Genomic DNA, 122,316 nt, shown 5'->3' on the forward strand with positions numbered 1-122,316 from the left:
GTTTTCATTGAGGTAATCATGTCTATTATGTGAAAAACTAGTGTCCTTCTTAAATTTATACACTTATCTATATATAATAAAGAGGAAGGGGGTTACTGTTTTCCAATAAAGAATCCCAATGAAATAGGAACGTTTCTAAAGGAGTCTTGCAGACCTTTGATTACTAATAGTTAAGCTATTTTATACGGGCTAACACCATTTAAATACTCGAAAGCTCAGTTTGCTTCTCTGAGGACATCAATGGGCTGGATCCATGGACTAATTTGATTCACAATTATCCTCATAACCGGGTCGGATCGGGATCCATGGACTAATCTGATCCACAATTAACCTTGTAACCGGGTCAGATCCAAATTTCGGCTACTCATTTTTTTCCCAAACACCATGTTGGGTCCGGCCCATTGAAACCCATTAGGTCAAGTTATAATGAACCGTACTCAAAATAGATCACAAATCAATATTACTGGAGGCCCATCTCACTTCCCTACAAAACCCTAATCCAATCTCTTTCTCAGTAAAAACCCTAGCTCTTCCTCTCTCTCTCTCATACTCGATTTTCAGTATTTTCCTCATAAATTCGTTAAAATTTTCGGTTATTCTTGATCAGATTTTGTAGAATGACTCAAGAGGTGGAGATGAAAGAGCTTCAATCTCCATCGATCCCCGTTCCTCCGTCAATTTTGCAGAGTAAGAAAAACCCTAAATCTCATTTTCAAAAAGAAAAACCCTAAAATTTATCCTGATTCTTCTAATTCTACTTTTTAATTTTGTTTTGGAATTGGGGATTTTTAGATTTGAAAGAGATTGCTTCCCTCATCGAGACGGGTGCTTATACCAAGGAGGTGCGTCGGATTCTACGTGCCATTCGCCTCACAATCGCATTGCGGCGGAATCTGAAGACATCAGTGATCTCTGTATTTCTCAATTTCGCTCTCGCCCCTGGTTCAGAGGCTCATTCAAGGCTCTCTTCTTATCTTCCTAAGGTATTTGGAATCCATGTGTTTTGATTCTCTTTAAATTATTAGGGTACTCGTTAAGGTGCATTGGAAACTTAATTTAATGAGACTTTTCTACTCAAAACATGTGTAAAAGTCTCAAAACATTATGTAAAATGATAGCAAAATTAAGTTTCCAATGCACCTGTCTCAAAACATGTGTCAAATGATTGCAAAATTAAGATGCACCGTAACGAGCGAGTCAGTTGTTAGAAAAAACCCAATTATTATTGCCTGTTGAAGTATAAATGATTAATAATACCAGAAATGATTGCAAAATTAAGTTTACAATGCACCTTAATGAGAGCACTCGTTAGCAAAACCCAAATATTATTACCTGTTGAAGTATAAATGATTAAATAGCACCAACTCTAACAGCTTAATCGTTTGGAGTAATTAGTTGTTTCACATGCTACTAGAGTTATTGCTTCTTTGCAGATCCTGAGTTCAAAACCCAACAACTCTTTGATATTAAAAATCCACATGTAAGGCCAACCCAAAACGAGGAGCCACATGCGAGGGGGAGTGTTGAAGTATGAACGATTAAATAACACCAACTCTAACATATTAAGCTTTTGGAGTAATTGGTTGTTTCACACTACCCATCTCTGATAGACATTTCACCTCTTGGTTTCTGTTTATGCAAAACTTATGGTGATGAACTCCTCATTAGCGTCACGAGATGCTACAAGTGGAATCTGCCTTTAGATTCACCAGTCTTAGTCACCATAATAGGTTCATGTAGATTTTTAAGCTTATCGTGATTACTGTTTGATGAAACGCCAATCAAGACAAACTTGTATGCTTTTTTACCACATCACATCTTGGTACTTGGCTTCAAGACTGATTTAGATTGCCGCCATGATGCCTTTGTTGCTTTGGGACAGCTGTAGTTATCATGTATCTCACTTCAAAGAGTACTCTTGGTATGGATTTCATCTCTTCTAGTAAATTTCTGCATTGAGTTGCTTTTGCACCAACAGATACCCATTTGCTATATTTTTTTAAACCCATTTCTGCATTTTACCGATGAAGATATGATGTGGTGCGTACTCGGCAAATCCATTTGTTTTAAAAACAAATTGAAGACCGTGAGGTTGCAAAATGCTTGGTATGAATGGGACTGGGTTTTGTGGTCTCTAGCCCTTCTTATCATCTTCCACCGACTGCTCTCTTTCTATCCAAATTTTGGTTACTTTTATGATGACGCGTAAACACTAATGACTTTTCAAGGAATATGTACCCTTAGCATGCTAATTTATGGGATACATATAAATTCTTTTCATTGAAAGTTAATTAGACATGTTTGGTTATATGGATTTGGAAACAATGACTAAAAAGCTTTCAATATACCTGTGGGAAACATGCCTGGGGAAGGGAATCCATTCTCGTCATAAGACCGCTTCCTCTGATTGTAACCTTAATCTTTGAACATCCTAACCTGTCTTGGAACCTCATTTCTTGATGTGATCCACCATTAAGATTTATTTGTTCATAGACAAACTTGTATTTTTTTTATATTTAGGCTTAATTTAGAGTTATAATTCATGTTTTATTAATTTTAGATGTGAGAGATATCTACATTAACCCTATGGCCCACTTAGTTACTTATTATATATGGCAAACTACGCTAAACCCAAGCTCAAGCCCACTTAAAGAGCCTTATAACCTTCCTAGTACTTACCATGAGCCACCACTTAAGTCTTCTACCCCCTTTCTTATATTCTGTTGGCTGCCCCTATGACCCACCACTTAAAACCCTTAAACCACCTCTCATGGCCCCCGCCCCGCCCCGCCCCGCCCCGCCCACCTACACACAATCCTATTGGCCAACCCTACAATCCACCACTTCAGTCACAAGCCCTCCAACTCCCACCTATATAAACTCCCCACCTAATCCTAATTTTGAAGTTGGCATGTATTAATCCTCTACCTCTCCTCCCTCTCGGCTTGGAGCCCGGTCATCAATCAGGAGGAGAAGGCGGTCTGGATCAATTTTACAGGGATCCCTCTTCATGTATGGGCGTTAACAACGGTTGAAGCTTTAGGCCGGATTTTTGGAAAAGTAGTAAAAGTAAAATTGGAGGGAATGAACCTTGCCTCAACGTTGGTCCTTCGCTCGAAATCGGACGAGATTGAGCCTTTTGTCCATATCCGTGTTGAGGACATTAACTTCAAAATTGGTGTAGGTCTTCGACCTCCTAAGCGACTGGATTCACTGATTAATGCTTCTTCTTCCTTGGTTGGTCCTTTGGATTTGGAACCTTTGTCTCATGACCATCGGCCTGCGGTGTCTGCTGTGAAGCAGAGCTTGGGCAAGGATATAGACAATTTAAAGATGGTTGATGGGGGAGTATGCCCGTGCCAATATATGTTAAACTCTTGTAATGCAGGCTGGGACTTCTGGTCCCGAATGTTTTCTGAGTATTAATGAAATATGTCAATTTTCAAAAAAAAGAAAAGAAAAGAAAATCCAGATTCTTAGCTTCCATTTGGGTCATCTGAAGGGAAAGGAATGCGTGGGTGTTCAAAGGCTTCATCAAGAGGTCGCACTTGGTAAATACTAAGAGAATAGCCCTAAAAACCCCATGGCCCATGGGTTAGGACCATAGTTGTAAATTCCGTTTCGGTCGCCATTTCGTTTTGGCCACCGAAACGAAATTTCGGTGGGATTTCGGTCATTTCGGTGCATTTCGGTCGAAACTTTTCGTTCACACAAAAAATATATTAAAAAATATGAGAAAAATTCAAAAAAATAAAAAATCAATAGAAAAAGATGAAAAACTAATAAATAGTCCAAAATATGTGTCAGGGTGCGGGTACGACACGACACGGGTACGTGGGTACGTGATTAAGTTCCATATTTCATAACATGAGGTATCAATACATCATTCATTAGAAAAAAAAAGTCTGTTACCAATGTGTTGACCAGTGCCTGACAAGATGAATAATTTTTAGAGACCAAATAATGAGATTTTTTTTACCGGACTTTTGGGATTTAATAATGTTTGGACAAAATAGATTTTATGAATTTTTAAAATTTGAAAAATACCCCACCGTTTGGAAGTTAAGAAAGTTAAAATTTTGACCCGACCATTTTTCTTTGAATTTTGTACTAGAACTGGAGAGTTGACTTTTTTTCCTTTTAGATTTGGGTGTTGAAACTATTTTTAATAAATCCAAAAGGGGGGTATTCCGTTATTTACATGTAAATCTTAAGTAAATGGACAATAAAAATTCCGGATTTCGGAAAATTTCGTCCGAAATGGCCGGAATGGAACGAAATTTCCACCGGAACGAAATTTTTGGAATTTCGTTCCGGAATTGTAACGAAACCGGTTCGTTTCGTCCATTCCGGACGAAACGAAACGGAATTTACAACTATGGTTAGGACCCTTTCCAGCTTCAGGTTTTCTTTGGCTTTTGATCTCTGGCAAGGCTGGAGAGAGATCTGTACTAGCAGTGAGGTGGTGGCTACTTCGTTCTCTTAATGGGAACCCCTAAAGCTTGGGCATTGAAATTTAACTTTGATGGGTCCAGCCTGGGCAACCCAGGGCCTACAGGAATTGGAGGTGTGCTAAGAGATGAGCATGGGACGATATCGTGGGCCTTCTCATGACCAATTGGGATAATCGACTCCAATGAGGTAGAACTGAGAGCAGTCCTCCAAAGAATCAAATCAGTAGATAGAAACACTTTTGACCAGTTAGTTTTAGAGGGCGATTCACTCAACATCATATAAGGTTGGCTGACGGGGTCACACGATCATCCGTGGAGATTCGCTCAATGGTTCGATGAGATTCAGGAGTGAGTGGGGGATTCTTCTATCACCTATCACCATGTGAGAAGATCGGCAAATTCCGAAGTGGACAGGACAACACGAGATTGTGTAGCAAGGGATATGATTCAGTTTTTCAATTACCTCCCCCATTGAGGGTGTAAATGTTGGTGTTTCTTTTCTCCTTTCCTTTTTCTTTTTCCTCTCGTCTTGTAGTGACCTTCTCCGTCATGGGGTTTCTCCCCTTTCTTTTGTTTTAATATTATCATCTCTCATACTATTCAATATATATATATATATATATATGAGTTAAGTGAAGCTACACATACGTGTAGCTAACTTAGCTACACCGACGGCTTAAAATACAGTGGGCCCATATTATTTGGGTGATCCAAACCATTCATTTGATAGGCCCTCACATTGATAGGGTGTGCCCAAAAAATCAGCTCCATAGGATCATCCCAACCCTTCAAACTGTGAAGGCAAAAATTGATAGATTTGTGAAGGTTTTTACATGTCCAATTTTGCCTCCACAAATCGTAGGGTTGGGATGATCCTATGGAGCTGATTTTTTGGGCACACCCTATCTATGTGAGGGCCCATCAAATGAATGGTTTGCATCACCCAAACAATGTGGGGCCCACTGTATTTTAAGCCGTTGGTGTAGCTAAGTTAGCTACACATATGTGTAGCTACACTTTTCTCTCTCTCTCTCTCTCTCTCTCTCTCTCTCTCTCTCTCTATATATATATATATATATATATATATATATATATATATAAGAATAGAGTTCCTAAGGTGTCACCTCATATAGCTTATATGAGGTGGCGCTTAAAAACATAAGGGCCCACTTTGTTTGGATGATCCAAAGCATTCATTTGATACGTCCTCACATAGATAGGGTGTGCCCAAAAAATCAACTTCATAGGATCATCCTAACCCTTCCATTTGTGGAGGTTGAAATGGATGGGTATAAATCTGCCCATTTTTAGCCTCCATAAATGAAAGGGTTAGGATGATCCTATGGACCTGATTTTTTGTAGGCACCATATCCATCTAAGGGCCTTTCAAATGAGTGGTTTGGATCACCTCAAAAATGTGGGCCCTTTATGTTTTGTGAGCGCCACCTCATATAAGCTATATGAGGTGACACCTTAGGAACTCTACTCTCTCTCTCTCTCTCTCTCTCTCTCTCTATATATATATATATATATATATATATATATATATATATATATGAGGAAAATGATTGTGAGCTTGAAGCTCATATAAATTAATATGAGCTTGAGGGCCCAAACACATGTGGGCCCACATTGTTAGGATGATCCAAAGCATTCATTTGAAAGGCCCTTACATAGATAGGATGTGTACAAAAAATCAGCTCCATAGGATCATCATAACCCATCCAAAAGTGGAGGGCAAAATGGACAAACACCGTTTGCCACAAATCTGCCCATTTTTGCCCTCCGCTTTTGGAGAGGTTAGGATGATCCAATGGAGTTGATTTTTGGTACACACCCTATCTATGATGGAGCCTTGCAAATGTATGGTTTGGATCACCACAAAAAATGTGGGACCCATGTGTTTGGGCCCTCAAGCTCATATAAGCTATATGAGCTTCAAGCTCACAATCATTTTCCTCTATATGAGGAATAAGATTGTACGCTCGACCGTACCTAAAGTTAGGTACGGTAGAGTGCCAAATCACATGGGTCCCACATTTTTGGTGAGCATCTAAACCATTCATTTGCAAGGCCCCATCATAGATAGGGTGCATACCAAAAATCAGCTCCATAGGATCATCCTAACCCATCCATTTGTGGAGGCCAAAATGGACAGACAGTGTTTGTCCACAAATCTGCCCATTTTGGCCTCCAGTTTTGGAGGGGTTAGGATGATTCAATGGTGCTGATTTTTGGTATGCACCCTATCTATGATGGGGCCTTGCAAATGAATGGTTTAGATGCCCACCAAAAATGGGGCACCCATGTGATTTGGCACTCTACCGTACCTAACTTTAGGTACGGTCGAGTGTACAATCCTTTTCCTCATATATATATTATCATCATCTCTCATCACCATTAAAGAAATTCCAGATTCTTGGATCAGTACACAATCACAATCCATAAATTAGTCACTTGTGATTTTCTCCGTGACATGTATCTAAGATTTTATATCTGTCATTATTTTGGTTGTAGGAAGATGAGCATGATAGGGAAATTGATACTGCAACATTTTCTACTCAAGGGCTTGCTAAGCATTCTTTGCCAGAGATTGAAATTTACTGCTACTTGCTTGTTTTAATATTTCTAATTGATCAAAGAGATATGATGAGGTCTGTGAACTTTCTTTAGTTTCATCAGTAGCTTCCATATCCGCCAAAAACTTAAATTGTGGAATGTTTGGCTTGGTTGCCTTTCAGGCTAAAGGTTGTTCCTCAGCAAGCATTACTCGCTTAAAGAGTCTGAATAGAAGAACCATAGATGTGTTAGCATCCAGGCTCTACTTCTATTACTCGTACAGCTATGAGCTCACTGGTAATCTTGCTGAAATTCGAGGGTGAGTAATAAATTAACCACAACTATATACCGGCTTGCCAAAGGCTAGACACTGGCATCCACAACAAGAAATGGAGAGAGATCTCTGCCAATTGTTTAATAAGATAGTATAATATTGGTGGCTTTTATTTCCAATTGAGGTTGATTTCCTTTTTACAGGAACCACCTTTCTTTGCATAGGATGGCTACATTGCGCCACGATGAGCTGGGACAGGTTTTTTTTTCAGTTGGAAAGCATTATTTAGGCCCTGTTTGTTTAAGATTATGATTTTGAGTCCAAAAATTGGCTTTGGACTCACATTCGGTTGGCATGATAATCTCAAATGACACGTGTTTGCCAAGTGGGCCACATGTGCGGGGGAGTGTTAAAGCATAAAAGATAAATAACGCCTTTCTCCAACAGCTTAAGCTTTTGGAGAAGTTGGTAAGTTAACACCCACAATCTTATCATGCGGCTACGCCATAATGTCATAAGGACCTGGCTCCGCAACATCAATATTTCTTACTCCCGCGTATCATTGGCTGACGTTGCCACAAAGTTGCGGTTGGATTCGCCAAATCCAGTGGAAGATGCTGAGAGTATCGTGTCGAAGGCTATCCGAGATGGGGCAATCGATGCTATCCTGAGTCACACAAATGGTTGGTTGGTATCAAAGGAGACTGGGGATTTATACTCCACAAACGAGCCTCAAATTGCTTTCAACTCGAGGATTGCTTTCTGCCTAAACCTGCACAATGAGGCAGTTAGAGCGCTTCTGTTTCCCCCGAATTCCCACAAGAAAGAAAAGGAAAGTGCTGAGAAACGGCGAGAAAGACAGCAGCAGGAACAGGAGCTCCCAAAGCATATAGCAGAGGAGGACGACGATGAGTTTTGATGGCGGGTTTTGATTCCTTCTTTGGTTCCAGAGAGCTATTGTTCTGGTACTTGTTCAACTCATTTTAAAGTGATGATGGTAAGGATCTTGTGCTCCTTGATTAATTTAATAACAAAGTGTTGGAATTATTGTAATACTTTTGAGCTTATCCTTATTCCTGGTTTTTATCATCTTGGATGTGTGTAACTAAACCCTGTTTTGAACCTGTTTTACATTGTTGTCTTCGTTTCTGACTCTTGGTTTTTGTCACAGGGCCTTGAATAATAATTTGATATGCTGTCCTTAGATTGGTTGATAGAATGAGGTTGGTCTGTACTAATCAACTTACAATAATGCCGTTTTAAGCAACATTTTACAACTAATCAGGCGTTTAACACACTGTTTAAAATGGTTTTACAACTAAAATATGCATTTTTTATGAAATTTTTTTTTGAGAAGGGACATTTTTGGAACATGTTAAAAATGTATTTTATACATTAAACCTGTTTAATATTCTAATTTTTCAACTTTGCCACATATTTTGTAAATGGTAAAATTTATCTACAAATCTAAATGTTGTTGGTATTTTTTTTTTTACTATGTTTTTGAACCAATGCCATATTAAACCTGAATTTTTGCCAACCTTTTTTCTTGTTGTATCACATTTTGATTATTATGACTGTATAGGGCTTTTTAAATTTTTTTTTTGCCCCCCTTTTATTTGTTGTATCACATTTTGCTAATTATGGTTGACTTTATAGGGCTTTTTAAATTCATTTGGGATTTGCTAGGGACTTTCGCAGAAAGGCATTTCATGTCTGGCTGTTGCATGAGAGAGCAACTGACTCAGATGAATTAAATGAATTAGACAAAATCTGATGAAAAGTGAGCCTGTGTGGCTGCTCTCTCATGCAACAGCCTGCTGCGAGATGCCTTCCTGCGAAAGTCCATAGCAAATCCTATTTATTTTATACCTTCTACTTTCACCTTATAAACTCGTTTAAAAGTGATTGTTTTTGGTATAAATTAGAGGGCCATTAATGTTGTAACTAGGGCTGCAACTCGGGTTGGGCGGGGCGGGGCGGGTCGGGTTTTTTTCCGGAAAACCCACGATTCCGAAACCCGGCCCTACCCATGATAAATCTCGGGTCGGGTCGGGTCGGGTTTTTCACGTTGACGCAATTTTTTAAGGAAAATTCTTGTTTGGCAAGGCAACTCAACTCATAGAAGTAGAAATTACACTCAAAGTACACTTGAATCAAACAATGATGTAATTACACTTGAATCAAACAATGTTGTAATCAAACAATATTGTAATTACAATCAAACAATGCTGAATCAAACACTTGAATCAATTCAACTCATAGAAGTAGAAATTACACTCACATACAATAACAGTGGGTGTGTGGGTTTTCACTTTTAACTTTTAACTAACAATAGAAAAAAATGTACATACTATAACTTATGTAACTTGGGTCGGGTCGGGTTGGGCCCCTTCAAACCCGGCTCGACCCGAGATTCATGCGAGCTTTTGAATGCTCAACCCGGCTCGACCTGAAACCCATGAAACCTGAACCCAACCCAGGTTATTTTCGGGTCGGGTAAAACCCGGCTCGAGTTGCAGCCCTAGTTGTAACAATTAGGTGGCCATTAATATTGTATGTATGACCATTGTGTCACTCCCTCCCCTCTATAAAGGGGGTATTAGTTGATTAAGTAATAAAGATCCACTTCTGTCTCTATCTTTATTTTTCAGGTTCTTCAATTTTGTCAGGTCTAGTCAAATCAACCAACTCGACTCTGTATTGTTAAAAGGAAAAATTGCCAGAGGGGGACATCAAAATACAAGAATTGCCGACGGGGGACACACTTTTGAAAAATTGTTAGGGAGGGACGAAATGAGGGTTATCAAGTCTCTAAAAAGGGGTTATCAACCCTCTAAATGGGGTTACCAAACTCTCAAAAGTGGGTTATCAACCCTCTTTAACAATTTTTCAAAAGTGTGTCCCCCGTTGGCAATTCTCGTATTTTGATGTCCCCCATTGGCAATTTTTCCTTGTTAAAAAAGAGAGACCCAACCAAATTACATTGGGGGCGATCCAAATGAACAGTTTGGATCTTTGAAAAAAGTTAGTCCCCACTATATTTAGGGCATTGATAAATCGACTCCCAAATATCTTAAATCAACCCCATGTGTCTCTCTCTAACCCAGATGAGTCTTTCTCTCTCCTCTTTCTATCTCTAACGCAGAGGAGAGAGAAAGACGCATGGGGAGTGGATTTAAGATATTTGGGAGTCGATTTATCACTCCCCTATATGTATTGAAGCGTACTTTGTTACCTTTGTATACAAGTTTTCTATAACGAACCCTTATAACTTCCAGAGAGCAGACTTTGTTCCCTCTGTATACAAGTTTTCTATTACATGCCCTTTATTATCTTTCAAAGAAGGATTGAACATGAAACAAAATGATTATTTCATACTTTCTATGATTGGTACCAAATCATTCAAAACTCATCCTCAAATCTCAACCCCACGCAAAGTACCAATATTTTTTTTGTTCTTCCTCCTTTAGAGATCTGAAACTTTGGTCGAGGCACATGGTTCATATATCTGACTCTCTCTCTCTCTCTCTCTCTCTCTCTCTCTCTCTCTCTCTCTCATGACATGTGTTCACAAAGTTTAGAATAATATGATAAAACTTGCCAATAAACCAGCATTATCCTCTGTTTATTCACACCTTTCCAAAATTTTCGCTACGTGATATAACGTAACAAGATCACTGTTTAAAAACTTCGTAAACTCGCCCGAGTCACTGTTTAATCATCGAGTCACCGAGTTGACTCTCTTTTACCTTTGCTTGAAATATAAGATAATCGCAGCTGTTATGGTCATGTTTGGCTGGCATGAAAATATTTTCCATGGAATTTTAGTTTATCAAGTGGTGAGAGAAGGGTAGGGAATGATTGGGAGAAAGAGAGAGTACTGAGGGCAGCAGTGGGGAGAGGATGAGAAAAGGCTGAAAAACAAGGGAAACAAAAAGGTCTAATCAAAGCAGAATTTATTTTTCCCTGCTTTTTAGCCCCTTCTTACCCTCTCTTTAGTAATGCAATCTCAAGTCTCTTCACCTCCCATAACTCCTAGCCCTCTTTCACTACTTGATAAACTAATATTTCATGGAAAAATTTTCCATGGCAGCCAAACATGGCCTACTTCTCAAGGCAGCTATCATAACTTGGTCACCACTGTTAAGGCATGTCTGGCCGCCATAAAAAAATAATAGAATTTTGGATTTCCCAAGTGTAAGAGCCGCCGAGTGAGGGATAGAGAGAGATTTGAAGGGCAAGAGTGAGAAGGGTGAAAATCAAGGGGGGGAACCCCTACCGGTTTTTTAGAATGTGAATTATATTACAATCATCATATAAAATACTAACCCTATCATAAGAATAGGGAAGATAAGACCTATCCTTATAAGTAATATCTAAGGAAAAGTGGAAGCAAGGGGTATCTCTAGAACCCCCAGCAATTAAGGGCGTCAATCATCATCTTACTCAACCTCCTAGCTCTCTAGTTCTTCCACAAATTCTGATGATTTTTTATGGTGGCCAGACATGCCCTTAGATGTAGTGAGATATAAAAAATTTCACAGGAAGAGATCGTAGCTAATAATGGCTTAGCATTCAATGGTTTTTACAATACTTTCAGGGGCTGTTTCGATGTAGTGATTTTTTTTCAGAATTTTTTTCCATAGAAAATGAGTTTTCCAGTGTTTGGTAAACTCATTTTCCAAGGAATTTCCAAAATAATTATTTCCCATTTTCAAGGAAAACTCCAAGCCCATTAGACCATGGAATTTTCCTTGAAATATTTTTCTATGAATAATATTATTTTCCAAAATTTTCTTTTCCCTTGATCCAAACCCCCCCTCATGGTATGTATTTCTTTTACAGGAAATTATATGCACAATCCCCTTCATGGTATGTATATCTTTACAGAAGATGATATGCAAACTTGCTTGTTTTGATATTGGCACTCATCACTTTAAACCCCCATTATTGGCTATTGATCCTTGTTGGGAATTGCTCCAACCAAGAATAAAACGCAAGCTAAGATAAAAATTGACATCCAGAAAAAAAAAAAAAAAAAAAAAAAAAAGGTAAGATCAAAACAAGGGATTGCTAATACCAGGTTCATGATTTTGAAACATATTTTTTCTCTTCTAAGATCTTTATTAATTATTTAAAAATAAAATAAAATAAAATCCCAGAGTAGATTTGTATTTACAAATAATTTTAATTTTACACAGAGCCCATGTGCTAGAATGTGGTGTAAATACTAAAATATGAAGAATTGCACATAGAATATCCAACAAACGCCATGAGTTTCGATTTAATCATAAAATCGTGGCCATTTCCATGTGGGAAATGCTCTCTGGGCTCAATATTCACTCGGTTCCAAGTCTATATACAAAGATATTCCCCAATCGGATGCCCCTAACTTTGATACTGGCACCACTTTTTATTTTTAATTGGCCCTGGTCCCACGCTCGTCGAGTGATCCTAGACCCTTGATCAAGGATGATGAACAACCCCAACTTTGATACTGGCACCGCTCTTTTTATTTTCAGTTGGCCCTGGTCCCACGCTCGTCGAGTGATCCTAGACCCTTGATCAAGGATGATGAACAAGATTTCCTTTAAGATATCTTTCACCAATTGATTATTTGCATGCCTCAATCTTGCTAATTGGACCTCCTTTCGGCGTGGGACTAGGACTCTCTGGGTCATATCCCAATGATGAACCATTAGATAAATGGTCATGATTGCCCCAAAATGTGTGCCACATGTACAATAAGTCATGGCTGTTTTTAATCAATCCAAGGTAAGCTTCCTAGGTAATCTTATTCTAACCATCAATTAGGGAAGTTTAAAAAATAAAATAAAAGAGTGATAATATTTATACATGGGGAGTTAGATTATTGGTTTCCATCATCTATTAAATTATCATCAGGAGTATATAATACAGATTTTACCATAGTCAATTGATATTAGAAGCCCTCACAAGATCTCATTCTCTCAAATGATATTAGCTGCCTCAACAATTTGCTCTCATTCTATCAAATGATACATGCAGTATCAGGAGAACAAACACAAGAACATCTCTTTCTCTCAAAATCAGAAAAATGATATTTCCACCCCCATCTCAGCATTTCACCCCCCTTTTGTTTCTCTTTTCCTTAAAATGACTTTAGTTTTAGGAAAAGCCAAATAAAAGGGGTGGAAATGCTGAAAAAAGGTGGAAATATCACTGAACAAAAAAATAAAAGCAAAACTTGAGAGACAATAACCATCTGTGGAGAAAAAAGTAAATGTGAAATGGAGCCCATGTGCACCACAGTTAGACTTTGAGGACTATGCAGAGAAGAGAGAAAGAAGTCCATGTGAAGGGTATCAGATACAAAGAATCATTTTAAAGATCTGTATTTCTTCAAACAGCAACAAAGAAGTACAATAAAAAAAGTACAATAAAAAAAGAAGAAATGAGTCGTGGTATTTGACCCTCTCTCACATCTCTCCTCTTAGTAATGCATGTGGGAAGAGAACATGAAAATAATTGCATGAGCTCTGATTTTTTCCAGTTTCTGCAGTTATAGAGTCGGTTACATGTTGCCCATTAAATTAAGAAATGAAATAGAAAAAAAAAAAAATACACAGCTAGTTTTTAGTTGCAGCAATCACATGTGGACTTGTACCCAAATGGGTTATGATTCCTATTTAAAGCCCCTCAATCTAAAGCCATTAAATGTGATCAAATTCCACCCTCATATTTGCCTTCTATATCTTCTTCCTCCTACATTCATTGTCTAGGCCAGAGGGAAAATGGCAAATAAGATCATATGTGCACTTGCTTTTGCGTTGGGTTTCTGTTATTCTGTTAATGTCGAAGCATTTTCCCCATCAGGGTGGACCAAAGGCCATGCTACGTTTTATGGCGGCAGCGATGCTTCTGGAACTATGGGTATATGACTAATTTACTTTGCTTTATTGTTGTATTTTTTCCCCCTTACTAATCGATGAATATAGAGATGAATCTTGATATGTGATTCGTTTAATTTGCTTAATTAGCTTAATTGTTGTATTTATTTATTTACGAATCGATGCGACGTAGGACTGAACCTCAGTGGATGATAATTATAGGTGGAGCCTGTGGATATGGAAACTTGTACGAAACTGGATATGGTACTACGACAGCAGCTTTAAGTACTGCATTATTCAACGATGGGATCTCATGTGGGGAATGCTTTCGTATCATCTGCGATTACCAAACAGATTCGAAGTGGTGTTTGAAAGGGAGATCTGTGACCGTAACCGCGACGAACTTTTGCCCTCCCAATTCCGATCTTCCAAGCAACAATGGCGGGTGGTGCAATCCTCCACTCCAACATTTCGACATGGCACAACCCGCTTGGGAGAAGATCGCCATCTATAGTGGCGGAATTGTACCTGTTTTATTCCAAAGGTGGGTTATTTTTCTTCTCTTCTAATTTCCCTTCGAGTTATCTAATACAAGGTTTTAAATTTCGGTTTCGGTTTAGGCCACAATGGAAATCAAAATATTTCGATTTCTGTGGAAATTTCAGCCAAAAACTTGTAAATTTTATGGGAAAAAAAAAATCAGTCTCTAAAATTTCAGTGGAAATTTCATATGTTTCAGTGAAATTTCAGCGAAATCCTGTAAAAAAATGATCCCATGAGAATTTCGTTTCGGTCTCGGTAAAAATCCGAAATTTCGGCCAAAATATTTTGGTTTCGGCCGAAATTTAAAACTATGATCTAATGTCACACACTTGATGGCTAAACCTACCCATATCTGTTTGATACAGAGTTCCGTGCAAGAAGCACGGTGGTGTTCGGTTCACTATCAACGGGAGAGACTACTTTGAGCTTGTTACCATACTCAACGTTGGAGGCTGCGGTTCGATCGAATCTGCTTCTATCAAGGGTTCAAACACTGGATGGATTGTAATGTCAAGGAATTGGGGAGCTAACTGGCAAGCCAACTCTTATTTGAATGGCCAATCTCTATCCTTTCAGGTTACTACAACAGATGGAGAAACTCGACTCTTTCCCGACATTGCCCCGTCAAATTGGCAGTTTGGCCAGACTTTCACTAGCAGTGTACAATTCTAGTTGTGGTTTAGGGTCCAAGATTTAAGATTTAAGGTTGGCGGAGGCGTGCGTGTTATTTTATCAAAGCTGCCCGCCATTCTTAAGTTTTATTGGATGAGAAGGAGAAATTTGGAATCGAACCTGTAACCTCAAGGCTACTCTTTTATCTCTATGACTAGGCCACGAGATAGTGAATGATTTGGGGATAGAATATTCACAGAAGAACATAATTGTAGATTATCACGTTAATACTTAATAGTATCATATTTTATGTCATAATGATGCATTTTAATGAATTTGAATCAATAAATAAATGCTATCTTTTCGCATTTCAGATTTCAATGTCATCATACTTAGTTTTTCCTAAACCATTTCTTTATTGTGCAAGAGATGAAATAACCCAAAGACATGGTTGATGATGTGTTTCCTATGTTACTCAAATTAACATTGATTAAATATTTAAACTAGATCCGATGCTCATCAGATGGGAACCATCATTGGGCCCATATTCTAATTTTTTGTGTGTTATTTAGGTATTTTTTAAGTCCTTTAAGTTGCCATTCAAAAAAGCCCTTTAAGTTATTGGAGGGGTACTACGGTCTTTTCCCATCAAAATCACTTACGTTCTTTGAGTTATGAGTGTTTTAAATAGAGCCCGCATATGTATTACGAAAATTTTTAAGTCAAGTATGATGCTTCGTGTTAGGTTAGTTTTCTATTCCTAAACTCATCTTTTTTCTCTTTATTTATCTTCTCCTTCTCTTTTCTCCCGTCACTTTTACCAGCCTTCCCAATTGGGTTTATAAACCGTTCTTTTTCCTTTATCTTTCTTCTCCTTGATCTTGTTTTCCTCTTTTCTTGGTCTTGATATAGTTCTTTTCTTAATCTTGATCTCTCGTCTTGATCTCAATCTCAATCTCTTTTCATAATCAAGATTTTTTTTCTTGATCTTGATTATCTATAGACCCCCCCTCCCCACCCACCCCCCCCCCCCCGACAGTGTTCGATAAAAGTCCAGTTTCAGTCTCCTTTAATTAAATGCCTTAGGTAAGTTTATCTAGCAGGTGTTTGGTAAAATTCCCTATAGAGCCTAGGATTACATCATCATATACATAGATAAAGAGAGGAAAATGATACTGGCACATGTTTTGAAATCTTTATTCAAATGTACTCACTAGACAAAACTTTGAAACTGTTTGGCTATAACTGCCTCCTCTCTCAATTATGGTTTCACATTGCAAGTAGGTGGAACAAAGTCAAGAAGAAAATGAAAATAAGCTTCACAATTTTCAAATGGGGGCCAGATAATCCTAACCTTGACTATGTCTTTTACATTGCCACAGTAGACCCAAAAGACTTTACAATGGTACTGACTCTTTCGGCGAAAGTTGTGGAGGTTATTTTCTCCCTGGTACATGAAATGGGTTTGAAACTGCATCTACATATATTGAGTGGAACCTCCTGAAAAACTGTGTAATTTCCAACAAAGAAGATGGAAAAAGAGAATGGGAAGTAGTTGTAATATGTTAGACTAGTGTCTTTTAGATTCATAGCAAATACAGTATTAACTAAACATGAGAACAAGAAGCTATGTGGCACCATCATGGAAGAACAACATAACCAACGTCAGAGAGCCTCCAAAGGAGGAAATAATGAAGGTTCCTGTATTATAGTACTGAAAGCTACGCAACAAATTAAGTTGTGAACATAAATTGAATGTGACATATAAATATGCAATTGTAGTATGAGTAAACTAGAACCTATTATCACACGTGCAAATGTGAACATAGATGCCATTGGATGCGTAAGCATTTATTTTAACACGGATGCATTTGCACACAGACATGCTCCAATGCATGTTACATTAGTGCTTCAATTGTTAGGAAAACCATTCTATTTTTTTTTCCTGTTCTTATATAAATCCCAGTGTGGTTGATATGCTAGAATGTTTGGTTATCTGTCCACAATCTTTCTTCAAATCCTATCCTATTTCCAGTTCAAACAGCATAGTGAGGGATTAATTGAGATAGGGCTCTGCAAGATAACAATTTTCTTTATGATCAGGCTGTGGGTCACACGTTAGTACACAACAATTTTCTTCATCATGATTAATTACTCTTGATCTCTCCCAAAGAAATCCCTAGACGTAACTTTTTTCTTTATCAGTTAAATCAGCATGACAATCTAGAAATCATTTAGAAATTGTTTTGGGGATGATCAACTATACTAGCCCTACTTTTGGAATCGAGTGTCCATAATATGGTCTAGTGATAATAGCTTGGCTTTCATTAAGCTGAACTTAGATGGTTCTAGCTTAGGAAACCTCGCTATGCTGGTATAGTTGGCCTACTTCGGAGAGTCCTGACTGTTGTCAAATGGGCTTATTTTGGGGCAATAGGTGATACTGATTCAAATGAAGTGAAGTCCTAGTGCTTTTGAGAGGGATTCGCCTTGTAGACTCCTGCCACCTTGACACCATAGGCGTAGAAGGGGACTTGCTCAATGCTATTCGTTGGGGTGAAAGAAGGAAAAGGGTTTTAGTGCCACCTGAAGATTTTTTGTTATCGACGCAACCATCATTGGTTCTGACTCCACCTGACTCGATCAATACAGTCAATGCACATGTGTAGCTCCCATTCCGTCGACTCACCCAGTCAACCCTGGAGAGGGATCTCGATCCGTCCTCCCCATCGCAGGAACTATCACCTTCTCACCATCGTTTGCCACTTGGAAATTCGTCTATGCCCCAACTGCAAAAGAGACCCTACATGTGTGCATGCCATCACTCTGTTTCCAAACTGTTTGGAGGTAAGGTAAGGGGAAGAAACGGAGTAGAGGAATTGGTCGACTCATCAGGCTCATGACCTGAAGACTGCAGGTTTGAATCCGAATCTTGTCCCCGCATAATCACATTCTATAGCCATTGAGATATTAAGAACATGTCATTGTGTCCCCAAGCTTGGGCCTGCAAATCCTTTTTAAACAAACTGTGTTTTTCGAAAACCTTTGATAAACAATTTATCAAATCCGTCTGGCCAGACATTCTTTAATGGGCTCAATTGAGATCGAAACTGTAAATGAATTCCCCCCATAAGAGAGGTGGAGGATTCCTTGTTGGGCATCACTATTGATCACATGGGTTTGTGTGATGACCCAATACTACCGTTTGATAATCCTATTTGAACTACGGTTAGTTAGACCAAAGCCATAAGACTTGCCCACAGATTATGACCCCTCAAGTCTTAGGACATATCCAAGGGTCATGTCAAACAGAACAAAAATATCCAAATCGTTGTCCACAGGTTATTCTGTAAAGTGATCCGTTTAGTGCGTGGTCCAATCATTGCACCCATTCTACCTGCTTAGGGTCAACTACCCCAGTGACCGAGATAAGCCACCCCAATGCATGTATGGAAGCAGGATCGATGATGGTTGTGTACAGGTACGAGATGTCCAATCTCAACCCCAACCAGGAATATTCTAGGTCTACAAAGAACCGGATGGTCATATCTCCCTACCACATTATCTCTACGTGCATGACCCATCCTACGATGCTACCTAAGGACGAATGTGTGTCTGGAAGCACATCACACACTCCTGTAAATACCCAATAGATGTCATGAACCAATAAATACAGTTTCAATACGGCAACTACTGGCTTTTAGGGTATACACTCTAACATATACCTAAGGGTAAGCCGAGAGAAAACCCAAATGAAAACCAGAGGAACCAGAGAAGAACCCCTTCTCCTCTCTTTCTCTCTCACCTAATACGCCCTTCGCTTGCTGCCACACAACTGGTCATGTAAAGAAGAGGCTTTTAATCTTAGGTTTTCTAAAAAACTGAAGACGTTTCCATTTTAGTTTGCCATCACAAGGTAAGTGGAGTGGGAAACAAGGCAACCTTCCCAACAATATAAATGGTTCTCTGCTTTCCTGCACATAAAACACATACTAGCAAGCTTGCGTTTTCTACTCTTAAGATGATCACAAGTAATCCATGGACATAATCTAGTAGAAGGCCTCAAGCCAAGGAGGAATAGGAGCATCCCACAACTTGGATCAAGGCAAAGAGAGCATCAACAAAGGAAGGAAAATTGAAGGAAACAAAAAAGGAACCATGGCTCTGCCAAAACCAAACCATCTTACCACTCCCTGTCCTAGGAATATCAACTTCCTCTAACATGCTTGGTAACACCAACATAGATTCACTCTCTTCAAACTTACAATAACTCCTATGCTATCCCCTATAGACATCACATACATGGAATCCATATACCTAGCAATCCATAAAGACTTGGATGCTCTACATAAGGAAAATCCCCCAACACTGAAAACCTAATGCCAAGGAAGGACATTGAAGAAAATAAAAGGAAGCCGTGTTCTTCCAAATCCAAACCCTCCTACTACTCCCCGACACAAGAATATGAACTTCCTCCAATATGCCCTTTGCCTAATCCAATCTGCATCTCACAGTGACGGCAGGCTTTACTTTGAAAAAGGATATGAGATTTTTATTTTATCCAAAACAAATGTGGATTAGTCCCCTAGTGAAGGAAAAATGCATCTTGCCATGGTAACAGGAGAACAATGGTGACATCCATGGTTACTTCAGTGACTGCAGGATTCTCTTTAAAAGCTACCGACCTGTTATTGATTTTAGAACAACTAATGCTTTTCCAATCTATGGTGACTGGTGATTCTCTTGCCACTAACTGTTGTGGTTTATGAACTTATCCCACGAGGACCAAGAGTGGTCTCTTGTGGGGACTGTGGGTTTTGTATCAGAGGCATTTGAGCCATATCTTCTTTCTCCCTAAGGGACTGTTGGATATATGTTCAAATATAAGCCCATAGATAATGGACCAGGTGTTTGGGCCCAATATGCTCTTATTCTCTCATCCCTTCAATATTTATACTTTGTATAAATAGGGGCTGGAGGCAACGTGTTAGCATTCCACTTAGATGCAACCCACGTAATGCTTCAAGCACAAAACATTCCACCGACTCTGTTTTTTCTCTTCTCTGCCTCTAACAATCTTGAAGCAACAGGCGTGGTTGGTTTTGCTAAGGTACTGGTGCATCATCAGTGGTCCTTGTGCTTATGAGAGAGGAAGATCTACAAGATCAAAAGAGGACATCTGTTGCTCTCTTGAAATCGATTGAAGTGGGTTTCTTCTTTTTTCTTCACCAAGTTTTGGGTGTGGAGGTAAAGCCTCTTTCAGAATTCTTCTCCCTTGCAGCTCTCTCTCAATTGGGTGTGGGTTTCTTTCACACAGAACTCAATTGAAAGCCTACAATTTCGTTTTTTGTTGGTGGGTTTCCTCTCCCACAAAAGTTTGGGGATTGTTTGAAACTCTCGTTTTCTCAATCCATTGGGTAGATTTTCCGTGGAAATCGAACCCCTTTTTGGGTCGTTTTGGTGGCTGCAATCCATCTCGCAGGCACGCTCTTTTCCATCTTTGTTGGCCGAACCCTCTTGTGGCTGATTGTTGTGTTTTTTGAACGTGGATTTCTCTTCTCCCAATTTGGCCGTGGGTTGTGGCTATTTATTGTGGCTGGCTCTCGGGTTAGCAAACGTTTTTCGCGTTTGGTTTCGCAGTTCAGTTCGATCCTCGCGATTCGGCTTTCGCGCAGTTCGGTTCGATCCTCGCGATTCGGCTTTCGCGATTTGGTTCTTTAGCTCAGGTGCACTCTTTCCAATTTATTTTATTTCTGTGATTATAAAATGGAAAAGACTGCTATTCCCTTTGAGATGGTCAAACTTCAATCGTTTGGCGGATCTGAGTTCAGTTCCTGGAAGCGAAAGACTCAGTTCGATTTGAAATATGTGAATGTCTTTTATACTGTTTTGAGTACCTTTGCTGATACGGGAGAAGATGTTGATAAATCTCAATGGAAAAAGGATGAGGATTTCTGCAAAGACTTCTTGTTAAATTATTTATCAGATCGTCTTGCAGAAACCTACAACAAATTTGGCACTGCTAAAGAAATCTGGGATCATTTAGATGCTCAATTCAAGAAAGAGAAAGAATTGTCCAAGACTCACCTTGTGGACAAATTCATGGATTTCAAGTTCCAAGAGAACCTGGAAATCACTCCTCAAGTATCTGATTTCAAAATTTTGAGATCTAAATTGGTCAATGATAACATTCCTTTACGTGATGCTTTTCTGGTGGATGCAATTATATACAAGTTACCATCTGCATAGCACTCTTTCAAAACAGAAATGTACAGAAAGAAAGTGCAAGTGGGACTGGATGATCTCAAACGATTCATTCGAATCGAAGATGAGAATAAAGCTAGGAATAACTTGGAAATTGTTAGACAGCAACAGTCAGCTGCTAACACTGTGATATATTCCAAGAAATTTCCTAAGTCATCAAAGTCAACCAAAAGTGATACCCCTAAGTTGGAGGCCAAAAAGCCTATCTTTAAGAAGAAGAAGGGCACGTGCCACAACTGTGGGAAGTGGGGTCACCTTGCTGCAGATTGTAGGCAACCTAAAAAGGTTAAATCTGACACACCATAGAAGCAAGCTACTATGATGATAGATAAGGCTGAGCTTAAAAGTTTTGTTGCCATGTTGGCCAAAGGGAAGGCCAGTACTTTTTCTGAGTGGTGGTTAGATACAGGTGCCACTTGTCATGTTTGTAACTCAAAGAAACTTCTCAGTGATATTACCCAAGTAAAGGAGACTGTTACAGTGGCTAGTGGAGCAGATGTAAAGGTCACTCACACTGGTACTGCGAACCTGGCCCTTTCTTCAGGTAAATTACTAACTTTAAAAGCTGTTAAAGTAGTTCCTACTATTCAAAAGAATTTGATTTCCGTTGGTTTGCTTGACAATGCTGGCATGTGTACATCCTTCTTGGGTGGTAGAGTAACTTTAACAGTAAACTCTGATTATTTTGGATGTGCTTTCTTGATAGATGGTATGTATAGATTGAGTTTAGCAATGAGATTGTTAGTCAAATGAGTTCACCTTTGATTGCTCCTAAGTTGTTACATAACAGACTGGGACATGTGAACTATAAGAAAATGGTCCAACTTGCTAAAACTTATGGTATACCTTTAGATATGTCAAATGATTTTGACAAGTGTGAGGTTTGTGCTCAAACTAAGATCACTAGAAAACCTTTTCGTCAGGTTTCTAGGAGCACACAACTTCTTAGATTGATACATTCTGACCTCTGTGACTTTAAAAGTTTTACTACTAAAGGTGGTCGGAAGTATTTGATCACATTTATAGACGATATGTCAAGATATTGCCATATTTATTTGTTAAAATCAAAGGATGAAGCTTTTGCTAAGTTTAAAGTTTTCAAGAATCGAGTTGAATTGCAACTGAATCTGAAAATTAAGAGAGTTAGGAGTGATAGAGGAGGAGAATACACTTCGACAGAGTTCAAGGAATTATGTGCCTCTCAGGGCATAATACTTGAAACTACTGCTCCTTACTCGCCTCAATCTAATGGTGTAGCTGAGCGTAAGAACAAGACGTTAACAGAAATGTTAAACTCCATGTTATTGACAGCTGGCATGCCTAAGTGCTATTGGGGAGAAGCAGCTTTGACTGCAAATCACATCCTGAATAAATTGCCACACTCAAAATGTTCCTCCACTCCTTATGAGTTATGGCATGGACATCCTTGTAGATATGATACTCTTAAGACTTGGGGTTGTATTGCTTATGTAAGGATACCAGATCCTAGGAGACCTAAAGTGGGACCTAAAACAAACACTTGTGTTTATCTAGGAGGTGCAGAAGATAGTGCTGCTGATCGGTTTTTGGATCTATCAACCAATATGGTTATAGAATCACGAGATGCAGTTTTCTTTGAGAATAAATTTCTCAGAGATCAGGGTTTGACCATACCAGGCGATATAGAGGTGGTTACAGAATTGCCGGTTGAGTCTGAACCAGTTACTTCCGACACTTGTCCCAAATTGATATCTGAGTCAGTTCCTGTAAGAGTTTCTACAAGCGATAGAGTACTCAAAAATTTTGGTGAGGACTTTGTGACCTACCATTTAGAGAATGATCCATCATCCTATAAGGAAGCGATGAGATCTAGGGACTCTTTGTTGTGGGCAGAAGCCATTGATGATGAAATGAGCTCTCTGTTATAAAATCTAACTTGGCAGCTAGTCGATTTGCCAAAAGGGGCCAAGACTGTGGGCTGTAGATGGATATTGAAGAAAAAACTTAATCCTGACGGATCTATAGCTCGATATAAAGCGCGTTTAGTAGCTAAGGGCTATACGCAAGTGAGTGGGATAGACTACTTTGATGTCTACTCACCGGTCTGTCATTTGGCTACAATAAGAATTATTCTTGCTTTGGCATCTATTGAGCATTTTGTTGTGCATCAAATGGATGTAAAGACAGCTTTTCTCAATGGAGAACTGTGAGAGGAAATCTACATGAATCAACCTGAAGGGTTTGTCATGAAAGGTTTTGAGAATAAAGTTTGTAAATTAAGCAAATCTTTATATGGTCTTAAACAAGCACATAAATTGTGGCATCAGAAATTTAACAAAGTAGTAAAGAGCCTTGGGTTTCTGTCAAGTGACTCAGATAAATGCCTTTATTATCGTTTTGTGTCGAATAAGGTCGCAATTATTTGCTTGTATGTAGATGACATGTTGATTCTTGGTTCCGATCTCTCAGTAGTGAGTGACGTGAAACTAACCTTGGGTAAAGAATTCGACATGAAAGACCTGGGTGTTGTTGACACCATTCTTGGTATGAAAGTAAGTTTTGAAAGGCAAAGAATTTCCCTTAGCCAAGCCCATTATATTGAAAAACTACTTTCTATGGGGATGCTGTGAGTGCAAACCGATTGAGACACCATTTGATTATACCAAGAAGCTGATCTCTAATGAAGGAGACAGTGTGAATCAGTTAGATTATTCTAGACTGATTGGTAGTCTCATGTATGCTATGAGTTGCACTAGGCCAGACATAGCCTTTACAGTTGGCATGCTGAGTCGTTTTACTAATAATCCTGGCCATGAGCATTGGGATGCCCTTATGAGGCTGATGAGATACCTTAAGGGTACTCAAAACTTTGCTCTTTGTTATGGTGGCCATCCTCCTATTTTGGAAGGATATTCTGATGCATCATGGGGCTTAGAATTAAGAGACAGTAAGTCTACCGGTGGTTATATATTTACCCTGGGTGGAGCTGCTGTTGCGTGGAAGTCAAAGAGACAGACTTGCATTGCCTTGTCGTCTATGGAATCAGAACTTTATGCTCTAGCCTCAGCTGCAGATGAAGCAGAGTGGATAAAGAATCTGATTATGGACATTCCACTTACTAGATTAAGGATTCATTCCTTAAGTGTCTTCTGTGATAATCAAGCTACAATTACGATTGTGAAGAACTCACTCTTTAATGGTAAGAGGAGACATCTTAGGCTGAAACATGCCATGCTGAATTATCTCATTGAACACGGGATTATCACTTTGATTGATGTGAGATCGAAGGATAATATGGCCGATGCTCTCACAAAAGAATTGAATAAAGCTCGAACATTCAAAATTGTAAAGGAAATGGGATTAAAATCTGTAAAGATAGAAGAAAATTAAGTTAAAGCCTTTATAGAAAAGACTTAACTTATATTATCCAGATTATGGACTTAATCTACATTCTCCATGTTAATTTGAATTTTTCGAATATTCCTTGTATGGCCCTAGATAAGCACTTGATATGTTTTCTTTATGTTTAAAGTTGTTGTATATCATTCCACACTTGATGATATACCCTCTTTTGAGATAGGTTGTACATTCCACATTTGATGATACAATTTAACTCAAACTTGGTTAGCCTGTTTGGGAAGGGTTGAACATTCCACATTTGATGATTCAACTTGACTCAAATATGGATAAGATGACTTAACATTTTATGAAAACAAGAAATGGTTGTTTGCAAAAGAAACCAGCTTTTTGGTCTTGTTCTTTATTGAAACTTGAAAATTATATTGAATGGTTCTTTGCAAAACAAGCTATTTTGGTCTTGTTCTTTATGATGCTTATGGTGAGAGTGATACTGATACTTTTTCAGCCATTTATGTGTGTAATTTATATTTTACACAAATGGTTGGATTCATTCTCATGAAATCCATATTGTGGTAATTCACAGGGATTGGCGAAAAAGGAGGAGCGCATCTTGATTTTGACTTTGATGAAGATGACTTACTTGATGAGTAAATCTTCTAAAGTTGTAAAGACTGAGTACCTTCTTTCAGTATGTGTATAGAGTTCACTTATATGTGAAACTTTATTTTGGATCTTGATGAGAATCATACCCCATGTATAAATTTTTCTGAGATCAGTGAGGTTCATGTATATATGAAACTTCATTTTGGTTGAGTTTATTGTATATAAAACTCTTGTTTGTTCATAAAAGTATTTGTGTTTTTCAGTTGGATTACAGATCTTTTATGATAATGTGATGTGGATAGTTCAATATATTGTTTGAACATCACACTTTCTATCTATGGATCTTGCTATATGTAGAACATAAGGAGGAGATTGTTGGATATATGTTCAAATATAAGCCCATAGATAATGGACCAGGTGTTTGGGCCCAATATGCTCTTATTCTCTCATCCCTTCAATATTTATACTTTGTATAAATAGGGGCTGGAGGCAACGTGTTAGCATTCCACTTAGATGCAACCCACGTAATAACCCACGTAATGTTTCAAGCACAAAACATTCTAGCGACTCTGTTTTTTCTCTTCTCTGCCTCTAACAGGGACTACAGGCGGACTTTTATCCCCCAAGACTACAAATGAAGATTTAAAATCCCATGAAAAGATTTTAGAACAAAGAAAAAGGATGGACTAAGATATGTACTACACCTAAGCTAATTATGGCCATATCCATATCATATATACATCATCACGTGCAATCAAATAAACATGAAACAAAAAAGTAAGAATAGAGCTAAATTGACTTAACATTCTAATTGAGAATCAAATTTAAAAAAAAAAAAAAAAAAAACTCCCGCAGATACATCTTGAAAAAAGTAAGTACACAAGACTAAGAAGCAAAAAATAATTGACCAACACACTTACATTTCTCACATCTGCATCTCTGGTCAGTCAATGTAGGCTCTTCGGATTGTTTACTGAACATTAGAAAAAAAGGGTTAAACTGGCTCCTTTTCCCTACAACTTCATAAAGTCAAATGATATAAGTTTTTTAGGCGATCTACTCAAGCAACCGACCGGATTCAGAGTTCAACTTTACCAGCAGAAAGACTCCACATACTAAACCTAAGGAAAAGATAATACATGAAAGAAACTCCATTTCAAAAAATATATATGAAAGAAAACTGAATCTAGAACACCTTAAATACTGCCATTGTTCAAACCTCTACAACAAGTATTTAATATAAAATAAAGCTAAAATATTATTTATAACTGACCAGAACCCCATCACTTATAGGTATCAAGAATATCATCATGGAGGGAGACTTCCTCAACGTAATTAGATGGATAGGTGGGAATCGCTCCCACCCATGAAGATTTGCAGGGGTGATTGATGAGATTCTAGACCATGAAGAGGGTGTAGAGGGTCATCCGGTCTGTTTTCAGCATGTCCAGATGTCAGCGAAGGGAGAGGTGGACCACCTTGCCTATAAGGGTGTTGATAGGCCGATTTTAGAGAGTTTTTATTATTTACCTTCTTGATATTGCTTATCGCTCTTGTCTTGTGGTTCTTTTGCTTTGCTTGTGTATCCCCGGCCATCTTGGTCGCGAGCCTTTTTATTGCTCTTAATAAAATATCATTTTTAATGGCAAATAAATTATTGAAAAAGGAGAAAAAGAACAGAGGACCGAGATGGTCAAAGAGAGGAAAGAAAAAACATCAGAAGGAACAAAAAACTGAAGATAGGAACTCAGAGTGGAAGAAAATCGAACAGCTCCAACTCTGGAAACACCCGCCCCAGCTAATCTACCGGCCTTGCCATTGACTGATCTCCCCACAAGCTTATAGGAAACATAGACGCTTTCTTCTCTCTCATGAATCTCATCAATCCAAGGCGTGAACCTCCAGGAGGTGGACAACTCCCCTCCAACAATCTAATAACATTCAGGAATTCTCCTCCAACTACAAGATTATCCAAGAATGGTCTCTAAAAGATGCAAATCCTGTAATGCTGCTCAAGCCAGGATTAGTAGCTTTGATGGGACCAAAAAAAGCCACTTAGTAGCTACATGCTTGTTCCTCAGAAGACCTCATACTTCTGTTGGCCCTGGATTATCAAGATTAGAACCATCAAAGTTTGGATTTGAAGACCTTGGATCATGGAGTTCCCATTCTGGCGAGGGAACTGACCTCTCTTCATAGGTAAAACAAATATCTCTCCACCCCTGCCACAACTTTTTTTTTTTGGACCGGTTGCAATTTCATTCATACAAAAAGAGAAGACTGAGATGGCCAACTCCAAAGTACAAAGAGAAAGTACAACAAAGAAAAAAATAAAAAATAGCGACAATCGCGGGGGGAGAAAATCAAACATCTCCGATCTCATCAAAAAAATGAGCAAATCTCCAAAGAAGGAATATCGAGCCTCTTAACCACTCGGGAAGGCACTGGAGTGCTCCACATCCAGGCTAGAATCGAAGGACCAGGGGTCATAGCCAAATTAAAATAGAAGGATTTGACACTAAAAATTCCAGACGAGCACCATATTCAAACCCTTTTATCCTCACGTGTCCTTTTTATATAGTATGCCTGAAGAATTTGTAAAATTCTTTGCAATTGATCCACCTCCCGTTCAAAGAAATTCCTTCAAAACCTTAATTTCCAAGAGATCCTTTAGTCCACCCAATCGAAACACTCCTTCTCAAAAGCTTCCTTATCCACAGCCACTGCGAATAAATCTAGGAATGTATCTTTGAGGGCAGCTGCTTGACACCATTTGTCATACCAGAATCTAATCCGATCGCCCGAGTACACTCTATGTCTGATACCTTCGCAAAACTTAAGTCTTTGTTTTAAGATATCCCTCCACACTATGACTCCACTGTGTTTGAACTTGACCTTCATCTTGACTCCACTACTTGATGAAGGTCACGTGTCCAATCTCTCAATTGCAGATGTAATATCGGAACGGATTGCGAGGCGTAGTTATTTCTATTATTTCATTTTTTCCCATTCATAATATGAACACAGTTTTGCACCACATTTCATCTACTCATATTTTCCATTTTCACAGAATGGATTATGTTATTGAATCTCATAAGTCAAATAACAGACCATAGAAAACCAAAATTGAACAAAAAGAGAGCCCCCTAAACAAGCAAATGATCAAAAGACTGATCATGTTAACACAAAATGATACGATCTGATTAGCAATAATCTACTAGTTACTATTTAATTCTCTAATAATATCTATTAGTTACTATTTAGTAATTATTTAATATTTAGAGATTTAGTAAGAATCTTTACTGTTATTAGCTATTTCTTTATTTAGCTTTATTAGGATTCTCTTTTAGTAGGAAAGTGCTGTAGAAGAGATCTCTTTTTAAGCATGTAATTGTCATTTTCAAGAAATCAATGAAAAAGTATCTTCTTCTTCCCCTATTCTTTTCTTGTTCCTGAGGATATCTCCCTGGACGTGAGATTAATCAAGTCTCTTTTTCGAGCGCCGTATTAAGTGGTATTAGAGCCGACGATCTTCGGCTTGCATATCAATAATCATGGCAGATGGAACCAGACTTAAACAAATTGAGGCGGAATTGAAACTCCATTCTATTGCTATTTCTAAATTGCAAGAATCTGCCTCTCATCATTCGGAAGAGCTTACGAAGTTGCAGGATGTTGTTGCTTGAATAGAGGCTTCGACTACAAGTCAGTTTACAGAAATTTTACGACGCTTGGGAGCGACAACCATTGGTAATGCGCCCACTTATTCGGAAACTGAAGGTAATACTGTCGATTGGAGTGAGATCATTGTTCCACGAATCTCAGCCCCTCCTTCTGGTACATTCCAACCCCGTTATCCAAAGATCGATTTTCCTAAATTTGCAGGCGATGATCGAAAGGGTTGGGTTTATCGTTGTGACAAATTTTTTGGGGTTAATGGAATTGATACGGAGTAGAGGGTGGCTCTAGCCTTGATTCACTTAGAAGGAAAAGTTGTTCAATGGCTTCAATGGTTTGAGCACACTCATGGAATTGTTTCTTGGCCGGTCTTCAAAAAGGCTATTTGTCAGCGTTTTGGGCCAAGAGTGAGCGAAGATCCCATTGCGGATATTATAAGGCTTCAACAGTCTGGGACGGTTGGAGCATATCGAGAGCGTTTTGAAAAAAAATTCAGTAAAACTGAGGATCTTCCTGATCAAATTTTTATAAGTTCGTTCCTTGTGGGACTTAAAGATGAGATTCGACCAGGTGTACAAAAGCTCAAGCCTACAACTCTTAATCAAGCTATTGAGTTGGCCGGGTTAGAGGAGGAATCGATTAATGCTATTAACCGTCGTCCGCAACCCCCTCCTAAACCTGCTCTATTGCCTTCACCGCCAGGTTCGAAACCTCAATTTGATGGTAACAATGGCCTTCCTCCCATCAAAAACCTCACTGAAAAACAAATGATGGAACGCCAAGAAAAAGGCCTCTACTACAATTGTGATGAGAAGTTTGTACCGGGACATCGTTGTAAGTGACCCCAACTGTTTCAATTAGAAGGTTGTGATAACGACGAGGTTGAGTTAGAAATGGAAGATATTGATCTTTCTCCTGAAGAAGTTGCACCTGCGGATTTACAGATATCTGTGTTCGCACTCACAGGCTCGCTGTCATTCCCAACTATGCGTATTAAGGGGTTTGTAAAAAAAAATGCCGATTATGATCCATGTGGATTCCGGGAGCACACATAACTTCCTGGACCCACGAATGGCGAACCGATCCGATTGTGTCACTCAGAAAACAAATCCCTTAAAGATGACTGTTGTGGATGGTACTCGACTTTTTAGTACAGGGATTTGTCGTGAATTTCAGTGGACGATGAGTGGAAATAATTTTTGTGTTGAGGCACGTTTATTGCCATTAGGTGGCTACGACATGGTTCTAGGAGTACAATGGTTAACAAACGTTAAGCCTAATAACGTGGGATTTTGTAAATTTACGTATGAGTTTTTTCGTGATGGCAAAAAATTTATTTTACAAGGTTCCACGTCGGGTGATGTTCAAACAATGGACTCTCAACAAATGAGCATGGTTATGCAGAAATCTAAGCAAGGAATGATGCCACATGAGGACACTGGCGTGACTTTCAGCAACAATTTTCAAATTTTAGACCTTGAGGACAAGGTCATTTTGAAGGAGAAGGGAATTGATACGATCTGAAGAGATAATGAGCAATAATCTACTAGTTACTATTTAATTCTCTAATAATATCTATTAGTTACTATTAATAATTATTTAATATTTAGAGATTTAGCAAGAATATTTATTGTTATTAGCTATTTCTTTATTTAGCTTTATTAGGATTCTCTTTTAGTAGGAAAGTGTTGTAGAAGAGATCTCTTATTAAGCATGTAATTGTCATTTTCAAGAAATCAATGAAAGAGTGTCTTCTTCTTCCCCTATTCTTTTCTTGTTCTTGAGGATATCTCCCCGGACGTGAGATTAATCAAGTCTCTCTTCCGAGCGCCGTATTACATAAACACAAAAGGGGGGTTAAAAAGAACCTCTCTCGTCAATAACATCCAATGAGCAGTGAACGATGTGATGGATCTTTAGGGCATCATCGGCCTCTGTGAAACTCTGCGGATATAATGGGTTATTTTGCGGGCAGGGAAAAGGAAGATCTGGGACGTTAGAATCTAGATGTACGGTGGATATTTAGTGAATATATGGAGATGGGGTTTTGATATACACACCTGGTGCCCCACCACGGCAATGCAAACGATCATCATCTTCTTCTTCTTCTTCTTCTTCTTCTTCTTCTCTCTCTCTCTCTCTCTCTCTCTCTCTCTCTCTCTCTCTCTCTCTCACACACACACACACACACACACTCTTCGGGGCTGTAGACCCCCCATTTTGACCGTGCCCTAATCCCTCCCGTTTTCATAAAAAATCCCATCAAATCAACGAGGTAGGGCCCCAAACTTCACCCTAGGCTAGCTTAAGGTCCCAGCTAGGCCCCTGCAAAATTTCGTCGAATTCCGAGTGCGTTTGCTTAGCGAACGAGATGAGAGAGTGTCCTTAGTGTAAATCACAAAAGGGGGGTGATTTTATCTTAAAAGGGGGTTGAGTTTATCCTGGGGAGGGTCAAAATTAGCCATATAGGACGCGCAAGATCGCGCGCCTATCCTTTTTTTTTGCTCAACCGTGCGCTCATCAAAAATTGGAGTGCTGATATCATCTGCAAAATCACCTATAAATACCAGTTAACCTTCTCATTTAAAAAAAAAAGAAAAATTCGCAAAGGTAGAGAGAGAAAACAGATCTCGTTTTCCCAAATCCGATCCAAGCTTCACCTTCTCCGGCGTATACACCGGAGCTCCGGCCGGTCAATTCGCACCACCGATCCACCTTCCTTCACTTCTAATACCTTTACAGATCTTCATCTCATCTCTTTCGTTCATTTTTCTTGTCTTGAAACCCTATTTTTTCCTTTTCTTCACCGTTAGATCTAGCCGGAATCAGGTCATTCCTTCGGCCAGCCATAGCTTTTCCTCTGTTTATAGTTTGTTCATCATCATTGTCATTTTGGCCTCATCCAAACCTTATTTCTACTCTCAAAACCGTAGATCTGCTCATCCAAAAACTCAGATCTGTAAAAAAAAAAGAGAAAAAATCAGAGAGAGAGAGAGTTTTCTTCCCCATTTTTTTTTTCCAAATTTCTCAACTCTATTTCCGATCTTCTCCGGCGAGGTTCCGACTAAGCTCCGATCTAGTCATTCGGTTCATTTCAACCCTGGATCTGAGGTGTGGATCTCCGAATCTGAGTCATCGCTTCTTCGATTTGTGCAAACATCATCGAGATCTGTTATTTCATTTGAAGATTAGGTTATAGTTCTGGTTTCTGAAAGAAGCTTTGATTTCAACACAGGTATTTAAATATTTCTCCCTTATTAGTTTGATTATAATACTAAGTATTCTTATCTGTGGAATTTGTGATACAAATTTCGATTTTAAGCTTAAATTTGTAGTTAAAAGAAGAGCGGAGAAGAGAATAACACTTTGATTTGCATTTTATGGATGAATTTTAAAAAATAAAAAATAAAATAAAATTGGATCGACTGTGTATAAGAGATTCTGATTTGCTTGATCCATTTAATTTATAGTGGATCTGAAAGATCTTATATCATTTATATAGAAATGAACTAGAAAATTCCTTAGAATTAGAAAAAATAAATAAATAATAAATTTTGTAATCAATTTCCAGGTTTTCTTGTTATTAGATCCGTGTATTCTCAATTATTTGAGTGTTATAGTTAATTTCGAAATTAAGTTGTAATTTGTTTCATTGAACTCCTAGTAATTTCATTTATTCATATTTATTCATATATTTTTTTTATATATCATCTCTGTTCGTTGTTTCGTCCTGATCATTACTCTTCATATTTCTTGATCAATTCTCTTCAGTTCAGCAGAGCGTAGAACTTTAAATGAAAGAATTGTAGTGTAAATTCTCAGATTGAGTGGATGCATCTCTAAGAGTATGATTTGGATGACAGTGTCATTGAAGTTGGAGTATTTGTATCTTCGTTATAATGTCTAAAAATAAATAAAATAAAATAACTTCTGTTTTAATTTTCATTAGTTAACTCATGAGGTTGTAAAATTAGTATAATCTATGACTTGTTTTGTTTGCGTGTATGAAAGGGAATGAGCTTTATGTTTTAATAAGTTTGAAGAAAATTAGTTTATACAATCTTTTGAATATACTGTGTGGTGATAGTGACAGTGCTTATTTGCCCTATATTTGTGACATTTTTTCTTAAATGCTTTAGTCATTTAGTCCTTTGTAGAGAGATTATCCTTTAAGCTTTTATTGATCGCTCGGTTGAGTGGATTTCCATTTATATTATTCCGGTTGGCTGAAGATATGACTATGGAAACCCTATGGATAAGGCTAGGTTAAAACTTCTGGAAGCTTGATGATTAAGCTCTGTAGCCTTAGCCTTTGTGATTGTATATCTTTCTCTTGTTATATTGAAAATTGTCGTAAGTTCCAGCCCCAATTTCTTCTATATTGTCTTTAGTTTTGGATCCACCCCAAATCCCTTTTAATTGGATATCATAGCCATCGCAGGTCTTTTGGTCTATCTTTTTATTTTATTTTATTTCAATATTGATAGGTTTACACGCTTGTACTTTTAAAACATGATATTTGTACAACTTGTTGTATAACCTGTTCATGTGTTTTGACCATCTTTTACATTAGCATGCTATGTACATGTTATCACTGTAGGAGTTGATGGATGATTTTTGCACAGATAATTTTTGCTTGCGCAGAATATTTTTTTTTATAGGTTAAAGGATAATATAAAGCTCTAAATTTAACTGATTCTTATGCTAGTATATGATAAAATTGGGTGCTATTTGAGAATCAATAGTGTGACTGTTGGTTATCCTCAAAAGATAGTCATGTATTTGTATTTTGATGTGAAGAACATGATCTGTAATGGGTATGTCTATGGTCTTTGTTAACGAGTCCAATGATTAGCTAAAATAGTAGCATTGACAATTATATTATTTGTAATCCTCTTGGGTTTAAAGAAATCGAATAGCTGTTAGCATTAGTGTTATCATGTTTGAAACAGTGATTTATTAATGCCCCCTTAAGGAGTTATGCGTCTAATTGGGCTTTATATTTCCTGTTTCTCAGTTGTATAAAAAAAATGCTGGTTATTGGGGTTAAGGCATTAACTTGATATTGTGTGGTCAATGTGCTTCTATTAATTTATTTAGGACACATAAATTAAAGCTGAGATTCTATGCGAAACCTATTAGGTTGACATTTTTATAACCTCTAGTGATATTTCCTTTGTCAAGGAATTATGATTGAGTGAATTTTTGTCAAGTGGCCTGAAGTAAATCAAATGTGCTAGACAATTTGAAATCACTTCATCTGTATACATTCTTTTGATGGGTTTTGCATGCTGACATTTGTTGATTTTTGTCATAAAAGAATGAACATAACCCCTGCTTAGTTCTTGTGAAATCTTTTCTCCTTATTTTTAGGTTTGTCTTCATATAGATAATTCCCCTTATTTTGAAATGATAACTGTGCTAGTAAAAATGAGTTAAGTTCCTTAATAAAGTTCTTCAATTTCATTCTCTAACTCAGTCTTTAATAGTGAGATATGCAGGTTAGCTCCTTTTCATTCGTTCATAACCTGAGTTGCTCATATATTTTACTAGTTTTTCTTTTTAGTGTGTTTTGATATGTATTAAGATGCAAATTTGAAATATTAGGAAATTTGATATTGACATAAGAGCAGGAAAGAGATTGTGATTTTGCCCTTTTATTTAAATTGTGATGTTTTAATTGTGCGTTAGAGTAGGGCGATGAAGGCGCTAGCCCAAGCCCATCATTGGAGGGTCTGGTCATGGTAGTACCCTTTTTCTTTAGATAGAGATTTCTTAGATTTTTAGGCACCTTCAGATATTAATATCTTCTTCATCTAGAGGGCGATGAAGGCGCTAGCCCAAGCCCATCATTAGGGGACTTGCTCAGTCCAAGTATCACTCCCCTCTTCTTTTCAAAAGACTAGACCAGTCTTTTATATGTGTATCCCCTAGATATTGGGTTTCCCTCTATCATTGCAAGGGCAATGGAAGAAACATCTTGGACACACCCTTTAAGGGAGACAAGCTATGTCTCAACAAACAGTCATACTCTTTAAGAGATAGGCTTTGTCTCAGTAGTGAGTCGCACGTAGGAGGCTTGCTTAGCCTCATCATTAGAAACTCCCTTCTTAGTTGAAGATCAACTTGGTCTGGTAGTTGTCCTAATCCTTTCATCATTGCAGGGGCAATGAAAGAGATATCTGGAGCCCCTCTCTTTTTGGAGACCTGCTTAGTCTCATTGACACCATTTCTTGTCTCCCCTCTTATTTTTTAAACTCACTCAGTGTTTAGAAACCCTTATAATTTGTCCTCTCATTGCAAGGGCAATGAAAGAGTTATCCAGAGCTTACCATTTTAGAGAGACATGCTTTGTCTCGTAGGAAAGCTTACCTTCAGGGAGACAGGCTATGTCTCATGCAGAGAATGTTCTATATCTTTTAGATGCAAGCTTTGTCTCATTAGTGAGTCCATCCCTAGGAGACATACCATGTCTCGTTTGCACCTCTCTTAGAGTCACCAGTTTGAGAGTCAGTCTTTAGCATAGGAGTCTATCCTTAGTTAGAGTGTCTTTCAGTTTCAAGAGTCAAGCCTATCATCATAAGGGTTACGATTCTATCCAACCTCTCATCAAATCATGTGATTTTTATCAACTCTTGCAAGGTATATGATGCTGTCCAACCCTTGCAGAGTCGTGATTCTGTCATTTTTCCCCCGCAAAGCATAGGATGTTGTCCAACCTTTGCGGGATATCAGGAGTCTATCCTCCTCTTATGATGATAGGATTCTGTCCTCTTGTGTTAAAAACATCAAAAACATTTCAAAAACCAAAAATCTTAAAAATCTTGAGTCATTTGGAGTAGCTAGGAAATTCTGTTCCGAACTACGTTTGCTTGATCCCTTCACAATGGGTATGTAGTGCAGCTTGGGATTCACATCCCACGTCCAGCCAAATCTTTAAAAATAAACATTTTAAAACCTACAAAAATACAAAAATTCTTCAAAACCTTTTCAAAAAGATCTTCCCCTAGAGTTAGAAATCTGTCCTAGATATTTGGGGTGTTTTAGAGTTAGGAGGTTGTCCTGATTTGTATTGATATGGTGTGTCCTGTCGCGTGAGTGTCCCTAGAGTTAAGAGGCCTCGAGTCGATCGGTTAGACATTTAGTCAAACTGATGGCTAGACTAGGAAGCATATAGTCAGCCCGTGGTTTTCTTTAGGATACACAGCCTAGATACAAATAGGATGTAGGGCCCACCTGCATTAGTTTAAGGCTAATCAACTTGCATTAATTAGGGCATATAGAAAGTCCTAAAAATTACAATTCACTTGAAATTAAGCAATCGTACAAAAAGCTTTAAAAAACAGTCGAGTCTAGTGGATCGAGTCTAGGATAGCGGTTCTAGATGGTTAGGCATCGTAGTTTAGAATAGGTCATCGAACTACGTTGACTCCGATTCTTCCCAAGGCCGGGATACATAGAGCAGCTGGGATGGACGGCCATCTTGGTCCGAGTCAAGTCCTGCATTAGAGTTTTAGGATTCATCTTGTTTAGTCATGTATAGAGTTGATTTGTGTTGTATGTTTTGCTGTATTTTCTTACTTTCATGTACAGATCCTATACCTTTAACTGTAGCATGCATGTGTCTGCACACCAGAATTTAGACACTAATTAGGTATGACACTCATAACCTAGCTATTGTCAGGTGACACTTATTTTATTTCTTTTATGTGTGCTTTTTTATTCCTCCGAGACATGCATGATTAGGTAGACGTCTTCTCTGAGATATATGTTCCCATTTCATATGACTTTCGCCCAAAACTCTTCAAAATCAATAATAAATGGCATAAGAGACCAGGTGCTTGCACTTGGGCGGACGAGGTGCTCTTTGGACCTTCCAAATTCGTAACCAAGCACGAACCTTATTTTATATCTCTGGTTATCCGTTGCAACAGAGCATAATATGGGATCCTTGGCCCACTTCCTTGGATGACGACTCTTCTTTGTTTAAGGTACGCCTCGAATCTGGGCTAGTCCCCGAATCGAGAGGTATCTCACCTTTTATCGCCACTCATGCTGTGAGAGGCACTTTTTTCGAGAGTTTGGTAGAGCTCTCCATTCACGTGGATGATCATGAGAGACTTAGCGTGGGGGCTCGTCCCCCGCCTCTCTCGGATCGGGGTCCACAGGCTGGCGACTCTGCTGGGGAAATCTTTTTCGAGATATTGCCTAACTCTGTTAAAATGCCATTTTTTACTAATTTTGAAGAAATTTGGGCCAAAATCATATGAAATGAGAATTTAATCGCTTAGAATCCAGGGGCACCAAGTAGGTGTTTAAAACAAAGGATTCACACACTGCACAACATACATCATCATTTTATTTTTTTTCTTTTATTGATATACAACACGTGGGCATGTTTTTTTATATTTCACTCGCCCCTGTTTACAGTGAGGCAGATGATCTAAGCCATTCATCTGTGAGTGCCTCTTTTTTCACACTGCAAGGGGTGAAAAGGTGGTGTAAGCCCATATAGTCCAGTATTTTTCAAAAAGTACTGTACGGCTTACACCATAGGGTGATCCAAACCGTCCATTTGATGGACCACAACGTAGATACCTTGTGCAGTTGTGCCCAAAAAATTATCTGATCCCAACCCTCTGATATGTAGTGGTTTTCACAATATACAGTTTTCTATAGATGGTAGGGCTAGGATCATGAAAAATAGTGGACTATGCAGGCTTACACCATAGGGTGATCCAAACCGTCCATTTGATGGACCACAACGTAGATACCTTGTGCAGTACTTGTGCACCAAAATTCATCTCCATAGGATGATCCCAACCCTCTGATCTGTAGTGGTTTTCACAATATACAATTCTCTATAGATCGTAGGGCTAGGATCATCCTATGGAAATGAATTTTTTTGGCACTCCCTATTTACGTTGTGGCCCATCAAATGGACGGTTTGGATGACCATATGGTGCAAGCCATACTGTTCTTTTTGAAAAATATTGAACTATAGGGCCTTACACCATATAAAAACTAAAGTAGTGAACCAGATAAGGTTGAGTGGGCCAATGTATCATTTCCATTTGGCTGCACAAAGGTCGGGATGGCTTAGGGGTTTTGCTTGGCATTTGAGTGTCACATCACCAAACCCCTTGTTTTGTTGCCAATCGAGCATTGACATCCTACGATCGTAACTAATAATTGTATGTTTGGTGATGTGTCACCGTTGTCCCCTCCCTATGATATCCAAGCCAAAATCCACAAAAGGGTGGAATTTTGTTTGGATTTCTCAGGAATGGTGCCTTTTCTCTCTTTTTCTCTTTTTCTCTTTTCTATCTCTTTATTGGTAATGACACCCGCTACAATCTACAAGGTTGACAACCAATACTATTTAGCACTATTCTCTGAGGTAAATTCCAGGGAAATCCAACGCTCGTCTCTCTTAGTTGACTAATTCCACTTCTCTATGAAACCTTAGTTTTTGGTTTGCAGCTTTCATATGAGATGTTAGGAGTAGACTTCGGATTTTTCTTAATCCGTTTCATTGGATGTAACAATGGACCTAAAATTTGTTTTATGTCCATTTTTGTCGAGAGAAATTGAGCCTAAATAAATGTAGTACATGTTTGTCAACCATGTAAAAAAATATTCCATTGAATACTACTCGGGCTGGTGGTGAAAGATGGGTGGAGAGAAGAGTCTTGTGAGGGAGGGAGTGAGGAGAGCATGAAAAACCCTTGAAAAATAAATAAATTTGAATTCATTGTTTTTAGGGATTTTTCAATGTTCCCCGTACTCTCTCCACTCCTCTCTTTCCGTCCCTCCTCAGCTCCAACCTTACCATTGAGCTAACAACTATTCCATGGAATGAATTTTTATGGTTGCCAAACTTGTCATGGAGAACGACTGCCCAAAGACTGTTTTAAACTGGCTAGAAGGTTGGTTTTTGCAAACATACCTACTTCAATTTCTAAAATACTGTTTTTAACCTGTCAATATCAGTCCCTTTGTATATACATTTATTATTTGATTTGAAGGAACCATTTGCTTTGAGTCTCCGTTGTGTACTTAATTGATTTGATTTCGGCCTTGTTTGGATTGCAAGTAAAATATTTATACTTCTACTCTTTACACAATTTAAAAGAAAATGATACAATTATGGTTAATTTAGACGGATATTATGGTTAATGGAAGGTCCATCTAAGTAAAAATTGAATAGGTTTGGTTAAAGTCCTCCGACTGTACAAAAGTGGAAAATTTTACAAATAACTTTCTTTTCCAAACATTTTAAGAAAATTCTGGCAATCCAAACACAGTCCAAAGTTATTGATGCTTCATGAATTAGGTGTTAGTTGTAACTCCTCAATTAAGATCATTATATTTTTATATTTTTGTTTTCAATTGCCACTCAATCATTTTTACTTTATTCTAGAAAAACTACTAAGCACCAATGATCCCTGTTAGGCTTGCAAGGAAAACATTTCTTACAGAAAACTTTCTTTAGAATTTTTTTGCTTTCCTCAATTTATGGACTAATGATTTGATTATGATTAATTTAGAGAGATAATATCGTAAATTCAGTATTCCTCTTAGGGGTGGCCAGAACCGAACCGGAACCGAACTGTTTAAAAATACTTTGGGTCCGGTTCGGTTCCACTGATGAAGAACCGAACTTATTCGGTTCGGTTCTGGGTTTAATGTTCTTGGTTCGGTTCTGGAACCGAAGAACCGAACTTTTGAATATATATATATATATATATATATATATATATAATATTTTTTATATTTCTATTATACATATACTTATTAATATAAATTACTTATAATATTAATAAGTAATAGTTAATACTATTCTTATAATAACAAAGTAACTTATATTATAACTTTAATTAAAAGTTTTTATAAATTATAATTAGTAATTAGTAATTAGTAATTAGCCATTAGAACCGTAGAACCGGAGAACCGGACCGGACCGAACCGATTATGTTCGGTCCGGTTCGGTCCGGTTCTTACAGTTCATGGAACCGGGAACCGAGAACCGAAAAAAAGAAGTAACTAAGGACCGAGAACCGAACCGGTTGGCCACCCCTAATTCCTCTAAAGAAAAATTGAATAGGTGTGGGACCCAATCTAGCGAGAGGGGAATGGCCCGCGAGCCGCCTCTCTCTCTCTCTCTCTTGGTCTCTCGTACCCACACGAATAGAGTGTGCTTTTTAGTGTTGATCTTAATTACCCAACCAAGCAAGCAGCAACCAGGCCATAGGGTGCAAACAAACGTGCAACCCAGTACCCATAAGGGCAGGGGTAAGCCACCGAGCCTAGCAAGGTGTGATTTAATTCATCCTTTCCGTGAACTCGGGATCACTAAGGCAATCTGAATTCCACGTAAAAGAGAGTTACATAGTCGCCACCTAGATGAGGGATCTATGACCCATAATTGATCAGAAATCTAGACACGTAATTTCATTAATGGCCTAAAATACTGGTTTGTAGGAAGAAGATTCGAAATTTTATTAATTTAATATGAAAGGGAATTACGACACATAAAACGAAGAAGTGATTGGAAAACAAATAAAAAATAGTTTTTTCAAAAAAAAAATTCATAAGAAATTCAATTTATTATTGAACATTAATTCTGGAGAGTTTCATCAATTTTTAAATCCTTTTGACATTTATTATAAATGGCCGAAATTTAAAATAATTTAAAATCCGACTAAAAAAAATAAAAAACTTTCAAAAAATTTTGGGTGAACTGGAAATTCAAAAATCCGTTTTGGGTCAAAATTTTATCAAGTTTGGACTTGATTTGACCCATTTTCTGTTTTATTTTTCAAAAAATAACCCTTTGCTGGGTTATCTTTCGAAAAATCGAACGGAAACCGAAACGGTCAAACCATGGTCCAAGATCACGATCTCCAGTAGTTTTGGAATTTTTAAAACCCTAAAAAAATATTAGTTTTTGAAAAGGATCCTATTTTCAAACACTTGCTTTGTAAATCTCGTTTAAAACCATACCAAAAAGAAAAGAAAGAAAATCGATCTTTGAATGGAGGAAAACTAATTTTTGGGCGAAATTTTTTATTTTAAAAACTTATATTCTATGTTATATCATACTGGAATTTTAAAAAAAATTCATAGATTTGATGTTCCAAAAAAAAAAAACCCTAACATGTTTTTCTAATTCGCAAAGAAGGGAATTCTTACCGTTAATCGCGATCCTTGTCTCTAGGGTTGGTGATCCAAGGTATACGCTTTGTCCAATTCTTTTATTCGCTCAAAAAGATCCAAAGAACACACAAATAATCCTTGATTGTGTGATGCCTTGGAGAAGAAGAAGGAATTTAAAAATCCCTTTTGTGAAGAACACTTGAGAGAGAGATGAACACCAAGCAACAAAGTAGAGGAATGAATTCCAAGGAGGAAGAGAGAAAGAGATGAATTTTCTAGCCCAAAACCAAAGATTGTGCTTGCTTTGTTTTTATAGAAAAAGTTAGGGTTGGATTGGATTTGGAAGTTTATAATGTGAGGATTCATACCTTTAGTTAGTTTCCAATTCTCACCTATGGCTTGTTTTTCCTTTACCTTCTAAATTGGATTTACTTCTAATATTAATTTCTTGCAAGCCAAGCAATGCTAAATTACACAATGGAGATCCTTCAAGATCAATCTAGAAGCTTTCTCACATAGGAAACTAGCTTTTATGAATGATTTTCGTCCAAAAAGGACTGTCCAGTATTTGAGCTCATATTTGACCTATTTAGAGGTTGATTCGGGAAAAGTCATAAATTAGAAAGTTGTAGATCTTTTCGAAATGTTCGAAACAAGTATAATTATGATTTTTTTGAACAAGAAGGTAAAAAGTTATGACTATTTTACTAACCTGATCTTACAAGCATTTTCTAATTATAACTTTTCATTTCTTTATTATTTTTTCAAAACAAATATGATGTCACCAACCACCCCATCCCATGTTGGACGTTTTTGCATGTGGTCTCCTCATATGGGGCACCCACTTATGTGGCCGACCCACATGGGCGGGTCCACATGGACCCCGACCTTATGGACTTTAGCCCAATGGGCCTTCTCACATGGGTTTTAGGTTTTTTTCATAAAAATTTAATAAAACTTTTTAAAATTCAATATTTTATGGATGGACCTAACCCATGTGACATTTATAGTGCACCCCTAACATATGGTTGAACCATCTCCTTTAAAGAAACAATTTTTTTGGACCAAAACACCCTTATTTGACCATTACCCACCAAAATGCGACCAAAATACCCTCAAATTGGTTCATTTTTTAAAGGGGAAAGTTAAAAATGGAAAGTTTTCGTAGTCAAACCTCAAAAATAGAAAGTTTTTAAGTTTGCTTCTTTTGGGGGGTAATATCAAACAGGATCATTTGGTATTCCCTGAAAATGCCCAAAATGCCCTCAACACTCAAAATTTCCAAATCGAGCGAAACCCCTAAGAGGTCTAAATTTAGCAGGCCTTTCAAAATTCATGGAATCACTCAAGATTTTTTAGACACAATCCGAGGGTCAAATGAAACACATTGAAAATTACCAAATTACTCCTGTGGTGCAAAAATTGATGAAATTAGAGAAAACCGTGAGAAATTTCAAAAATAGCAGGTTTTCTTACTTGATTGGAAACTTGAATTCTAATCTTCCAGAGACTAATGGAATTCCCTAGAGACTTTCAGGATCGCGAATCAACTTCAAAACTCTTATAATGAGACGAAACTTATCCTAAAAATGCAAAAATGCAGAAGACCGACTCAAGACTCGATGACACTACCGAATCTTTTGCGTTTTAAAGTGTAGCAAAATGGGGGTGTCTACAATAGGGTTGGCTCAAATTTGTTAGGAATTTTTAAAATGGTATTGGAAAATTAAATGAATGTTCACAAGTTATATTTAAAATAGAAAAATAATTTTCACACAGGGCCGGTCGACCGGGGGTTCTCGGTCGACCGCGAATTGGTTACTGGAAACACAAATAATTTCCAGAAAGGTATGGCCGGTCAACCTCGGTAGCTCCGGTCGACCGTGGTTCTTTGGATTGGAAAAAATAAAAAGTCTAGAAGCTTGTCAGCGGGCGACCGCGGTAGGCCCAGTCGACCGTGGCTATTCAAAAATGCATCCGTTGGGAGAAAATTTACATGACTTTTCACTTCCGTTTTTCAACCTTCTTTCATGTCTTTTTCTTCCCAACAGTTATGGATGAATTTTAAACTCAAGGGACACTTTATTGATGATCCAAAATGGTTGAATTACAAAGAGTTGCGATCGAATGGCCATTATTCAAATCAATCCAAGGGATATTTTGAAGAGATGCTTCTCTTAATGAAAAGACATCAAATGCTCTATAAAAAGAGCATAAATCTGTCTTTTCATATACAGAGAAAAATAGTTATTGCTGTACTTTCTCTCTCTAATAATCTCCTACTCTCTCCTACTCTTTTGATTTTCAAGATAATTTGTTCATAAAGTAGTGCACTAAAGACTGTTTTCTACATGAACCGTTTTAGTGAATTCTCCAAGGCTTGAAGTTCTTAAAGAGGCGTTTTGGGTTTGATTCTGCTTGTGCAAAGCGTCATCAAACATTTGTAAGATCTTCCTACAAGGCTTCATTGTATCTTGGAGGCAACTCGCGGATCCCCCTTGCACACAACTGGTGGGGGCAAAATTTGTCTTAAGGAAAGCGATTATGCGCCTTGAAGCAACACTACATAATTCTACTTCTAGAAATTCCCACCAACAAAATTTAGGTGGGTCCAATATGGCAAGGAGATTAGAGGACTACAACGAGGGGGAGGTAAGAACCAGTGGATTTCCACCGGTTTCTGACCACGTAATGAGGACAGAAAGGGAGAAAAGAAAAGGAAAGGGGATATGGAAATCTCAAGGAGAAGTTGAGATTTTCAGCCTCAATAGGAGAAAGGAATCGCTAAGTGGAGAAGAGAAGGAAGGTGACTATTTAATTCTAAAATATACGAATATTTAAATCTTAGGATGTGGATAGGTCGTGCCTAGAAAATCAGAATCAAGGGCTATGATCATACTATAGAGAAGATTTTCTAGGCACAGCATATCTACATCATGTGGCCCATCATTGGATGAATTATATGGTGTTTGTTCATATTTTTCTAAGAAAATTTATGACAACAAAAGTGTTGGGGAAGTTGCCTTGTTTCCCTTTCCTAGTTTAACTAGGTTTTCTAGTTATATTGGGAAAGTGGTCCGGTTTAGGGTTTTTAGAAAACCTAATATATAGTCTCCCAAAATCACATGAATGGTGTGGATCGTGGCAAGTGGATTTGATCAATGGATTTTCTCAACAAGTGGTATCACAGCTCAAGTGGGAGCGATTGTCAAGGCCAGAGTGATTGTGGGTGTTGTGATTTCATAGCGGGAATCTTCTGGCACACATTACTGTGCTCATCGGGCTTGTGGATCAGCTCCACAAGGTTGATAAAAAGTTGAAGGAAGAAGACAAGGCCCTTTTGCTTATTACTTCGCTTCCGGATTCATATGAAAACCTGGTGACAACTTTATTATATGACATGGATATAATGAAGTTAGAGGAGGTCGCTCTTGTTGAATGAGAATCAGAAGAAAGATGTTCTTGATGAGAGTCAAGGGCATGAGCTAGTTGTTCGTCGTGGGAATCAAAGAGGAAGGTCCTCAGATAGAGGATCAGAAAAAGGCAAGTCAAGATGCAGAGTCAGCGAAAAGGATGTGCAATGTTATCGTTGAAAGGAGAATATGGCCACTTCAAGCGGGATTGTCCGGAGCAAGCTGACCAGTCGGACATTGGTGCTACAAATACGATGGTAGCTGTAACGGATTAACAAAGCAAAGTGGTTGGAGACATTTCATAGTCTGCACAGGTAATCACTTCTCTTCATGATGAGTGGATTCTAGATTCAGGGTACTCTATTCATGTATGCTCTAGGAGAGAATATTTTGATATGTTCTAGGGGATAAGGGTATATGTTGTTTCCTTGGCTGACGGGTCTACTTGTAATATTACGGGAATTGGGATAGTGAAGATTAAGATGTTCGACCGAGTGGTTCGTACTTTGGGTGGTGTAGTGTATGTCTCAAAGATATGGAAGAATCTAGTGTCGTTTGGTTGGTTGGACTCCAGAGGTACTGCAAGTATTTGACTATAAGTGGAGCCATGCAAGTATTCGACTGTAGGTGGAGCCATGCAAGTATTCGATTGTAGGTGGAGCCATGAAAATCACACACAACTGTATGGTTCTGATGAAAGGAGACAAGTGTGATGGATTATATCGTTTGAATGAGGATACTGTGATTAGTGTTAAAAAGATCTTGATGACTAGTTGGAAACAGAGTGGTAGTGCGTGCACGCATAAGGTCTCTTTCGCAGTTGATGCAGAGACAGGTTCTCGGGTTACAGATTATGTGCATTGACCATGTTGATCGAATCAAGAGAAGTCAGTACCAGGATGATTCGATGGTGTGTATCTAGTACTTCAGAAGGCCAGTGGTAGTTTGCGATGACAACAGAGCGATGACAACATCAATGAAAAATATTCATGTGGCTGGGAAACAAGCCAAGGTGGAGATTGTTGGAAAAGTTGCTTTGTTTCCCTTTCTTAATTTAAATAGGTTTACTAGTTATATTAGGGAAGTGGTCCGATTTAGGTTTTTCGGAAAACCTAATATATAGTCTCCCAAAATCATGGTGTGGGTTGTGGCTAGAGGAGGCTTGGACATGAGGTGAGAGAAAGAGAGAAAAATAGAGAAGGAGAGAGAAGGAGAAAGAAGATGTTTCTTCTTAGGTTTTTTCTAGGGTATTCTCTTGGGTTTTTCTTGAGTTATCTCTTGTGTACGATAGGGGTGCTGTTGAGTAGGGTGTCTTGAATTCAAACCCAATTGGGGTTCGAAATATTGTGTGCGACCCGGATAAGGCTCGTTTATGCGGCAATGTGTGGGGTTGCCCCCCATTCCGCTTGGCCCGGCCTGTTTTATGTGTTTTCGGCCCGATAAGACTAACTTATGGCCCGCTTTATATAAAGGGTCATTTAGGGCTTATTTCATATTCTAGTCTTGGAAAGAGAGTCGAGACCTCAAAAAGAAGGGGAAAAGGGTGTGCTAGGGTTTCTAGTGGGTTTTGGTGAGAGAGATACCGATCTTCTCTTATAATCTCTAAATCTTATAATGGATTTTTTCTCGTCGCCTCTGCAATGGAGTAGGCTTTGCTGAACCACGTAAATCTTTATGCCTTTTGTGTGATTGCTTGTGTTTGCTCTTTAGTTTTGCTTTGCCGTTGAAATTGCAGATCACATAAGAAGAGGGGGTTTTCATAACAGGTACAATTCGGGTCGGGTTGGGTTGGGTTGAGGCCAACCCCGAACTCGACCCAAGGAACCATCAACCTGAACTCGACCCGACCCAAGTTCCGACCATGGTTTTAAATTTCGACTGAAATCCGAAATTTCGGATTTCGCGAAATACAAAATTTCGTCCAAAATTTCGAGAAAATGTCTTTTTTTAAAATAAAATAAAAATCGTTACAAAATTTCGGCCGAAATCCAAAATTTCGAATCGAAATATCAAAATTTGGCACGAAATTTCGGATTTCGGTGGGGTCCGAAATGAGTACCGAAACCGAAATTTAAAACCTTGGTCCGACCAATGAGGTTCAACCCGACCTGAACCAGAGAACCCTTTTTTCCAAACCAGACCCGACCCGACCTGATTTCAACCCGACCCAACCCTAATTTTTAAGCTTACTAAAAGAAAAGAAAAAATGATATAAAATGTCTAGTTTCACTCGGGCCGTGTTGCCCAAGTCCTCAACCCGAACCTGACAAAAAGGACACCCAACCCAACCCGACTTTTTTTTCCGGGTTGAACCCGACCTTGTGTACGATCTTGGTTGAGAAGCAAGGAAAGGGTTGTGGTTGGTGGGTGTGGATAATCCATTGTAATCCTCGCATATTGTTTTTCTCATAGTGGAAGATCATGTTCTCGCCTGTGGACGTAGGCGTGTTGGCCAAAATACGTAAAATCTTGGTGTTCATCTTGTGGCTTGGTTTTATTATTTACTTTTCCATTTATTTGTGCTTGATTGCTTCGGACTCCCCGGTTGATTTTTCTCAACAAAAAGTACAAGTGGAGCCCACACATCTAGATGATCTAGAATGTCAATTTGTTGGTCCACTCTCAGATAGGCTCGTGCATGAAGAATCATCTCCATAGGATGATCTAACCTTTCAATCTGTGGATGTTTCTATAACTTCTTTTTTTTTTGAATTTTCTGAGCCATCCATTTTATACTAAATATATCATAGGTTTAGGATCAACCTATAGAAATGGGCCCTGCTTGCACTTTTGCTGCCAGTATTTTTCGCATAAATCGGATAACTCCTTCAAAAACTGAACGGTTCAGATCACCTTATAAATTGGGCCCACTATATATTTTTTTGCTACAGGTGCACATCAATCATTTCTTGCTTCAAGTGGAATTTTGGGGCTTTGAAAGACTTGCCGTTCAGGGTTTAGAGGTATTTCTTTGGAAAAGTGAGAAGAAAAGGATTTCCAGATGCATTTCTTTGAGATTAGTGATTCGAATAAAATGGCAGATCTAAGACACTCTTTTCGGATTTTTAAATATTATAAAAAATACCCCTCATGATCAGACATTCTCACCCTCCATTTAGATCCAACGGACACGCTTCATTCAGCTGTTGTGCCCAAATCCTATCCATTAATGTTCAGATCCTTTTATATCCATTTACACCCCTAATTTTACACTTTTAATCGAAAAAGCACTGAGCAGCCCATTAGAAAAATGTGCAAAACATAGTGATGTGCCATTATCAACATATGGTAGCGCGGATATTCGTCCCCTATTGTTAATCTAGACCATGTATCTTATGGAACCAATGGCAGGGCCAAGAGAGTGTGTGGGGGGCTGAACAAATTGAAAATAAACGGAGAGAGTTACAATGTGCTACTCGTATTGGCACTGCCATATTTTAATAATTGCACAAATTCTGTATGTCTTTTGTTTTGTAATTGGCTTCAGTGAGCTTTCTGGGAACTGTCATAATCTTCGACAACTCTTTAACTAATAAATAACGGTATGAGTTAGTGCAGCTATTAAAAACATGGTTGTGCTGATATAATCTCCCTTAGGATGTTTAGGCCATGTTTGGCAAGTGGCAACCATGAAGTGAAAAAATTAAGAAAAATAAAGGGATATGTTATCAGACTGTATTTTGATGATCGCACTCCTCGCTTTATTAAAAGTACGGTATGGCCCTCACCATAGGATGATCCAAACCGTCCATTAGATGAGCCACAGTCTAAATAGTTTGTGCCCCAAAAATTATTTCCATAGGTTGATCCTAACCCTCCGATCTATGAAGAGTTAGGATCGACCCTCTCAATTCTCTTCGTCTCCCATCCTTCTCGCCCCTGTCTAACTACTTGATAAACCAATATTCCATGGAAAACACTTTCACGGCTTCCAAACACAGCCTACTGTTTGGTGTTTTGAAAAATGTTTGGTATTGTATTCCCCTCTCTACAACAAATTCCTGGCTCCGCCACTGAATAGGCTAAGATGCAAAAAAAATACCTTATAATCGATGTGTTGAAAAAATTCCTTATCTATATTTTACTCTTTTACACCTTGATTGCTTCGAAGTTTAGAAGGAATGAGAGCAAAGGAGAAGGAATGAGAGAAAAGGATGTGGCTTGCAATGGAAAACATCTTTCAATTTCTCCTCACATTTCAAGCAATGAGTAGGATGCAATGTATTTCTTATTTCTATTTCCTAAAATGACCCTTTGAGAAAAAAGAATACAAAGAAATGAAGGTTGCAACCATAAGTGTCAATCTTGGTTTTTAAGTTAGAAAATGTTTGTTAGTGAAAGGGTTTTTTTTTTTCTTATTGGATTTTTTTTCCTATGCACAACCAAACAAAGTGTTTAATGGTGCAAGTACCTCAAGAAAAATAACCAATGTGGGTTTTTCTCCATGGGATAACAGATTAAACAACGCCTTCTCCAACATCTTAAGCTTTTGGCAGTTGTTTCACATGGTATCAGAGCAAACCTCCTTGATATTAGAAGGCCGCATGCAATGGCTAACCCCTAAAAAAGAGGGGCTATATGGCCACGTGTAGGCTAACCCTAAAAAGAGGGGTCACACGTGATGGGGAGTGTGAAGGCATAAAAGATTAAATAATGCCTTCTCCAACAGCTTGAGCCTATGGAGTAATTAGTTGTTTCACAGAGAATTTATATGATGGGTGGCCGTGAAAACATGTGAAGTCTAAAAAAGTAGGTACGGCCACTTTTTTCGATGATCCAAACTGTTCATCTGTTTGGGCACAGCGTCAATAGGTTGTGCCCCAAAAATTATTTTCATAGGATGATGCTAACCTTATGATCTGAACCGATCTGAATATGGAGATTTCCAAAAAATCATTTATGGAATCTTCTACAGATCAGAAGGTTAGGATCATCCTATGGAAATGATTTTTGGGGCACAACATACAGATGAACGGCTTGGATCATAAAAAAAAGTAGGCCGTAGCTACTTTTTTAGACTTCACGTGTTTTCACGGCCACCCATCATATAAATTCTCTGTTTCACAAATCGTTCACATTGAGAACAACATGTAGCTAATCCCAGAGGCTTATTCAAGATAAGATTATCCAAACAGGGTAGCCAATATCGGACAACTTATCCAAGAATTTCTATCCCCGTGGAAAACAAGCCACGACATTTAAGGTGTGGGTTAGTACACAATGAATCGAAGTAAGAATAGAAGTCCACAAAAACAACAGCCAATGTAATAAGAACTATGGATAGAGGCGTAAGACCTGCTCACCACATATTAGAATGAATCAAATCTAGAGCACGTGAATACGAAACATTGTTCTTGTATGCTCTAAGCTATCATGCCTCGTGGTTACCATCATGTATTAAGGCTTGAATCAAATTGTTAAATAAGCTTGACTTTATCTTTTAATCAGGCTTAATCAGGCTTAAGCCTGATTAAAAGTGGAGACTCTGAGATCTTTTACATTAACAAACCTTTGTTTGGTTGCACTTTTGAAATCAAAATAAGGATATTTGGCCCACTTAAGGTGTACGGTTGCCCATTGCCATTGATCCCACCTTGATCAGATGATTCTAGCCCTTTGATCTATCAAGTCTCGTCTGGGGTTTTGCCAATAAAAGCTGAACCGTTGATTGGGTTGCATCGTGATGTTTTACAAGATCAACAGTCTCGATCACACTGGCCCAAAAAATGGATCGTTAGGATCGATCCAATCCCATTGGGCCCTATAACATAGTATGACTAATTAGACAACAATCCACATTTGATAATTGCACTAACTCAACTTGTCTTTTATTATTATTCAACTGTCAAAAAGTAACAGACAAGCTGAGTTTGTGCAATTATTAAAAGTGGGCAGTGCCAATATCAGTAGCCTTTTTTATATATGAAAGAATGGAGGATGGCTTTGGCTTAAAATATTGCCATGTTATCAAATCCCTGGGGCTACAGTTTTCCATTTAAACCCTCTCTTTCTGTATAAAAAAACAAGGTCCCCTTCTCTTCTCCGGACACCCCTTTTCTCCTCCGATTTCAAGGTATCTCTCTCCTCCTCCCATTTTAGAGCTGGATTTTTCATCCCTGTTATTTTATCTTTCTCAATATATTCATGCATGTTTACAGATACATATTTGTTTTTTCAATTTCATTCTTTAGGCATCTTTGATCTAAGAGGGTTTTTTTGAATCTATTAAGAATAAAAATGGAGAGGATTTTGAACTCTATTTAGGGGTGTAAGGTTTGTTGTTTGGATTTTGGAAAATCTATTTCTATTTTTTGCCTCAAGCATTTGAATTTAAGATTTGATTTGATTTCTTAAAATTATTATTTATTTTGATTGTCGGAATGATGGATGAGAGACTTTGCGAAATCGATGATTTGTTTCTAGGTTTATTCAGAAATCGAAATATTTTACTTTTTTTTAATGGATTTGAAATAGGGAAATGTTATCAGCACAATAATATTTTGATATTTGAACAAACCCAGCTGCCTTTTTCTTCTTTAATTGGCTTGTGAGAGCTTTTTGGGAAATGTAATAATCTTTTGACAGCTCTTTAAGTACTAAAAGACGAGATGATTTGTGAAAATATCAAAATATGGTTGTGCTGATATGATTTCCCTTGAAATATTTACTTATATCCAACAAGATATGTTATTTGAGGGTGCATGGGGTTGGCAATGGATCTGAGAAATCTTTAATTGGTCATGTGTTTATGCTCTAATGGCTTTTCATTTTTATCATACATTGATTTTTTTTTCTTTCTATTATTAGTTTGACATTTTGTAGCTCAAAATTGAATCTTTGCAATAAGCAATGATTTCTTGAAAGCACTGATTGCCATTTTGTAGCTCAATATTATTATTTCGATTCTTTGTAGCTCAAAATTGAATGCACTGATTGTCATTTTGTAGCTCAATATTATTAGTTCAATTATTTGTAGCTCAAAATTAAATCATTGCATAAGCAATGATTTCTTGAAAGCAGAACACTTAATCGATGTTTGTCACTTTGTTGGTTGTATTTTATACTCTTACTAGATATGTTTGTACATAAATTGGTCATTGTAGAAGCCTCCACCCTTTTGCAATCTCCACTTGAAAGAGGTGGCACTCTGTTACGAACCCAAATCAGTTCTCAGAGTGATTGATCTTTTTAAAGGGAGGGTCAGCCTCTCGACCCACTTCGAGGGAAGGGTCAGTCCTCCTCTGTGTGCAAAAACACAGTTTTGGGTTTGAAATTCTTCATTGATTTGAAAAATGGTTGATTACAAGTTATTTATACGAAATAAATCCACTTGACAACCAAGAGACCCAATCCTATAAACTCCTAAAGACGAGGATCAACTCATAGAAGATTCTCCTACAACTCCAAGCACTCGTTCAACACAGACAATCGATTTCTAATCAACTCCTACAATATAGGAGAAAACAACCTAGCACATAACCACCAAAGGATTCCATCACAATAAAAACTCCCAATAAAACTGTACAAAAATAAAGGAATAAAAATACTTGGTAGTGCATGTTACACACTCTTTCCATTTTCTTCTCCTCTGATATCTCAATGGTTATGTTCACCTTTGAGATAGAAATCCTTGGATAAGTTGTTCCTGAGGTTAGTCTAACCTACTTGGATAGGTTTATATTGAATTACCTAGGCTAGTCCACTGTTCACCAATTTTGTTTTAGTAACATTTTATCCAAGAATAAAGGTTGACAGAACAGAGGATAGCAATTAGCAAGTCTATGTAAGGATAAAATAAACCCCGGTTTCCTATCCCCATGGTGAATTGCCCAATAGCTTGAATGATTCAAGAAGGTGCTAAAAAATTGGAGAGATATGTAGAAACCCCCACAAGTTTTAAGAAGGTTCTAGTATTCTACTTTGTAAGTCTGTTAGCTTGGGAGGTGCCAGGTCTCTAAAGGTGCATCAATGGACTTCCAATTATCGAACAATCCCATAATTTAATGAATCCGTGTTTTTTTTTGCTTCCAAACACGAGCTAACTACTGATAATCAAATGAGAATTTTAACATCACAAACTACTATAAAGAGACAATTAAAGAAATAACTGCCTAATTCAAAATACTGGAGTAGATGAAATGGTTCCATATGTCTAAGGTAGAAATTTCCACCCATATTTCTTTGATAGTCATTGCATATTTTAGTAGCTCTGTTGCCTAGTATCAGCACCATTTTAAAAAAAAATAGAAAAAAGTAGTGATGTGGCCTATATCTGCTTGGCTAGGGTGGAAAAAACGAGACGTGATCAATTGCGTAGCAAAACCACTTGGAATCATTTGAAGACCAGTAGAAAGAATGCATCTGATCCAATTTTCATCCGAAACCTATGTCATTTGTTCTTTAAACTAGTCTCTATCAGCAATGTGATTATCTGCTTGGTGCTTGCTTAAGGTCAATCTTCAAATGATGCCAGTTTTAGGGTCTCCAGCTTACTGCTTCTTGTGATAACTTTATTGTGTCTACTTGTTTGGTTAAATCTTCAAATGGGGCCTGGGTCCTCTGTCAGGCCTCACACTTCAGATTTTGCTACCTTAAGCAACACATCCTATAATATCTACTAGATGAAGGTCATGTAAAAGAAGGATGCCATCTAGGACTTATCTTCCCTTGACCAAACCAATTTCGAATTAGACGAAGAGAACCATGACTTGGCATGGATGCTCAGCGCCTCAACAATACTTTTATACGTTGACTAGCAAAAGACCTTAACTATAATTTTATACAATGACTAGCCAAAGCTAATGGGCCAGAAATTGTTGGTGACATGATACCGTAAGGGTTTTAGGAAACAAAACTTTAATGGTTGGATCCAATTCCTTGAAAAATTCTTACTCCTTTCAATTAACCACTGTGCAATTTTTTGTACCCACGGCATTTTGATAGATCACACGCGACATGATTGGGAACACATTTTTTCTAGGGCCATTCCATGCTTCCTTTTAGTACCTGGCAGCTTGACTTTTTGGGGTCATTCTTGCCAAGCATGATCAACAAAAGGATGATTATCGAAAACTTCGAAGCCATATGGATTCCTTTTATATTGGCCTATTGTGTTTCTTGAAGAGACTCTATAATGTGGATCCATAAAAGCCAAGAGAAAGAGAGAGGATAGATAATCAAGATCAAGAAAGAGAGAGATAAAGATCAAGGTCAAGAAGGAGATCAATATCAAGAAAGACGGGAGATAGGGGTAGAAGGCGAAGCGGTTTATGATAGATCTCTCTTGCCACGGCATTTTGATAGATCACACGCGACATGATTGGGAACACATTTTTTCTTGGGCCATTCCATGCTTCCTTTTAGTACCTGGCAGCTTGACTTTTTGGGGTCATTCTTGCCAAGCATGATCAACAAAAGGATGATTATCGAAAACTTCGAAGCCATATGGATTCCTTTTATATTGGCCTATTGTGTTTCTTGAAGAGACTCTATAATGTGGATCCATAAAAGCCAAGAGAAAGAGAGAGGATAGATAATCAAGATCAAGAAAGAGAGAGATAAAGATCAAGGTCAAGAAAGACGGGAGATAGGGGTAGAAGGCGAAGCGGTTTATGAACCCAATCGAGTGGGCGGGGGTGAAAAGGATATAAGAAGAGGGAGGAATACGGAAGGAACGAGACAAGCAAGTAGAGATATAAAATATAGAAGGGGAGAAAAAGACAAAGGGAGGATGAGAGAAGAGAAAGATGAACTAGAAGAAAGAGAGAATATGAGAAAAGAAAAGAAGGGAAAGAAAGGAAGATGAATTTAGGGATAGAAAACTAACCCGATATGAAGCATCACACATTAAAAGGCATCACATCCATACAAGAGAGAAAAACTTCAAATCTCTGTTCATTCCATCATTGCATAGCATCAAAGAAAAGTGAATTAAGGCTATATATATATATATATATATATATATAGAGGAAAATGATTGTGAGCTTGAAGCTCATATAGCTTATATGAGCTTGAGGGCCCAAACACATGTGGGCCCACATTGTTAGGATGATCCAAAGCATTCATTTGAAAGGCCCTTACATAGATAGGATGTGTACAAAAATCAGCTTCATAGGATCATCCTAACCCATCCAAATGTGGAGGGCAAAATGGACAGACACCGTTTGCCACAAATTTGCCCATTTTTGCCCTCCGCTTTTGGAAGGGTTGGGATGATCCAATGGATCTGATTTTTGGTACACACCCTATCTATGATGGGGCCTTGCAAATGAATGGTTTGGATCACAGCAAAAAATGTGGGACCCATGTGTTTGGGCCCTCAAGCTCATATAAGCTATATGAGCTTCAAGCTCACAATCATTTTCCCCATATATATATATATATATATATGTGAGAAAACGGTTTCTACACACATGTGTAGATAAGTTATCTACACACTAGCTTAAAATACAGTGGAGGCCCACATTGTTTGGGTGATCCAAACCATTCATTTGATTGGCCCTCACATAGATAGGGTGTCCACAGAAAATCAGCTCCATAGGAACACATAACCCTTCGAACCGTGGAGGCAAAAAATGGACAGATTTGTGAAGGTTTATACACGTCCATTTTACCTCCACAAATCGTAGGGTTGGGATGATCCTATGGAGCTGATTTTTTATGGACACCCTATCTATGCGAGGGCCAATCAAATGAATGGTTTGGATCACCCAAACAATATGCCCTCCACTGTATTTTAAGCTAGTGTGTAGATAACTTATCTACACATGTGTGTAGAAACCGTTTTCTCTCTCTCTCTCTCTATATATATATATATATATATATATATATATATATATATATTCTGAATGGTAAAAAAATTCTATTAGAAAAGGGTGAGGTTGTCAATTTACAAGCAAGAGAAGAGAGAAAAGAATGTACACAGAAGAAAACATATAAACAAAGGAAACGAAATAGAGGGAAAAAAAATCAAGGAGGAAGGATGTCAAACAACTTAAGACCTTCTAAACCAACCCCCATCCTTTCAAGTTTTTCCCGCCCCGTTGGCGGATCTTCGAATGTGACGATAATAGATGCTTGAAATACCAACGATGTCTCCAATCTCGTCAAATAACCTGCAAATCTCCAAGGGAAAATATGCGAGCCAGCTAACCAACGAATCACATTTAGATGGTCTCCTTGAACCGCTACTCTGGATAAGTCTTCGCCCACAAGAAGTTTAAGGCCTTGGTGGACTGCACGCTCTTCCGCCTCGCTGGAATCAGAAACTCCAATTGGGCCTGCAAAGGCCACCTAACCCCTCCCTGTTCATATATATTTGTGGGCCTGCAAAGGCCCACTATATATAGAAAGTTTTTCTTGTCGGCCGACTAGAGAAGCTTCTCTAGTCCGCTGACCAAAAAACACAGTGTGTCCACATTATTTGGATAATCCAAAACATTCATTTGATAGGCCCTGGCATAGATTGGGTGTGCCCAAAAAATCAGCTACATAGGATCATCCTAAACCTTTGATTTGTGGAGGTTAAAAATGGACAGATTTGTGGAGTTTATACGCGTTCATTTTAACCTCCATAAATTGAAACGATGATCCTATGGAGATGATTTTTTAGGCACATCCTATCTATGTCAGGGCCCATCAAATGAATCCTTTGGATCATCAAAACAACGTGAGGTCACTGTGTTTTTAACCTCCACTGTCCATTTTTAACCTCCACAAATCGAAGGGCTAGGATGATCCTATGGAGCTGATTTTTGGGGCACACCCTATCTATGATGGGGCCCATCAAATGAATGCTTTGGATCATCCAAACAACATGGGCCTACTGTGTTTTTGGTCGGTGGACTAGAGAAGCTTCTCTAGTCGGCCGACTAGAAAAACTTTCCTCATATATATATATATATATAGTAAAAGAAAGAGAACTAGAGAGCTCTAAAATCCTAAACTAACGCTTTTGAACTAAAATACCCTCTAATGACTTAAAGATTCTATCTATACGTAAAATTTTTGCAATACATGTGTGAGGCCTATTTAAAACTCTCATAACTCAAAGAACTTAGGTGGTTTTGATGAAAAAGACTCAATTACCCCCTATGACTTAAAATGACTTATAAAAGACCTAAAAGAAACTTAGAAATTAAAATATGGGCCCTAGGATGGTCCTCATCATACTCCCCTGCTTGGAAAGATTCAGCCCTGTCAAATATAATGATTTGCACAACGGGCAAGGGTTTTGTCGCCTCTGATCCTCGCACATTTGCAAATGGTTGGCCCTTCCAGCGGACTAAATATTTCCAATGCACAGGAAGTTTTTGACAATTGTGTTGTTAGTTTGAAGTAATGTGATCCCAAGGTCCGCCTTCAATGTGATCGTAAGAAGACTTTTTGTTTCCTTAGATCTATGGACGCTCACTCCTGTGCTCCTGATTAGGTAGTAAAAATTCGGCTAGGATCAGAATACATTGATCAGTGACTTTGTTGACATATTCTGAAGCTCATTCTGACTATGTTGAATGGCTTTCCTCTTTCAGGCGTGCTGGAAGATGGCTATTCTTTTTATCATTAGATAATGTTCAGAGGCTAACTTTTCATGGAACCGACTATGAGGGATGACTGTCACTTTCTAAATCCTTAAGTAACACGAGCGAGCCACACACTTTTGAGACTGTCATTGGATGACGAGTGTAGCTCCTGTCTTTTGCGTGACGTTGAGTAACTTTTTGTACTATCAATCCTCGCACACAAGCCTGAATCTGGATGGTTGAAATGACTTGTCTCTTATACACTTGCTTGGCCCGATACATTTGCCATGTTTTCTACATCTTCAAACAACAAATAATTTCATCGCACAAGCTTTGGCTTTCTTAGTTTTCTCCTCTCGAATCATTCTAGCTTTACATTTTTGAAAACTCTTCAGTGCGAACTTTTCCAAAAATAAGTCCCTCATGTCGCACAAGCTTTGCTTTCTTAATTTTCTCCTCTCGAATAATTCTAGCTTTACATTCTTGAAAACTCTTTGGTGCGAATTTTTCCAAAAATAAGTCCCTCACGTCAAACCAATGAATGACATTTGGTTTTCTGATTATGTGGTGTTTTTGGCATGACTGGCCAAAGTTGTCTTGGTAATGTAAATCATTTCATCATTGCCTAGATTATGCTGCCATAAATATGTCTCTAACGCTTCTACCTAATCAAGACATTCCCGTTCATTAACTCCATAAATTCTTGGTGAGTCTCTAATCCTTATAGTGTGTTGATTACGATTTATGAGTTGAGATTTTTCCGTCATATTTATGCTATCCCAAGTAGCCATTCGAACCTAGGCTTGCATATACCAAATTGACATGAATCCATGACAACCAAGAAAAAGAGAAAAATAATCTATAATTAAGATAAAATCAAGAAAGAGATAAAGATCGAGAAACTAGTCAAGATCAAGAAAACATGAAGATCTAGAAAGAGATCAAGATCAAGAAAGAGGAGAAATAGGGGTAGAAACCAAAGCGGTTTATTAACCCAACATGGGGTGAAAATGATATAAGAAGGGAGAGGAATAGGGAAGGAACAATACACATAAGTAGAGATATGGAATAGAAAATGGGAGAAAGATATGGAGGATGGGAGAAGAGAAAGATGAACTAGAACAAAGAGAGAGAAGAGAGATAGAAGGTAAAGTAAGAGAGAGATGAATTTAGGGATAAAAAACTGACATAATATGAAACAGCTTTTTTTTTTTGTAATGGTGAAAAAATTCATTAAAAGAAAACGACCGAGATGGTCAAATACACAAGAGAGGGAGAATACGCACAAGATAGCAAGAAGAACAAACTCCTGCTAAAGAAAAAACAATAAAACAGATCAAGGCGGAAAGAAATCATATTGCTCCAAAACCTCCAACTAAGCCCCTCTTCTAGCTAAGTTCTCTGCCACCTCATTAGTCGATCTTCTCAGATGATGGAGAAAAATAGATGAGTCGCCCACTAAGTTGTGAATTTCCTCAAAAAACTGAGCAAAGTGCTAAGGATATACTTGAGAGCCACGCAACCAACGTATCAAAAGAGGTAGGGGCAGATTGAAAATAACTTAAGAAGTTTCAATCATCCCTGAAGATACGAAGGAAGCCAAATCTGGAATCTCTTCTTTGTGATGACAATGCCAAAATATCAAGTTGGTTAGCTCTTTTGCATGAATCTGCTCTTATTGAATCCCTTGCTATTGAATCAGATGTAAGTCTTTTGAAATGCCTTAGTAACCTGGACGCAATGTTGATTCAGACGGATCTCACTCTTACGGAATTATTGATAAAAAGGGGAATATTTATTATTGAACTGTCTTGTCTGTTTATAAAACGGGATGGACAAGGGTAGAAACAGTGAGGAAAGACTTGAGGGCTAGGAACATAACATAGAACATGACCTTGGATAGGAGAGAATGGAAGAAAATGATCCATGTAACGAACCCAGCTAGTGTCAGATTAGACTTTAGTCAATTTGAGTTGGGTAGATCCTTTCACCTTCTTCATGAAAATTTTCTAATGGATTCATTAGCCAACCCCAACTAGTTTGGGACAAAGGCTTAGTTGAGTTGAGTTGAGTTTATTTAGTTTCTAGGATTTTATTTTCACGTTCTTAGTTTTTAGGGCTTTTATTTATTTCCAGGGAAGTTTACTTCCATTGCCTATATATAGGCCTTATGGAGTAGAGATTTTAAGTTTTGGATGATTAATTGAATTGATTGATTTCTCCCCTCCACAAACTTCTGTTTTCCTCTAATTTCCTCTCCCCAAGACTTCTTCCCAAGTTTGCCAGAGCAGGAATCGAAAGCGGGAACCGAAGGCTTCCTAAATGATCGGAAGCGGGAATCATGAAGTCTCCGGGAGTTGCTGGGGAGTTGGGAATTGCGAAGGAATCTCCGAGGAATTGCGTTTCACATAACATTAAACCGCGGTTCCCAAAAGTGGGAATCACGTTTCTACGAATCATAAAATGCGGTTCCGAACTCCGATTCCCAATTTTCGGGGATTCAAAACAATTCCCGTTTCTGAATCGCGTACTGCGGAATCGGGATTCCCCAGTCCAAGGTGTGATTCCTGCTTCCTTGTTTCTTCCTCCTCCTATTTCTCTTGTATTCTTTCCCTCTTCTTCTACTTCTTCTCCTTCCATTCTTCTCTTTCTCTTCTCTTCGTATCTTTTTCTCCTCTTTCTTCTATTTCTCTTCCCAGTCCTACATTAAAGAGGCAGAGTGTCCCTTAAACACCCTGTTATTCCTCTCTTTCCATAGCACCCAAATCACAACAATCCTCTCTTTCCATAGCACCCAAATCACAGCAAGGAGGGATAAATTCCACAGAATCTTCCCCTTCTTTTTCCACGGGACTACTGACCAACTAATGCAGATAATAGGCCAATAAGTGGCATATTTGCCCATTAGGATTTCTAGGCATTTATTTTCTATGTTATTTAGTTTTTAGGCTTTTATTTTCCATGCTATTTAGAATTAGGAAGTTTAGTCCTTTAGGAATTCTTATTTTGGTAGGTTTTTATGTTTTAGGTTGTTAATTGCCTATTTATAGGCCTCTTTACAGCTTTATTAAAAACTTTTGATAATTATTGAATAAAGATTGATTGGCTTCTCCCCTCTATAGGTCTATTCTCCTTCTTCTCCTTTCGTCTATTCTTCTACTTCTCTTCTCTTATTCTTCTCTCTCTTCTCATCTTCTTCTTCTACTTCTCCCTAATTTCGTCTCTTATTCTCTACTTTCTTCTTCTCTTTTATCCCCTTTCTTGTATTTCTCTTCCCTATCCTACATCAAATTTGGTATCAGAACGAAAGATCCGAGATCTCCGCCGAAAATCATTGAATACAATCTGAGTTAAGGCCTTTCTCCATTGCTGAGTCAACTCGCTAGTTGAATCGGTCATCTTCAACCTCCAAACCAGTCCCCTCTTACTGTCCATCTCTCCCTTTTTGCAGCCCCTTAAATCAGTCCCGAAACCTACCCTAACCAATCCCACTTTAAACCCTATCCACCATTGAAACCCTAAGTCCCTAACTGAGCCATTAATTTTCCTCCAACTTCACCAAACCCTTGTTATAGCCCGGAGAAGATCCGTACCCACCTTTCCATTTTTCCGGCAGGCCTCCCTCACCATCTTCTCCTTGCGTTATCTCCTTCTCAACTGTTACGTGAGGTTCCAGGAGACTCACGCCTTTCCAATTATATTTGGGTTATCAAATAAAGAAGGTAAAGGAGAAGGCAGTCATGTGTCCACTTTAATAAAAGAAGGAAGTTTACTTTATTTGGCTGGCACGTATACATCTGCCCAAGATATCTGCCAAAGGAAAAGGAAGCATCTTCTTTGTATAGCCTGATAATAAGTGGCAAGTTGCCTTCTCACAGAAGCAACTTCTATTGCTGTACGTGTCATTGAAAAGGTAAGTCCCTTATTTGATAGCAATAGATATTTGTTAACCTACAGTGATAGGTTACCGAGGCTTGTAGTAGGTTACCAATTGAAACTTAATGGTCTGATGACCTAGTAACCTGAGTTACAGGTCAAGTACATCAAGTTAAGTACATATTTTCCAACCCCTACTCTTTCCTTGGGCACCCCACTCCTCTTGCTGTTTCTTTTAAGTGTCTCACGTGACATCTCAGTCACGTAAGTCTGAGGCATAAAAATAAAATAAAAGAGAGAGAGAGAGGGACATATCACCCCTTACACTATTTTACCCCCAGTTTTTACCTCTAGGCACCCCAAACCAAAAAAAAAAAATTCAGAAAAAAGAACAAAAGGGAAAAACAGAGAAAAAGAAAATATTTTATTCTCTCTCCTCTTCCCAACTAGTTTCTCTCTCTTCATTCGGGCTACTTCCGCTCAAAATTGGGTTTCACCACAAACACAAAAGTTGTTTGTGACAACTTTTCACATATATCAAGTCTACTTTCAGCAGTCAACAACGAGTGCAAGCACCACAACGACCAACTTTGACCATCCGTCCATTTTGGTCCGACCATTGATCCGATCAATCCAGGAGTCCGATTTGAGATCCGAGACAGACATTGTGTTCCTTTTGACATGAAAGACAAATCAGGCGGTTGATTTCAATTTTCGACACCCATCCTTATGGCTCCACCATTTGTTTCATATTTCTATGGTTATGATGAACACCACTGTCCCTATAGAGATGTCGATGATGCGTTTCAAGAATGGATCGAGGCACTTGATGCATATCATCAGTACTATGGTTATAATCATGAAATAACCATTCGTTGTGTCAAGGATTCAGTTTGCAGAGACGCCAAGTCAAAATGACAATTCTTCGTGCTAGAGCGCAGTGACTTAGGCAAGCCACGATTCCGTCTGTGGGAAGAAGTTCATTATGAATTTATGAACATTTATGGATATCATTATCAACAGAGATTGAAACGTGAGCGAGCAGTGTATAATCAAAGATTGATGCGTGAAGAAGCCGCTCGAAAAGAAGCTGCTCGACTTGCATAAGAAGCTGAATTTCAGGCCATATTGGAAAGTACAGTGTGTTACTTGGATGGGAGGAAATTGGTATGCGAACTTGAAGCCGCAGCCCGCCACGAAGAACATGAAGCCTTCGCTCACTTTGAACGAAAACATCGCAGCCCGTCGTGCACGAGAGGCCGAAATTGAAGTAGCGAAGGAATTTGCTAACATTGTTGACAAGCCAGCCACAGATGATGCTATTGGCCCGACAGATGACATTGTGGATGAGACCATTATAGTTGTTGAGCCCTTGCTTATGTCAGATACTGAGTCCATGATGGCAGATATCGAGTCAGAGATATCCGATATAGAGCCAGAGTGTCCAGAATCGCTGAGGCCGACGTCGACGAGCATGACGATTCTGAGGTTTCCCTAGCACCGACTGTCGAGCATCTAGAGAGAGATCTTGACACTTCCACAATAGAGACAAATATTGTGTTAGAGGCTTAGAGCCACGTGAGGCTGTTCCTTTGACAGAGTCGACCGAGCACAATCATGTGTTGGAGGTGAGTGACTTGACTGATGAGCCATTACTTGAGACGGATGTTCGAGAGCATATTGTTGAGGATTGTCCTATCTTTGAGCTGGTTGAGCAGATTATTGAGATTTGTGTTGAGACAGAGGAGCTTGTTATGCAGATTGATCAGGAGGATTGTCCGCCTGATATCACTATGCCACATACGATTCTAGCAGATGACTTTGTTGTTTATTCCATTACGCCAGATGTGATACCTGTGGATGATGACTCTATTGAGGCTAGTCATGGATTGGTACTGCCCATAGCTGTTGTGCCGATCCCACCGATCCAGGAGGAGTACGTCGCCATTTTCCCAGCTTCATTACTTGTCAGGAGAGGTTCGTGCGTTTATGATTCTACATGGGCGATTCCTTCTCTCTCACTCCGTCAGCATTTCAGACGATTCTCACGATTGTTACGAGCACCACACATCAGGAGTGTCGCCGACAGATTATGACTCATACTACTTGCGTGGGTTGTCTACATATTTGATCCTGGCGGACTAGAACTCGAGGTCAAGTTCTTTTCAAGCGGGGGAGAATGATGCAGATAATAGGCCAATAAGTGGCATATTTGCCCATTTGGATTTCTAGGCATTTATTTTCCATGTTATTTAGTTTTTAGGCTTTTATTTTTCATGTTATTTAATTAGGAAGTTTAGTCTTTTAGGAATTCTTATTTTGGTAGGTTTCTATCTCTTAGGTAGTTAATTGCCTATTTATAGGCCTCTTTATAGCTTTATTAAAAACTTTTGATGATTATTGAATAAAGATTGATTGGCTTCTCCCCTCTACAGGTTTCTTCTCCTTTCGTCTATTCTTCTACTTCTCTTCTCCTATTCTTCCCTCTCTTCTCCTCTTCTCCTATTCTTCTTCTACTTCTCTAATTTCGTCTCTTCTTCTCTACTTATTCTTCTTCTATCATCTCTTTTATCCCCTTTCTTCTATTTCTCTTCCCTATCCTACATCACCAACTTTCTAAGAAGTCAACAAGAGATGCCGGGAATACCCAAGTAATCTCAAATCTGCGCAGAATACAACTCCATACCTCTTTGGCCACCTTGCGATGAATAAATATATAATCCACTGATTCCCCCGACTCTATATGAAGGGCGCAATGATCAATAATAAGCATTTCTTGCTCTCGTAGGAAATTCGCCTTTTGAATTTTTCCAAGGCAAGCAGTCCAACTAAAATGCACACCCTTGGAGGGGCATGGATCAACCAAACTTTGGCTACTTAGAAGGCCCAGGATCAGATACAAGGTGGAGGTAGAATGATTTGTCTAGCATTTTTTTTCCAGGATTGTTGAAATGTGGTGAAAAGAGAATTAATAGCTCTCTTCAAGGCCTTTCATGAATCTCTGGAGCTAAATAGGAGGACAGGTGATGTGATCCTAGGCTCTATTGGGAATTTTACCGAACACTTGAAGGGCGCTAGATGAACTTACCTAAGGCATTTAATTAACGGAGATTCAAACTGGATTTTTATCGAATACTTGGGGGCTTAAAATGAATGAACTCTATAAGGGACCTAAGTACTGTGCTTTGATACCAAAATGATGTGAATCCTTGACAGCCAAGAGAAAGAGAAAGAAAGGAAATAGAGAATCAAGATCACGAAAAATGATCAAGATCAAGAAAAGAGATCAAGATCAAGACGAGAGATCAATATCAAGAAGAGTGATTGAGATAAAAAAAAGAGAGAATGATAGAGATAGAAAGGAGAGTGATTTATAAACCCAACCAGGAAGGGTGAGAAAAGTAATAGGAGAAAAGAGAAGGAGAAGAAAAAGAAAAAGAAAAAGAGAAAGCTGAGTTTAGGGATACAAAAATGACCTAATATGAAGCATCACACTTTAAAGGGCATTGCATCCACAAGAGAGGGAGAGAAAGAGAGAGAAACTTCAAATCTTTTTTTCTTCCGTAGCATTCCAGAAAAGTGCCATGAGGCTGCATATAAAAGAAAATAAAGAGAACTAGAAAGTCCTAAAACCCTAAACAAAAAGCTAATAGTTTGGACTAAAATACCCTCTAATTCTGATAACTTAAAATTTTCGTAATACATATGTGGGCTCTATTCAAAACAGTCATAACTCAAAAAACATATGGGCCTGTTTGGATATGTGGATTTTAGAATCCAGGTTTTCATTTGAAAGCAGTGTAAAATTCTGGATTTTACAATCCATTATCCTGGATTTTAAGTAAGAAAACCAGGTTGTAGAAATCTCTCCCCCATCCTAAGATTTCTAAAACCTGGAAACACGGGACGATCTCCTACTCTCTCGCTCGACGGAAAGAAGGGTGAGAAATCAGATTACGATGGACGGTCTCCTCCTTCTCTCGTCTCCCCTCTAGGATTTTGAGGAAATCCAAGATTGAAGATTCTAAAATCCGCGTATCCAAACAGCCCCTAAGTGATTTTGATGGGAAAAAGGCTGTGATACCCCTCCTATAACTTAAAGGATTTAAAAACACCTAAAACACACATAAAAATTAGAATATGGGCCCAAGAATGGTCCCCATGAATGGGAGTGACTTTCATAGCCTTGATACCTAAAATTGAAGGGGTCTAACGGATAACGAACTTTGGACCAACCAACTTGGTGGGCTGCGTTTATAAAGTGATGGCTAAAGTTCCGACGGGTGGGATAAAGGTGTTACCATCTGTTACATCACATAACTGATCAACATTTTTTAGAGAGCAACAAATCCTTGATGGAGTATCGATCGCAAATGAGGTGGTAGATTATTTCTCCAAGACCCAGCAGAAAGACAATTTACAGATTGGATATGGAAAAAGCCTACAAACGGGCGGGTTGGAGGTGTTCGACTTCGGATTACCTTTTGGGGCGAATGAGCTTTGATTGCAGGTGGCGAGGATGGATCTCTAGATTTATATCGTCAGCGTGGTTTTCTATTCTGATAAATGGATTCCCTAAAGTTGTTTTCAGATCATCCGTAGATTAGTTTGAGGTCTCCTTCGTTTTGAGGGATGGAAGCGACAAAAGGGTCTGGTTTTGAAACTCTATTGGGGTGTTTAATGTGAAATTCTTTTACTATCATCTCCTTGCATCGTCTAATTGAGTGAGTAGAGTGTGGAGAAATCCAACTCTGCCTAGAGTGTGTGCCTTTGGTTGAATATCTGCTTTGGATAAGATCATGACGGCTGATTAGTTAAGCAATTAAAATATGCTGATTATGGATCACTACGCCTTATGTTTAGAGGCGGGGGAAACTGTAGACAACTCTTCATTCACTACAAAATAACCAGAGAGGTTTGGAATCATGTTCTTCACCGGTTCGGCATGGCATGGGTTTTCCCAGCCCGGCTCATCGATCTTCTTCAGAGTTGGATAGTCATCTCTTGGCCAAAAAGGAGGAATTCTATAGAGATTGGTTTTTCTAGCTACAATGTGCAATTTGGAAAGAAAGAAACAACCTGATCTTCAAAAGTGTCTCCAAAGGGCCTCACTCCATGTATACGAGGTGATATATTTGACTTGCATATGGGCACAAGGTCTATTGTGGTTTAGGGATGTTTCTAGCTTTGCCTTGATCCAATTTTGGAGGGAGGTGTGTATGAGTATAGAGAGGATCGATGTTCCTGCTCTTAAGTGGGACTCCGCCGGACTTGGGCATGGTGAAACTCAACTTTGACTGATCGAGTTTATGTAACCGCCCGGGCCCATCTGGAGGTATCCTTGGGGACAACCATGGTTAAACAAAGTGGCTTTCTTTGGCCCAATCAGAATTAGGGATTCCGATGAGGCCGAGGTGATGGCTATTTTACATGGTATTAGGCTCACAGAAAATGGAGAATTAGTACGTTTGATTGTGGAAGGAGATTTCCAGTATGATTAGAGGGATGGGCCATAGGAATCCGCAATCTTGGAGGTTTACAAATGCCATAGAAGAAATCCGGATCGGTTGAAAGGCCACGAGATTACTATCCAGCGTGTCAGGAGATCGGCCAATAGCGATGCTGGTGGATTGGCTGGAGCAGGGGTTGAGAGAGCCCACTTGGCTGTTTGATTTCCTTCCTCCTGGACTTCTCTCGTGCCTTAATTTTTCCATGTACATGTTTTTTAGTTCAGTTTTCTCCTGTATTGACCACCTTGGTCCCAGGCGCTTTTCCCCTTCTTAATAAAATTCTTCACCATTAAAAAATATCATTTCAAAAGGAGTCAATCAATTAAAAAAAAAGGAGTCACTTACTCATGCCACTTTGGCCTCTTTTATATCATTGAGTGTATATACCTACTGGCTACTGCTTCTATCACATTCTGCTCTGATAAAATTCTTCATGAGTGAACTGGCGAATTCATGTCCTGTAGAAGTTAAGCCTTTGTTGCAGTGGCAATTATCTTAAGTTTATAACCATGAGGTCAGGGTTTCAAACTTCGTTCTTACCTATTGTAAAACCAACACTCATCTTTGCTTCTATAGTTGGAATCTTAACCTTCTGCCTTAAGGTTGATATTTTGAGTACTATATTAATTCAAGGACATCATCTAAAACACGAGCTGGTTTATTTGTTGATTATCTGATTTTTGCATGCATATTGAACTTCTTTGATAATCTTTTTTTTTTGTTTTGTATTTTCAGATGAAGAATGAGTATAGTGTTGCTAATGGCAACATTTCCGAGCCTAATAAACCTGTGAAAGTGAACATGGTGAATTCAATTGAATGTGCTACAAATGGCGATGCTTTCTTGCCCATGGAAAGATCTGAAAGTGAGGAACCAATCAAGCCACGGGAGTTTACAGTAGATCTGCCTAATGAGATATATGTTTACAGACAAGATGTCGTGAGATGCCAAAAGTATGATGGCCTGGTTGGGGTCGTTACGGAGGTTGCCGGTGACTCAGATTCTGATAGCAGCATTAGTGATGACGACGACGATGAGGATGATGATAATGATAATGATGCCAATAATGGCGGTGGTGTCGATACTGAAAATGGTAGTGGTAATAATGATAATGAAGGTGGTTCTGACAAGAATGACCCTCTTTTAGATGGCCAAGTACGAGTAATTTGGCTTGAACATTCTGAGACAACAAATAATATTAGTGAAATCACAGTTGTAGATAGGGGATTCTTGCATGGGGATATGGTTGCGACGGTTTCAGATCCAACAGGACAACTGGGTGTTGTGGTGGATGTCCGCATGTCAGTTGATTTACGTGCCTCTGATGGAGCAGTTATAAAAGATGTTTCCTCCAGACATTTAAAACGTATAAGGGATTTCACTGTAGGTGATTACGTAGTCTCTGGTCCTTGGCTGGGTAGAGTTGATGATGTTTTGGATAATGTGACAGTCTTATTTGATGACGGATCGATATGTAAAGTCATGAAGGTTGACCCTTCACGGCTCAAGCCAGTTTCCAAAAATATCCTTGAAGATGCACATTTCCCATATCACCCGGGTCAGCGCGTTAGGGCTAACTCTTCATCAGTTTTCAAGAATGCCAGGTGGTTTTCTGGTGTGTGGAAAGCCAGCCGTTTGGAAGGTACTGTAATGAAGGTTCAAGCTGGATCCGTGTTCGTGTTTTGGATAGCTTCGGCTAACCCTGGTTACGGCTCTGAGTCCACAGGTGTCCCCTACGAAGAGCAGACACCTAAAAATTTGACTCTGTTATCTTGCTTTGTGCACGCAAATTGGCAACTGGGTGACTGGTGTCTGCTTCCATCACCTGAACCATCATTTTCAGCTCCTATGATTGAAGGTTTATCCAGTGGAAAACCTAAGGATCCTATTAAGGGTTGTGAATCTCATGTGCAGACGTCCAATGTATGCTTTGAAAATGGAGACAAAGATACTGATATGAGCTGCTGCTCAGAAGGCTCGGGAACATCCTTACATGATCCCAACTTATCTTTTAAAGATCACCTTACAATAAACTGTGGTTCTATTGATCTTGATAGAATTTCTAACTTTGATGAAAATGGTGGAAATGTAGAAACTAATGCATCACCCAAATCTGGTTCTTGCAGTAGTTCATTGTCGGTCTCAAAAGAGCCCGTGCAAGAAAGTTGGCCTATTCACCGTACAAAAATCCGTAAAGTTGTGCTTAGAAGAGACAGGAAGGCTCGGAGAAGAGGTGAAACTTTTGAAAAAGCTCTTCTCATTGTAAATACCACGACAAAAGTTAATGTGGTTTGGCAAGATGGGACGAGAGAATTTGGACGTGATGCGAAAACTTTAATCCCAGTTAATAGCCCCGGAGACCATGAGTTCTGCCCTGAACAGTACGTGGTGGAGAAAGCCTCGAATGAAGTCGAAGATGTTTCTGAAGTGAGTCGTGTGGGGGTTGTGAAAAATGTGAATGCAAAGGAGCGGACCGCAGGTGTGAGGTGGTTGAAGCCCGTTGCTAGGCCAGAGGACCCACGAGAGTTTGATAATGAGGAAGTGATGAGTGTATATGAACTTGATGACCATCCAGATTATGACTATTGTATTGGAGATGTTGTCGTTAGGCTTTCGCCAGTATCAATGGCTCCCAGTGCCCCGAGTTTCAGGAATTCTGTTCAAGAACAGGAGCAGCAGCTGGGCCCATCACAGGCTAATGGTGATAAGAGCGGCAGAAAGCATGTAGGGCGTAAAAAGGTTGGGCATACATCCAAGGACCAAAATGATGTTAACCTATCAGGCCTCTCTTGGGTTGGAAATATAACTGGTCTTAAAGATGGCGATATTGAAGTTACATGGGCTGATGGGATGGTTTCAAAGGTATATACTGTTTGACGGAATCTGCCACAAATATCGTTCTCTGAAATTTCTCGGCAAGGGAAAATCTCGGGATATATTAATTTTTTTAAAATTTTTTCCGGGTTTATATCAGGAAAAAAATGATAAAATAAAATAATTTACAAATATATATATATATATATATATATATATATATATATATATATAGAGAGAGAGAGAGAGAGAGAGAGAGAGAGAGGAAAGTGAAGCTACACCGCCGGTGTAGCTAACTTAGCTACACCGCCGGCTTAAAATACAATGGGCCCACATTGTTTTGGTGATCCAAACCATTCATTTGATTGGCCCTCACATAGATAGGGTGTCCACCAAAAATCAGCTCCATAGGATCATCCCAACCCTACGATTTGTGGAGGCAAAAATGAACGTGTAAAAACCTTCACAAATTTGTCCATTTTTGCCTCCACAGTTTGAAGGGTTGGGATGATCCTATGGAGCTGATTTTTGGTGGACACCCTATCTATGTGAGGGCCAATCAAATGAATGGTTTGGATCACCAAAACAATGTGGGCCCATTGTATTTTAAGCCGGCGGTGTAGCTTCACTTTCCTCATATATATATATATATATATATATATATATATATATATATATATATATATATGAGAAAAGTGTAGCTACACATACGTGTAGCTAACTTAGCTACACCGACGGCTTAAAATACAGTGGGCCCCTCATTGTTTGGGTGATGCCAACCATTCATTTGATGGGCCCTCACATAGATAGGGTGTGCCCAAAAAATCAGCTCCATAGGATCATCCCAACCCTACGATTTGTGGAGGCAAAAATGGACGTGTTAAAACCTTCACGAGTCTGTCCATTTTTGCCTCCACAGTTTGAAGGGTTGAGATCATCCAATGGAGCTGATTTTTTGGGCACACCCTATCAATGTGAAGTCCTATCAAATGAATGGTTTGGATCACCCAAATAATGTGGGCCCACTGTATTTTAAGCCGTCGGTGTAGCTAAGTTAGCTACACGTATGTGTAGCTTCACTTAACTCTCTCTCTCTCTCTCTCTCTCTCTCTATATATATATATATATATATATATATATTTTTTTTTTTTTTTTAATAAAAAACCTATCATAAAAATATAGGGATACTATTGTGATATTATCGCGATATTTTATGATAAAAAATGAAAATATTTCTATATTTTTTAAATCTCGGGATTATTTTGGGATTTTGTCATTTTATCAAATGCCGTGAAAAAAACACGATATTTTGAAAAATGAACTTTTGGTTTTAAAATCAATGGCAATTCCATTTATGTCACAAATATCTCCGATATTTTCAAAATATCAAAAACCCTAAACCCTAACGAGCCCGGTATTGTTATTTATTGTCACTACCTCCCCGTATCAAGATTGTGTAATTTGCGCACTTGTGCTTTCCTTGGATATGGTTGCCGTTTCTCAGGCTCTCTGATGCATGACAATACTTAATTTAGGGAAAATCCTACATTCCTAATGGGATTAAGACTTTAGGACAGTTTAGTGCTTGTGATGAAAACTAAAAGAACACTTAACGACTAACCTAGGGCTGAATTAACGCCTAATTAATCTATGGACAGCGGCAGTAATAAGGCCTAAACATCATAAATAATTGTAAAGATCATAATTAGGCATGAATTAAACCTTATACAAATCAATCAAAGCGATAAAGATTCATAAGATGAATTGATAATAGAAAGATTAGTCCGAAATTAGGCCTACACATGCAACAAATTAAAAGAACTAAAAGATAATGTAAGACCTATCAATTAGATGTAACAAAAGCATGAGAAATTAATAATAATCAATGAAGAAAAACAAAAAAAATGTCCAGAGGAATTGGGTCAAAATAGTCCAGATTTAGGCTATAGGAGTATTTTGGCAATTTTTACAAAACTGGAAATTGAAGGAAACTGTTGTCCAGATCTTAGGTAAGGGTTTAGGTAGGTAAAAGAAAGGTAATTCTAGGGTTTAGGTTCTGATTTGATGGTAGGTTTAGGCCATGGATCTTTAAAAAAGGTTTCTAGGCTTGAAAAAAGGAAATAACTTGCAATAGGGTTCAAAAAGGTTTGAAAGTTGAGATTCTTGTGAGTTCTATGTGAGGTTTAATCACTAAAACAATCACTCAAAATCTCAAAACAATGTCTCGAAGAACGAGGAGATCTAAGGATTTTCGATTTTTCTAGTTTTAGGGTTTAAGAACAAAGAAAATAGAAAATCTGATTTACTAACCTTGTTTGTGCTGATTTAATTGAAGAAATAAAAGAGAATAGATGACAGGAGATTAGAGAAAATGGTTCCAAACCACAAGAAGAAGAGAGAAGAAGGCTTCAAGTAAAACGCCAATTCTATTCAATATTCAAAAAGTCCCTTATATTGCTTTCATAAAATGTATTTATAAGGACTAATATAAACCATTCATCTAATCCAAAATAAACTAAATAAAGTTAAAAACTTACCTAAAATAGTAATCCCGTAACAAACCTATACCACTTCTTAAAAACACTCATAACTTGCTCAAATCACATCAAAAGCATGTGATCTTGGGCTCATTAGATAGGTTATTGAAAAACCTTTCTAATAATACAAAAAACATGCCAAACGGATGAGATTTGATGCGTAAAAAGTAGGCTATAATTAAAATGACGAAAATAGAAAATAAATAATAAAAAAGACACCCATGTCTGTGGCCCATGCTAGAGTCTCACCATTAGTCTCGTCCACGTCTGCGATTGTAAACCTTGAATCCACACCCATTGTTGATGTCCCCCATCATTTCTCCCCAGCTTGGAAAAATTCACCTTCGGTGAATTAAACCTCTCGTACTGCTCTAACAAATCTGGATCAAGTTCCTTTATCTCGTCAACTATAATCCAAGAATCGTCGCTATCTGGTCGTCCTCGCCATCTGACTAAGAACTTTCTAATTCCTCTAGTGTGATTAGAGACAATCTTCTTATCCAAGATGCCTTCTACTACTATTTAAAAAAAAAACCATTTCAAAAAGATGTCTTCTACTACTTTTCTTTTCTTTTCTCAAATCTGGGTAATGGTGGGGTAGAAGAAGGTAGTACTGGGATGGGTGGAGATTGGGCATATTTGGGTTTATCAAATGCAGAAAATGGTTCATGATATGGTGAAAGGTCTTCAACACTGAAAGTATTACTAATTCCCATGTCAGGTGGTAAATATAAAACATAGGCATTAGCACTAATCTTGTTAATTAATTTAAAAGGTCCTGTGCCATGAGCATGTAGTTTGCTAACTACACGTTTACCATAACGTTCAGGCATAATTCTTACCATTACCATATCACCTTCGTTGAATTCTTGCAGCCTTCGTTGTACATCTGCATAAGATTTATATGATTCATTGTTAATTATTATCTTTCTTCTTATTTCTACATGTAACTCTCGAATATGCTGCGCAAAGAACTTGACAGACTCAGAAACTCTAGAACTGGCACTAGCTACAGCAAGAATAAGATCTACTTCAACCCCTTTAAATGATACAACAAACCCAAGAAATATAACATTGCTGAAGAACGTGTATTTCTTCAGGTTTGCGTACAGTTTCTCTCTCTCTTGAGTGTCTCAAATACTTGTCGAAGATGTGACAAGTGGGCAATTTTGGTTTTACTATAAATTAATATATCATCGAAGTAAACAACCAAAAACTTGCCAATGAATTGTCTAAGCACTTGTGTCATTACTCTCATGAATGTGCTTGGTGCTCTATATCCCCCATTATTATTTTTTGAATGGGTAAAGAAATTTGTTAAGCCAAAAGGTATAACTAACCATTCATATAAACCATCCTTTGTCTTAAAGGCGGTCTTCCACTTATCACCAACTTGAACTCTAATTTGGTGATACTTGCTTTTTAGATCTATCTTTGAAAAGATAGCATAGCCAGCCACATTGTCAAGCCTATCATCAAGCATGGGAATTGAAAATCGATACTTGACAGTGATCTTGTTTATGGCTCGACTATCAACGCACATGTGCCAACTTCCATCATTCTGTAGCGTAAGCAATGCGGGTATCGCACATGGATTGAGGCTTTCTCGAATCAAGCCTTTGCTCAAAAGTTCATCTACTTGCCTCTTTACCTCAGCATGTTCATTGGGGTTCATGCAATAGTGGAGCAAGTTCGGTGGGATCCAGGAACTAGATCAATGGCATCCTGAATGTATCGCATAAGAGGTAGTTTATCTGGTAGTTCCTCATATTCTCTCGTTAACGGTTTCACCTCAGGAGAAATTTCAATAATGGCCTCATTCTGAGGACAAAATCCTCTTTTGCCACTAGAGCGTAAATCTTTCCAGACTCTTTACCCTCGCTTTCAAAACCCTTTTGATTAAGAATACCTAAGGGTTTCTTGGACTTGCTAGTGGAAGCAACGTCCTTCTTTTCAGCCACTTTGAATGGTTGTGGTGGGCATGGCTGCAAAGTTTCTTGCCTATGTGCTCAAATGAATGTGTTGGATTTCCCGTAATGCACAACATCTCTGTCATACAACCACGGTCATCCTAGTAAAATGTGAGCAATATCCATCTCAACTACATCACACCAGATTGTGTTGGTGTATGATAAGAATTGAAGAGGCGCACGACATCTCTGAGTAACCGAAATGGTTGACTTATCAACCCAAGCAGCCTTGTATGTCATAAGAATCTCACTAGATGCTCACATGCCAGAAGCGCCGGTGGGGAAAGAACGGCATATGGTGAAAGGGTTGGATGGAAGCCTTGAAAGTCGGTCTAGAAGACCAAGATCTCCACCTTTCATAACTGTTGCCCATCAAACAGGATTGGTCGGAACCAGACACATAAAGCGTAGCAGATGAAACCGATTCCCCGACTAGGCACTCAACCAATGCAGGAATGCCTGACTAATAGGGCCCCAAGAACTTGAATGGATTGATAGACTGGACCCTTGCCTTCCGCCCATCTATTGATATTCGACTAACTCAACTGGGAGAAACTGCATTCATACAACTTCTACTATCAATGATAACTCTACAGCTCTTGCCTTGGTGTTCAGTGAAAGTGTAAAAGATGCTTCTTCTTCTCCAGTCCTCATCTGCCTTTGGTTGTGTGATCATACATCTCATCAAACCACCCTTGTTCAAATTTTCTTCTACTTCTAATTCTTCTTCCTCCTTCCTCGGTAATATAGCCATCGGCCACATAATTTTCCTCATCATTCCCGGCCTCATTGGCTTGATCATCATAGTCCCTCTCCTTCATCTTGTCGGGGCTCAACAAATGCAACACGATTCGGATAATCACGTGCATAATGTCCATAACCCTTACATTTAAAGCACTGCCCTTTCTTAGGACCTTCTCCCAAAACTCCTTTACCCTTAAAGTCCTTTGGAGGTTGGTAGTTGTTATTGGAGTTATGATAATTAGGATTTGATTGTTGAGGTTTCTTGTAAAAAACTTCCCCCCAGCTTGGTTGCTAAACTTCTTGGGGAAGAATATCCTTTGGTGCTTCTCGATTTCGCAAGCCTCTTGAAAGGTTTGATCAACATCACCCAAAAGATGTGCTCTCATTTCCTTCCCGATTTCTGGTTTAAGTCCATCCAGGAATCTGGTGAGAGTTTGCTCAGGTTCTTCTCGGACCCCGCTACGAATTTTGGCCTCATCGAATTGATTCATGTATTTGCCAACAGATAAGTTGTTTTGTTTAAGCCTATGCATATGACTTATCAAATGTTGTTTATTGGTGATTGGCAAATACTTTTCTTTGAGCTTGGCTTTCATCTCATCCCATGTTCGGATGCTATCCTCACCTCTCCTAGTAAGTTGATGTTCAAAATCAATCCAATAGGTTTGGGCTAGACCTATCAACTTTAGTTTAGCAAACCTTACTCTTCGGGATTAGGACATGTTATACCAATCAAAATATTGTTCCATGGCTACTAGCCAATCGGAAAATACTTGAGGGTTGTATTTTCCGTCAAAGTCTGAAACATCAATGTTAACCTTCTTAGTAATATCTTCAGCATTATCGGGTCCTTCTATCTCATGATCATACTCTTGATTATCATCATAATCATTGCCATGCTGCTGGTGATAGGGAGCTCTGTATCCCTGATGACCCCCTCGGTATCTTCCTCGGCCACCTCGAGCATTCCAGTTCCCAATTCTATAATGACCAAATTGCCAGTCATTCTCGAAGATGTCCCCTGTACTATTCCGATCCTGGCCAACTTGATTTTGATTGAATGCAATTTCAGGATTAGGTGGTGGATTCTGGAATCCTTGATTCCCTTCCTTAGGCTTATTATTCTAGACAGTTGGTTGTTCAGGATAAATTTGCCTAAGGCTTTCTAACGCAGCAAGCCTTACTTGCACGGCTTGGATTTGACTGTTAATGGCTTGTAATTCCTGACCATGACCTTCGCGGTCCATTTTACTCAGATGTATCTCTTCACGGTTGTCTCTAACAAGTTGGGCCAACTCCTCAATCGACATATGATTACCGGATGTCATTGTGTGGTAATCTTTACCACTCCTTGTGGGCATGCAAAGGGAAGCTAAACACAAATTTGGGCTCTTTTTTTTTACTCTAACACCCTAAAAAGGTTTCCTAAAAAAAAAATAACTCTGTGCTCTGATACCAAGTTGATGCAAGACAATACCTAATTTAGGGAAAATCCTACAATCCTAATGGGATTAAGAATTTAGGACAGTTTAGGGCTTAGCGGAAAACTAAAAGAACACTTAACAACTAACCTAGGGCTGAATTAATGCTTAATTAATCTGTGGACAACAGCAATAATGAGGCCTAAATAGCATAAATAATTGTAAAGATCATAATTATGCATGAACTAAACCTTATATAAATCAATCAAAGCAATAAAGATTTGTAAGATGAATTGATAATAGAAGGATTAGTTCCAAACTAGGCCTACGCATGCAACCAATTAAACGAACTAAAAGACAATGTAAAACCTATCAATTAGATGCAACAAAAGAATGAGAAATTAATAATAATCAATGAAGAAAAACAAAAAAAATGTCCAGCAGCCCCGGATGTACCTTTTTGGGGGACCGGTTCACCAAAGTCACGATCAAAGGTGAGGTTAGCAGGATTTTCACATCCAGTAGGAATTGGGTCAAAATAGTCCAGATTTAGGCTGTAGGGGTATTTTGGTAATTTCTGCAAGTCTAGAAATTGAAGGAGACTGATGTCCAAATCTTAGGTAAGGGTATAGGTAGGTAAAAGAAAGGTAATTCTATGGTCTAGGTTCTGATTTGATGATAGGTTTAGGCTATGGATCTTTAAAAAGAGTTTCCGAACTTGAAAGGGAAAGAACTTGCATTAGGGTTCAAAAATGTTTGAAAGTTGAGATTCTTGTGAGTTTTAGGTGAGGTTTAATCACTAAAATAATCCCTCAAAAATCTCAAAACAAGATCTTGAAGAACAAGGGAGATCTATGGATTTTGGGTTTTTATAGTTTTAGGGTTTAAGAACAAAGAAAATAAAAAATCTGATTTGCTAACCTTGTTTATGCTGATTTGATTGAAGAAATAGAAGAGAATAGATGAGAGGAGATGAGAGAAGATGGTTCCAAACCACAAGAAGAAAAGAGAAGAAGAAAGCTCAAATTTCTAGCTTCAAGCAAACCATCAATTCTATTCAATATTCAAAAAGTCTTTTATATTGCTTTCATAAGATATATTTATAAGAAAAGAAACCCTAGAAGATACCTTAAAACCTAAGCAATTAATCTAAACCATTCATCTAATCCAAAGTAAACTAAATAAAGTTAAAAACTTACCTAAAATAGTAATCCCGTAACAGACCTATACCACTCTCTCTAAAAATACTCATAACTTGCTCAAATCACATCCAAATCATGTGATCTTGGGCTCATTAGACAGGTAATTGAAAAAACCTTTCTAATAATACAAAAAACACGCCAAATAGAAGAGATCTGATGCATAAAAAGTAGGCTACAATTAAAATGACGAAAATAGAAAATAAATAATAAAAAAAGACACCCATGTCTGAGGCCCATGTTAGAGCCTCCATCGTTAGTCTTGTCCACGTATGCGCTTGTAAACCTTGAATCCACGCCCATTGTTGATGTCTCCATCACTCTTTCTCCGGAATCAAATCCTTATTCTCCGACAAGGTTTTAAATTTCGGTTTCAGGATGCGTTTCGGTCCTCACCAAAACTGAAATTTCGGACGAAATCAGATGACGTAATATTTTATAACGTATCAAATTTCCCCGAAATTTCTGTAATTTCGGCTTAAATTTTGGGATAATATTAAATATTAAACAAAATCTAGATTTTTTTCGTGATATTCCTTAAAATTCGACTGAAATTTTGGGCAAAACGAAATTTTGATCGAAATTTTGAAATTTTTTAACATTTCGACTTTACGCCATTTCGGTTTCGCTCTCGACCGAAACCAGAAATTTCAGATTTCGGTCGAAATTTAAAACCTTGAATCTCCGTCACCCGTCACCACCATAGTAGCCACTATCTTGCCATCGAAAGTTGATAGGGCAGAAATTTGAATGATGCGCGGCCAGCACGAGGGCCTTGCGATCTGTCGAGTTATCATGATTCTTCTGAGCAACGGGCAAAAGCCCGCGTTGTAAATGCATCCCTTTCATAAGTCGGGGTTTTGTTGCACCTATTAGCTCTAGAATTACTACGGTTATCCGAGTAGTAGAAACCAGCAAAAAAACTATAAGTGATTGTTGAAGGAATAGTAGAGAAGAGAAAAGACAAGGCATGTCTGATGAAATCGGAAATATGGAACAAAAGAGAGGTTAAAGGCCTGGCTAGCTAGACTTTGGGGTGTTATGCACTCCAGTAGGGTGAAAATTATGAGTATGAGGGAGTTCTGTTCATATTACACTTAGAGAAAGAAGCCAATGAAGTGCACGCACTTAAAAGGTCAATGAGAAACAAATCAGAGTCTTGAATCCATTGGAAATCAGCGCTATTGACCCGAGAAAAATCTATTCGGGTTTACGATGCAGAAAATACTCACCAAACCACCTAAAAAAAACTAAGATTTATTTTAGGACGGACAAAAGGGAAGAAGAAAAAAGAGGCACCAAGTGGAGCCCAACTGCTAATGCAAATGAAGAACGGTGTTTTTTTACCCTATTTGTGGTATTTTGACCATTTTCCTTGACCCGAAGGTATTCTGGTATTTTTTGCCTTCTTTTTGGTATTTTGACCATTTTCCTTCACTCGAGGGTATTCTAGTCCTTTTTACCCGATTTAGGGTATTTTGACAAAAAAAAAATTTATCCGAGGGTATTCTTGTCCTTTTTATGTGATTCGTGGCATTTTGACCATTTTCCTCCACATGAGGATATTCTTAGCGTTTTTACCCGATTTGTGGTATTCTGACCATTTTCGTTGACCAGAGGGTATTGGCCTTTCTTACCCGATATGTGGTATTTTGACCATTTTCCTTAACCCGAGTATATTCTGGTTTGAAAAATGAACTTTTGGTTTTTAAATCAATAGCACTTCCATTTATGTCACAAATATCTTCAGTATTTTCAAAATATCGAAAATATCATGTTTTTATTGTGTCATTTTGATAAAATGACAAAATCCCAAAATAATCCGGATATTTTAACAATATAAAGATATTTTCATTTTTTATTATAAAATATCACGATAATATTACAATATTTTTTTTGAAAATTGACAAATATATTCATACTAGCAAAATTTACAATGGGGACCAGTAGTCCCACTAGATTTACGTATGAATTGCCCAAGAGCATTCTCCTTGGCCCAAAAGAAAAGCCCATTACCCCTCATCCTGCCCCTTACCTTACCTAATAGCCTCAATTGTAACGAATCCAACAAAAAATGCCATATTGTGGGGCCCACCAAGTCAAGATCGTGACCTGCCACGTCACACAGACTTCTCCAACACATACCGAATTCGATTTTCAAAAATCGCGCTCGAAGGCCAAGAGCTATTGTGCGCCCCTAACTGTGCACGATAGCCGACCACCCAACAACGCCGTCGGATCTCTGGGGGCCTCCACCTCATACCACCACTAAAATCTGGTGGGTCATCCTCCAATCCTCTACGTCTCCTCCACAAAAGTCAACTCCACCAGGAGAGTCTCAGCCACCACACCCGTCATCAAGCTATAGCTGGCCTTCCACAGCTCCAGGTCCAACACCCCACGGCCTTTCACGGCCTCCGGCAACCTCCACGGTTTTCCTCGGCTCCAGATCCAGCTTCACGGCCTCCATGGCTTCATATCCGACCTCCACGGCTCCCAATACAGCCTCCACGGCCCCAGATCCTGCCTCCACAGCCCTAGATCTAGCCACCACGGAAGAGCCATGTTCCAGATCTGGCCTCCACGGTTCTCGAGTCAGCCTCCACTAGCCATCACACCCGTCCTCAGGCCACCCACGATCTTGATTCCGAAGACCACAGCCTCCTATGGTCAAACCCAGCAACCCCATTGCTAAATCCGTCGATCCACAGCCTCCTAGATCCCCCATGGCCTCCGAATATGATAATACATGGCCTCTACGGCCTCACATCGCCTATAGCTGGCCTTCCACGACTCCAGGTCCAGCACCCATAGCCTTTCACGGCCTCCGGCAACCTCCACGATTTTCCCTGGCTCCAGATTCAGCTTCACGGCCTCCATGGCTTCAGATCCGGCCTCCACGGCCTCAGATCCGGCCTCCACAGCCCTAGATCTAGCCACCACTGAAGAGCCATGCTCCAGATCTGGTTGCCACGGTTTCCGATTCGGCCTCCGCTACTCATCTTTTGCCAACAATGGGAGAGACAAGAAAAAGAGTGTGAGACTAAAAAAGCAGCAGTGGCGAGAAAAAGAGGGTGAGACTAAAAAAGCAGTAGTGGGGAGAGACGAGAGGGCGAGATTCCAAAGAGAGAGAGAGAGAGAGAGAAATGAGACGGAGAAACCGCCTCCCTCCCTAGGCGGAAGCGCTAGGGAGGGAGCTTTTTTGGTCGCCATTTTTTTCACAGAGGGAGACGAGCTATTTTCACTAATAAATCCTATAATATCACAATATCATCCCTATATTTTTACGATATTTGTATTTTATATTTGAGGAAATGGTTTGTGAGCAGCTGCTCAGATAATAAGCTTATCTGAGCATAGCTCACAAACGATAGGGGGACCACATTTTTTGGGGGATCAAAGCATTCATTTGGAAGGCCCTTCCATGAATAGGGTGTGTACAAAAAATCAGATCTATAGGATCATCCTAACCCTGCCATTTGTGGAGGGAAAGATGGGCAGAAACATGGACATTTTTTCCCTCCGCAAATGGCAAATGGCAGGGTTAGGATGATCCTATAGGGCTGATTTTTGGGACACACCCTATCCATGGAAGGGCCTTCCAAATGAATGCTTTGGATCCCCCAAAAAATGTGCCCCCCCCCCATAGTTTGTGAGCTATGCTCCGATAAGCTTATCTGAGCAGCTGCTCTCAAACCATTTCCTCTTTATATTTTTTAAAATTTATATATATTTTTAAATAATTTTATTTTTATCAGTTTTTTCCTAAAAAAAACCTGAAAAAATAAAAAAAATAATATATCCCGAGATTTTCCTTTGCGGAGAAATTTCCGAGAATGATATTTGTGACATAGCGTGGCAGCTACTTAGATAGCCTTTGAATTTCTATTTGATGGAGCTCTTGCATTTCTCATTAGTTCATCCTTTGTTTTTGCTTTCAGGTTGGTCCTCAAGCAGTTTATGTGGTGGGCCGTGATGACGATGACGAATCACTTGAAGGTGGGAATGAAGTTAGTGACGATGATGCAGCTAGTTGGGAAACAGTTGATGAAAATGAAATGGATGCCCTTGAGAACGCGGAAGAGGTTGATTTCTAATTGAAATAATTTTTTGGCTTCACATCTTAACTAAGAGGAATGGTAAACTGAAGGGCGCCCTTGCAAAAGGCCATCTACAAGGGCTCCCCCACTGGTCAATCTCAACAAAGAGCATTTATTGTTCATTTAAGTTCGAATTTTCCATGCCATTCTTATTCTTTTCTGTGCTGTTATAAATGCACTTTATCGAGATGGACCAATGAGGGTGCCCTTGTAGATGGCTTTTGCAAGGGCAGCCCTTCAGTTTATTATTCCTCCTTAACTAATTCATTCATTTACCTAAGTGGTTGCACAAGTAATTCATTAAGTGCGTGATATTCAGGATGGTGACTTGCACAATGCCTCTGGCAACAATTCTGAAATGGCAAACAGCACCTCAGTTGATCCAGAAGAGGAAAATTCTGTTCGAAGTGGACTCCTTTCATTTCCTCAAGCCGCCCTTGAGCTCTTTACCAGAGTGGCCTCAAGCTTTTTCCCTCGGGGAAGACAACAGATAGAACCACTGGGTTCAGATTCCGAGGTTGCTCAAGAACCTGGATTGGAGACACTTGAGACTTCCACAGGAGTAGCGGCCGATAATGAATTTATGTCTCAAGAATCTACAACTGTGGAGGATGCATGTGGCCTTGTACTATCCAGTGCTGCTGAAGTGAGCAGCTTAGAAATAATAGAAACCCTAATGCCTGAAGAATCAGATGCCTGTAGCATGAGGACATGTTATGAGGGTGATTCTTGTAGCTTTAAACGCTTTGATATTGCTAAGGATCCCGGGGACCATTATTATCTTGGTGGCAATGGACAGGTACCATTAGCTATCATGGCCATTCTATTTTATCATTGCAAACTGATCAATTTGTACGACTGGACCTTTGAATGTGCACAGGCATACACTTATCTGTTCTTGATTTGTAGTTGCATGCTATGTCACAAATATCTCCAATATTTTCAAAATATCTCAAAATATCGCATTTTTGTCCGGATATTTTGATGAAACGACAAAACCCCGAAATAATCCTGAGATTTAAAAATGTAGTGATATTTTCATTTGTATCATAAAATATCACGATATTATCCCCATTTTTTACAATATTTTATTTTATTTTTTTTCTTAAAATTTATATATTTGTATATTTTTAAAATAATTTTATTTTTATCGTTTTTTCCCGATATAAACAAAAAAAAAAATTTAATGTATCCCGAGATTTCCCCTTGCCGAGAAACTCCTGGATATAGGTTGCATATAAGTATATCCTTATGGACATGCTGGATATATGTCGTGGACCTGCCAAAATCCCTACACGCACATGAACATGCATTAACCACCCTAATTTGCAGGTTATCGTAGGTGGAAAGAATTGGGTCAAGAAGGTTCAGCAAGAATGGAACATACTTGAGAAGAACTTACCAGGTCAGCACGTAATGTGCCTGTTTCTAATTTAAGAGTTTGAAATGCGAGCTGAAAGTTATTGAATTATGCAACGTTCACATTATTAAGTTTATAATTTGAAATTTCATTTACAGATGGGATTTATGTGAGAGTTTACGAGGATCGAATGGATCTCTTAAGGTGTGTGATAGTTGGAGCATATGGAACACCTTACCAAGATGGCCTTTTCTTCTTTGATTTTCACCTTCCACCTGAGTACCCTCAAGTTCCACCGGTAAGCAAAAGGTGGTATTGCTTTCTTGGCAGATCCTCAATTTTTTAATCAAAACCATATTTTCACTGCTCATAACAATTTGTTGGTTGGATTCTAAAGCTAGGAACTTGTTTGACCGATTGAAACACCAACTTTTTCAGGTTCAAGGTTTTAAATGTCAGTTTCGGTGTCGGTTTCAGCCACAACCGAAATCGAAATTTTGATGGAAATCTTAAATTTTCGGTGTCGTTACTGGCTGAAATCCGAAATTTTAGTATTTCGGCTGAATTTAAAACCATGTTCAGGTTCAAGGAAAAAGTTAAGCTTGTTGTATCCTGACAGTTTCTCTAAAATTGCAGTCAGCATACTATCATTCTGGCGGCTTGCGCTTAAACCCCAATTTATATGAGGATGGGAAGGTGTGCCTTAGCCTTTTAAATACATGGACTGGAAAAGGAAATGAAGTGTGGGACCCATCAACTTCTAGCATCCTTCAAGTCCTAGTTTCACTCCAGGGCTTGGTGCTCAACTCCAAGCCATATTTCAATGAAGCCGGGTATGATAAGCAGGTTGGGACAGCCGAAGGAGAAAAAAATTCTTTATCTTACAATGAGAATACGTTCCTGCTAAATTGCAAGTCAATGTTGTATCTTCTGCGAAGGCCTCCGAAGGTAGAAGCATAGTAAAAAAAACATTGGTTTTTTTTTTCTCTATTTGTTTTTGTTGTTGCTGCTTTCTCCTGTTTTTTCTTGTCCCAAAGTTTTCTGCTAGTACAAATGTTATTGCTGCTAATATTATTCTTGTTGCTATGAACATAATTCGCTGTATATGTGTATTCGCTAAACAGAATAAACCTAGTGATTCCTTCTGTCGTTCTGTAAATGTTCAAAATACCATGATGTTTTTGAAGTACCATTTGATTTTGCAAGAATCAGCCTAATTGGAATTCACACACACACACACACACACACACACACACACACACACACACACACACACACACACACACACACATGGGTAGCCTGAGTGCCTGACAGCTCAGTTATCTTACTTGTCCAGACAACAGATCGGTGTGTTGTAAATTATATAGGAAATGTTTGTTGATCGTGCTTGTTTCTAATAATGTGAATATCATTCTTATATATTTTGAGGAAAAACGATCAGGTCCACGGCTGCGAATTGAACCAATTGATAGGACCTGCCTGGCGTGACATGGAGCACCCTGCCTTTTTTTTCATTGGTCCTATTGATCCTTTAATCTGTGGGCCAGGGAGGACTGAAGCAGGGCTCTTATTTACTTTGAACAATAAGGGTCTTTTATTTGTAGTGTTGAAAGTCCTTACAAAAGCTTGTTCTAGCTTGTCTTGCTTCCTGTTCTCATCTGACTTGTACATAAATGAATTGAATGCACTTTCTCAGAAATATGCAAAATTAAGCTACTTGAATCCCAGATTTAATCTTGGTAAACAGCTTAATGAAAATTGGCAGAACTTATATTAATTTGATATGAGTATTTTGGTCATTACATCTGCATCACGGGTTCTCCTTTCATTGCATGTAGCGACTTTCTGGTCCTCGATTTTTTCTCATCAATTTCACTAGTGTCACACCAGAAAATTTCAGGGGGTTCCCTTAGTCAATTTTTAGCACTATATTTCTTATCATTGTTAACTAAAAGCACTTGTCATTGGTATTATAGCATTTCGAAGAGCTTGTGAAGCAACATTTCCGGAGGCGTGGTTGTTACATTCTAAAAGCGTGTGAAGCATATATGAATGGTTTCTTAGTCGCTTCTCTCACAAAGGATGCTTGCAAAAGTGACAAGAGTGGGGAAAAGTCAAACTCAGTTGGTTTTAAGCTGATGCTGGGTAAGATTATGCCCAAGCTGTTCTCAGCACTTAGTGAAATTGGAGCTGACTGTCACCAATTTCTGCACCTGCAACAATTATAGCGAGTCTCTGGGACTTAACATTTCAAAAATTATTTTAATTCATGGAGATGGACGGTGCAAACTCTATCGTTACAAAGGTACTACACTACTACTTGCCAATACTCCCAACTTTAAAGTCCTGTTGCTTATATTATGACCATGGATTTAAATTTCAGTTTCGGTTTCGGCCTTGGCTGAAATTCGGAAAAAAAAAATTGAATTTCAATTTTAATCCGAAATTTCGGCAAAATTTTGCATTAAAAGTAAAATTGTAAAGAAAAAATCATTTTTCCAAAATTGCGGCCGAAATTTGGACAAAATCTGAAATTTCGGGTTTTGTGGATTTCAATTTCGATCCCAACCAGAATCCGAAATTTAAAACCATTACAACTGTTTCATTCATCTATTACTTGCCAATAGTCCCAACTGTAAAGTTGCTGTTGCTTAGAGTAATTGGCTGTTTGACATGGTATCATAGCAATTGCCTCATGGCAGGTCTTGGGTTCAAAACTCATCAACTCCTTGATATTAAAAATCCACGTGCAAGGCCAACCCAAAAGAGGGGCCACATGTGCCACGTGTACGGCCAACCCAAAAAAGAGGGGCCCCACGTGAGGGGGAGTGTTGAAGTATAAATGATTAAATAACACCAACTCTAACAGCTTAAGCTATTGGAGGAATTGCTTGTTTCACACTTATCTTATGACTACAACTGTTTCATTCATCTTGTCTGCAATATCCTTCCATAAATCTATTCTGAGAGGTTTTTTTTTTAGTTTTCTTTTACTGTATTTCCTTTGATTCTTTAACTGCGAGATTTCTTTGGATCAAATTCGCAGGTTTTCCTCTGATCAACAGAAAAAAAAAATAATTTAAATCCTTTATAACAGCGGAGGTTGAAGACGAATACTCTTGGCTCGGCCTTGGCACAGGCACCATCCATTTTGTAATTGAAGACAATGTTTGATGTTAAGGAGTTGGAATGGCAGACAGAGAATAAAACTTTAGGGAGCTTCATGAAATGTATGCCCCTTGTTTCATTAACAATGAATTTTTCTTTAATCTGCAGAAGCATTTACATTGTTTTGTTGTTTATACTTTATAGTGTACAATGGGGTGTGATATTTCCACCCAAAAGTAATTGCAAAAGCCCCATCTTGGGCATTATTTGGTTTGCCCTTTATTAAGTAAAATATTAAGGTGATACGAGTTAGGGAAATAATGTTCCCACCCATTTTTTGTTGCATTTTTATCCTCTTTTGTTTTTCTTTTCCTTAAAACAAACATCCATAGGCCGATTTTATCACTTTTACAGTTTTACCAATGTCTATAATTTAGTCATGGATGGTTCTTCATCATTAGACTTTTCATTTCAGGTTATTTGAAGTATTTGGACTCTTTATTTAATTTTTATCTTAGGGATTTGCTAGGCAATTTTGCGGAAAGCCATTCTGCGGCTGGCTTTTGCATGTGAGAACAGCCGCACATGTTGAATTTTTGACAGATTTTGTCTTTTTCATTTGATTCATCTGACATCCGCAAAATGGCTTTCTGTGAAATTGCCAAGACCAAAAAATTATCCCCAAAGAATAACTTTAACCCTCTGATCTGTTGAGGGATAACACACTACATAAACATCTTCAGATCGGAGGTTATATCATCCTCCTATGGAGATAATTTCTGGAGCACAGCCTATTTAATAAAGGACCTAACAAATGAATGGTTTGGATCATCCAACCATGTGGGCCCAACTCATAATCTCTTTAAGTTGCTATCAACATCCAATGGAAAAAAGTGTATAGTTGTGTCATTATAAAAATATGGTAAGAGTGGATAACCGTCCCTAAAAACCCAATTTTGAGAGATCACTATCACACACAACTATGTCTTACTCATTGAACCCGGAGAACGCAGGGATTGAATGGAAGCAATCCTTTGTTTGGATTGATTGGAGGGGTTATAGTGGAATGAAAAAATGGTTTAATGGACTGGGGAGGGTCGACTCCTGTTTTTCGTCGCTCTCTGAGGATACGATTTCTCAATTTCCGCCATTTCCTCAGTATGTCTTTGATGATCGTCCTCCTGTCGTACAAGCATACAAGCCCGTTCGAGTCAGGAGTTCAACTGGGTCGAGATGCAGGGGCGCATAACCAGCAGAGATCGAGCTAATTATAGTTGAATCATCATCGGTGGCGGAGGTATGGGGGAGGCAGGAGTTTGAGTTTACGCAGCATAAGGGTACCTTTTCTCGACCCAGCCATTGAAGAGGCTTTTGTTTAGTCAGGACGTTGTTCCCTTCGCTTCTGGTGGTTTTTCAACCCATTGCTTCGACTTGGTATATTGCGTCGGATCCGCTCAAACTCCGACAGACACCGCATTATCTGCCATCATGGAAAAAAATTCCTGACTGCCAGACATGGCCTAAATCTTTCTTCTTTTCTCTACTGAAGATTTTCTCTTCCTCTTGGCTTTGTTTCTTTGGACTTAAAATGGGTTGACAACAAAATTTATACCTAGAAACAGATTCTCCCCCTTTAGAACCAATTTTATGCCCATTTTAAGTGGAGCTTAAAGTTGTTTTACGTCCATTTTACATTTAGGCTCTGTTCTTTTCAACGTAAAAATGGACGTAAAATTTGTTTTATGTTCATTTTTACAACATAAAACAAATTTTACATCCATTTTTACGTCGGAGCCCGAAAGAAACACAGCCGAGAATAACAAACATTGTTTCAAGCTCGGACTCGGACATGATCAGTACACTTACAGCCTTTGATTTGCATGTTAGGATGGATTCTATAAAGCTACGTTCGTGTGCACATTTGTTTTTTCTTTTAACTTTTGAAGAAGTTGACAAAACTCTACAAAAGAAAATGAGATTACAAAGTCAGATCATGCAACAAAAGCCTAGAATACATTACTAATCTAGCCCCTCTCAATTTGAACTCTACCACAGCAGCGTCCGTTTTAAAAGCTTCTCGAGTCAACTCGGTTTTAACTTAGCTAAGGTTTTGTCTGAGTTTAAGCTTTGTCCTACTGAGTCGATAAAGAACTCTTTGACTTACCCGACAACATAAAATTATTGACTCTTTTTATCTTGTGTGGGAGCTTCGATTCCTTTTAACCTTGCGTGAGAACTTTGTCTCACCCGACTTGATAAAAATTTGACTGCAACAATCATAGACTAGAATCCTTGTTAGCCTAGTTTTAGCCCTAGTCCAAGTTATTAAACACCGATTGTAACAACTTAACAGATGTGTTTTGTGCCTAATCTGAGACGAAAACTTGGGTCTGTTTGGTTGCAGGTAGTTGCATCGTAGAGTAGTGGTATAAATAGTCAACTGGGAAGAGACGAGCATTTGATTTACCTAGAACTTACCTCGTAGAATAATTAGAACTTCCCTTGTAGAATAATGGTAAGTAGTGTTTGGTTGTCAACCCCGTAGCATCTGTCTCAAGAAATCCAAGCAAAATTCCATATTTTTTTGTGGAATTTGGCAGGGATGTTATAAGGAGGGGACGAGGATGTCACATCGGCAACCAAACCAGGGATTTTGATGATGTGGCACCCACATGCCAAGCAAAACCCCTAAGCTATCCTGGCTTTTATGCAAGCATAAACACCCAAGAACACAAGTCAAATTGGAAGTCACCGGGCTTGGTGATCTCATCACTGAGCTGCAAGAGAGAGAAACTGAACTTTGTGTAGCAAAATGACTAAGAATGACAGAATGGGAGTAGAAAAAATCCAATCTAAATCCATGGAATTGCAGCACATTTGAAATCTCTTCCTTGAAGGATAAAATGATACAAACCACTGGTATGGAGGATCCATCATCTACATTGACATGAAATTTTATCCCCTTCAACATCTACCAAAGCCAAAGCCCCGAGTTGAAATGAACAGCAAGTAAATTTAGATTCATCAAACCCAGCAAAATGGCTTGAATTTCTTGTAGGAGGAACCCAGTCATTCTATTTTCTTCTAACATCTAACAAAATAGAGCTTCCTCATATAGTAAGTAATCCTTGAAGGGTTCTGATCAAAGATGCATTTTTTTCTGGTTTGTCATATCCTTTTCTCCCCATTACATGTTTTTCCTTTTAGCAGCCATATTGCAGTAAGTATGCTGGATGGAGTGGTCCATCAAGACCTTGGGAGTCCACATAAGAAAGAAATTTACATGAAAATTGAAGTGAAAACTTATGGAACCATATTTTCATGAGAAGCGTATCCACAAATGATATTCCAATTAGATGTGTTACCTTAGGTAGTTGACGGTCCGATCAATGTGATCTCCGCCAGTTGAATGTTTCCATGTAAACCAGATGCTTTTCGAGGTGGCATGAATGAGAAGGCATCCAAAAGTTTCGTGCATTTCAATCCCCATTTCATCATCAAGTACTCAATGAGATGATGCCCACTGCACGTCAAGACAATGTCTGGTCAAATTACTCATGCAAACATGTGGAAAATAAAAGAACATTGGAACATAGCACGAAAGAACGACCTCTGGTTGTGGTAAGTTGTTAAGAAGACTGATCCAGGAGAATTTTGTAACAAGAATGTCACAGTTGTGAAGAGATCGTCAAAGTCTAATCAACGAACATGGTCAAAATTTTAGCCACAGCATGTATAGAAATATTTGTTTTGAATCAATGGCGCTCTCCTAGTAATCCTACCGTTAGTATCATATAAAACATCAGCACCAAGGACAATATTTGGGTACAAATTGAATAAAGGGGCATCCCACTCCCCCCATGTGAGCCCCAAGATCTGCAAAATTTAAAGAACCATTTGAAAATTTTCCAATAGGTTTGCTTTCTAGCAAGATGAAGGATGATAGTTTACATTACAGTTGATCTTATTGAGGTCACACATTTTTCTCATGTTGTCCAGTACCTGCAGTTCCAAGCATAAAACTATCAGAAATTATATTCCTCAAATGGCTAAAGAACCAAGTGAATTTACAGCATGTGAATGGAAATAAGTGGAAAGGGATTAGAAGTTTAGAACTGCTCTTAAGTTTGTACATCCAAGTTACAGGTATTTGTATAACGTTATCAGTATGTTTAGTAGACAATTTTTTTTTTTGATAGGTAACAATTTATTCAAGAAAGCAAGTGATGTATGATATGTGAGGGACACGATGTCCCAAACAAAATGCAACAGACTGCACAAAGAAATACAATAGAGAAAACTCAGGGTATCCCAATGTGTGAGCTGTCGAACATCACCAGGCCCGATGCACTCCACCTTTGGCCAACCCGTCCGCCACCTCATTAGCAGATCTTCGCATATGTTCCAATCGCGGACGTATGATGCGAATAAGATCCCTTAACTCGTCTAGAACATTAGATAGCCTCCAAGGACCGGGACGGCGGTTCAAATGCCCACGCAATGACATTTGCCGAGTTCCCTTCAACAATGATCGGCCCAATGTCATGGGAGTGAATACATTTCAGGCCGAATAGAAGCGCTCTCGCTTCAGCCTCTTTAGCATCACAGAACCCTATTTGACCAGAAAAAGTCATAACGGTTGTACATGCAGAGTCACGTAGAACACCTCCTATGCCTGCCATCCCCATCTTCCCAAGTGACGAGCCGTCGAAATTCAATTTGAACTATCCTTCAGGCGGAGCTACCCATCGTGGTTTACTTACCCTAGACAAATGCCTCTCCGAAATAACGGAGTGACTGTTCCGAAGGATATCAGTGGAGATCAATCCTATTAACAAATGCAGAAATAAAGATTCAGGAAACTATGTAACAATTTTGAGCATTAAAAGCCCTAAGAATCACCACTGAATGCCGTCACAAGGATATATAAGTGACTGGTGCAAGCACAGTAGCCGTGCAGATCTCTTTTGGTCTATCAGATAGTGGGTCATTCGACATCCAATCAAGGCCAATGTAATTAAGCTAAACTTTGCCAGAGTCAATCAAGGCAATAAAGGCCTAGTAGATATAGAGGTATTTTTTCTCAACTCAATTGGAGCCGCCATTCTCTCCCTCGGACCTGCTTGGTGAGATAGATTCCACTGTGGTTGACACAAGTATTTAAGACTTGGGCCTCAGATGCATCCAGAACAGACGTTATATGGCAGTTTGGTGGACTACAAATAGCAACTTGTGGTCCAGATGGATGACAAAGGCAACAATATCCCATGGAAGATCACAGATTGATTTGAAGTGATCATGGACCTCATAGAAATCTAAAGGGATATTCAACTGGAGACAAGATATGCAAGAAAAAGAATTGGGAAATTCAACTAGATTTAACTTACAAAAGAGTTATTAATATATTTTCTATAACAGCTACAATGATCACATAATTGCAAATATGAAACACTCACAAACAATAAGCATGATAGTTAATTTGACAATAATACCATATATTTGAAGTCTGATAGAAAATTTGACAAATAGATTAGAAGGCAATAATGTTGGTTCTTCTAAGAACAAGAAAAAAAGGAAACCCCTACATGGGTACACAATTTTATTAATAATATGAGCTAGAAGCCATGGACCAAAACTCCTATGAGTCATACACCAGAATGCCTTCAGTGAATTACCTTCGACCTAGTCTCCCTGCCAAACACTTATAAAAGATATGCAAACCACCTAGATTTGGTTACATTTGAATCTTTCATGGCGATGGGACCCATAAAAACTAGCATAACACCCTCCCGCACATTATTGTCGCTTCACACTCCACCAACTCCATCCAGACCCTGGTTCCCTAACAAGCACCCATCAAAGTTTAACTTTGAGTGGCCGGAGATGACAAAAGCAAACTAGCGTGTCTTCTAATCTTGATGATCTGCATTCCTAACTTCCACTTTTGAAAGAAGTCGTGTCAACAAACCCCACAACTCTTTCCTCACAAGAGCCCAATTGACCAACAAACTATTAATTTCAAGCATGATCTTGTGAAAAGTACTGATATTCAAGCCTGATCCTCAAAATTGTGGTGGTTCCTTTGCTTCCGCAATATCCACATCACCGCAAAAGGAGTGAAGGCCCACAAAATCTTACCTCTAGCTCCAAGGCACCACCAACCTTGTAGAAGTCGGCCAAAAATCCTAAAAAGACTAACGTCAATCTGAATGATTTGAGAAGCATGCCCCAAATGTGTCCAAAGTCTCTAGACATCGAACAATGGGTGAAAGTGTGATTTACCAAATCTTTCATGCCTTTTCATAAAGCACATCTATTTGCTATTTGGATAATTTTCCTCTATAAAACGTCATTATTGTTGATCTTATTTCAGAACTACTGCCTGACATAAGGCTTGAATTCTTGATGGGATTGGACCAAACTAAATCTTCCCCTAAATCCTTTCCTATTAAACTGCTGCCAAAAGGGAACCGAAAAGGGATTTAAAGGGGAATTTTGCTTGAGATTCCGCTGCCCAAACTCTATGAGAATCATCCACCTCAGAGAAAGCCGAAGAAGTTGATCAAACTATCAACTTCGGCATCCTTATGATTCTCATGGAAAACCCATCCCCATACAACCCCTCCTAGTATTGATGGTGTATAATATCAAGACATGGTGCAATGAGCTTATACAAGTATCCTAGTATCATAGATGGCCCCGTCCCAACCACACCCCTTGTGGAAAACTAGGTCATTCAGTGCCCCGACTTTGTCTGCAGATTGCTCCAGGGGGAGGCCATTTTAGTCTTTTAGATCCCCCTATTTTCGAATTATTTAAAAACAAATTGATTTTGATCCAACAAGTATAATTGACCATCGTTACAGACAGATGAAGCTGTTCAACATGTAATCCTTCAACTCCCATCTATTACACATCTTTAGGAATGCAGGTAGAAGTGAAAAGCCAGCAATCGGACAACTTTTATGGAAATTCGAGCATGGATCAATATGAGAGTAAGCTCTGCCTTCCCTCTTTCAAGTTTTAACTACAAGTCCTCTAGCTATCCTTCATTATAAATTAATCTTCACAGTCCCAGACACAAAAGAAAAATTATCTAGAAACTCTAAAACAATTGTGGATTGCAAGGAACCCTTAATATTTATGATGGTTCCAAACAAGACATATTCTCAAATAGTACGTGATAGATGGTAAAAAATCAAACTCCAAATCAAACAAGTACTACCTCTAATCTGTTTGAGCTGTCACTCAATACAACATCTGATCCTACTTTAGCAGCTACCAATCCAGGCAAGGAAGTACCAGCCCCAAGCTGCTCCAAGTAGAATGCATATCAAATGGTTAATACAGCAGAGTCAGCAGATGACTTCATGGTTACAGGAATCTAAATGGCATCCATCATCAACAAAAAAATAAATAAATTCAAAATGACAAAATATTCCAATTACACATACATTCATTTTTCGGGCTATTGTTGCTGGTTCGGTTCAAATGTGAACATAGTTAAATTAAATGACGGAAAACCCAAATATAAAAGATGACTCAACAACATATTTTAAGGTCACAAGTGTTTAAGTATAAATGATTAAATAATACCAACTCTAACAGCTTGAGCTTTTGGAGTAATGTGGTTGTTTCACATGGCATCAAAGCTATTGCCTAATGGCAGGTCCTCGGTTCAAAACCCAACAACTCCATGATATTTTAAAAAAAATCCATGTGTACGGGCCAACCCAAAAGAGGGGCCACATGTGCCACATGTACGGCCAACCCAAAAAAGAGGGGCCACGTGTGAGGGGGACTATTGAAGTATAAATGATTAAATAACCCAAAAAAGAGGGGCCACGAGTGAGGGGGGAGTGTTGAAGTATAAATGATAAAATAACACCAACTCTAACAGCTTGAGCTTTTGGAGTAATGTGGCTCTTTCACATGGTATCAGAGGTATTGCCTAATGGCAGGTCTTGGTTCAAAACCCAACAACTCATTGATGTTAAAAATCCACGTGTTTGGCCAGCCCAAAAGAGGAGCCAGCTGTGCCACGGCCAGCCCAAAAAATGAGGGGGAGTGTTGAAGTATAAATGATTGAATAACACCAACTCTAACATCTTAAGCTTTAGGAGTAATTGTTTGTTTCAGAAGAAGATCATAAAAAAGAGTAGAAAAGGCTATAGTAATGCTACTACCTCGACTACAGAGGCCCCGGAAAAGCGCGATCTTTGCTGCCACACATACTCGGCAAGGACAATACTACATGGCCAGACAAACATTCCATAATCTTCTTCCATATTCTGTGAAAAAACCAAAAACAAAAATGGCATTTGCATATTGATTTTCTACAACTAAAGATAAGTAGCATCTCTATACAAACAAACATACCCACCAGGCATGTGTGGTGACTTGTGAAGAAAAACTCCAAAAACTGTGAGAATTTGATGTGGGTGTGATTTTTTTAAAGTTACATCTCTATACTAAGAAACTTACCCACGAAGCATGTGTGATTATTTGTGAAGAAAAACCCCAAAAACTGTGAGAATTTGATGTTGGTGTGATTTTTTGAAGTTGCATCTCTATACTAAGAAACATACCCACCAAGCATGTGTGATTATTTGTGAAGAAAAACCCCAAAAACATTGAGAATTGGATTTTGGTGTGATTTTTTAAAGTTACATCTCTATACTAAGAAACTTACCCACCAAGCATGTGTGATTATTTGTGAAGAAAAACCCCAAAAACTGTGAGAATTTGATGTTGGTGTGATTTTTTAAAGTTACATCTCTATAGTAAGAAACTTACCCACCAAGCATGTGTGATTATTTGTGAAGAAAAACCCCAAAAACTGTGAGAATTTGATGTTGGTGTGATTTTTTAAAGTTGCATCTCTATACTAAGAAACATACCCACGAAGCATGTGTGATTATTTGTGAAGAAAAACCCTAACAACTGTGAGAATTTGATGTTGGTGTGATTTTTTAAAGTTGCATCTCTATACTAAGAAACTTACCCACCAAGCATGTGTGATTATTTGTGAAGAAAAACCCCAAAAACTGTGAGAATTTGATGTTGGTGTGATTTTTTAAAGTTGCATCTCTATACTAAGAAACATACCCACCAAGCATGTGTGATTATTTGTGAAGAAAATCTCCAAAAACTGTGAGAATTTGATGTGGGTGTGATATATATATATTTTTTTTGGTTAGATTTGATGAAATGAGGACTGGTAAAAGGAGGGGAATGAGTGGAGTACGTACCTCTATGATTTGGATGGAAAAAGCATCTGTGTAACCTAATTTACCGAAGGAATGCGTAGAGATAGTACTCATACGAGGGAGAGAAGGAGAAGTAAGGCTTGTATGTGGGTCTTCTTCTTCTTCTTCCATTGTTCTTCTGAGAAAATAGAAGAATAATCAATACACAATCAGTTTCGGACTCAAAATACATGGGCTCTTTGCTAGGGTTTAGTCCTCACTGTCCTAGGCCCTGTTCTTTTTGGATTTAGAGAATTGATTTTGAGTCGAGAATTGATTGTTTGACACAAACTCTATTTAGGACCTTCTCCTTCTGGATTTTTAGAATTGATTTTAGTCCAAAATTGATAATTTGACTAAAAAATAAACACAATTTTGAGTCCAATAATCACTTTTGGACTCTTACAAAATGAATGGGGCCTTAATTAGATTCCAATAATCAGTGTTGGACTCAAAATCAATTCTCAAAATCCAAAACAAATGGGGGTAACATTTGGTGGATTTTGGTTCTCAAGGATCAGTATCTGTCTGAAAAGGGATTCTGCTTGTGTTAATAAATAGATTAGTGTTTATTAAGTGTAATGCTAAACTCAAGGGCACCCTGGCAAAAATCAGCTGAAAGGGCGCTACCTTGGAGGAATTAAGCGAATGACACCAATTCCATATTTGGGCTTATTATCTGTTACAATTGGGTGTTTTGGGAAGGCTTTAATCCTCCGAGCACTAGTCCACCCGTTTCTATTGGTTAAAACAAGGGGACCCAGGACTGAAATGATTGGAACCATCCTTTTTATATATGTGAGTTTAACTTGAACTCAATTTTTCTCCCCCTTCCATTTTTTCTGGCAACAATCACTTTCTTTCTTACAAGGAATGCTGGCTTTATTGTTAGTAGACTTCTTTGCTTTTTACTAATGGATGAATTGGTCAAGAAACCCCAGGGAAAACTACTAGAAGCCCCTAGATCAAAACTTATGCTATATAGTTACTATATAGCAGAAGAGAAAATGAGAGAATTTTGTCCATTTAACACGTCATTGTGTGGATGATTTTTACAGTTTTTTGCCCTCCCCACATATCTGTACATACTATCTATGTGAGGTTAAAAAATGTATGAATGTTCGAAATTATTTGCAAAATCTGTGGCATTAACGCCTCGCTGGTAATTTCGAATCTTGATTTGCTAGCCACCTTCTCTAAACACTATTTCTTGAAAGGTTGCTAGCAATATCACTTGAAGAAAGAAGCTAGCAATAATAATCATTACGGAGTAAAGTTTGGGAGGGAAATTACGGACAACGGGTACTTAGATATGACAATTACGGAAAAAACTACAAAGAAGAAATATCAAAATATGACAATAACGAAAAAACTACTTTTCTTTATTAATTTTTTGAGGATATTACAAATTCCGCACACCTATAAAAATATTTACAAATTCCGGGCACCTTCAGACGAACAACAGATTATGGAAACCTCTATAGATTGGAGGGCAAGGATCAGCCTATGGAAATGATTTTACGGGCACAACCTATTGATGTTGTGTTCCATCACATGGATGGTTTGGATCAACCTATGATGTGGTCCGTACAGTTCTTTGTCGGGTTGTGCATCGCACGGGGATTTTTACTAGTATATATATATGAGGAAACGGTTCCTATACATATGTGTAGAGAGTTCTCTACACACTAGCTTAAAATACAGTGGGGGCCCACATTGTTTGGGTGATCCAAGCCATCCATTTTAAAGGCCCTCACATAGATAGGGTGTCTACAAAAAATCAAATCCATAGGATCATCCCAACCCTACGATTTGTGGAGGTAAAATGGATGTCTTTAAACCTTCACAAATTAGTCTATTTTTTGCCTCCACAGTTCGAATGGTTAGGATGATCCTATGGATCTGATTTTTTGTGGACATCCTATCTATCAGAGGGCCTTAAAAATGAATGGTTTGGATCACCCACATAATGTGGCCCCCACTGTATTTTAAGCTAGTGTATAGATAACTTATCTACACATGTGTGTAGGAACCGTTCTCTCTCTCTCTCTCTCTCTCTCTCTCTCTCTCTCTCTCTCTCTCTTTATATATATATATATATATATATATATATATATATATATATATATATATATATATATATATATATATATATATGAGACCTTTATTATTGGGTTCTGATCCTCATAGAGGCCGGATTTAGATGCCTAGTTCTGCTCCCATAAAAGGTTTTAACCCCATTGACATAAAAGCTGCCTAAATAGGTGATATTTGATCCTCTCAAACTGGAGCGTTGTGAGTTCTGGCAACCCAACGATCTAATTTGGTAGAGAGGCCTATTCTCTTCTGGCTATTGCTGTGTGTGTGTGGGGGGGGGGGGGATAGATGTTAGGGATTTTTGGTAAGTAATCAAGGGTAATATCGGTAAAAATAAACTTGAAAGTTATTTAAGGTGGAAAACCGGTTGTATTGGTAATTAATAAAAACTTGGGGGATTCTAGTATATACCTTTTCATACAGTACATTTTTAGTAGTTTTCCCTAAAAAGAACTCAGACCCAACAATCTAATTCAACGGGAGACTGGGAAAATTCAAAAGTTTTTTTTCAAACTCAGACCCAACAATCTAAACTGGGAAATTAAATTCTGAAGTTTCTTCAACTTCCATTTTTCCCCTACTGCATCTCCCGTGATCTTCCTTAAAGAAAAGAAATATTTGTAAAAGAAAAAGGAGGGAAAAAATATTTGTAAAATTTCCTACGTTTTTACACATGAAAAAGTATAACTTGAACCAACCCTATTCAATTTTTATTTGGAGGGAAGGGAAAACCCATTACAAGATTGGGAATTCAAGCCATCATAAATGCTGTTGGTGCACAAATATTTCTTGCAGCAAAAGCTCTCTCCCTCTATTAATGGCAAGAAAGCACAAATAGACATGCTTTTCAAGCTCGTCTAACTGTTCTACAAAGCAAGAAACATTGTTCTCAAACTCCTCCATGGCTTTTTCTAACAAGTGCCTTTTCTTGATCCTCAAACATATACTAATAACATTTTTAATATGCTCAAACTCGTTGTTCAACCGTGTTATAATTCGACTCATAGTGTCAAAATACCTATTGAGTTTATAAGCCCCCCACGTCGCTGCATCCATCTGTGCACTAAGTCTTGTGATTGATCTCAGTTTCAGACGGCGTACTGATCTGAACTTTCGCTTAATGAACTTTCGCTTCAAAAATGTGGTCGAAGTAGTAATAACAATAGGTGTGGCTGCAATTCCAACACAACTATGCGCTGCTAGGACTATTGCAGCCACCGCAAGTCCGCCCAAAGAAACTATGAGGCAAATTCCCAAAGTCTTTTTGCAAATTCTGAAAACTTTCGCCCTTCGCCGGACCTTATTGCGTTTAGATGTCAGCCTTTTGAGCGTAAACCCAAAGAGTTCATGAATTTTCCGGAATTGCACTTGGTTTGATCCTGAGAGCGGGTTTTCGAGCGTTTCAAACTTCATACACTCAGCAATAATCAGGTGGCATTGTTCGTCGGCGTAATCACCGGAGACCACATTAGTTGCATTAATTAGCCTTTGAATTATATCATAATTTGCGCGTGTTTGATAGACGGATTCAAGGAGGAGGCCGCAGGTCTTGCAGGCCTCGAAACTGTGGGAAAAGTAATCGAGGACGAGGTCGTGAAGGTGGGACTTGTTGATCATGGAGAGTAGGATGTTTTGTGGAGGTTGGATGAGGCATTCAGCGATTTGTATGTATGAAGGTAATGGAGAAAAGGGGGAGTGTTCTTCATTTGTTCTTCTTAGTAGGCCTTGAACCTTGATCCACATTTCTGAGTATGAATTGGTTCTAAAGGATGCACTGTATTCCTGACTGACAGTTCTGTTAGGCAAGTTGCTGGGGTGATCCCTTTGAAATTCACCTGTGGAAGAATTGTGGAAGAAGGTTAATCAGAAATCTTATGAACCCAAAATTCACAAGCTTCAAAAACCCATGATACTCTCACTATTTCTAACATTTCATGAAAAAAGAATGACTTATTTAAGAAAAAAATGAAGAGCAGATAGAGCTGCATACAAAAGCTTTCTCATCATAAATCTTAGGAACCCAATATTCATAAACTTCAAAAACCCATGATAATCTCACTACTTCTAACATGTCATGAAAAGATGGACTTATTTAAGAGAAAAATGAAGAACAAATAGAGTTGCATATAAAAGCTATCTCATCATAAATCTTAAGAACCCAATATTCATAAGCTTCAAAAACCCATGATATAAAAGCTATCTCATCATAAATCTTAAGAACCCAAAATTCATAAGCTTCAAAAACCCATGATCCTCTCTCTACTTCTAACATTTCATGAAAAAAGATGGGTTTAAAAAAATGATGAAGAAAAATAGAGATGCATATCAAATGCATTATGTATTTAAATTAGCAACTGGGATCATTTGCATCCACACTTTTAAACTTAGTTTTATCCCTTGAAGATCATTAAGGACTTACATATAGAGTTTGACCCATTGAAGAATAAATAGGTACATGAAAAATATCTAATTACCTGAATTAATTTCCACAATAAAAACCCATCTACTGAAACATGCATGAAAGCAAAAAGGAAGGGAAACATTTTATACAGAACTCACCTCTTGATCTATGATGGTAAAGAAACTTGGGCCACATTTCTACTCAGAGATTCAGGAAAAAAAAATCTCTTGCAATGCATTCAAGTTCTGAGTCTTCTGACCACCAACCAAGTCTCTTTTCTTTTTTCTCTCCTGTTTTATGCCTCTTTTTGGATTCTTTCTGTTGGGGCTTCTTCTTCTCCTCTGTTTTACCTCGCAAAGTATCTCACTGTCTTTGGAACGAGAGTTTTTGCTTCAACTGCTACAAGACACAAGCTATGTTGAAGGGAAAAGGGAAGAGAATTTATAGAAAGCAATCTCCTATCTCACCTCCTTCCTTTTGCTGATTCAAACGTTTTTTTTTTGGACTGTTTTCCCGCGGCTGCCTGAAACATGGGACTCATTCCTTCTATCTTTTTACACTAAAATAAATATGGGACTCGTTCCCTCTCTCTCTCTCTCTCTCACTAGTAAAACATGGGACTCATTCTTGTCTTTATACGTTGACAAGACATGGGACTCATTCTTCTATCTTTTTGAGTCAATAAAACATGGGTCCCTCTCTCTCTCTCTCTCTCTCTCTCTCTCTCTCTCTCTCTCTCTCAATGGAATAGATAGAATTTTCCTTGCAATCTCCTCGATCTTAACTTAGACTACAATTTAATGGCTATAAGATCTTGAGACAATGCCCTTGTGATTTAGACCATCCCACTTGACATGAACATGGTATAGCTAGGATATGGACAATTACTCCTGTGGGCCCAACTATAATTTTTGGCATTATTGATAGGGAAAGTTATATCCCCCTCCCTTTTTTTTAACTTGTACCTTGGCACTGCACTCTTTGGTGTTGATTTTAAGTGCGAGATTGTATGAATTCTGATTTTATTTTTTTTTATTTTCTATTTTATTATTTATTTATTATTATTTTATTTATCAGCAGTCACTAGCACTAGAATTTTTTTTCATTCAAATCGCAAAATAATAGTATACTATATATAAAATATTAAATTTTGTAAAATAGAAAAATGAGATTTTTCAAAGAGAGTTCCTTTTTTATTGTAAAATGGTATTTCCATTGAAAAAGACGCTTGTTGTGAAAAGGTGTTATTTTAAATAAAAGGGTGTTTTCATTTGAAAGGGTGCTTTCATGTATTTTCATCTTCTATAAAAGAAGGCTTGAGATCTCATTTTTAATAAGACTTTCGCCTCTTTTACTCTTCTCTATTTGTAGTTTTCTTACGGGCCCTTGTTCTTAGTGTCGGCATTGTATCCTGGGACTTATTTTCTAGTAGCCACCTGCATAAGTGGGGAAATTAAAGTCTTTAAGAGAAAGCTTCGACTTGCTTGCCTAGTTCTTTCTCTTTCTCTCCAATTCTCTTTCTTTGTTCTAAAACGTCACTTTTTTCATCCTTTTCTATCAAATGATAACTCAAACAATGACTGCTCTTTTACATTGGAGGGGGTTGTCCCAAGTAAAAAAGGTGTGAATACGTCATTTCCGTATTGATAGATAATAAAAGGTAGATTAATGGTCAAATTTGAACGTGTAAAAAGCCTTTCCATCATAGGTTTAGGACAGCTAGGGTGTGTTTGGCAACCATTATTTAATGGGATTCTACTGTTTTTTACGTGAGTAGAATTAGAAAAACAAAAAGATCTTGAAAATTCCGTTCATCTACCAGACCAGCAAAGCACATTTTTTGTTTTTCATTTTCTATTTCAACTAAAAAAATGAGATTCTTCGGTGCGACTCATAGTGACTTCTGAAGATTCTCATTAATCTGTTTCTACCTGTTTAATCGGGAGAGAATGAGAAAACTTGTTGAACCCGCTCTAGATGAATGGTTCTCTTAATGTTTACCTCTAGTCCTCTACATTAGTTTTAAAATAAAAGGAAGTTGCTAGATTGATGAGTGAGACTAAGTGTAAAATTATTTGCCCATTGATCAAGTGATCAATAAGGGGTACAAGGGTGACATGAATGTTTTAATGTAGTCCTCAGTTCAACTACATCAGAATTAGAAGTTAATTAAACCGTTAGAGTTCTGTTATTGGTGAAATTCTTAAGCCGATTCTCTCCATCAAAGATCAGCTCATCGAGATCCAACCTAGAGCGAGTATCCGTTGTGGCCAATCGAGGTAAGTTTCTAATCTTGTTTTGTATTCTTGTAATTTTCATGTTAGATTAGTATAATTCCGGTCCTGTTTGGATTGCAGGAATTTTCTAGAAATGTTTGGAAGAATTTTTTTCCAGATTTTTCTACTTTTCCATTGTTTGATCACACATTGAAAAAAAATTAACTTCAACCATTGCAGTTCAGGTTTTGTTTAAAAGAACCTTCAATTTATAAGGGCATACCTCTACATAACCTATGGTTATATCGATCCCTCTTAACTCTTGGAAATAAAAAAAAAACTTACGAAAAAAATTTCTGCGAGAATTCTTGTTTTTCCTCCAATCCAAACAATACCTTAACTAAGGCCCTGTTTGGCTTGCAAGAAAAATGCTTCTTAAGGAAAAAAATTCCCAAGAATTCTTATTTTTCCCAAGAATTTTTTCCTATTTAACATTTTGAGGAATACTGAACTTCACACGCACACATCATATATAAAATCTCTTGTAAGTACAACTCAAGGTTTGTTGCCATTAACCTACAAGAAGCTAGAGACAGTTTTGAGACACTAACAATTTAGAAATTTATAGAGATCAAGTACTTCCAAATCCATGTCTTATTGTTAAACATGCCATTAAAAGATAAAACTAGAGAACTAGAAATGTAACCTTAAATTCAATTATTTAGGAATTAGGGTTGATGATGGAGGTGGTGAGGGTGGTGGTGGGAATTGAGATGATGGTGATGGTGATTATGGTGGTGGTGATAATCTATTGCACCATTTTCTGTTGCTCTTCCTTGATCCGACCACACTTCGTTTGGATTTCGCGTTAGCTCCAGCAATGAATCCCTCACCTGTTCTGCTTGAACAACTTCATCATCCCTCTTCTGTAACAAACATAGGCTATATGTTAGCTCAATCATCTCAGTTTCTTTACTTAAAGCCACTGTGGATGCCTCTCAAAATAATTTGAATATAATCTTATGTGGAAATGATTTTGAAGTAGAGGTGCAACTCGGGTTGGGCTCAACATGAACCCGACAGATTCAACCCGATTTCGACATGGGTTTGGTTTGGCATTTCTTCATGTTGAGTTAGGTTAGGGTTTGGAAAAGCCAGCCTGATTTAATTTCTGATTGGATTAGGGTTGAGGCCTTGGGTAACCCAACCGGACCTGACCTGAGCCCAACCTCGTCCCCTTAATTTTATTGCAATTTCAAAATCTTAGGATTTTTTATTTTATTTTTTGTTAATTTTTTTCTGTACCGAACCCAACCCAAACCAATTTGGAAAATCGGGGTACGGTTAGGGTTGAGAGATTTAAAGCCAGGATGGGTACGTAAAGGGTTGAGCTTCCTTGACCGAGGCTTGAGTTTGCTTGGGTTAGGGATGAGGTTTTGGGTCCTCGGGATAGCCTCAACTTGACCCAAGCCAGCTTGAGTTGCAACCGTATTTTGAAGTTAAATATGATTATTTGCAAATAGTGATTATAATAGTTTTAGAAATGATATAGTTAATGGATTCAAAAGAGGCCTTATATAATGTCCCATTTACAAATAAGATTAAACCAAAACAATTTTATTTGCAAATATGAACCCATTTTGCTGGCATCTCCGGCCCTTAATTTCCAAACCCATATTTAAAAAAAAAAACTATGCTATCAATTCTTCCCTCATTTAGCCATTCATACTAGAGATGAATTTACTGTGAAGAGGAACATGGAGTTGGAAACCTACATCTCTAATGGAGTCTAATAAATATTATGCCTTACCTCTACTTTGAGAACATTCAAAACCAGGCAGCTGAAGGTGGTCACATTGGCATTAGTGACTTCAAGTCCAAGAGAATTCAAGGCCTCCATTAACCTAACAAACCCACCAGGCTTGTTCTCACAGAAGACCTTCAAAAAGAACTCATTTCCTCCGACTTGGCTCACATCCACTTGAACCTACATAAATTAGTCGATACATGAAAAAATATAAAATCAATATCAAATGACTCACTAAAGAAAAGATTCAGAGATGGTCTAATTGCCATTTTCATCTTCTAAAATGTTCCAAGAAATCTCAGCTGCACTTGAAATCTTTCATTATAAATAGCTTATTCATCTTTTTCTGTAGCATAAACGCAAAGAAATTAATAGACTGGATTCCCTCAATGTTATCAGATGGTTGAAAGGAAGTCATTGGAGATTTGATAGACGAGATTTAGGGGCAGGTGGTGGCTTCTTCTATTTCCTTTCACCATGTTAGAAGGTCAGCTAATTCAGAAGCCAATAGGTTAGCTGGGAAAGGCGTAGCTAGAGAGTGCCTAAAGCTATTCAATTTTGGTCCTCCTTGAGGGCTATGTGTTATTGATCCCTTTCTTGTTTTTCTCATTTCTTTGTACTGACCAACCCGGTTGCAAGGATTCCCCTTTCATCCTTCTTAGTAATTTATTGTCATTGAAAAAAACACAAAGAAATGAAAGATCTGATAGAAAAAATAGTATATAGCTTGACATAAATTACATACCTCCATCTGTTGAGTCTTGTCTTCGGTAAAGGAATCATGGTTTTGTTTCACAAGATCAGCTGTTCTATTACTCAAGGAGAATGCGTTTCCATGATCTGTTGTTCCTATTGTCGACCCATTTGGAGATTCCTCGTCACCATGATTAACTGCATTTTGATTTGGGATCTCTAATTGAACAGTGTTGTTTCCAGTCGGCTTCGCTCCGTCTTCATCTGGTGTTTCCTCAAGCTCATCTTGGAGGTCCTTTGCTTGCTTTTGTAACTCCTTCACGTATTCAATCGCATCTCCAAGGATTGATGCTCTATCCATCTAAAAATCATCAGAAGGACTTGGTTTAGAATGAACGAATCCTTTTTAAGTTCTTATACATATATATTAAATTGATATTTCGATTATTTTTCAGCTATATTGCATCAGTATAAGTACGAGTGTCAGAATCCAATACGGGTGCCGCCAAAAATATTTTAATCAATTCTCAAATTTTAGTTTTCTTTGTTTACATAATAGTACGGTTATAATAGGAATATATAGAAAATAGTAATGGATTAAGTATATAATGTTTTGTTTCCAAATGAAAAGCTTACTATTAGGATGAATAAAGTCAAAACATGCTAGCTCCACTTGTAAAATTGTTAGTAGTATTCAGAAAAATAGATAAGAAAGATATAGAAGTGTCATATTGGCCATGCTTGGAAACCGTGAATTTTTATATGGAGCATGTTTTTTTATGGAATAGAATATTAGCTTACCATGTATTGAGTGAGTGGGAGAGGGAGAGAATTGAGAGGGCATGAGTGAGGAGATGGTATGAAGTAGCAGAAGAATAAGGAAAACAAAAGCTCTATTTTGAAAAGGATTTTTTTCTTTTTCCGTATTTTTCAGCTACTTCTCACCCTATCTGCATGCCCTCTTAATTATCTCCCTTTCTCACCCTCCTTGTTCCTCTCCCACCACTTGATAAACTAATATTCCATTAAAAGTTTTTTCATGGCTGCCAAACATATTGGAATCCAACACTTGTCCGACACAGGTACTTCGCCCATTCATAAGAATTCGTGTAACATAGCTTTTGGGTCATAAAGTAGTAAATTGAAAGCCCCCCAAACCAAAAGGGTGCTCACATGCTTGATCATCATATATTTATCATTTTAATCTTGAAGAACCAATAATGGCAACTTAAATAATCTCAGTATTACCTTAGTAATCTTGGGGACTAAAGCCCGTAAAGCGTAGAGGCGATCATTGAGCTTCCTCCTCCTCTTCCTCTCTGCAACAAGGTTCTTCGATTGGTTTCGCCTTCCAGACCTACCCACAACCTTCTGATCTTCCTCCTCCTCCATCTGATCACTACAATCTGATATCGAATCCCCTCGCCCATTCTCCATTTTAACTGAATCCTTCTCATAACCGGGCTCTTTTGACTGGTGCAAGTTTGTAACACCAGCTCTAAGGGAATTTTGCAATGCTAATATGTTTGAAAGCTCGCTATCCGGTGGCTTTTCAATAGTGTCTCCAGAGCCTTCGAAGAATATATCGTTCTTGGGTTGATTATCGATGAAATTCAAAGAGGAATTGTAGAGGTTGGTTTGGTCAGACGTAAGATTCCATGGAAAATTTAAATTATCAGTAGGGAGAGGAATCCATGGCTGGAAATGGTCTGAATTTTTAGTGGTGTAAAAATGTTTTGGTGGGTGATCAATCGGGTTTTCATCGGTGAATCCATCGTTTAAAGGCGAGCAATCAAGAGGTTGGAAAGTGGGGTTTTGAAGAATCATGGTGGCTTCTTGATCCCATAAGGCCATAACGAATTCTATGATCTTCTGATCTTCAGGCACCTGTAAGTTTTTATACATATTTAGTTAGCAAAACCAATATTTATGTATCTCTTTTTTTCTGGTTTGGTAAAATGGGCACGGAAAGATTGTTCTTTTGATTCAAGAACGAGAAAAATATTATATTCCTATCACCCAAATGGTGTGTTGCACTTGAGAGATTGTTACCTGCACTTCACTTTCATTATTATTTGGGAAGTGAAATATTGGCCCCCCTTTTTCTTCACTGGGCCAACCCCTCAGAAGAAAAGGGGGGGTAAAATAATAATGATATTGGTACTACCATGCTTTGATAATTGCACTAACTCATAGTCTTTTATGATTTAAACAGTTGCCAAAGGTTATTACAGAGGCCAACTAAAAAAGAAAAGACAAGCTTAGTTTGTGCAATTATTAAAACATGATAGTATCAATATCAGTATGGCCTATATTTATTGCAGCTTCTTAAGAATGGAAATAGAGGGTGGAAATGTTTAAAAGAAACGGTTTCTTGGCCCTGTTTGGATTGTAGAAATTTTCTTTAAAAGTTTGGAAAGGAAAATTATTCCTAAAATTTTCAACTCTTTTACACATCAGAAAAAGATTAATTGAACCAACCCTGTTCAATTTTTATTTAGAGAGACCTTCAATTTATGATGATATTCCTCTAAATTAACGGCAATTATATCATTTCCCTCTAAATAGTTGAAGGAAAAAATTTCCAAAATATTTTTTCCATCAAAAATGTTTTTCTAACATTCCAAACTGGGCAAAAGGGTAAATCTATAAAACCAAGGAGAATAAATATCATTTAACAGTTTCCTTTCTCTCTCATGATTTTTTTTGTAGAAAATCTTGAGAAAGAGAGAGATGATTTTAGCACACTCTTGTTTTGATAGCCACATCCCTCTATTTATTATTACATTTTTCCTCTTAAGAATCCCAACAGCCAGCAGAAATATTCAAAAGGAATAGAAGGGGTAAATATATCAACACAGGGAGAATAAATATCGGCTACTGATATTCGCACTATCATTTTTAATAATTGCTCAAACTCAGCTTGTCTTTTCTTTTTTAATTGGCTTATGAGAGCTTCTTGATAACTATATTCATTTTTGACAGCTGTATAAAAAGACGAGATGAGTTAGTGCAATCATAAAAAGTGATAGTGCCAATATCAGTAGCCTAAATATCATTTAACACTTTCCTTTTTCTCTCTTAATTTTTTGCATGAGTGAGTGAGAGAGAGAGAGAGAGAGAGAGAGAGAGAGAGAGAGTTTAGGGGTTCTTTTACTTGTTTTGCAACGAAAAGCTCTACCAGCCCTCCTGTCACCGGAATCAATACCTTGGTTTTAACTGGTTCCTGCAATAAATCGTTTGAAAATTATAATATTATCCTTAAACAGAGAGAAAGAAAGAGAAGATGAACTACCCAAAAAAAAATCACAATATTCGCACTACCATGTTCTGATAATTGCACTAGCTCACCTTGTCATTTACTATTTATCCAACTGTCAAAGTTTATCACTATTGCAAAAAGGAAACTCTTGGAGCCCATTAAAAAGACAAGTTGATTTAGTGCCATTATCAAAACATGGTTATGCCCACAAAAAAAAAGGAAGAGAAGAAGTATCAAACAAAAAGAAATAGAAGATGAAGTACCCACATCTGAAATGTTAGCATCCGAGGTGTTTGATTGGTTTAACCATATGGGTTGGTCAGATATCAAAACCTGAGTATAAGTCCTGTTATAATTAAGGTCACAATTAGAGATTTCTTCTTAGTTTTTGGGTGCTATAAAAAGAAAAGGAAAGAAAAGAAACAGAAAGTGATATTTACCCTGAGTCCAAAGGGATGGAAGAAGGCAATTCAGCTAGAGCATCACATGCTTTGGTTCTTGGGTGTTGAAACATTACATCCCTGCAAGGAATCATGGGAGAAACTGGAAACAGATTCTCTTCTTTCTGATTATTCTCAGCTCCCCCACAACAGCATCCCATCCATTCAATAAACCTAAAATATGTGAAACAATTATCCAATTACTCCAAAAGCTTAAACTGTTAGAGTTGGTGTTATTTAATCATTTATACTTCAACACCCCCTCTCACATGTGACCCCTCTTTTGGGTTGGTCACACACATGGATTTTTAATATCAGGGAGTTTTTGGTTTTGAAGGCAATACGTCTGATACCATGTGAAACATCCAATTCGATCCCCGGTTTGGATTGCAGAATTATTTGGGAAAGTTTGGAAATGAAAAATATCTCTAAATGTTCCTAACTTTTTTTAATTTACATACTAAAAATGATATCTTGTTCCAATCTTATTGAATTTTTACTTGGGCGGACCTTCAATTTGTGATAATATCCCCCTAAATTAACTGTAATCGTGTCATTTCCCTCTAAATTGTGGAAAGAAAAAAATTCCTAAGAAAAAATTTCTGTAAGAAATGTTTTTATTGCAATCCGAACAAGCTAGTTTCACAAAATATACATCAAAACATCCAAATTTTTTAGAGAGAGAGAGAGAGGGAATGAATGTGTGAACAGCAGAGAGAGAGAGAGAGAGAGAGAGAGAGAGAGAGACAGGGGGGGAATGAATGTGTAAACAGCAGAATATTGCAAAATTCTTACCTTTGGTCAATACCCAATTTCCAAAACACACAATAGTCCCAGCTTTTCAATCCTAGGAGGGGTCTTAGTCTCTCTATTGGGCTTTCCAAAATGTTCATGTCTTCTCTAACAAGCATTCCCCTGCAAATGAACATGGTTTTTTTTTTTTAACAGAACAGAGAGAGAGAGAGATAGAGAGAGAGAGAGAGAGAGAGAGATTTCTACAACAGCTTCAGCTCTAAGTTAAATCATTTTAACGGAGCAAGGCATTTGTCAGTAGAATTTCATACCGGTCTGAGAACAGCTCCTGGGTTTTATGAGTATAAATTAACCTCTTGTAACAAAAATAAGCTAACAGAGGAAGGATTTGTCAGTAGGGTTTCATACCGGCCTGACAGAAGTACTTTCTCCAACTCTCAATGACTTCTTTGACTCAACTATGAAAGAAAACAACCTACACAAACTCTTCTGATAGCAATGGATAACTTCTCCGTGTTCAAGACAGAGACTACATCACATACCCTTTTAAGCAAAAACTCATATTCCACAAAAAGAGGGGGAAGAAGATACTATAATCTTTCCTTTACTTTGAAAAGAAAAAGGAAAATTGGGGACCCAGATGATTAAAATGAAGAAAAGGGGGGGCTATATAAGGGATAGGATAAGGAACCCAGATGATTTTTATTTTATTTGGAGGCTGTTATAGGTAGGTGAAGTGCAGTGAAGGTGTGAAGAGATTTGTATAGATGGGTTTTATTTGCTGTTTATCTTTCCTTGTGAGGAGGTTTGGTTCTGTTGGGAAGGAAAGAAAAAAGGAATCTTAGTGCAATGAGAACATACACAAGTACAACAACTTCCTACGTTTTTTCAGCACCCCGTTTTGGTTATTTTGTTCTATGAGACAGAGGTAGGGAGAGTACACGTTTTGGTTGTCATAGGGAGAGGTTTATTCTGAGCTTTGGTGTTTGTACTTTCATGTTCCTCTTGCTCTCGCTTTTCTGATTTTGCTTAGTAGGATGGGAGGAAAAGATATTTTAGGGCATGTGAGACTGCCATTTAGCAGTTCACTTTGCAGGAGAAAACAGCCACATAAGCTCACCTTTTAGCACATTTTGTCTTATTGATTTGATTCATCTGAGATGGATATTCTCTCATGCAAAAGTGAGCCACGAAATGACTTTCTGCGAAACTGCCTAGCAAATACCATAAAAATATGGGAAATGATATATTTGCCCCTTTTTTTCCTTGGTGTACAAGGGTAGTCATAGACAAGGTTTTAAATTTCAACCGAAATTTCAGGTTTCGGTGGATACCGAAATCAAAATTGGGGAAACTCGAAATGTTACTTTATTTCGACCGAAATTTCGTTTTCCTGAAATTCCGAAACTTTAGGAAAATACGTTAAAATATTCATTATTTAATATTTCCCTGAAATTTCGGGTGAAATTAATAGAATTTCAGCCGAAATTTCAGGGAAGATTAAATATTGCTTTTTTAGATTCCGTCAGATTTCGAACGAAATTTTAAAATTTTGGCAAAAATTTCTGTTTCGGTGAGGACCGGTACGCATTCCAAAACCGAAATTTAAAACTTTGGTCATAAATACACTAGAGGGGGCTAGCCCACTGAAGAAAAAGCGACAAATATATCATGTCCCAAAATTATTCCACGAAATATTAGTAGGGACAGTATTTGCAAGATGGACTTTGAGGGAGAGACTTGAGAGGGTGGGAGGGAGGGGAGCATGAAAAGCCCCTGAAAATCAGGGGAAAAAAAACCCAATTTGAAGTGAGTAATCTTTCCACTTTTTTAGGGATTTCTCATGCTCTCCATTTTTCACTTATTAAAGTCTCTCCCCTCCCCCCTTTGTCAGCTCTATGGGTATTAACGAATCCACTTTGGATCAGATCTACCTATATCTTAGTCACAATCCATTCAAATCCCTTATCGGTGTGATCGGATTTGGAATTTTCTTCGGACCTACTTCCCGTGTCTTGGTCACGATCCATCGAAGTGTTCTAGTATGTCCGACTTTTTTATGGGTAAGTTGGGATTAGGCGAACCCCTACCAATATATTAAATAATGAAAGATGATGCAATAGCAAGAGCAAGACCACTGCCCAATCCTTAGAACAACGTCTAAGGAAGAGGGTAGAAAAACAAGGGTATGATACCCTTGAAGACAAACTCAAACAAGCTAAAGAAAAAAAATACATGAAGCCCCTAATGTTCAAGGAGGTTTACCATCTTCTGACTAAACTTAATTATTCTCTGGCTCTTCCTCAACTTCTGAACCTTTGGGGATTTTGTTTTTCTTTGATGGAGGAGTTCTGCTTTATTTTGTTGGGGGTGTTCTTCACCATCATGTTCCAACTCTTCTTTGGAGGAGGAGTACTCTATTTCAGACCCAATCCTTTCATCATCATCATTCGTACCCTCGCCTTGGATGAGAGCTGAGAAGCTACTCCTCATCTGAAAGATGGATTTATGAGAGCTTAGACTATTCTGTGTTTCTCCGATCTCAGTTGGCATTTATTCCTTTTGTGGCTCCTCCTGAACTTCTATAGAATCTGTCTTATCATTTAATAACTCATTGTAGTTGGATTTATCTACCCTCAAGTCTTCTTCCGTTGAAACGTTCTCCACTCTTTCATCTGAGCTTTTCTGGTGGACTGGTCTCCATTCTTTCTTTCTGTGCTTTTTAAGTTCTAGGCGGGCTTTTGGACAAGAAGAGTTCAAATGATTGAAGGTTTTGCACTGCTAGCATGATGGTGGCCTCCAATCATATTCTACTTTCTGATAGATCACCCCCAATGGACATATTCTACTTTCTGATAGATCACCCCCAATGGAGTTTTCAACTCAATACGATCTGAGAGATTTGTACTTGCCTCAATCTCAAGGCAGATCCCGGCGTAGCTCAATCTAGTTGCCTCTGTTGTTTGAGCATCCATATACAGGGGGTGACTGATTCAACTAGCAATCTTGCTTAGGCCATGGGGAGTCCAAAACTTTATTTTGCGGCCTAGTAGCCTAACCCATACAAGAACTGAGGATAAAGTTAGCTTCTCCAAAGAGATGTCTAGAGGCCAGTGGTATAGAATAAGACTGCGCCCCCCATAGTTGGGTATGTTGCCTTCCATGACTTGATCCTCAGTTCCTGTATGGATAGCTTCTGAACTACATTGTACATTGCTATAGTTCTCAAATGATAGAGAAGGTGAGGGTGGTGGCAGTGCAATGGGTTAGGGAATTGGGGTCAATGGTTAGAGAAGGAAGAGAAGAAGATGAGTCAATATTTAGAAATTCCTAGAAAAAATCTTTGATTTATTTTTACTAAAAATACCGCTAAAATAATACTTAAATTTATAAAAAAAATTGGAGGATATTTTCGTAAAATAGTATAATAAAATTAAAATCCTACAGGTTTTTGTAAGTTGTATCCCGCTGAGCTGAAAGACATGACATAGATATCAAATATAAGAGATCCGGAGCGGGCTCTAGAGAGCTCATGTGACCGGAGGTGGGAACCTAGGGGCTGGAAAATAACGTTAATGATAACCGCAAAGCCCGCCCTTATGCCCCTAGTGCTTAGCAATTTGCTTGATTAGGATCGAGAAACTATTGCAATTTGCTTGATTCATTTAGAGCTTTCTTGTTTAGGACAGCAAATCTGATTTTTTACATGGAATGGCAAATGAAATCAAAATAATAATTTATTCATTATCAGACCAAGAAAACCCAACTAAGATTAAGAGTTCCAAAAATTACGCATGAAACTCATATAATTCTCTACCTAAACTGTTTACAGCCTCATGTTTAAAATCAAGGTAATCTTCAATTATAATATGCTTATTAATTATGAAAACAGTTTATGTATCACGGAAGAGGTACCATACTTCTTTTTCTTCATTTTTAGATATCTACCCTCTCACAAATTGTCACCCACAAGTGAAAGATATGATAAACCTGTTGATTATCCTCATTTAACCAATTGCTCAACCTTAATTGTACTCCTTCAAATATAAAACCTGTTGCGGCCCCCCTTATCTGTAGCTAACTAATCCATCCATCCTTTGAATCATGTTATTACTATTAATCAATCTTACTATGAACGTGTTTTTTTAATAGTGTTAATATGTAATTTTTACTTTTTTGTTTGTGGTTTCATCTTCCCTTCTCTTCCTCTCCCTCTCCCTCTCTCATTAATTGCCAGAAGATGGAATTTTTGGCTGAAGATATAGTGTTTGTTCGCTTCATTCTTTGTTTTTCTTTATTTTGTTTTGTTCCTGTGCGGGTTCGCATCTAGTGAAATCTAATACTATAATTGGAGGGTCCATACTCGGATGGGAATGGACAAGTTGGGAGTTAAGCATATGCTACCAGGAAAGCCCGCAGGTCTATCCACAAGTCATGACCTTCGAACCTCCCCAAGTCGTGACCTTGGAACATAGGGAAAACTCCATATGAGGGAGGGATTGACATAATTGAAAGGCTAGGAATGCTGTCATTGAGTAATGGGGCTCATACTAACCATGTTTTTTTTTTTTTTTTTTTCCGTTCGTCATTTGTTTTCTTTCCAAGAAAAAAATTATTAGAAAACCTTTTCCATGGAATTTTTTCTCTGAAAGATTTTTTTGTATGTCATGCATAGCATTGGTGGGGCCTACCATTTTAGACCTCATTTTTTGTTTATGATATGGTAGGGCCCACCATCTTTACTCAAACCCATGCATATGGTGGGGCCCACCATTTTACACCCATGAGTGGGCCAACAATCTCAGCCCAAATCCATTCGTAGGGTGGGGCCCATTATTTTACATTGATGCACAGCATGGGTGGGGCCCACCATCTCCACCCAAATCCTTACATAAGGTGGGGGCCACCATTTAATACCTCATGTAATGATCGTGGTGGGCCTATTATTTTACACCGATGCAAAGTATGGGCCAAGAATTCTAGTATCATACATAGGAGTTTTTATATCTTGTGTAGCATTAGAGTCTAGTATTTTTCAAAAAGTACTATACCGACCACCCGATAGGATGATCCAGACTGTCCGTTTGTTGGGCCACAACCTAAATAGGTTGTGCCCTAAAAACTATTTCCATAGGATGATCCTAATTCTCTGATCTATGTGGTTTCTACAATGTGCAGGCTCTCTATAGATCGGAAGATTAGGATCATCCTACCGAAATGATTTTTAGGGCAAAAGCTATTTACGGTGTGGCCCAACAAATGGACGGTTTGGATTATCCTATAGCTACGGGTTGGACCCAACAAATGGACGGTTTGTATCATCCTATGGAGTGGTCGTACAGTACGACTTCTGAAAGATACGATAAGGCCGCACACCATATGAAGGGATGTGTTTTTTCGCCCCCTTGTAGGATTATGCCCCACCTCTTAGCATGATTTCAAGTCAAAAAGCATTAAAGTCTAGCTAAGGATAAATTCACACCCGCTGTTGGATAATTCGCACCACTCTAATACAGTAAACTTAAACGCTTTTTGAGGTCAATTATCCTACAGGGGGTGCGAATTTAGCATCACCCAGCAGACGTTAACACTTTTTTAGGTCAATTCATGTTACCAGAAGTGCGAATTTATCCTCGTCCTAAAGTCTGCCCACAGTTCATGTTAACAGGGGGCGCATAATCCTACAGTGGGGGCGAAACTATCCTCTCCCCATATAAAATGCCATTTTCTTTCTGGTTTCCTTGCAAGAATGTTGAAAAGACAATCGAGCCCTGCGCAACGGCTACTTTATGGGCCGTACATTTACACATGGACACGATCGGATCCGTTGAACTGATAGGAGAGAACAAATTCACTACTAATGCCATTGACACCTTAATCGGATGATTCTAGACTCTTAATCTCTCATATGTGGTTTATGGTTCCACCCAAAAAAGCTAAATCGGTGATTTCTTGTAGGCTTTAATCTTATGGATGGGGTACCTATTTGCTATTGAACTAAAAACTTGAGGGTTGAGATCAACGGTCTTGATTATGCATGCATGGCCCATTGCAAGATCCAAAGATAGACGGTAAAGATATATGTACCTCCCTTATAAAGAGTTTTTATTTATAAAATTTGCCTTTTTATTTGGTCAGCATAAGGTTATCATAGTCAGACGCGGGACATGTGAATGAAATCGTGACCGTTGATCGGGGTGGTGCATCGTGTGGCCACATCCATGGGGCAGACGTGAGCCCGATGTCTTTTTAGCATTTTTCTTCTTTTAATTTTTATTAGAGCTTCTCTTCTTTCTGTTTCTCCTTTGTTTTTCCATCTTTTTTTCCACTTAATGTTCAAACTTCAAACCCTAATTTAAATAGCATAAGGTCAACAATTCCTACTATCAACTCCATATAAAAAAAACTCATTAATTAGGAAAGCCTCCGGAAATTGGAGAGCGTTTTCCATAACCTTACCCTATGTAAGAAATTATGTCGGGGCCGAGCTACGCCGGGCCAGTCAATTCTTTACTGGAAAACCCGAGATTCATAAACCCGACCCTTCCTGAGAAACTTTCTCATATTTGGTCTGGTTTTTAATGTTGACTTTACTATAGTGATGAATTTCAAAGATTGTAGAAAACAACAAATATTAACACCAAAATCCGCTAAATCTGAATTATCAGGTGCATAAATTTAAGAAGGAAATTACTTTTTCACATCACAAACCTATCACATCACTGAAAACAAACAATTATATCTTGAAAATAATTTGTCAAGTTATTTAGGAAAATCATATTACACATATAAGAGTTGGGTCGGGTTTCGGGTTTTTTTCATTAAACCCGAGCCAGCCCAAGAATGGGTTGGATTTTTAGACCTGAAACCTGACCCAACCCGGGACTTGTGATTTCTAAAATTGGCCATGTTCTTTTCGGGTTGGGTCGATGCGGGTTGGGTAAAACTGACCGAAGTTGCAACCTTGGGTTCCTCTTACAAAAGTTAAATTGTGTGAAATGATATATTCACCCCTTGTTCTTCCCGTGGCCACCCCCTCTAGTACTATTCTTTCCACATTACAAGGGGATGTGGGCCGGGGAAGAAGAGGGGATGAATATATCATTTCCCTTGGATTGTTCATAAGTTATCCCCTAAAATATGGGCCATGGAGAAAAGAAAACTGGAAAATTTGGAATGTATGTTTCTCTCCGTTTACTATTACCTACATCCAAACGGATCCATAGGTTCCGGCAAGAAAAAGTAAACCATCGATTTTTTGTAACCATTTATCTTACGCATGGGAAGTCTGTTTGGGGTGCGACCAAGACCACACGGGTTGCCTAATGATGCTGTACAAGATCAAAGGTATTGGTCTTGATTTTTTTGTTGTTGAAAATGATACATAATGGTCAAAAGATCAAAGCTCACTCGCTATCAATGGTCAAAGGTAAGTTTTGGTTTGAAAGGTCACTTACTACAAGAAGGTCACATAATCAAGACCAAGACCAAAACAATTGATTTCTCATTATGTATCATTTTCAGCAACAACAAAAAATCAAGACCAAGACCTTTGATCTTGTACAGCATCATTAGGCAACCCGTGTGGTCTTGGTCGCACCCCAAACAGACTTCCCATGGGTAAGATAAATGGTTACAAAAAATCGATGGTTTACTTTTTCTTGCCGGAACCTATGGATCCGTTTGGATGTAGGTAATAGTAAAAGGAGAGAAACATACATTCCAAATGTTAGTGTTTGGATTCGGGTATGGTGTTTGGGCCCACTACCAAAAACACAGTGGGCCCACATTGTTTGGATGATCCAAAGCGTTCATTTGATGGGCCTGACATAGATAGGGTGTGCCCAAAAAATCAGCTCCATAGGATCATCCTAACCCTTCAATCTGTGGACGAACCGTCAACTGAGGGGGTCTACCTTTCACAAATTGAAACCGCAGGGGGTCTACTTGTAACTTTTTAAACATTAGGGGTTAAGTTGAATGTGTCAGAAACCACAGGGGGTCTAAGTGTATTTTTCCCTAGTAAAAGTTTACTTTCTATAGAATGTTTGGTTGTCATAGGAAATCATTTGGAAAACTAGGATCGTGTGTTTGGTAGGATTGAAATGAAAAATAATTGCAGCTCAATTAAATCAAGGTTTATAACGTCCCTAGAATATTTAAAAATAGAGGAATGATAGATGCAAGGGCCATCTTTATGCAAGGCCGGAGAAGGGCCCTTGAATAGATCCACGTCATTATGTGCAACCGAATTTTAAAATGACGTGTATCTATTCAAGGGCCCTTCTCCGACCCTTGCATAAAGAGGGCCCGTGCATCCATCATTCCTTTTAAGAATATATCATTCATTCTATCTCCTGCTATTGATTCCTTTTAAGAGAGCCCTAGGATATTTATTAATATCCTCCCTATTTCAACACTCCATACAATCTCCTTTTATCATCTTGAGAACTACTCCTCTACGTTAGAGTATATGCCCTGAAAAGTAAGTAAAATAACATTAAGTAATCAATAAAGGTTTATTTCATGATATAAATGGATAATTATATTAATGAATGTGTGTGATGTGCTTATTTTATAACACATGTTCGTCCTTAGATAGCATAGTAGAAATGTCATGTTCAAAGGATTCACAGATCCAAGGGAGCAAGGAGATATGGCATCTTGGTTCTATGCAAGCCTTAATAGTTCCTGGTTGGGAAAGAGACTAGACATCTCTTTCTGTATACAACTAGCACCGGTCTTGTATACATGCTCGTGTCGTGGGGTGACTTATCTCGATCATCTGGGTAGTGGACCCTAAGCAAGAAGAGTGGGTGCGACGATTGGATCGAGCAACCGAATCGGATCAACACAAAGAACAACTTGTGGACAAGAGAGTGTAAAGTTGTTCTACCAGATAGGAACCTTCACATGCCCTTAGACCTGAGGGATCTTATTGGTCTGTGGGCCCGTTCTAAGGTCTTAGCCTATCTCATAGTGATTCTAGTATAAAGTTACATTTAGATAATGATATATCCTAGAGCAAATCCTCGAGACCAATAGCGATACTCAACATGAGATTCTTTGCCCTAAAATTTAGGGATTGACATCTATGATTTTGTCAGAGCGGTAAGCCTATTAAATAACCAGGCCAGGCGGATTTGATAAAAGGTTTATTGGAATATTTTATGAAACATTGAAATGATTTCAAAAAATTTTACAAATGCATTTAGAGGCCGAACACCACTTGACTAAAATGGTATACCTAGAGTGGGCCAAGGGGGTAAAAGGTGCCCACCCCCCATATGACTCAACTCAATAGATGTAGTCAAGAAGAAATGACTTGCACATACAAGATATAATTATGGTTAAGATGATCTGACAATCATCTTCAGGGTTACGTCTCGATGGAGGCCACTGACCTAATGCGAGTGTAGATTAATTACAAAGCGAGATCGCAATGGGGCCCACCTTAGGGTTCCGCAGGATCGACCGTCGGATCCCTTCGACGATCCCACTCGTAACTCGAATGACCCAATAACATCCAAACGGATCAAGGTTCCGCATTTTATGTATTTGCACGGACGGATATAATATGTTAAATCAATGTGGATATTTATTAATTATATATATATGAGGAAAAGGATTGTGAGCTTGAGCGTTGGAACATATTCGTGAGCTTGAGCTCAAAAACCATTGAGGCCCACATTGTTAGGATGATCCAAAGCATTCACTAGAAAGGGCCTTACATAGATAGGGTGTGTACAAAAAATCAGCTCCATAGGATCATCCTAACCCATCCATTTGTGGAGGTCAAAATGGACAGACCACAAATCTGCCCATTTTTGCCCTCCACTTTTGGAGGGGTTAGGATGATTCAATGGAGCTGATTTTTGGTACACACCCTATCTATGATAGGCCCTTGCAAATGAATGGTTTGGATCCTCACAGAAATTGTGGGACCCATGTGAATGGTGCACTCAAGCGCACCATTCCTTATTAGAGCTTGAGCGCACGAACATATTCCTCTATATATATATATATATATATATATATACATATATTGATATCCTAGTAAAAAATCGTGTGTGATGCACGGGTCGACAAAGAACTGTACGGACCACATCATAGGTTGATCCAAACCGTCCATGTGATGGAACATAACATCAATAGGTTGTGCCCGTAAAATCATTTCCATAGGCTGATTCTAGCCCTCCAATCTATAGAGGTTTCCATAATTAAAAAAGCATAAAGGACGGGGGTAGGATTGAAATTATGTAGCTTTAATGGGTGCCTTTGTTAAAAAGCATAAAGGAGGGCGTAGGATTGAAAATATGTGGGTTGAATGGGTGCCTTTTTTATAAAAAAAAAATCAAAAAAGTGATGTGTAATTCTCACAGAATTTTGGGAGAAATTCAAATAATTCTTTCCTTTTCTCTTCTCCTATATAGTACATATACTAGTGACACCCCGTGCGATACACAGGGGGTGGGAAAACATTATATTTAGATTCTCATGTTAGACAATAGAGAAACTACATATTACGGAAACCTTATAGATCGGAGGGTTGTGATCATCCCATCGAAATGATTTTGGGGGCACAACCTATTTGCGTCGCGGCCCATCAGATGGACGGCTTGGATAATCCTATGGCGTTGACCGCAAACTTAATTTGAAAAATCTGGGTGGGGCCTACAATTTGGCCTTAATGTTAATGCACGACCCTACACCATAGGATGATCGAAACCATTCATTTGATGGGCCACAATGTAAATAGGTCGTGCCCCAAAAATCATTTCCATTGGATGATCACAACTCTCCAATCTATAGAGGTTTACGTAATATGCAGTTTTTCTTTAGATCGGAGGGCTATGATTATCAAATGGAGGGTTTGGATCATGGGGCGGTGCGTACAATGCACTTTGAAAAATACAGGTGGGGCCTACCTCGTTCAATGATTTGAAGAAATTATTTTTTGGGCCCACCAACTGTGGGGGATAGACCAGTGCAAAGATTTGAAGAGATTAATTTCTGGGCCCATCAAAAAGATTTTGAAAAATATGGGAGGGTTTAACCCGACCCGTAAGTGTCCGGGTGACACGGGCCAGGTCAAAATGACCCGGGGAAATTTACGGGTCACGAATCTTGGACCCGTACCCGGCCCAAGAACTATACGGACCACATCACAGGTTGATCCAAACCGTCCATGTGATGGAACACTACATCAACAGGTTGTGCCCCACAAATAATTTCCATACGCTGATCCTAGCCGTCCAATCGATAGAGATTTCCATAATATGTTGTTCCTCTTACATCGGATGGTTAAGATCACCCTATAGATTTTTTATTACAAAAGCATAAAGGAGGGGGTAAGATTGAAATTATGTGGCTTTCATGGGTGCTTTTGTTAAAAAGCATAAAGGAGGGGGTAGGATTGAAATTAAGTGGCTTTAATGGGTGCCTTTGTTAGAAAGCATAAAGGAGGGGGGTAGGATTGAAATTATGTGGCTTTAATGGGTGCATTTGTTAAAAAGCATAAAGGAGGGGGTAGGATTGAAAATATGTGGGTTAAATGGGTGTCTTTGTTAAAAAAAGTAAAAAAAAAGTGATGTGTAATTCTCATAGAATTTTGGGAGAAATTCAAATAATTCTCTCTTTTTCTCTTCTGCTATATATATATACTAGTAAAAAACCCGTGCGATGCATGGGCCGACAAAGAACTGTACGGACCACGTCATAGGTTGATCCAAACCGTCCATGTGATGGAACACAACATAAATAGGTTGTGCCCCAAAAATAATTTCCATAGGCTGATCCTAGCCCTCCAATCTATAGATGTTTCCATAATTCCTCTAAAAGCGAATGGTTAAGATCACCCTATAGATTTTTTTATTTAAAAACCATAAAGGAGGGGGGTAAGATTGAAATTATATGGCTTTAATGGGTGCCTTTGTTAAAAGCATAAAGGAGGGGTGGGATTGAAAATATGTGAGTTGAATGGGTGCATTTGTTAAAAAAAGTAAAAAAAAAATCATTTCCATAGGCTGATCCTAGCCCTCCAATCTATAGATGTTTCCATAATTCCTCTTAAATCGGATGGTTAAGATCACTCTATAGATTTTTTATTAAAAAACCATAAAGGAGGGGTGTAAGATTGAAATTATATGGCTTTAATGGGTGCCTTTGTTAAAAGCATAAATGAGGGGTAGGATTGAAAATATGTGAGTTGAATGGGTGCATTTGTTAAAAAAAGTCAAAAAAGTGATGTGTAATTCTCATATAATTTTCAAAAAAATAAAAAAATTCTCTTCTTTTCCTCCCAGCTTATAGTATTACTAGTAAAAAACCCCGTGCAATGTACGGGCCGGCAAAGAACTGTACAAACCACGTCATAGGTTGATCCAAACCGTCCATGTGATAGAACACAACATAAATAGGTTGTGCCCCCAAAAATTATTTCCATAGGCTGATCCTAGCCGTCCAATCTATAGAGGTTTCCATAATTCCCCTTAAATCGGATGGTTAAGATCACCCTATTGATTTTTTATTAAAAAACCATAAAGGAGGGGGGTAAGATTGAAATTATGTGGCTTTAATGGGTGTGTGTGATGCAGGGGTCGACAAAGAACTGTACGGACCACGTCATAGGTTGATCCAAACAGTCCATGTGATGGAACACAACGTAAATAGGTTGTGCCCCAAAAATCATTTCTGTAGGCTGATACTAGCCCTCCAATCTATAGATGTTTCCATAATTCCTCTTAAATCGGATGGTTAAGATCACCCTGTAGATTTTTTATTAAAAAAGAATAAAGGAGGGGGGTAAGATTGGAATTATATGGCTTTAATGGGTGCCTTTGTTAAAAGCATAAAGGAGGGGGTAGGATTGAAAATATGTGAGTTGAATGGGTGCAATATACTATTATAAGCTGGGAGGAAAAGAAGAGAATTTTTTGATTTTTTTGAAAATTATATGAGAATTACACATCACTTTTTTTGATTTTTTTTAACAAATGCACCCATTCAACTCACATATTTTCAATCCTACCCCCTCCTTTATGCTTCTAACAAAGGCACCCATTAAAGCCATATAATTTCAATCTTACCCCCCTCCTTTATGGTTTTTTAATAAAAAATCTATAGGGTGATCTTAACCATCCGATTTAAGAGGAATTATGGAAACATCTATAGATTGGAGGGCTAGGATCAGCCTATGGAAATGATTTTTTGGGCACAACCTATTTATGTTGTGTTCCATCACATGGACGGTTTAGATCAACCTATGATGTGGAATATACAATTCTTTGTCGGCTCGTGCATCACACGGGGTTTTTTGCTAGTACTATATAGAAGAAGAGAATTTTTTGAATTTTTTGAAAATTCTATGAGAATTACACATCACTTTTTTGACTTTTTTAACAAATGCACCCATTCAACCCACATATTTTCAATCCTACCCCCTCCTTTATGCTTTTTAACAAAGGCAT

The 122,316-nt window shown here is 38.3% G+C and overlaps 5 protein-coding genes and 2 pseudogenes across 10 annotated transcripts; 4 read left to right on the top strand and 3 right to left on the bottom strand.

Moving 5' to 3' along the window:
• Window positions 1–306: 306 nt before the first annotated feature.
• LOC143854645 (putative 26S proteasome non-ATPase regulatory subunit 3) lies at window positions 307–8,491 on the top strand (annotated as a pseudogene). The gene is made up of 6 exons (XR_013237559.1): window positions 307–514; window positions 608–687; window positions 793–983; window positions 6,972–7,108; window positions 7,196–7,332; window positions 7,491–8,491. The product of XR_013237559.1 is annotated as a putative 26S proteasome non-ATPase regulatory subunit 3 (transcript).
• LOC143853824 (putative 26S proteasome non-ATPase regulatory subunit 3 pseudogene) lies at window positions 7,781–8,206 on the top strand (annotated as a pseudogene).
• A 5,511-nt stretch (window positions 8,492–14,002) lies between the features above and the next one.
• On the top strand, window positions 14,003–15,590 carry EXPA11 (expansin 11). Its single transcript, XM_077364250.1, has 3 exons — window positions 14,003–14,202; window positions 14,382–14,703; window positions 15,068–15,590. Exons 1-3 carry the CDS (start codon window positions 14,064–14,066, stop codon window positions 15,372–15,374), a joined length of 768 nt encoding a protein of 255 aa, XP_077220365.1. The 5' UTR covers window positions 14,003–14,063; the 3' UTR covers window positions 15,375–15,590.
• Window positions 15,591–50,726: 35,136 nt separating this feature from the next.
• Window positions 50,727–86,203, top strand: UBC23 (ubiquitin-conjugating enzyme 23). Of its 2 annotated transcripts, XM_077363437.1 has the most exons (9): window positions 50,727–50,843; window positions 67,413–69,539; window positions 81,304–81,447; window positions 81,782–82,261; window positions 82,795–82,867; window positions 82,981–83,120; window positions 83,459–83,770; window positions 84,799–85,127; window positions 85,869–86,203. In XM_077363437.1, the coding sequence occupies exons 2-8, from the start codon at window positions 67,413–67,415 to the stop codon at window positions 85,048–85,050; spliced, it is 3,528 nt and encodes a 1,175-aa protein (XP_077219552.1). In that variant the 5' UTR covers window positions 50,727–50,843; the 3' UTR covers window positions 85,051–85,127; window positions 85,869–86,203. The 2 variants fall into 2 exon arrangements, with proteins under 2 accessions (XP_077219552.1, XP_077219554.1); XM_077363439.1 differs by lacking the exons at window positions 84,799–85,127; window positions 85,869–86,203 and having other exon boundaries at window positions 82,981–83,131; window positions 83,459–83,631.
• Window positions 86,204–88,767: 2,564 nt separating this feature from the next.
• Window positions 88,768–95,453, bottom strand: LOC143854992 (Putative methyltransferase family protein). 2 transcript variants are annotated; one of them, XM_077365144.1, is made up of 8 exons: window positions 95,182–95,449; window positions 94,117–94,221; window positions 93,156–93,242; window positions 89,882–89,932; window positions 89,713–89,806; window positions 89,541–89,625; window positions 89,296–89,453; window positions 88,768–89,183 (listed from the first exon to the last, which is right to left on the bottom strand). In XM_077365144.1, the coding sequence occupies exons 1-7, from the start codon at window positions 95,308–95,310 to the stop codon at window positions 89,297–89,299; spliced, it is 708 nt and encodes a 235-aa protein (XP_077221259.1). In that variant the 5' UTR covers window positions 95,311–95,449; the 3' UTR covers window positions 88,768–89,183; window position 89,296. The 2 variants fall into 2 exon arrangements, with proteins under 2 accessions (XP_077221259.1, XP_077221260.1); XM_077365145.1 differs by lacking the exon at window positions 89,882–89,932 and having other exon boundaries at window positions 95,182–95,453.
• A 2,581-nt stretch (window positions 95,454–98,034) lies between these two features.
• LOC143853825 (UPF0496 protein At1g20180-like) lies at window positions 98,035–100,300 on the bottom strand. The gene is made up of 2 exons (XM_077363540.1): window positions 99,835–100,300; window positions 98,035–99,110 (listed from the first exon to the last, which is right to left on the bottom strand). The coding sequence occupies exons 1-2, from the start codon at window positions 99,869–99,871 to the stop codon at window positions 98,035–98,037; spliced, it is 1,113 nt and encodes a 370-aa protein (XP_077219655.1). The 5' UTR covers window positions 99,872–100,300.
• A 2,104-nt stretch (window positions 100,301–102,404) lies between these two features.
• Window positions 102,405–109,661, bottom strand: AMS (basic helix-loop-helix (bHLH) DNA-binding superfamily protein). 3 transcript variants are annotated; one of them, XM_077365429.1, is made up of 9 exons: window positions 109,256–109,661; window positions 108,890–109,009; window positions 108,095–108,268; window positions 107,922–108,000; window positions 107,550–107,618; window positions 105,641–106,279; window positions 104,445–104,753; window positions 103,703–103,879; window positions 102,405–102,818 (listed from the first exon to the last, which is right to left on the bottom strand). In XM_077365429.1, exons 2-9 carry the CDS (start codon window positions 109,003–109,005, stop codon window positions 102,621–102,623), a joined length of 1,761 nt encoding a protein of 586 aa, XP_077221544.1. In that variant the 5' UTR covers window positions 109,006–109,009; window positions 109,256–109,661; the 3' UTR covers window positions 102,405–102,620. The 3 variants fall into 3 exon arrangements, with proteins under 3 accessions (XP_077221544.1, XP_077221543.1, XP_077221542.1); XM_077365428.1 differs by having other exon boundaries at window positions 109,159–109,661; XM_077365427.1 differs by lacking the exon at window positions 109,256–109,661 and having other exon boundaries at window positions 108,890–109,142.
• Between the last annotated feature and the right edge of the window lie 12,655 nt (window positions 109,662–122,316).

The sequence above is a fragment of the Tasmannia lanceolata genome, unplaced genomic scaffold, assembly GCF_043159265.1.
Source record: "Tasmannia lanceolata isolate RefF3 unplaced genomic scaffold, GAP_Taslan_0.1 ptg000020l, whole genome shotgun sequence".
Classification (NCBI taxonomy): Eukaryota; Viridiplantae; Streptophyta; class Magnoliopsida; order Canellales; family Winteraceae; genus Tasmannia; species Tasmannia lanceolata.

What these genes read in the sequence shown, in the direction of transcription:
- LOC143853825 (XM_077363540.1), bottom strand. Translation starts at nt 99,871, where the DNA reads ATGTGGCCCAAGTTTCTTTACCATCATAGATCAAGAG. An exon ending in TTACCATCATAGATCAAGAG is followed by an intron (nt 99,111 to 99,834) that starts GTGAGTTCTGTA and finishes ATTCTTCCACAG; the next exon opens with GTGAATTTCAAAGGGATCAC.
- LOC143854992 (XM_077365144.1), bottom strand. Translation starts at nt 95,310, where the DNA reads ATGGAAGAAGAAGAAGAAGACCCACATACAAGCCTTACTTCTCCTTCT. An exon ending in TCAATAAGATCAACTGTAAT is followed by an intron (nt 89,807 to 89,881) that starts GTAAACTATCAT and finishes TAAATTTTGCAG; the next exon opens with ATCTTGGGGCTCACATGGGG. An exon ending in TGTTTTATATGATACTAACG is followed by an intron (nt 89,626 to 89,712) that starts GTAGGATTACTA and finishes TTCGTTGATTAG; the next exon opens with ACTTTGACGATCTCTTCACA.
- UBC23 (XM_077363437.1), top strand. Translation starts at nt 67,413, where the DNA reads ATGAAGAATGAGTATAGTGTTGCTAATGGCAACATTTCCGAGCCTAAT. An exon ending in CCCTTGAGAACGCGGAAGAG is followed by an intron (nt 81,448 to 81,781) that starts GTTGATTTCTAA and finishes CGTGATATTCAG; the next exon opens with GATGGTGACTTGCACAATGC. An exon ending in TTCTGCGAAGGCCTCCGAAG is followed by an intron (nt 83,771 to 84,798) that starts GTAGAAGCATAG and finishes TTGGTATTATAG; the next exon opens with CATTTCGAAGAGCTTGTGAA.
- EXPA11 (XM_077364250.1), top strand. Translation starts at nt 14,064, where the DNA reads ATGGCAAATAAGATCATATGTGCACTTGCTTTTGCGTTGGGTTTCTGT. An exon ending in CGATGCTTCTGGAACTATGG is followed by an intron (nt 14,203 to 14,381) that starts GTATATGACTAA and finishes TGATAATTATAG; the next exon opens with GTGGAGCCTGTGGATATGGA. An exon ending in GTACCTGTTTTATTCCAAAG is followed by an intron (nt 14,704 to 15,067) that starts GTGGGTTATTTT and finishes TGTTTGATACAG; the next exon opens with AGTTCCGTGCAAGAAGCACG.
- AMS (XM_077365427.1), bottom strand. Translation starts at nt 109,023, where the DNA reads ATGTTCATTTGCAGGGGAATGCTTGTTAGAGAAGACATGAACATTTTG. An exon ending in AAATTGGGTATTGACCAAAG is followed by an intron (nt 108,269 to 108,889) that starts GTAAGAATTTTG and finishes CACATATTTTAG; the next exon opens with GTTTATTGAATGGATGGGAT. An exon ending in CGGATGCTAACATTTCAGAT is followed by an intron (nt 107,619 to 107,921) that starts GTGGGTACTTCA and finishes GATTTATTGCAG; the next exon opens with GAACCAGTTAAAACCAAGGT.